Source organism: Bos grunniens, chromosome 13 (assembly GCF_055505025.1).
Source record: "Bos grunniens cultivar Pamir isolate PY7600 chromosome 13, Bosgru_T2T1.0, whole genome shotgun sequence".
NCBI lineage: Eukaryota > Metazoa > Chordata > Mammalia > Artiodactyla > Bovidae > Bos > Bos grunniens.
The window spans coordinates 11,371,195-11,512,638 of NC_141177.1; the positions used below are offsets into that span (position 1 = coordinate 11,371,195).

Below are 141,444 nucleotides of genomic sequence, written 5' to 3' on the forward strand. Positions count from 1 at the left end.
TGGCTGAGTAATACTCCATTGTGTATATGTACCACAGCTTTCTTATCCATTCATCTGCTGATGGACATCTAGGTTGCTTCCATGTCCTGGCTATTATAAACAGTGTTGCAATGAACATTGGGGTACATGTGTCTCTTTCCCTTCTGGTTTCCTCAGTGTGTATGCCCAGCAGTGGGATTGCTGGATCATAAGGCAGTTCTATTTCCAGTTTTTTAAGGTTTTTTTACTTTAAAAAAAAAAAACAAAAACTTTAAAGTTTTTTACTGTTCTCCATAGTGGCTGTACTAGTTTGCATTCCCACCAACAGTGTAAGAGGGTTCCCTTTTCTCCATACCCTCTCCAGCATTTATTGCTTGTAGACTTTTGGATCACAGCCATTCTGACTGGCATGAAATGGTACCTCATAGTGGTTTTGATTTGCATTTCTCTGATAATGAGTGATGTTGAGCATCTTTTCATGTGTTTGTTAGCCATCTGTATGTCTTCTTTGGAGAAATGTCTATTTAGTTCTTTGGCCCATTTTTTGATTGGGTCATTTATTTTTCTGGAGTTGAGCTGTAGGAGTTGCTTGTATATTTTTGAGATTAGTTGTTTGTCCGTTGCTTCATTTGCTATTATTTTCTCCCATTCTGAAGGCTGCCTTTTCACCTTGCTAATAGTTTCCTTTGTTGTGCAGAAGCTTTTAAGTTTAATTAGGTCCCATTTGTTTATTTTTGCTTTTACTTCCAATATTCTGGGAGGTGGGTCATAGAGGATCCTGCTGTGATGTATGTCGGAGAGTGTTTTGCCTATGTTCTCTAGGAGTTTTATAGTTTCTGGTCTTACATTTAGATCTTTAATCCATTTTGAGTTTATTTTTGTGTATGGTGTTAGAAAGTGTTCTAGTTTCATTCTTTTACAAGTGGTTGACCAGTTTTCCCAGCACCACTTGTTAAAGAGATTGTCTTTAATCCATTGTATATTCTTGCCTCCTTTGTCAAAGTTAAGGTGTCCATATGTGCGTGGATTTATCTCTGGGCTTTCTATTTTGTTCCATTGATCCATATTTCTGTCTTTGTGCCAGTACCATACTGTCTTGATAACTGTGGCTTTGTAATAGAGTCTGAAGTCAGGTAGGTTGATTCCTCCAGTTCCATTCTTCTTTCTCAAGATAGCTTTGGCTATTCGAGGTTTTTTGTATTTCCATACAAATTGTGAAATTATTTGTTCTAGCTCTGTGAAGAATACCGTTGGTAGCTTGATAGGGATTGCATTGAATCTATAAATTGCTTTGGGTAGTATACTCATTTTCACTATATTGATTCTTCCAATCCATGAACGTGGTATATTTCTCCATCTATTAGTGTCCTCTTTGATTTCTTTCACCAGTGTTTTATAGTTTTCTATATATAGGTCTTTAGTTTCTTTAGGTAGATATATTCCTAAGTATTTTATTCTTTCCATTGCAATGGTGAATGGAATTGTTTCCTTAATTTCTCTTTCAGTTTTCTCATTATTAGTGTATAGGAATGCAAGGGATTTCTGTGTGTTGATTTTATATCCTGCAACTTTACTATAATCATTGATTAGTTCTAGTAATTTTCTGGTGGAGTCTTTAGGGTTTTCTATGTAAAGGATCATGTCATCTGCAAACAGTGAGAGTTTTACTTCTTCTTTTCCAATTTGGATTCCTTTTACTTCTTTTTCTGCTCTGAGTGCTGTGGCCAAAACTTCCAAAACTATGTTGAATAGTAATGGTGAAAGTGGGCACCCTTGTCTTGTTCCTGACTTTAGAGGAAATGCTTTCAATTTTTCACCATTGAGGATAATGTTTGTTGTGGGTTTGTCATATATAGCTTTTATTATGTTGAGGTATGTTCCTTCTATTCCTGCTTTCTGGAGAGTTCTTATCATAAATGGATGTTGAATTTTGTCAAAGGCTTTCTCTGCATCTATTGAGATAATCATATGGTTTTTGTTTTTCAATTTGTTAATGTGGTGTATAACATTGATTGATTTGCGGATATTGAAGAATCCTTGCATCCCTGGGATAAAGCCCACTTGGTCATGGTGTATGATCTTTTTAATGTATTGTTGGATTCTGATTGCTAGAATTTTGTTAAGAATTTTTGCATCTATGTTCATCAGTGATATTGGCCTGTAGTTTTCTTTTTTTGTGGGATCTTTGTCAGGTTTTGGTATTAGGGTGATGGTGGCCTCATAGAGTGAGTTTGGAAGTTTACCTTCCTCTGCAATTTTCTGGAAGAGTTTGAGCAGGATAGGTGTTAGCTCTTCTCTAAATTTTTGGTAGAATTCAGCTGTGAAGCCGTCTGGACCTGGGCTTTCGTTTGCTGGAAGATTTTTGATTACAGTTTCAATTTCTGTGCTTGTGATGGGTCTGTTAAGATTTTCTATTTCTTCCTGGTCCAGTTTTGGAAAGTTGTACTTTTCTAAGAATTTGTCCATTTCTTCCACGTTGTCCATTTTATTGGCATATAATTGTTGATAGTAGTCTCTTATGATCCTTTGTATTTCTGTGTTGTCTGTTGTGATCTCTCCATTTTCATTTCTAATTTTATTGATTTGATTTTTCTCCCTTTGTTTCTTGATGAGTCTGGCTAATGGTTTGTCAATTTTATTTATCCTTTCAAAGAACCAGCTTTTGGCTTTGTTGATTTTTGCTATGGTCTCTTTTGTTTCTTTTGCATTTATTTCTGCCCTAATTTTTAAGATTTCTTTCCTTCTACTAACCCTGGGGTTCTTCATTTCTTCCTTTTCTAGTTGCTTTAGGTGTAGGGTTAGGTTATTGATTTGACTTTTTTCTTGTTTCTTGAGGTATGCCTGTATTGCTATGAACTTTCCCCTTAGGACTGCTTTTACAGTGTCCCACAGGTTTTGAGTTGTTGTGTTTTCATTTTCATTCGTTTCTATGCAAATTTTGATTTCTTTTTTGATATCTTCTGTGATTTGTTGGTTATTCAGCAGGGTGTTGTTCAGCCTCCATATGTTGGAATTTTTAATAGTTTGTCTCCTGTAATTGAGATCTAATCTTACTGCATTGTGGTCAGAAAAGATGCTTGGAATGATTTCTATTTTTTTGAATTTACCAAGGCTAGATTTATGGCCCAGGATGTGATCTATCCTGGAGAAGGTTCCATGTGCGCTTGAGAAAAAGGTGAAATTCATTGTTTTGGGATGAAATGTCCTATAGATATCAATTAGGTCTAACTGGTCTATTGTATCATTTAACATTTGTGTTTCCTTGTTAATTTTCTGTTTAGGTGATCTATCCATAGGTGTGAGTGGGGTATTAAAGTCTCCCACTATTATTGTGTTATTGTTAATTTCTCCTTTCATACTTGTTAGCATTTGTCTTACATATTGCGGCGCTCCCATGTTGGGTGCATATATAATTGTTATATCTTCTTCTTGGATTGATCCTTTGATCATTATGTAGTGACCATCTTTGTCTCTTTTCACAGCCTTTGTTTTAAAGTCTATTTTATCTGATATAAGTATTGCTACTCCTGCTTTCTTTTGATCCCTATTTGCATGGAAAATCTTTTTCCAGCCCTTCACTTTCAGTCTGTATGTGTCCCCTGTTTTGAGGTGGGTCTCTTGTAGACAACATATGTAGGGGTCTTGTTTTTGTATCCATTCAGCCAGTCTTTTGGTTGGGGCATTCAACCCATTTACATTTAAGGTAATTACTGATAAGTATGGTCCCGTTGCCACTTACTTTATTGTTTTGGGTTCGAGTTTATACACTGTTTTTGTGTTTCCTGTCTAGAGAATATCCTTTAGTATTTGTTGGAGAGCTGGTTTGGTGGTGCTGAATTCTCTCAGCTTTTGCTTGTCTGAGAAGCTTTTGGTTTCTCCTTCATATTTGAATGAGATCCTTGCTGGGTACAATAATCTGGGCTGTAGGTTATTTTCTTTCATCACTTTAAGTATGTCTTGCCATTCCCTCCTGGCTTGAAGAGTTTCTATTGAAAGATCAGCTGTTATCCTAATGGGAATTCCCTTGTGTGTTATTTGTTGTTTTTCCCTTGCTGCTTTTAATATTTGTTCTTTGTGTTTGATCTTTGTTAATTTGATTAATATGTGTCTTGGGGTGTTTCGCCTTGGGTTTATCCTGTTTGGGACTCTCTGGGTTTCTTGGACTTGGGTGATTATTTCCTTCCCCATTTTAGGGAAGTTTTCAACTATTATCTCCTCAAGTATTTTCTCATGGTCTTTCTTTTTGTCTTCTGCTTCTGGGACCCCTATGATTTGAATGTTGTAGAGTTTAATATTGTCCTGGAGGTCTCTGAGATTGTCCTCATTTCTTTTAATTCATTTTTCTTTTATCCTCTCTGATTCATTTATTTCTACCATTCTATCTTCTAATTCACTAATCCTATCTTCTGCCTCTGTTATTCTACTATTTGTTGCCTCCAGAGTGTTTTTAATTTCATTTATTGCATTATTCATTTTATATTGACTCTCTAGGTCCTTGTTAAACCTTTCTTCCATCTTCTCAATCTTTGTCTCCAAGCTATTTATCAGTGATTCCATTTTGATTTCAAGATTTTGGATCAATGTCACTATCATTATTCGGAATTCTTTATCAGGTAGATTCCCTATCTCTTCCTCTTTGGTTTGGTTTGGTGGGCTTTTATCCTGTTCCTTTGTCTGCTGGGTATTCCTCTGTCTCTTCATCTTGTTTAAATTGCTGAGCTTGGGGTGTCCTTTCTGTATTCTGGCAGTTTGTGGAGTTCTCTTTATTGTGTCGTTTCCTCGCTCTGTGTGGGTTTGTACAGGTGGCTTGTCAAGGTTTCTTGGTTAGGGAAGCTTGTGTCGGTGTTCTGGTTAGTGGAGCTGTATTTCTTCTCTCTCCTTCGAAGACTTGGGTTGCTTTTCTGGGTGCCTGATGTCCTCTGCCGGCTTTCAGAAGTTGTTTTGTGGAATTTACTCGGCGTTTAAATGTTCTTTTGATGAATTTGTGGGGGAGAAAGTGTTCTCCCCGTCCTACTCCTCCGCCATCTTAGCTCCTCCCTGGAGAAGACTCTTGAGAGTCCCTTGGACTGCAAGGAGATCCAACCAGTCCATCCTAAAGGAGATCAGTCCTGGGTGTTCATTGGAAGGACTGATGTTGAAGCCGAAACTCCAATACTTTGGCCACCTCATGCTAAGAGCTGACTCATTGAAAAAGACCCTGATGCTGGGAGGGATTGGGGGCAGGAGGAGAAGGGGACGATAGAAGATGAGATGGCTGGATGGCATCACCGACTCGATGGACATCAGTTTGGGTAAACTCCGGGAGTTGGTGATGGACAAGGAGGCTTGGCGTGCTGTGATGCATGGGGTCGCAAAGAGTCGGACTGAACTGAACTGCACTGATGGTAGTTTTATTCCTAGTTTTTAAATATATCTCCATACTGTTTTCCACAGTGGCTGTAACAGTTTGCATTCACACCAACAGTGCAAGGGCGTTCCCTTTTCTCCACATCCTTTCCAGCATTTGTAGATTTTTTTGATGGTGGCCTTTCTAACTGCTGTGAAGATGATACCTCATTATAGCTTTGATTTGCATTTTCTCTAATGATGAGCATGTTGAGCCTCTTTTCATGTGTTTAAGAGCTCATGTTTCAGTTTAAAAACACCCCTACTCATACTCATTCTCTTAACGAGTTGATTAAATTTAATTTCATTAATAGGGGACCTGACATCATACATAGCATCACCTGTGAAACAGTCTCACCAAAAAAGTTTCGTTCAAAGCTAGCCTCTGTGCCTAACTTTCAGCTTGCAGGAAATAAAGGAGATAAAGGGACAATAGACACCATGGTGAAACCATCAGATTTCTAGGATGTATGATACCTAGTTTAGTCTTTTCAAAAATCCAATGTGGGGGCAACCCTGGTGGTCCAGTGCTTAAGACTCTGCACTTACTGGTTGGGGCAGTTCCGTATGCTGAGAGGTGTGACAAAAAAAAAAAGAAAAAAACAATGTCACTTAAAAAAGGGAAAGAGGAACACGAAGCGGTAAGGAAAGATTCTAAGAGACTAGAGACAATGAAATCCAATATGTGCAATTTGACTGGATCCTAGCTTGAAAAGATATAAAACACATTTGAATAAGTATTAAATACTCAGTTCAGTCAGTTCAGTTCAGTCACTCAGTTGTGTCTGAATCCTTGTGACCCCATGGACTGCAGCATGCCAGGCCTTCCTGTCCATCACCAACTCCTGGAGTTTACTCAAACTCATGTCCATTGTGTCAGTGATGCCATCCAGCCATCTTATCCTCTGTCATCCCTTTTTCTCCTGCCTTCAATCTTTCCCAGCATCAGGGTCTTTCCAAATGAGTCAGTTGTTCATTTCAGGTGGCCAAAGTATTGGTTTCAGCTTCAGCATCAGTTCTTCCAATGAATATTCAGGACTGATTTCCTTTAGATGGACTGGTTGTATCTTCATCTGAATAAGTATTACATACTAGATATGATAATGGTATACTGTAGTTACACAGTGATGTATATTAAGGAGTAAAGTGTTAGAAAGACTGAAACTTAATTTCAGATGTTCAGTAAGAAAAATTATACACATACATTTAGTATATATGGCAATATGTTCACTTTAGAAAAGTAGGTTCATTGTACTTCTCTTTGCACTTTTCTGTTCCAAATTTTTCGTAAGAAGTTGGGGGAAAGCATACATTATTGCCATAAGTCATCCATAGATTAAGGGGAAAAGCCAGCTCATGGCAAGACAGGCCGTGCCCCGTCCAAGGAAACTTCTTGAGTCAGGAGTGTGATGGGAGAAGCTCCAGGTTAGCAGGCAGGCAGGTAGTCACTGCTCCTCTGCTCCTTGGTCTACAAGGCCCCCGTGTCTCTGCTGGAAAGTGAACTTGGATATGATCCAAAAAGTTCCTTCTAAAACTGTAGATATGAGCATATAGGTACAAAGCAGTGGTTACCAGAGAGAAAGGGCCTGGGGGCAGCGGGGGAAACCCTGTAGGAAATACAGAAGAAGAAATGTACACACGAAACTTACAAACCAAGGTTACCTCAAAAATAAAATTGTCATTATCTATTGCTGCATAATAAACCACTCCAAGTCAGTGGCTTAAGCTGCTCTTTTATAACGTTTATACATTGTGTGGGTCAGGAATTCAGAAAGGTCAGAGCAGGGACAGTTTGCTGCACAGCATCTGGGACTTCAGCAAGGACAACTAGAAGGCTCGGGTGACTTGAGGTCAAGGGCAGGAAGCATTTGGAGGCCTCTTCACTCACGAGTTTAGCAGGCGATGCTCATACGGGCTGGCTGTTGGCCAGAACATCTATTCGAGGCCTATCCACATAGCCATCCAGGTAACCGCATGCTTCTTGCATGGAGGCTTGTGGCTCTAAAGATGAGTGTCCCAAGAGAACCAGGCAGAAGCTGCATAGCCTTTTATGACCTAGCCTCAGAAGTCACAGTGTCACTTCCATAGTGCCAGATTCAGAGGCATGGATCACAGACCTCACCTCTCAGTGGCAGGAGCACCAGACCCAGAGTGTAAGAGCACATGGGTTGGGAGGTAATTTTTGAGCACATTTTTGGAATTCCAAATATATTTCCACAACACTCTATGCTGTTCCCTAGCTGCTTGTCCCCAGCAGGCTCCCAGATTCTGCCCTTTCATCAAAGTGGTCTCCCCCGTCCCCAACACAGTGCTCTGGCTGGGTCACTCGAGGAGGCCCTGCACAAGGGCTTGAGTGTGTGAGAGAATGGAAGCCTACAAACACAGCTTTAACATGAATAAATAAGTCTTGAAATTCAGGATGTGACTTGAGTCTCATCCCAAGGTTTTAAATTAAAAATAAAGTTCATTCCTTGACAGTGTATTCTGGCTTCAATGATCAACTCCATGTGAAAAACTAAGGTACTGGACATCTTTTCTAAGCCTCATTTAGGGACTTCTAGCTATTGACTCGGAGAAGGGAATGGCACCCCACTCCAGTACTCTTGCCTGGAAAATCCCATGGACGGAGGAGCCTGGTAGGCTGCAGTCCATGGGGTCACTAAGAGTCAGACATGACTGAGTGACTTCACTTTCACTTTTCACTTTGATGCATTGGAGAAGGAAATGGCAACCTACTCCAGTGTTCTTGCCTGGAGAATCCCAGGGACGGGGGAGCCTGGTAGGCTGCCGTCTATGGGGTCGCACAGAGTCGGACATGACTGAAGTGACAGCAGCAGCAGCAGCTATTGACTGGTTATTTATCACTTCCATGAATTACCATTGTCTCAGCCGGTTCTTACACTCCAAACAAGCTCACCCTTTAGAATCCCCATCTTCCATTAGCTTCACCACTGTTCCAGGCAGTGACGCTCAAAATGTTGCCAACCTGACCTTCAACACCCAGACCAAATCTATTTCAGAATGCCAGTTTTCTTACAACAGCATCTTAGGAATCTTTTTTTTTTTTTTAATTTTTTTGGTTGTACCACAAAGGCCTGTGATCTTAGCTTACTGGATTAGGCCTAGGGATCTTAGCTTACTGACCAGGGATCAAAGCTGTGCCTCCTGCATTGGAAGTGCTGAGTCGTCTTAATCACTGGTCAGCCAGGGAAGTCCCTACAACAGCATCTTAAATCCCTGCCCTTGTTATTTCCTCTTGGAGTTATATGACGCCCCCTAAGGGGCTTCCCTGCACGCTTCCTACCTTTACAGAACCCACCAGCTAAGCTACTCCCACTGAACCACATCCCTTACATACATGGTGGTGGATCTGCAATCTTTGTCTTTCAGGCTTTCCCTAAAGCTGGTTCCTAGTGTACCCAGCACATTGTGCATTTCTGTATTGACTGTCATGCTCAAGCAAGTACAATCTCTCCCATTGTCCGTGGGACAGATGATCACCTTTTGTCCTACATTCTAACCTAAAATGATAAAACTGAGTGGTTCAGGAGCTCAAAGGAGGGGGACAAACTGTGGGCTAAGACAACAGCCTCCAAATGGTTGAGCCTGTGGGCAGCTGGGAGGTGAAGGAGTGAGTGATCCATGTAAGGAAGATACCTACCAACTCTTTTACCTTCCACTAGTGCCCCCTGGGAGGCCTATTCATAGGTATAGTGGGGCACACAGACTGTGGGTTAAGTTTATTTTCTATCCTTTTGAACTAGAAAAGCTGTACAGTACTCATAGGTTTGAGAATTATTTATGCTTTTGATAAAATCACATCTAGAACTGGAAAGGAAAGATTTCAATGAAAGACTGATGCATCAATTATCAAAGTACAGATTCAAACATTTAATTTAAAAAATGGAACATATCTTACATAAGAAATGTTGTCCCTTTCTGGGAACTACAGAAGATGCACAGATCTTCCCACAGGTCAGAGAGGAAGGACTGTATAGACAGTTTTCATAAAAAACAGGGATAATTCAAAAAGTTTACAAAGAATCGGGAGGCAGAAAATGCTTCAAGAGGCTTGGTCCTCAGAAGCTGTTCTGGAATGCCGTGTGTCAATGTCATGTTCCTGGAGGAGGGAATAAGACAGAATGTTAGTATTTCAGTTCAAAACCTAAAATGTGAACTCTTTGATGAGCGGTTCTGATTGGGACATGGGTAATCTCTGGCTTTAAGGCTACATCCAGGCCAAGGATCAAGCTTTCATGACCAGATAGGGCTCTGACCACAACCCACTACCCACCATGAATGGGGAGCAAATACAGTTGAAGGTACTGATGGAAACACCACACCAGACTTCTTACCTTGGCCCTGGGGGCCTGACCCTGCCTTGCCACCAGCGTAAGTACTGCTGGGAATTTACTTGCCTCTCCCCTGCCCCACATGTCAGTGCTGAGCAGGTTTTCAACACCTTGCCTCTGAGGTGCCTTCCTGGCACTTATCTGAAGAGCACTGTAAATGCCCATATATTCCTGCCTTGCCCACTGCATGGAGCTCAGACAGCAAGGACTGCATTCACTGCCATAACCCTGACATCTAGCACCATGCTAGCACACCTGAGGCCTGCAGTATGAATACCCAGCAGTGCCAGTGCCCACCAGCAATGGCTCAGATCCTAATCAGTCTTTCTATTCAGCATCTAGAATCTGCGTGTGTGTGAAAAACAGACTCTCTTCTACTGTTTTATAGCCCTCTCCCCCCATCCCACTGCTGTATCATGAATGTCTTCCCAAGTGCTTGAACATCCTTCTAAACATTCTTAATCTTATGCATGCACCCTAGGTACTTAACTAGTTCCCTACTGATGGTTTTCTTCTATGAAAACAATGCTTCGCTGAGCGTTCTGACTGGTAAATCTACATATATTCAGAATTGTATTATTTTTTATTTTTTGGCTGTGTGGTGTGGTACTTGGGATGTTAGTTCCCCGACCAGGGATTGAACCTGTGCCCCCTGCAGTGGAAGTGTGGAGTCTTAACCACTGAACTGCCAGCGAAGTCCCAGGATTGTATTATTAAGACAAATTCTGAGGATTAAAATTGCTGGGTCAGAGGTATCCATGTATTTCAAGGCTTCTGAATATCCTAAAAAATATGTCCATAAAAATGGAACCAGCTTATTCTCCAATCAGTAGTATATAAATGAATATCCATTTACCAGCAGTGGTTGGGCATTTAATTTTAGAAATCCTGTCCAGGGACAGATAAGATGAAGGCCTGGCATAATAAATGTTAAGTCCTTAGTCCAGGGCAAGATGGTTTCTGTCCTCACATCCTGCTGCTCTGTCCTTGGCTAAGTTCTCGTCTGCCACATAGGCATCACTGCTGTTCCTCAAACGAGCCAAGCAGAGTCCCGCCTTAGGGACTCTGCACAGGTCTTCTCTCTGCCCGGGACACTCATCTCCCAGCTATCTCCATGGCCAGCCCCTGGACACCTTCAAGTCCTGGCTCCCATGCCAGCTCTGCAGTGTGTGTGGCCCACCCTGACCACCCCTGAATCTTGCCACGTTCAGTACACTGACCCCTCTGAGCCTGCTCTGGTTTATACCACGTTTCATCTCCTGGCATCCCGTGTGGTTTAATACTTAAGATACTGTGTTGTCTGTCTACTGTCAGTCTCCTCCAGCTAGAATACACATCCCATAAGCGCAGGGACCGTCACCTGTGTGTCCACCTAGTAGACAGTGAAATACCGACAGAATGAATGAATGGTACAGACCATGGGAAGTCTAGTTTGTGGATGATATCCCCACTTGACCACTTGAGTGGGCCTTCTGGGCTCTGTACCTGGTTCAACTTCTTGAACTCCACCACTTGGAAGAAGATGTGCTCAAGGATATGTTTAGCATCTTGCCGGTCCTTTGGGAGTTTATTGGTGACTCCAAGGATGTCACCACACTTCCTGACATAGAATTCCAGGTCTTCTTCAGTACCTGAGCACAGTTGCAGTGGTTAGATTCATCCTTGATTCTGCCCTGCCCCAAGTACAGACTTATTGTGGTCTGGGTATCCCTGTAGGGTTCCTACATCTCTCAAGATCACTCACCTCTCCCTTGGGTAATGTGACCAAAGGACTCAAACAGTGATAGACTGTAGAGATCTCTGATGTGCTGTTTTTGTAAATTAGTAGGCCAGAAGTGTGACACTCCTAGACAGAATAAAGCTGCACTGGTTCTGGCTCACTATTCCCAGATCTGGCATTCCTACATTACAAAGAGGAGGAGCAGCCAGCAGGAAATGAAATTACCATCCTCTGAATGCCGCAGGGACCATTATGAGAAGGACATATGGGTATTTTAAAGAGCATTTATTATAGCAATGTTATAGAAAAGGAATGAAAGAAAAAATCACCCATAATTCTCTGAAACGATTTCTGGCTGTATATCAAGAATGGACAGTCATTACTGCCCTTGTTATACTAGACTGTAACTTCTTTTCTTTTTCCCCTCTGACTTGCATTTTTAAAGCTATGGTATAAATGATATCTCACTCTAACCCTCACCAATATTATCTAGGATAAATAATGCTATGTATGCCTGCATATCTACATGTGTAAAAAAAATCCCTCCATGTGTAAGGATCAGACTACAATAGTTCTGTAAGTTGTCTTTATCATTTAATGGTGTAACATGGATATTCCATGTCAAAGCCTATGCTCATCTTTCAACAGTTTGTTTCATATTTTTTTAACCAGTCTTCCTCCTGATAGGCTGTTAGACTGTTGTCAATTTTCTGAATGATACAGTTAATAGCTCTATAGCTGTACCTTTTTTTTTTTTTTTTTTGCATTTCTACAAGAAATTCTGGAAGATAGACTGCTAGAATCAGAAATGCTGGGTCAAAGCATCTAATCCTTCACAGGACTGTTATTCCTACAGGGTACTTACTGGGTCTTACTAATATCTGATTGCCCAGCACCTGCCACAATATCTGGAATGGAACAGAAATGCAATGTCTGACATTTAACTATGTTCATTTTTGCATACTCCTTTCTGGTCTCTGAGCATATATAGATGTTTGCATAGTTGAGATCCTACCACAAGTACAGTTTTATATTTTGCTTTCTTCATTTAGGAATCTCCAATTCACTCAGTGTCACCCCCCGGGCTTTGTAAAGCTCTTTTATAATGAGTATGTTTTATCCCACTGACTGAATATGGCACAGTTTACTACCATTCCCCTATGACTGAACACTAAGGCTATTCCCAACTGTATTTTATTTATTAAATAAATAATGTAGTAGTCTCATCTGTATACCTTCATTTGTCTCCCTAGGTTAGATTCCCAGGAGTGGGGTCACTGCCTCAAAATGGACGGTTACTTTTATGTCTCTGAGCACACGTGTGCAGGCCCACGTGCTGTGCTGGAGGCAGGGCACGTCAGGAGGAGCCCAGGGCTGAGAGTCGGGAGCACCACTCACCGAGCAGCTGTGTAGCCCGGGGCCTTTCCTCACGCATGGGTCAGGGTGGGCGCACTGGACTCTCCAGGACCCCTTCCAATCTGAAGCCTCTGTAATTGGCCCTAACCGAATCTTCTTATTCAAGTGCTCCTATGACCACTGGCTTAGATTTGCTATGTGGTAGCCAAGGTCAGGATTCATCCTGGGGTCACTCAACAGGTCAGAGATAAAGATGCGCAGGAATTAAAGCTGAGCTCTTACAGTCAACAACATTTACATGAAATAAACAAAACTGTCATTTTAAATACTCCCATTCCTATTTTCTTCTCCCTAAACAAACTGTAAACTTTCTCTCATGGCAAATCTCAGAAATTCACAATTTAGTAAAACTCAGAAAAGAAAAAAAAATTTTGACCAAACTCACACTTATTGGTAATCTGAGCAAGCCGGGCCTTCTCAGAGGAGAACGTCTCATCTAAGTCAAATAGCTCCAGCGGAGGAGGTGGTAATTCCCTGAAACTAGGAGGGAAAACCTAAAAGGCAATGAGGTCTTTTATGAAAGAGCGTATCCAGAGCCATAACTGACCGGAAGGAGACAGGAGGAAAACAAGAGGATGAGACGCCCAGCGCCTGTCGCCCCTCCGCCCGTGAGGCCATAGGAAGCACGATGGCGGCCCAGTGGAAGCAACCCAGCAGAGCCAGCTCCAACCGCACCACCGAACTGACCAAGCTGGGGTCCCAGGGCCCATTAACTTGTTCAAAGACACAAAGCTTGGCGCTTCTCAGGCTTTTATTTGTGTTGACCTTTTGACTTTCTCATCTAACCGTGACAGAAATTGGGGGAACGGATGTAGATTAATATAGAAAGTGCTGAACTTAGAGCCAGAAATCACAGGTGTGAACCAGTAGTGTGCTGCTAAATGCTGAGCTATCATTTAAAACAAGAGGCCTGATCTGTAGCATTTGTCATTTTCTGTTCTATAATATACACCTCCACCATGGCCGATTTTCAAGCTACCAAGCTGTAGCCAGTTAACTGCCTTGTAACATTCCAGAAGGTAGGAGGATAAGACAAATTTTTAAAATATTCATTTGTTTATTTATTTAGCTGCACTGGGTGTTAGTTGTGGGATTTTATTTGCAGCCTGTGAGATCTAGTTCCCTGACCAGGGATCAAACCTGGGCCCCCTGCCTTGGGAGCGTGGCGTCTTAGCCACTAAACCACCAGGGAAAAGTCCAGCATAAGACAGTTCCAAAGGCAAGTGGAGCTCATGTTGAACTGGAATGTTTATAACCTATAGACACATGGTTGGCCCCTGGGCTATGAGAACTGTGCTGTGAATCTCAGTGCCTGCTGCCTGGAAAGCTCAAAGCTTTCTAGCACAAAGCTCTTCCTCCTCTTCACCCAGGAATTTTCACATATGCCCTCTAACCCAACAGGATGGGAAATGTTTAATAGCCAGAGAGGCTATTAAACAGAATCAGGCCCTTGATTCCTCAGTTGAGGACCACATCAAATGGAAGTCCCTGCAGAATACTAACAGGCTTGGTCTCTGTGCATATTTAGAGCCAGAGACACGTGACCCCACGAGGAGGCCTGTTCCACATGAGGCCAGCTAGCAAGGGAAGGGCAGACGTCGAGGCTCTGCAGCCAGATGCTCCACCCACACCAACTCACTGCTGGCTGAAGGGCTGGCAGCGGCGTCTCAAACTGAGGCTGGATGAGCTGGAGAGGTTCATGTTTCACGTTGAGCTGTTCATAAGCCCTGTGTAGAGAAGAAGATAAAAACGTGGGAATCAGGATGAGACACCAAGGCAAAGCACGTCTAATTGATCACACGATGCTCTTCTCCACAGAATCAGGCAGCGTAGCATCTTGGCAAAAAAAATTAAAATCACACAAAATGTGCTGTTACATGCAATGGAATGAGCCTTTCAGACATCTCTATTGTAGTAGACAGTGCAACTTTATTGAGCATTGAGAGGGAAAGTTCTGTCAACTTTCCTATCTGTCAACTTTCCTATCTGTCAACTTTCCTATCAGGCTTCTCCTGAACAGGCTTCTAATTTTTACCCATTGGACACTGTGAATTCTACAACTCATTGTGTTTCCTTATTTGTTTTCATCATTAAGAGACAGGAATCAAACGGGAAGTCTCAACAGAGCCGCAGGATATGCACTTCTGCGCGTTCGTTCACTCCATTTACTGAACACCTACTGTGTGCCAGACAGTTTTATCCGCCAGGAGTCCAGCAGCAGGGGAAAAAAAAGAGACCAAGGCACACCCTCATGGGACTGACACTGTAGCAGAAGAGAGACACCCAATAAACAAAAGCCATGATGCTGGGGATTAATAAGCATTAGGAAGAAAAGCAGATCAGGAGAGAGACAGGGCAGGGGTGGGAGTGCCGCTGGTCCCAGCCGCCCCGAGTGAAGGCAGGGCCAGGGCGTGCGGCCACCCTCAGCGCCGTCCCGGGCAGAGGTCAGTAAGGAGAACGGGGAAGGGGGCGACACATTTTCAGAGAACGGCAGGGCAGCCAGCGAGGCTGCAGTGCAAGGAGAGCAGTAGGAAGGGGTTTATGGAGTCGCATGCTGACCTTTCCCCAGAGATCATTTTTTTTACTGCACTTCCCCTTTCCCTCCCTTCTCTCGAACATTCAGTTGACCTTTTGCATCATGTACAGGCTGCCAACTGGCTGACCTCCTCTGGAAACGAGGCAAATTAAAATAAACCAACTGAAACTGTATGCTTGTGTGTAGCCTTTCAAAATTCATCTAAACAAGCAAACACCAACAAGTGTGGACGAAGGTCATGCTTGTTTCTCCGCACGGGTGCTTGCAGAAAGCACACCGATCTGTGACTGCAGAAAGGAGCGTGGCTGAGCTTACTGCTGTCACCTCCTCTACTAGTCCCAGGTGTTCGGGGAGCCTCTTTCCTAGCAGTGAGCAGAAGACCCCATGGAGAGAAGAGAAATAAGGATTCTCGAGCAGGCACTGATTTCACTGAATCCTCAAAACAATCCTGGGCAGTGGGTATAATCTCATAGGAAGAGGAAACAGGTACAGAGAAGAAGTAGCTTCCCAAGGTAACAAGATTAAAAAGCCTCGGAGGCAAGATTAGAACTCAGATCCCTGCTAATCAGAAGCCCCATGACTCAGTCTACCCAGAAGGCAAAATGAAAGGCAGTTCTAAGATAAAAGTCCTACTATCCACACACAAAGAACCCTGCTACCAGTCCTCACTTTGGTCATCCTAGCCATGATATTCTGTTTTCTGTCCCCAGACAGAGCTGACGACTGAAGCCCCGTATTACTAATAAAACAAGTTCCACTAAGTCTTCCCTTTCACCACCTGCCCCAATCTTCCTCCTACAATGAGCCAACATGTACCGGTCGGAGGGCAGGGGCGGGGGGCGGCGTGTGGCGGGTGTGATTAGTGGAGAAGCTCATCTTAAAACCAAGCAAAACCTAATTCAGAAAAATGATCAGGACTTCCCTGGTGGTCCAGTGTCTGAGACTCCAAGCTCCTCATGCAGAGGGCCCATGTTGCATCCTGGTGACTGAACTAGATCCCACAGGCCTGCAACTAAAGATCTTGTGTGCCACAACTAAGACCAAAGGAATCCATTTGTATCCATTCTAATGAGGTGGGTGAAACTAGAGCCTATTATATAGAGTGAAGTAAGTCAGAAAGAGAAATATAAATACCCATATACTGACGCACATATAAATATCCATATACTGACGCATATATATGGAATCTAAAGAGATAGCTGATGAATTTATTTTCAGGGAAGCAATGGAGAAACAGACAAGAGAACAGACCTATGGACGTGGTACGAGAGGAGGGAGAAGGGGAAATGTATGGACAGAGTAACACAGACATTTATATTACCATATGTAAAATAGATAGCCAATGGGAGTTTGCTGTATGACTCAGGGAACTCAAACAGGGGCTCTGTGACAGGCTGAAGGCTGGGATGGGGAGGGAGGTAGGAGGGAGGGGACATGGGTGTGCCTACAGCTGATTCTTGTTGATGTATGACAGAAAACCACAAAATTCTGTAAGGCAATCATCCTTCAATTAAAATTTTTTTTTTAAAGGAATAATCTTAAAAAAACAAAGACCAGAAGGACAAATGAAGTCACCTCAGAGCAATACCTACAGTTGACATAAATATTTAACAACTAATAGAACTGTTACTCAAAAAGAGTAAAAAACTGTTCTTTTTGAATAATGCAACTTTTGAGCTGCATTCAAAAGTTGTTACGTGCAAATGAAAATACGTATGTGCTCCACAGAGAAACCATAAACCAGGAACGCCTGCCCTCTGCTGTGGTGGGAAGACAAACAATGAAAAGAGCCGTCCAGGCCTCTGAAACATCCACCGCCGGGCCCTGCAGACACTAAATGCGCAGACGGTTCCAGTGAACCCCTCACTCAACACTCAAGAGTGGCTATGACGGCCCAGTCCTCCCCGATGAGGAGAAAAGCAGGTCAAAACTGCAGAGGCCGCTTGGACTGGAAGCAGCTAGTGAAGCAGGGTGACAAACTTTTCTTCAAAGAGAAGCCCTGAGTGAGAGAGCAAACACTGGAGCTCAAAACCAAGCAAGTAAAGAGCCAGATGTGCAGCCAGAATGTCTGACTGGCTGTCAGCTGCAGGTGGCGAGGGATGCCAGAGAGGCCTGGGCAGCTCTGGGAACGTTGCTGCTGGGTTTTGTTGTTGCTCTTTGTTTTAGTTTTGGTCACACCGCATGGCATGTGAGATCTTAGTTCCCTGACCAGGGACTGAACCCGTGCCTTCTGCAGTCGAAGAGCAGTCTTAACCACTGGATGACTATTTTGCTTTTTGAGAAACAATCTAATCTATGCTAACAAATCCCCAGATAATTTCTTCCTGGGTTCAGCGTTAAGATTGGCTGGATTCAATTTCAGGCCCCACTGAAAACTAGCTGTGTGACCTTAGGCAAACCTCTTAACTTCTCTGTGCCTCAGTGTCCTCACAGTGTACAACAAGGAGAATGAACTACATTCTGATTTTACGTGATAAAGCAACGTACATAGAAAACTTAACATGATACTTGTTAGAAGTCAAGGCTAAACGCAGTTCAAACGGCAACTAAGGATAAGCTTCCTTGCCTGGGCACACCCTGCCTTTCCTCATAGTGACCTCCCTGCAGAAGGCTCTCTTCCAGCACCCCCAACCCTCTCCTGAAGTCCTCTCACCCCGTAAAATGCAGCATCCAGAAGACGGCCAAGCAGACTCAGGTCACCAAGAAATGTTTTTGGAAATCATCAACAGCTGGCTCAAAGGGCCCCTCTTTCTTAAAGCCTTCCTGGCGACCCCAGTCAGAATGGAATTCTCTTCCTCATTATGCCACGGCCTCTAGTTTTACGTTTCACACTTTGATAACCTTGTGGGAGAAGGCAATGGCAACTGTTAGGTAGGTAGACTAGGGAAAAGGAGTCCAAAATGGCAGTGGCTAAAAGACAAGGAAGGTCAAAGAAAGGTCCTAGGACCAGAGTGAAAACTTCAGGCAGAACAAACAGCACTCCTGGCTAAGCCCAATTTGCATAGGGCAAGCCCAGGTGGAGGAAAAAATATATAAAAGGAGGAGCCAAAGCGCTTTCTCTCGGACTCTCTCTCCCGTGTGCATGTGCGAGCTCTTTCTCTTTCCCTCTCTCTCTTTCTCCCTCCCCACGCACTCCTCCACTCTCTTCAAGTCTTGGATTCTCCTGCTATATTATAAATAAAAATGGAGCTGTAACACTGATTTGCCTAAGAGCTGTAGCACGGTTTGTCCAAGACCCAAGAGCTGTGACGCGCCGAGGGCTTTAATGTCCGTAGCTCCAAATCTTTGTTGTGAGGAGACAAAGAACCGAGGAACATACGCTCGCGTGACATCTATGGGGCCATGACTCGGATATAACCTGGCTGAAACAACCTCTGCACAGAAGAGGCCAAGCACAGCAGGAGCCCAACTCAGGGAAGCTCCCGCGCTAGAAGCGGAAGGCAAGGAAACCCAGTGCAGGGGAAGGCCCATCGTGCTGGAAACCGGGACAGCGAAAAATGAACTCAGCAGAAAGCTCACGCGGCCCAGTCTCAGATTCCAGAAGACCTCCGGTTAAGGAAAGAGGTCCTTGCTCCTATGGCTGGAGGGACCTTTACAATCTCTCGTTTCTTGTTTCCTCAAACCTCCCACAAACAGGCAGGCGGCAGGGGCACAACTGAGGGACTCTGGAGAGGCTGCTCCTCAGCATGTCCCAAGGGCACTATCTGCTGAGCCCCAGTAGCTGTTACACAAGCCGGTGGGGGTTCTGTCCTTTCTCTTCTCTGTGCCAAAGATCAGACCAATGAAACTGAGCACCAGTCAGATATTTAGCAAATCTTCCAGTGGGCTATGAAGGGGATTCCTTGGCATGTTTTTCCCACTGCTTTTTCCTCCTGTCCTTCAGCTCTCTCCCGGGACTCAAGCTTGGCCAAAACTATCAAAACTCAGGCTCTTGATGTCTCATTGCAAAAATCCATTGTAGATTTGTTAGGATCCAGAGAGAAGCCACCCTTCAGGGTGTGAACCATTGCCGAGGGCCATATTAGGCCTGGCTAGGTTTTGTGAGGGGATGGAATTCATATGCTAATGAGTGAGAGGATCATCCCAGCCATTGGGGAACCACCCACTCCTCCCTCTTCTGATCTTGTGCCTTGGAGCTGTCCTGCCACCTCTGGGTGTGTCTGTTGGCTTATAGATTGGGGATTAAGGTTTACTTGAATTTGACTTGTCATCTTGGACCCAATTGATTTTAATTGGTTTACATTATACCCTTGTGCTATGTCATTCTTTCAAAGTTTGTGCTCTGCCCCTTCCCTCCTGTTTCATGCTCTTTTCCTGAGCCCCATCCAGACCCACAAGGTTGCCTCTACAATCTTCTGGAGAGACAACCAGAAAATAGATGGCCTTGGGAAGGAAATACTCTATAATATCCAACCCCTAATCCTACCCAATACTGGTCACACTGGAGATCTTGGGGACGCCCAAACTCCAGTCCAGGGGGTCCCAGGAGGTCATCACACCTTGACCTGCCTAGGGATCGGTCTTCGAAAGGTTGTCACGCCTCAACCTGTTCGGGGATCCTTTAGTCCCAGGGGTCCCAGGAGGTCGTCACGCCTTGACCTGCCCAGGGATTCGATCTCTAGGAGGCTGTCACACCTCAGTCTGCCTGGGGATCTGCACCCTGACCCGGGGACGCCTGGCTCTCAGGTTGTAACAGTTCTGGGTAGGATAAGCTTTAGAAAGACTTCACCCCTAAGGAAGTCCACCCATGGAAACATAAAGAAGCCTATTACTTGTCGGACTTTGCCCAGTCTCAGCAATAACTCAGGAGCCCAGTGAGAACCCCACTGCCTTTCTGGAGAGGCTAAAAGAGGCACTCCAAAAGTTTACCAACCTGGACTTAGACTCTTATGAGGGACGGGTGATTTTAAAGGACAAATTCCTGTCCCAATGTGCATTAGATATCAGAATTAAGTTACAGCAGCTACAACAGCAGGACCCTGCTGCCTCTTTAGATGAGATGGTCCAGACAGCCACCAATACCTTTTATAAGAGAGAACAGGAGGAGGAGGCCAAGGCCCAGGAGAAGGAGAGAAACAAACAGACAAGGCATGCCTAGATGCTGGCCGCCCTCCAGAGAAGCCCTATGGCAAACCCCGAGTCCTTGAAGGACAAGGCACAAGACAGATGCCTGATCTGTAGACAGGCGGGGCATTAGGCCAAAGAGTGTCCAAACCATGACAAGTCTCGTAGAAACTGGGACATTGGGCAGCACTCTGCCCTCGGGACCCAAGAGCCTCAAGGTCAAGTGCCAAGCCTACCCTCATGATGGTTCAAGAGGACTGATGCGGCCCGCTCCAGCCAGCCCACCTGTCACAGATAACCATCACGGGTGCAACTGGATGTGGCAGGTAGGTCCGAGAATTTCTTGGTTGACACAGGGGCTACCTACTCTGTCTTGATCTCCTACTCCGGAGTCTTCTCCTCCCAAACCTGTACCATTTTGGGTGCTACAGGAAAAGCAACTACTAAAAGATTCACCCGAGCACTTCTTTGTTGCTGGGATGGACAAATATTTTCCCACCAGTTTTTGGTGGTCCCTGAGTGTCCTACCCCCTTACTGGGAAGAGATATACTCACTAAACTGGGGACCAGCCTTGTGATGGGAAGTTTTTCAGCCCCTAGAGCTTTACAGCTCCTGGCTACTACTGAAGAACCCATTACACCTTCAACAGAGAGGGACCAAAAACTATGGGAAGACAAAATTAACCCCCAGGTGTGGGACCAGGGGATTCCTGGACGAGCCCACCAAGCTGAACCGGTCATCATTGTCCTCCGAGATCCCACTCGGTTTCCTAACCGGAAACAATATCCTCTCAAAAGAGAGGCTCGGGAGGGACTACAGCCTTTAATAAATAAATTCCTTGCTTGTAGGCTATTGGTCCCTACCAGTTCACCATGTAACAGCCCAATCCTCTCAGTAAAGAAAAAAGACGGGACCTGGTGAATGGTTCAAGATCTCCAGATTATAAATGAAGCTGTAGTCCCCCTCCATCCCACAGTACCCAATCCCTATGTAATCTTGGGAGAAATCCCACCCAGTGCCAAGTGGTTTACTGTCTTGGGTCTCAAAGATGCATTTTTTTGCATACCACTGGCTAAAGAATCCCAATACCTTTTTGCTTTTGAGTGGGAGGCCCCAGGAGAAAAACACCAACAGATGACTTGGACAGTATTACCTCAGGGGTTCGGAGATAGCCCCCACCTGTTTGGACAGGCCCTTAGCCGGGATCTCCTAGATCTGGACCTGGGACCTAATGGGAAAATATTACAATATGTAGATGACCTACTAATCTGCTCACAAGATGAGAAAAGCGCCCAACAACATGCAATTCAGGTTCTAAACTTCTTGGCAAAAAGGGGATATAAAGTCTCCTGTGCTAAGGCACAGATGGTCGAGACAAAGGTCACTTACCTGGGAATTCAGATTACACACGGGTCCAGGAGGCTGTCCTCTGATCGGGTACAAGGAATCCTCCAGTTGCCCTCCCCCACGACTCGAAAACAATTGCGAGCTTTCCTGGGGCTAACTGGTTATTGTGGAATCTGGATACCCAACTATGGTCTAATTGAAAGCTTATATGAAAGTTTATATGAAAGCTTAAAGGGACGAGATGATTCAATCCCACTGATGTGGGGAACTCCTCAAAAGGAGGCAGAAACTACACTAAAACAGGCCTTAACTCAGGCACCTGCCTTGAGGTTGCCAGACCCAGAAAAAGCATTCCAACTTTATGTCCATGAAAGAGAGGGAATAGCCTTGGGAGTGTTAACTCAAAGGTTGGGATCTGAGCCCCAGCCTGTAGCTTACTTATCCAAGAGGCTCGATCCAACTTCCCAAGGTTGGCCCCCCTGCCTTCGAAATCTTGCAGCTATTGCAATCATGATAGAAGATGCTTTAAAACTCTCCTTTGGGGCAAACTATTTTTACCAGCCACCAAGTAAAACAACTCCTAAATGGGAGAGGCCATTTATGGATGTCTGATCAAAGAATCCTCAGACATCAAGTAATGCTGATGGAAAATCCAGGCCTCACTATATCCCCTTGTGAGGTTGTTAACCAGGCCACCCTCCTCCCTACCCCCGAGGGCTCTCTCCTCTTTCACTCTTGTCTAGAAACCTTGGACCACTAGACAAAACCCTCAGAAGATCCTCTGACCAATCCTGAGGAAATCTGGTACACTGATGGGAGCAGCTTTGTCTTGAATGGAAAAAGAAGAGCCAGGTATGCAGTAATCTCCAATTTTGAGTCCATAGAGGCTAAGCCTCTGCCACCAGGTACTTCAGCCCAATTAGCTGAGCTCATAGCCCTGACTCGAGCTTTAGAGCTGGGAAAAGGAAAAAGAATAGCCATTTACACTGACTCCAAGTATGCCTTTCTGGTGCTACATGCACATGCGGCTGTTTGGAAAGAAAGGGGCCACTTGATCACCCGAGGGTCCCCAATCAAATACAGTGATCAGATTCTTCGACTCTTGGAGGCAGTCCACCTGCCCACTGAGGTTTCAGTCTCCCACTGTAAAGGACACCAGAAAGGGAACATGGAAGTGGCACGAGGGAACCAAGCAGCTGATCAGGCAGCTAGGAGAGCAGCATTAGAGAACCATAACCTAATAGGGATTTCCACCTTAGTTCCACAGACTAATTTGCCAGAAACTCCTTCATATACTGAAGGTAAGACTCTTAAAGCTAACAGCGAGGGCTTTCAAGAAGATCATATGGGGTGGTTCCAAAAGGAAGGACTCCTTTTTCTGCCTGGGAACCTCCAATGGAAGTTGGTGAACTCCTTACATGCCACGACTCATTTAGGAGAAAAGGCCCTCCAAAGATTACCAGAAAGGTCCTTCAGAGGAACAGGCCTCCAAACAACTATAATAAGACAGGTGGTCTCCTCTTGTCCCACTTGCCAATTAAACAACCCCCAAGGAGCTCGAAGACCCCAGCTGGCCCAGCCTGCCCAACGACGTGGGGCCTACCCAGGAGAGGACTTGCAGATGAACTTCACCCAGATGCCAGTTTCTCAAGGGTATAAATACCTATTAGTTATGATAGATACATTCACAGGATGGATTGAAGGCTTTCCCACACGGACCGAGAAGGCTGAGGCTGCCCAGGTCATTACAAAGTGACAATGGGACATCATTTACTTCTAAGGTCACCCGAGGAGTCTCGAAAGCATTGGGCATTACTTATTATCTCCATTGTGCCTGGAGGCCTCAATCTTCAGGAAAAGTATAAAGCCAATCAATTCTTAAAATCAGCAGTAAAAAAGATAACCTAGGGGACCTCCCTGGGATGGAAGGAGGCTTTACCAATAGCTCTCCTCTGCACCTGCATTGCCCCTAAGGAACAGGTTGGTCTTAGTCCTTATGAGATGCTATATGGGAGACCTTTTGTTTATGTCAATGACCTCTTCCTAGATCCAGAGGTTTAGACCCTCCAGTCTTATACCATGGCCATTGGGCAATTCCAACAGGATATACGCTTGTGGGGTATGAACCAGGACCCAAAAGATTCTAAAGAGTCACCACTATATGCTCCAGGAACTCAAATCCTAATTAAAGTCTGGAAAGATGGGTCCCCAAAGGCTCAACTCCAGCCCACATGGAAGGGCCCCTACCCTGTAATACTTTCTACCCCCACAGCAGTCAAGGTACCAGGACATAACTCCTGGATTCACTACTCACGAGTCAAGCTGTAGAAGAAAACAGAAGAGGACACTCGATACACCTGTGAGCCCCTGGGAGGTCTCAAATACCTATTCAGAACTACCAATGAGTGCCATTCTAATGAAGACCCTCAAAATCTGGTTTCTGGGGATAAGATTTCTCAGGATAACTCTAAGGAGCCAACACAGCTTGACAGAGAATGTACTCCAAGACAGGAGATAGATCTTCTGATCTCTGAACAAGGAGGGACTTGAGCTATCCTGGCGATGTGAGTTTAAAATTGACCAATGTCCCTACTAGTCCTTGTTGTGCTATATTGATGATGCCTATGATTATTCCATGTACTGTCCATTGTCTAACCTGTTTTATCTCTGCCCAGGTCAACCAGCTACAACATGCAGTGCCAGTTCAACAAAGATATAAAACTACAGCTGACCACGGAAAATATCACACACCCTTGGACATCGCTATAAGGACTCTGAGGATTGAGACTATAGCAAGAGGGGGAGGCCCAATACCCCTCGCCGCCCCAGTTCAGCAGGAAGTAGCCAGAAAGACCTTGACGCCCCTATTCCCAAAGAATTGGGCCTCCCATCTCTTGAGGGGGGAATGTTAGGTAGGTAGAATAGGGAAAAGGAGTCCAAAATGGCGGTGGCTAAAAGACAAGGAAGGTCAAAGGAAGGTCCGAGGACCAGAGTGAAAACTTCAGGCAGAACAAACAGCACTCCTGGCTAAGCCCAATTTGCATAGGGCAGGCCCAGGTGGAGGAAAAAACATATAAAAGGAGGAGCCAAAGCACTTTCTCTCGGACTCTCTCTCCCGTGTGCATGCGTGAGCTCTCTCTCTCTCTCTTTCTCCCTCCCCACGCACTCCTCCACTCTCTTCTCTTCGAGTCTTGGATTCTCCTGCTATCTTATAAATAAAAATGGAGCTGTAACACTGATTTGCCTAAGAACTGTAGCACGGTTTGTCCAAGACCCAAGAGCTGTGACGCGCCGAGGGCTTTAATGTCCGTCGCTCCAAATCTTTGTTGTGACGAGACAAAGAACCGAGGAACATACACTTGCGTGACAGCAACCCACTCCAGTACTCTTGCCTGGAAAATCCCATGGGCAGAGGAGCCTGGTAGGCTGCCGTCTATGGGGTTGCTAAGAGTCCGACATGACTGAGCGACTTCACTTTCACTTTTCACTTTCATGGATTGGAGAAGGAAATGGTAACCCACTCCAGTGTTCTTGCCTGGAGAATCCCAGGGACGGGGGAGCCTGGTAGGCTGCCGTCTATGGGGTTGCACAGAGTCGGACATGACTGAAGCGACTTAGCAGATAACCCTGCATCACAGCTTCTGTCCGTCTTCTCCATAAAACCCTACACTTGAGGTACAATGCTCAGCACAGTCGGAGCTCTAGGAGTACTTGGTGACCTTGTACATAAGTACAGGGGACAGGACATTAGACAGGCATCTGTAGCTGTGCCTTCAGCCTTTGGTTTATTATTAGAGATGTATTGATAGATCCCGTGCCAGGCCAAGATGCTCAAAAACGTTAGTCTCTGCCTCTGTCCTTAGGGATCCAACAGAGAAGGCAAAAAACAACAACAGCACAGGCAATGATATGGGGTCCAGCACTGGCCTGAAGGTCACTCGGGCCTGGCTTGAAATCCCTGCTCCCAACGTGGGAGAATCCTTCCCCAAGAAACCTCAGACTCCTCGACCAAAAATGAGGCAGGTAACTCAGAGGACCACCGAAAGCATTAAAAGAAGGCACAACGCGGCGTGCTTACAGGATGACTAACCATCTTGATTCACTGAGTGGGTCCCTGGGACGTGGGGCTCTCTGTCCTAAGACCAGGAAAGTCTCGGGCAAAGCAGGCCAAGCTGGTTCCTCTAAATGCCTGATACAGAGCCTGGAACACAGCAGAGGCTGATAACTGCAGGCAGTTTCCTCTGCATCAAGTCCCGCCCCAATCCCCCGGCTGTCCCGGCTGACCTCATCACAGGTCTGAGAACACGTTTTGTACACCACACTTATTGTGACCCTATCTCCTGGCCCCAGGCTCATGTTTGCAGACCGAACACTCAGAATGGAGTGCAGAGCAGCGGAGAGCCACAGTACTGACTTGATGACCTTCGGGAGGGAGGTCGTATCCAGCTGGTAAAGGGACAGGTCGAAGAGGCTGGTGAAGTCCCGTGGGTTCTCATCGCCCTCCTGGAGACACACTCGCAGCCGCTCGGACAAGGCGGCTGTGTCGGGTAGCATCATGTAGTCGGAAATCTGAAAGTGATAAGACGGTTCCTTTCAGCAGAGCAGGGGCTAGGATTTACTGTCTGGTCTCCAACGCCTCAGGTCTGAATCTGCAATATTTCTCTTCTCTTGCTAAAACATCTTGCTGATTACACTTACTGACAGCCAAACCTTAAATATGCCCATTTCTGTGGAAAGAAGGACCAAGGTCACCTGGGTAAACGCCAGCGCTGGAGAAATCCACGATGCAGGCTGGCACGCACACAGCTGGACACGGCTGGAGAAATGCGTGGCCCTGCTGGATGGCTCTCCTCCATTTTGTGATCTTGAGGGCTCAGTCATCAACCCAATTCTCAAGTTCATCCCCTGTTCCCATTCTCCTAGGCAGTTCTGTCTGCTACTTCAACCAACTAAAATGATTTTCCCTTTCTTAATTTTGGTGACCTTATTTTCTAGTTCAGTGAGAAATCAGAAGCAACCATAAAAGAAAATCCACAAGCTCCCATTTCAAAGTCTATCTTCTCTCCAGCCACCAGCATATGTGCTGTATACTCTGCTTTCTCCCCTGTCCTATATATGAACCACGTGTGACCCCGGCACAGACTACCCCTCCCTGGACACTAGGCCCTAATTCTTTCGCCTAGCTGCGGACATGCCTGCAGCCCTGCTGAGAACCTTCAGTGATGACACCTTGGTTACAGCAGAAGACCAGGAAAACCTATGTCCCTCAATAGGTATACCACAGTCAGTACACCGCAGTACAAACAATGGACAGTACAGCTTCCAAAACACAATCAAAAGAAAGCTTTTTATGAACAATATGGAAAAATCTCCCAGACATAATATTTAAAAAGCGAGGTGCTAGGCAGTGTATATACATGCCATACATATAGGACCGTCTGGGTAAAACAAGGGGGAAGGAGAGCATACACACACACGTTTGCTTATCTCTGTATAAACTATCTCTGGAATAACATATGAGTAACTGCTAAGATTGTTGTCACTGGGGAGGAGAACCAGGTGGCTGGGCAAAGGCAGAAGGGAGAGCCTTCAGTGTGCCTGCTCTTGAATTTCAAATGATGGGAAGACATTACCTAGCCAGGCAATAAATTTAAGTTTAAATGAATGCATGCTGGCAACTGGAAGTTTGTGTGTTCCTAATTTCCCTTTGAACTGCGTTTAACCTGGACTTCTAACAAGGCTAACTTGGTAACAGTTTGAAAAACTGCTCTCTGAACTCACAACAAACGGCTACACATTCTCCACTGCCAGCGCTTGGGGAGAGGTGTCTGAGCTTGATGTCAGTGAGACTCTGAGTCAAACAGGAGCACTTTTTTCTATATCCCAAGCATCATAAACTTCCCCAATCCTTAAACAACTTTTTAGACCAGAAACAAGGGGAAGCATCAACAAATAAATGTGCTTCCTGGCCTGATCTGGCCGATGCAGAGTCTTCAACCCTCTACCAGGGAAGAGATGAAGGCAAGAGCAGGACACAGACGCGTGCCCAGCACAGGGAGGAATGCGGGCCATGCCGCCCCAGAGGGTGCTCAGTGGCGCCCCACTCTGCAGCCCCACGGACCGCAGCCCGCCAGGCTCCTCTGGCCATGGGATTCTCCAGGCAAGAATACTGGAGTGGGGTGCTGTGCCCTCTTCCAGGGATCTTCCCAGGGATTGAACCCATGTTTCCTATGGCCCTCGAGTTCTTTACCACTAGCGCCACCTGGAAGATTTTCAGTATTTCTCACTGTGTCATGTTACTGGATTCAGTGTCTTACTTTTCAAAGCCTTACAAGACAAAGGACATTTTCCACCAGGTCTCCCACCTGGAAGGTATGTGAAACTGCACCGTTTTAGAGCTAAGAAGGCCTTAACAACACTCCCCTCCTCTGGCTTTGTACTGAGGCTTTGCTTTGGAACCAGCCCAGTGTCTCACACGGTAGAGAGAGAAGAACAGAATAGCAGAAAGGCACAGGCTCTGAAATCAGACTGAAGCGGGTACTAACAATGGCTTAAGTACGTGTTAGTCACTCGGTCGTGTCTGACTCTGTGACTCCATGGACTGTAGCCCACCAGGCTCCTCTGTCCATGGGATTCTCTAGGCAAGAATACTGGAGTGGGTAGCCATTCCCTTCTCCAGGGGATCTCCCAACCCAGGAACAATGGCTCGGCCAGGGATTAATCTAAGTGGGAACCTTGAAGACTTTACTCACTTCTGTTTCCTAGGTTAGAAAACAGGACTGACAGAAACTGAGCAAGAGCAAGGCGGCCACACGGAACTGGAGCAGACACAACACCTCTTAGCACTGCTTCCCTCGGCACACAACACTCTAACTAGGGCTGGCGGCTGCCAAACACATCATCCACTCAGAGCTGGGTCCTCTGAAACCTGAAAAGCCAATTCCTGATTGGCTTTACCCCAATTCTTTGGTTTTGGGGCTTACATTACTTTTAAGGAGAAATTTAAGCACAACAGCCCCATACTTCATGTTTCCATCTGAAGCGATATTTTAGATGTGAGGCTCTCATGTTTCCGAACCTGAGTCAGCCCGAGGTTTCCCAGCCAAATCAGTCCTCAGCCAAGGGCACAGGCCATCGGTGATGGTCTCTGGCTACCTTGTGCTGCCTGCCAAGTCGCTTCAGTCGTGTCCGACCCTGTGCGACCCCATAGACGGCAGCCCACCAGGCTCCCCGGTCACCACTTCCTTCTCTGATGCACGAAAGAGAAAAGTGAAAGTGAAGTCGCTCAGTCGTGTCCGACTCCCAGCGACCCCATGGACTGCAGCCCACCAGGCTCCCCATCCATGGGATTTTCCAGGCAAGAGTACTGGAGTGGGGTGCCATTGCCTTCTCCAGTTACCTTGTGCTACCCATAGCCAAAAAATCATTTTCCTGACAGGTCAGCAGTTAGGAAACACAGAGGTAAATGAAGAAGGAGTAGACTTTTGAGTCAGCAGCCCTGGGTTTGGTTCCTGGCTCTGTAACTGTTGGCTGGCTCTTTGGGCATATTACAGTCTTGCAGAATTTCAGTTTCATTGATAAAAAGAGAATAAGACCATCTACTTGCCAGGGCTGTAGTGCGGTTTAAACAATGATTTATGTGGACGTATATGATATATAGGGCCTGGTATTAATATATAACCAATACAAGAGGTTTTTAAAAAAGTCTTGATAGATGTATAGCCCTTTTATACACTTCAGTTTAACAAGTAAATCTATGTTGATTCACTTATTATTATGATTCTCATAATTACCCTGTGAGAAAGGTACTGGTAGCCCCAAAACTAATGAGAAAATGAAGATGAAAAAAGGTCAGAAATAACCCACTTAAGGTTTCAAGGCTCATGGTGGAGTGGGACCGAGAATGCAGTTACTGGTTCCCAATCCAGAGCTGGCCTTTTATTTTTTTTTTTAATATTTATTTGGCTCCACTGGGTCTTAGTTCCACACGAGGAAACTTCATTTGCGGCATGTGGGATCTAGTTCCCTGACCGTGGACTGAACCCAGGCCCCCTGCGATAGGAGCACAGAGTCTTAGCCACCAGACTACTAGGGAAGTGGTCTTTCCACTCTCCCATGTCTGATGAAGTATTATCATAATGCCTTTAGGATTGTTCTTCCTAAAGGCAACCAAATTGGAGCTTAAAACTTAAATTCTGATGATCTTTGTTTCTTTATGAAAAAGTACTTTTATATCCTTCATAGTTTTGAAGACGTGTTTCTCTACAGATACTGATTCTGAAAGTTTCAGCCAGAGAGCATATATTAAGTTCCAGTTACTACATATACAGACAGAGGCTCCCACCCCACTGAATTCTATGACTAATAATTTACTGATTTTTTTTTTAACAGCATAGGCTTCGTCTTGCCAAAAAGCATCATTTCTTGCTATCTGTCTTACAGATAAGGTAAGAGATAGATAGGTTTTTGGAACTCTTAGAAGTGGTGCTGAGAAGCTGGACCCATTTTTCATTTCAAAGTTGTTAAGTAATTTACCGCCTCCTACCTCTGGGTCCTCGGCGTCAATCTGGTTTAGGTGGATGTCTTCTGTTGTGAGCCACCGGAAAACAACATCCTAAATTAAAAAAAAAAACACACAGACTTACACACTGTGTATTTGAGAAAGCTGTAGGCAGGACTAGAGAATTTAATCAATCAAGAAAAATGATGGCAAGAAAGAGACTATACAGCAGTGATTTGAAAAAGGGCAGTCGCCCCTGTCTTGGTGAAATCATATAAAAACTTGTAAGTCTTTCTCACTCTAGTGCCATTTTTATTGTTAGAAATTTACCATTTATCTTTGGGCACTCAAGCCTTTAACCATAAGCCCAAATCTATTAAAATGTGTTCACAATTCTGAAACAATCCCTGTATAATGTGCTGATGACAGTCTGGACTTAAAAAGTAGAATACAGCAAGATGCCCCAGAATGTGACTAAAGACAATGGAACTTCATGTGGATTCTATAAAAACAAGATCTTCAATCAGTCTCTCAACACAACAACAATCCTTAAGGCTGAAGGAACATCTTTTCCCTCTGGTCAGAGAGCCAGCAGCATCACGCCAAAGTCCAGCTCTGGCCAGCACCCCGCCATCCTTCCCAGGGCACGTTCCCCTCGCACTTGCCATGCCTTCCTTCACTTCCCACCTCAGCCAGCAGCCAGTCCCATCACAGTCTCCTCGTGCTGGCCAGTGCCTCCCCGACTCACCCCTTCCCTGCCTTCATTCACGTCCTTGCCCCTCCTTGCCCATATGTTTCCCTCTCCCTTCCCTCTTCCACACCCAAAGACCTGACTATGCCCAAAGCTGCTGGACTCTCTACAAGGGCTCGCCGTGGCTTTTCAAAGAGAGTTTGAGTTCCAAGGCTCCACGCACGAGGCCCTGGCTGGGCCTGCTCCTCCCTGCTTCCCCAGGGAGGCTCCCAGCCCGGGCGGCAAGTTTAGAGACACGCGCCGCATCCCTCTGCACTGACCTCCCTCATCTCTCAGTCTCCCTCAATGTCCTGTGCACTTGTGCAGAGCAGAGACTGTGCCTGACTCACCTTTGTGTCCTTAGTGCCTGGAACAGAATAGGCTCTGAAGAGCTGGTTTTAAATGAATAGATGAACTCAGCAGTACATTTTTTAAATGACATGAAAATCGTGTACAATATTCATTAATATGACAAAAGAAAAGAGCTTACCATGATTTTGCTGTTCTCTTCTTTATCCAAATATTGGTCACTGAACATGTGACATGAGCCAAGCACTGCCAGCTTCCCACCTTGGTTCTGCTGATGACAAAGCAGGGTCAGTGATTCAGATCCCAAATGGACTACGTGCGTCCTAGTCACCAAACACTTATCCTCACAATCACATGAGCAAATGTCTTCTACACCAACATGTGTCAGTTTACATGGGTATTTTAATGGTCTAGAAATGTCAATTATGACAACAACTAAATTCCAACCTGACTCTCAATTTAGACGCTTCTGTACCCTTCTATCTGACTTAAACAGAAAGTAATGTAAATTTGTTCGACAGTATTTTCCCAGTTAGTGAAATTATAAATGAAAATCATAATCTTAAAGGGAAATAAAAAAAAACAAATTGAAAAACAATCTGTAAAGATTTAGACATTTTAGGAGTACCATAAAAAGTGTTTAAGAGACAGAAAACTAACCCACAAGCATGAAAAATTCACAAAAGAAATGACTAGCTAATAAAAAAAAACTTTAAGATTAGTAATTTAAACAAAAAACAAAGTACTTTTCCTTATAAGATTAATAAGTAAGAAAAAGTGACTGTAAACTATTGGTCAGGTTTCAGTGACAGTCTCTGACACAGTGCTAAAACTGCCAACAAAAGCAGCAAAGCAGTATAAAATACAGCAGACACTCTGCACACCTCTACAGTAATAGTTACAGAAGATCAGAAATAAATCCAAACGTTCACCCAGAAATACGGTTAAGAACAATGGAACCTCCCAGTTGTTAAGTTATATATTAGAAAGCATTTTCACTAACTTGGAAAAATGCATCTGCCACAACATTAGGTTAAAAAAAAAAAGTATACCATCAATTGTAGAGAGTTTAAAGCCTGTGAGGCAAACAAAAATGCAGCACCAGCAGAAGCAGGAGAAAATGACCACGATGTCCACCTGGCCCGCCTCAGAACAGTGCGAGAGCAGCATGTTTTCCCTCCATCTCTGTGTGTATTTTGTGGCTGCGCTCAGTCTTCCGTGTGGTGCATGAGCTCTGGATCAGGCGGGCTTCATTGCCCACAGCATGTGGGATCTTAGTTCCCTCACCAGGGATCACACCCACATCCCTTGCACTGGAAGGCAGATTCTTAACCACTGAACCACCAGGGAAATCCTTCCATAGCTGTATTTTAAATTACCGAGTACATATTATTTTGTCATAAGAAAAAAAGAGTACAGAATTAAAAATACAAAATGAAATCAGACTTTCTAGCAAAGTCACATACAAGGAAGACACAGTTGTAATGGTACTGAAAAAGAATGACACCTAAGCCACAGATGTTGGGAGACAAATATACAAATTCTGCAAATAAAACAAAATTTGCAAAACAAACTCTGAAAGGTCCCACATGAAAAGCAAATGCTTCATAGGAAAAATAAAATGATTTCTACACCATAACCACTGCAAACAGATCGGTTACTGAGAATAGGAAATTAACTGGGTGGAATTCTAGAGAAAGAATGGGGAAATGACTGGATGAACTGGGTTGTGATTTGAATCCCCACAGGCTAAGTCAATACATAAACCTCTATTCACAGATTTATCTTTTCCTTAATATACAGTTGACCTTTGAATGAACATGGGTTTCAACTGCATGGTTTCACTTACAAGTGAACTTTTTCAACAGTGAATACTATTGTACAACACAGTCCACGGTCGATTGAATTCACAGAAGCAGACTGCACAGATGGAGGCCTGGCTCTATTACACACGATTTTCCACCATGCAGACGACCGGCACCTCTAACCCCCACACTGTTCATGGGTCGACTGTATTTTCTTTTCCCTACTTCATTTATTTCAAATAGACTGTAGATTGTTCTTTAATCCTTTTATTCTGTCCTGACAGATTATACCATTGTCTTCAGTGGCCTTTTCCAGCATCTGTCTATAACTTGTTCCAATTAAATAGGCATATGTTTACTCAAGGACCATTTGCTCCCTCAGTGCTAATGAGTCTGTCCCAGTAAACTGAAGACCTAGAAAGTCTTGTAATGAGCCCAGAGAAGGCAACGGCCCTGGCAAGCAGGCAGAACCCTCCAGTGCTGGCCTGACCTTGCTCATGGGTCCAGGTGGAGCTCCTCCCTGAGATCACTGCCTCATCTCACCAACAAGAGTGACAGGCAGCAACCTCTCTGAAAGACTATTTACAAGGCAGGACTGAAAGCCTATTAGGAGGAGAAAATGGGCTTTAAATAGCTAGGCAATGAACAGATGATAATCTCATGAGTTCCAGAGGAAACGCCACACTTAGCACAGAATGGTATACCCACCAGATACTCCATAAAGTCCACTGATTAAGCCAGGTAACATCTCTGTGCCTGGTTAAAAACAATCAAAGCTCTGGTATTACATACAATACCAGGGGCCCCTTAAGATGGTGTCTCATGACTTTTGTGTCTCTGAATAGACATTTCATGTAAACTAGTCATTTCCGCATCTTGAATCATTTAATAACACTTTAATTCTAAAACAATATTTCTCTCTGCTTAGGAGAGATTAAACTGCCATAATAGCTATACCAATTTTGTCTAAACATCATCTTTCAAGCACAGCATAGACATTTATTTACTTCCTAATAAAATGATGTCAGAAATTTTAAATATGAGAAGGAAAAGTAATACCTAGGTCCCATAAAGAAAAATAGGATCCTGCTAAACTACAGACATGTGGGTCTCTGGACAAAAACTGGGAGGTCACTGGTGAATTCCACGTCTTGGTAGACAGATGAAGGTGGGTTCAACAGACATGAATTAAAAGGCAGTGGATACATGGGGTGATGAGGACGATGACGATGCCCTCTCGAGCCACCTGAACCTGTATCTTGCATGTACTCCAGGATGATAACATTCCAGGATGAATCTCCTGGAATGTTTTCCTGGGATGCACTAAAATACAAGCAGCACAATTCTGTGGTGCAGTTTGCTTAATCAACCTTCCTCTAAATGGATTCTCTTACAGTGAGGGTGAGAGCTGGTCAGAGGCAGCTGTACTACACGCAGCCTCATGCTGCACTGGAAAAGCTTTGGATTTATAATAAGAGCTACGTTTAGGTCTTGACTCCAAAAATGACCACTGTTTCCCCATAAGTAAAATGTAATTCAGTGCAATTCTACTTCACAGGACTATTGTGAAGACCAATGAGAAAATATAGGCATTTCCCGGTGGACCAGAGTTAGGACTCTACTGCAAGGGACCCGGGTTCAATCTCTGGTTGGGGAACTCAGATCCTGCATAGTGGTGCAGCGCTCCCCCGACCCACCCCCCCAAAAAAGAGACAGACAGTATATGAAACCCCTATAGAAACAGTAGTGTTCACAATTTCAGTAATAAAAATTACATACCCACCCATATCTAAGAAAGGCTGTACCTTCGAGTGATAGAAAGCCAGGATGGGCCTGTTAAGCGGGAAACAGACAGAGCCTGTGGACAGGACAGCCACTGCGGGCTTCGTGACACTCAACGTGGCACCAAAAGGATAGACAAAGGTGAGAGCCCTGAAAGAAAGAAACGTTCAAGGTGTTCAATAGCAAAGTTTTTGAAGATAATCTCAGTGTTTCTTGAGAAAGTTATGATCAAAATCTTCTATAAGCTTTGGTTTATTACCTCAAAATCAGTATAGCTCTAAGTTTAATGAAGCATTTTAGGAAATGTGAATATAAATGAAAAATGTACAGTCGTATGCGTAAATGATTATAACAGAAAGAAATAAAGTAGTCCCTATGGAAGAAGTGGAAGAAGATGAGGCTTCATCTAAGAACTGAACCAGAACTACACATGAGCCTGCTCTGGGGAACCACGTTGCAGACATAGTTTTCTCCCCCTCATAAACCTGACTGGTGTTATCGCCAGGTACGAATGTCTGCCACTGGAGGGGTGTGGAGCGGCTGAGGGCTTATACGAATACAGGCGTATATTTATCCCACGTTGGACACTTCTACACAGACCAGTCTTGGAGTACCCCCTCTACTCTACACTGTTCTAGCAAAGACTGTGAGTACCCAGAGTGAATCAGTAGTTGGGCAATGTACTCCTGAAAAAGGTGTGGGACTGAGGGGCTAAGGGTGGCGTGCACACCTGGGTGAGGCCAGGCCCTGCAGGAGGAGCTAGGGTTTCAGTGAAAGAAAAATGGAGCGAGTTCCCTGGTGATCCAGTGGTAAAAATTCTGCGTTTCCAATTCAGGGGGTGAGGGTTCCACCCCTGGTCGGGGAACTAGGATCTTGCATGCTATGTGGCCAAAAAGAAAAACGAGCTCTCCAAAGTATTTGTTTGAAAGAAGTGTTCTCAGAATGGAGAGAAACAGGAATCTTAAAAGCAAAGCATATAATTAGAAACTGGGGCAGGAGGTGGGAGGAACGGGCAGAGGGAATACCCAGGAAGAGCTGCCTATGAAGATTTTAATTTTTCTTTCTTTTAGACCATTCTTTTTAGCTTAAGTTTTCAATTATTTCCTTCCTGTGTCAGTTCTCCCTGTCCCTTCAGTAAAGTCTCACCTACAGCTATGACTTCTATGTCTCATCGTGGTTGAGAAGAGGTACCTGCCCCACATTACCCATTCTCTTCCTTCTACCCCGAACCTAACAGTATCCCAGTAAGGGGGGCTACAGCCCAGGATTTCCAGAGCAGGAGCAGAAGGAAGTGAACAGTTGCCAAGGAGGAAGAAAAGGGAGAAACAGTTGTGTGTATGTCAGGGCCCACCCTTTCCCACACTTTCCCAAGTGCACTCAAGGGAGATAATTCTTAAGAAAGCAAAGAGAATGGTCGCTTATAAGATGAAAACTGTCAAGCTATTTATATGCCTCTATTTCTTTTATTATTACTAAGAAATCAATCAGACTGACATTTTGATGAGACTTTAAGTGTTAGGTCCATGAATCAAGGCAAATTGGAAGTGGTCAAACAAGAGATGGCAAGAGTGAATGTCGACATTCTAGGAATTAGCAAATTGAAATGGACTGGAATGTGTGAATTTAACTCTGATGACCATTATATCTACTACTGTGGGCAGGAATTCCTCAGAAGAAATGGAGTGGCCATCATGGTCAACAAAAGAGTCCGAAATGCAGTACTTGGATGCAATCTCAAAAATGACAGAATGATCTCTGTTCATTTCCAAGGCAAACCATTCAATATCACAGTAATCCAAGTCTATGCCCCAACCAGTAACGCTGAAGAAGCTGAAGTTGAACGGTTCTATGAAGACCTACAAGACCTTTTAGAACACTCAAAAAAGATGTCCTTTTCATTATAGGGGACTGGAATGCAAAAGTAGGAAGTCAAGAAACACCTGGAGTAACAGGCAAATTTGGCCTTGGAATACGGAATGAAGCAGGGCAAAGACTAATAGAGTTTTGCCAAGAAAATGCACTGGTCATAAAAAACACCCTCTTCCAACAACACAAGAGAAGACTCTATACACGGACATCACCAGATGGTCAACACCAAAATCAGATTGATTATATTCTTTGCAGCCAAAGATGGAGAAGCTCTATACACTCAGCAAAAACAAGACCAGGAGCTGACTGTGGCTCAGATCATGAACTCCTTATTGCCAAATTCAGACTTAAACTGAAGAAAGTAGGGAAAACCACTAGACCATTCAGGTATGACTTAAGTCAAATCCCTTATGACTACACAGTGGAAGTGAGAAATAGATTTAAGGGCCTAGATCTGATAGATAGAGTGCCTGATGAACTATGGAATGAGGTTCGTGACATTGTACAGAAGACAGGGATCAAGACCATTCCCATGGAAAAGAAATGCAAAAAAGAAAAATGGCTGTCTGGGGAAGCCTTACAAATAGCTGTGAAAAGAAGAGAAGTGAAAAGCAAAGGAGAAAAGGAAAGATATAAACATCTGAATGCAGAGTTCCAAAGAATAGCAAAAAGAGATAAGAAAGCCTTCTTCAGCGATTAATGCAAAGAAATAGAGGAAAACAACAGAATGGGAAAGACTAGGGATCTCTTCAAGAAAATCAGAGATACCAAAGGAACATTTCATGCAAAGATGGGCTCGATAAAGGACAGAAATGGTATGGACCTAACAGAAGAAGAAGATATTAAGAAGAGATGGCAAGAATACACAGAAGACCTGTACAAAAAAGACCTTCACGACCCAGATAATCACGATGGTGTGATCACTCACTTAGAGCCAGACATCCTGGAATGTGAAGTCAAGTGGGCCTTAGAAAGCATCACTACGAACAAAGCTAGTGGAGGTGATGGAATTCCAGTCGAGCTATTCCAAATCCTGAAAGATGATGCTGTGAAAGTGCTGCACTCAATATGCCAGCAAATTTGGAAAACTCAGCAGTGGCCACAGGACTGGAAAAGATCAGTTTTCATTCCAATCCCAAAGGCAATGCCAAAGAATGCTCAAACTACCACACAATTGCACTCATCTCACACGCTAGTAAAGTAATGCTCAAAATTCTCCAAGCCAGGCTTCAGCAATACGTGAACCGTGAACTTCCAGATGTTCAAGCTGGTTTTAGGAAAGGCAGAGGAACCAGAGATCAAATTGCCAACATCCACTGGATCATGGAAAAAGCAAGAGAGTTCCAGAAAAACATCTATTTCTGCTTTACTGACTATGCCAAAGCCTTTGACTGCGTGGAGCACAATAAACTGTGGAAAATTCTACAAGAGATGGGAATACCAGATCACCTGATCTGCCTCTTGAGAAATCTGTATGCAGGTCAGGAAGCAACAGTTAGAACTGGACATGGAACAACAGACTGGTTCCAAATAGGAAAAGGAGTTCGTCAAGGCTGTATATTGTCACCCTGTTTATTTAACTTATATGCAGAGTACATCATGAGAAACGCTGGACTGGAAGAAGCACAAGCTGGAATCAAGATTGCCGGGAGAAATATCAATAACCTCAGATATGCAGATGACACCACCCTTATGGCAGAAAGTGAAGAGGAACTAAAAAGCCTCTTGATGAAAGTGAAAAAGCTGGCTTAAAGCTCAACATTCAGAAAACAAAGATCATGGCATCCGGTCCCATCACTTCATGGGAAATAGATGGGGAAACAGTGGAAACAGTGTCAGACTTTATTTTTCTGGGCTCCAAAATCACTACAGATGGTGACTGCAGCCATGAAATTAAAAGACACTTACTCCTTGGAAGAAAGTTATGACCAACCTAGATAGCATATTCAAAAGCAGAGACATGACTTTGCCAACAAAGGTTCATCTAGTCAAGGCTATGGTTTTTCCAGTGGTCATGTATGGATGTGAGAGTTGGACTGTGAAGAAGGCTGAGCGCCGAAGAATTGATGCTTTTGAACTGTGGTGTTGGAGAAGACTCTTGAGAGTCCCTTGGACTGCAAGGAGATCCAACCAGTCCATTCTGAAGGAGATCAGCCCTGGGATTTCTTTGGAAAGAATGATGCTAAAGCTGAAACTCCAGTACTTTGGCCACCTCATGCGAAGAGTTGACTCATTGGAAAAGACTCTGATGCTGGGAGGGATTGGGGGCAAGAGGAGAAGATGAGATGGCTGGATGGCATCACTGACTCGATGGACGTGAGTCTCAGTGAACTCCAGGAGTTGGTGATGGACAGGGAGGCCTGGCGTGCTGGGATTCATGGGGTCGCAAAGAGTCAGACACGACTGAGTGACTGAGCTGATCTGATCTCATCTAAGTGTTAAAGCTAAACACCCACCCCCAAAACTAATACAGGACTTCTCCTAAGATGTGTGAATGAGTAAGATTAGCTGGGAAAGTGTATTCCTGGAAGAGGAAGCAGATATGTAAAGGTCCTAAGGTGAGAGAGAGCTTAGCATACTTAAGGAATTCAAACAAAGTCAGGGTGGCTACAGCAGAGTAAGAGAAGGAAAAAGACAAGTGATAAAATACACGGGGCTAAAGGACAGCCTGAGACTCCAACAGCTAAGAGATTTCAAAGCACGAAGCAGGGCTGCTTATCCACACCTCAGAGCCTCTCAAGACACGGTTCTGCTTCCGAGATAACCCAGGAAAGGAACAATCTGCCATCTGCCCTTCACGAGACTGAGGAAGTGAGACTCTGACAGCAGGTAAGTTACACGCCTCATACCTTACAAGCACTCCTGCAAGTATGCCTCGCTGGAGTTTCCCAACAGCTAAGATTCATATCGTCCCCAGTACACAGATATAGCAACTACAGCTAAGAGTCACTCTGTGCTGGGCCACCCTGCAAGGAAGGCATGAAATTGGAAACTTCTAAATCCTTCTAAATCCAAGTCCACAGTTCTTTTACTTCTTTACCAAGAATCAGATTGTGATTCTTAAATGTCCAAAAATGTTAACTTATATGTTGCTACTTATTTTTACCCTTTATGACTTTACTGTGGTTTCATACTAAGAAAGATTTTTTTTTACTCTAAGATTATAAAACATTCACTTATCGTTTCTTTCAGTACTGTTGTGGTCTGATTTTTAATATTTATAAATTTAACCCATCTGAAATACATTTTGAGATGTGGCATGAAAATAGAAATGTTTTCCAAGTGAAAAACATTTTAGCCAAAATTATACCATTCATTCCCCAATAATCTGAAATGTCACTTTTACTATAAAATAACCCTTATCTTCCATATATTTTGGGTCTAATTTTTTGTTTTTCACTAGTTTGGAATTAGTATCACAGTATTTTAACTACTAGAGGTTTGTAATATGCATTAATGATATAAAAACATTCAACTTTTATGGGGCAGAATATCCCAAAGTAAAATGATAAACTGGGAAAAATACTTGCAACCAATGGAGGTCTTGTAAATGGATAAGATATACCATCAACAGGAAAACAGATCAAATGCGTGAATAGGAAATTCACAGGATAAACACAATCAGTCAATAAACTTTGAAGGCCATCCTATTCATAATCCAAGAACTACACCTGAAAATAAAGTGGTATCATTTCTCAGTAGAATATTCTATGCTGGCAAGAGAGGAAAGGGATGTTCGTAGGGACCGTAAACGCTACACGTGCCTGGAGGGTGATTTGGCAATGCACCACATTTGGCAATGCATCAACTGGAACATCTGTGACCCCGAAATTTAAACACCAAGAATCTGGCCTACTAAGATACTAGCATAAGTGCTCAAAAACTGTGCCTACAAAGATGTTCACTTTGTGCTTTGTTATTTATGACAATTAATATAAAATGGTGGAGGACAGGGAAGCCTGGCATGCTGCAGTCCCTGGGGTTGCAAAGAGTTGGACACGACTTGGGGGCTGAACAACAACAATATCAAACTGTGTATAATAAAAATAAGGAAAAGAAGTTAAGAGTCTGCCTTGGAGCAGACTGCCTAGCACCGAAACTCAGTTCCGACACTAGTCAAGTGAGCCTGGGCAACTACACTCTCTGTTAACTCGTCAATAACCTTAGAGGCTGCTGTGAAGATTAACTGAAGTAATAATACATGCCATGCCTACGACACAGTAAGTGCTCATTAAATGTTAGGTGGTATTATTAATGCAAAATGTTATAAAATTACCTAAATGTCCAGTAAGAGGAGACTGGCTAGATTAGGGTACATCCAACTGAATCCAGTCATTATTAAAAGGATAAAGTACCTATCCCTATTTTTATATATGAAAAAAAAGATTTTTAAATCTAAATGTTGTTTAGAAGGATTATCTTTGGGGAGAAGGGCATGGATTTAGTTAGAGTGGAGGGTTCTATTTTCTTCCTTTTGAACTGATCAAACTGGTTTTTTGATGAGAACTACTTTTGTAATCAAGAACGAAAATGGTTTCATTTTGAAAAAGGAAACTCTTCAAATGACAATTCTGCCCTCTTCAGGTGGCCTCGGAGAACACACTCACTGCGCGTTGTTTCCACTGCTCTCCTCATCAAGGATTCCAGGCACCGCCTTCCCTGCAGCCCGGCTAATCTCCCTTGAAGAAAAACGAATTAAAATCTAGTAAACAACAACAACAAAATGTAGGGATTTCACACTCCATTCATTAATATAACTTTCAATCAGATACGAGGACTGTGCAGTCAAAATACAATTCTTAAAAAAATTAAAAGTACTCCTACACACTTCTATCTCTTCTGGAAGTTTGCAAAAGTTAATATGAAAATGTAAGAGTTAGTTGCTCTTTCTTGAGTCCTGAGGAAAGGGCTCAAATACGTGTTAGACCCACATTCTTGCCTTGTATTCTAGACTCTGGATCTTCAGACCCTACGTACCTGGCAAGTTGAAGTGTGGAATGAATTGTTCTGGACACGGGGACCAGAGGGTCCTTGATGTTGCCCCTCACGCACTCAGTTCCTGTTTTTTCAAAGCTCTTACGGTTTAGGATTCAATGGATAAGAAAAAAACGAGTTTCATCTTTGGTTCCAGGGGTGAATATGACCCCGGGCCTTCGATGCCCTCTGCCACAGCGACCAGTTCACGATGAGCCCGTGGCCTAGGTCAGCTCAAAGAGACCACACCTCAGGTCTACTTTTGTTAAGCAGGTTGGAACCAAGGCCTGCACTCTTGCCCTAACTCACGTAGCATGAAGATACCAATTTGGGAACCGTTAGAAGGATTCAGTCCACACACACCGGAGAGCAGAGCCAAGAGAGCTGCAGAGAAATGGGACTGGAGTCCTGATGACATTGTGATCTGTCGGTCCGTATCCAAAGCACACCCAACTTCTCAGCTTTTCAATTACATGAATCAATACAATCTCCCCATTGCTTAATCCCATTTGAACAGGGTTTTCTGTTACTTGAAATTGAATATATTCTGTCAAAAGGTGATGTGGAGTCGGGTTTCAAAAGATGGGAGTAATATTATTTGATGGATGAGAAGTGATATAATACAATAAACTATCATTTAATAAAATAAAACAAAAAGGCAAGAAAGGAAAACGGCTGGAGAAAACAATGTGTGAGAAGATAGAAGGGAAGAGTCACGGAGGAAAGAGGAGAGTCATCGGCAAAGTCATTTCCACTTTTGATATGCTTACCTATTCAAGACTCCATTGGAAACTAGAGCTTCTTTAGGATGGAAATACTTGTAATACACATTTCTAACCACAGCATCTTTAGGGAGAAAAGAGAAGGTGGTGCATCTTAGATTAGAAGTAAGTTTGATATTATAGACATGTACAAATTTTGACCTGAAGGGAATCCTGGAACTGTATTCCAATCACTCTCATTTCATACATGGAAGAAGCTAAGCACCAAAAAAGTGAGACTGCTGGGGAGGTCAGAATGCAGGACCGTGCACCCTCACAGCCCAGGGCTTTCTCCATTGTACCATCAGGCCCAGAGGACTATGATATAAATAATAAATAGGAAGTTACTGCCTCTAATAAAATAGTAATAATAATTACCATTATTAACCATGATTCCATATTCTTCTAGGAGAAAGTTAATGTTGGTATCAAATCTGGATTCCCCACCCTCTCCTAGCATCACAAGGATGTCTCCACCACCATCAAGGTATTTCTTTAGGATTTCAAACTACACAAAGAAAAAAAAAAAACAATCTATAAATTTATGCCAAAGACCTTTGTCAAAAACACTGTGAATAAGATCTTAACTAGCTGAAAAAGAAACACTTCCAATCTGTAAAGGCACTTAAATATAAGTTTATATTAAGAAAACATAAAACTTACTATGTTTCAATAGGATTTCCATATTTGTCATTAGCATAAAGCTCCAAAATACTCAAACTGAAACCACATTTTCCCAGTTGACTATCTGGACAGCACAAGTGGAAAACTACTAGCTAAAGGAAGATTACAAGTCACAGTTGTGTAGATCCCATACTGTTTATCCATTCAGCTGTTGGTGGACACCTGGGTTGCTTCTGTCTTTTGGCTGCTGGGAATGGTGCTCTCGATGAACATGAGTGTACAAACACCTCTTTGAGATCCTGCTTTCAATTCTCTGCATATATCCCAGAAGTGGGATTGCGGAATCACAGAATTCTGTTTGTCATTTTTTAGGAACCACCATCCTGTTTTCCACAGTGGCTGCACCACTTCACCTCTCCACCAATGGTACACAAGGGGTCCAATTTCTTTACATCTTCACTCATTTATGTTTGGGTTTCACATTTCTCATTCTTTGTCTAGCCATGAAACAGAGTTTAAAAATAGCTAAGAAATAGTTTAATTTTAAATGGAATTTCCTATTTTTAAAGCAAAAATATGGCAAAGAGGTATGGCTGATACTGAACTCGCCTGCACTGTCTGTCTGGCACTTTTCATGCAAAAACTCAGCCACACCACACCATAGCTGTTGTGCTGCATGAATCATTACAACTCCACGATGAAGAGAGAGATGAAGTGACCACCTTGAGGCCTCATAGGTAAGTGGCGAAGAGGAATTTACGTTCAAGATTTCAGAGCCCATTCTCCTAGCTATCTCACTACCAGTCTTCTTTACGAATATTTCTTACCTCAGCTGCGGTAAATTTTTCCCTCGGCCCAGCTGTAATCCATAGTTTCACCCCAATGAGCTTCTCAGGTGTGATTTCATCTTTTAAGCTAGAAATATGATTTTAAAAGCAAGTGTCAGATCCATGATTTAAACCAATTTATGAGCTATTTTAGCATCTAAACTGTATGGAATCAGAGGCTACAGAGGCCCAGAGATGAAGGATTTAGAGGTACCTAGTCTAGCTTCTCTCTCAAAAGTGAGACTCCTCTCTAATAGGCCTGCCCCAGAGTCATCAGCCTCTGTTCAAATATACCTATAAGCCAAAATTCTAGGTATCTTAGATTAGACTAGACCACACTAGAGCATAAAGAAGTCCCCCAACTACTAATTCAATCAGCTCTACCATTAGCTCACATGACTACATATCCTTACCCATTAAGAAAAACCATGCATACACACTCAGAGATATTTTTGGTTTTTCCTTTCCCTAAACTGAAGTACTGACCTGAGTTAAAATATGGAGAAAGCCTTTAACCTCTGAAAAACGCATATATGTATAATTAGAATAATTTTTGACTTGTAATTTGGGGGGACAACTTAATAAATATGCTAATTGCCAATTTTCAAGAGAGATGGTTTAATAATTTACTTCTGAACAATGTTTAGTGGAACCCCTCCCACCGCAAATGCCATTCTTATATAAGATGGATACTTCCCAGTATTACCAGCAAGCTGTTTTTACCGCTCAGAAGGGAAAACAATATACTCGGTCACCTCTGAATTTTCCAATGACTCCGAAGTCTTTTCTGCATGGATTTATAGCCATTGCTCGTGGTGAAGACTTCCTTTTTGTATGCATTGAAAAGAATGGTGCTCCGAAGCTCTTTTTCCATGGTCACCTCCTTATGGGAAAAAGAAGGGACAGAAAAGGGAAACAATAAACAATATTTCAAAAGAAAGATCCTAAAAGGAATAAATGTCTATTTCCTATAATTCATTAAGAAAAGGAGTACAGCTGCAACTTACCTACAATTCCCAAAGGCTGAAAGTGAAATAAATAATCATGGCGGCAGAAACCCAAGGCAAACCCTGGGTTTCCTATCAGCCCACTCTCATGGGCCTGCCCTGCCATCACCCTGCCACATGGGGAACCATGTTTCCAACCTGATTCCTCACCCTTAACTACTGTGAAATGTGGAGTATAGTTTTCTAAATTCTTTTTACACACACACAGTTACAGTTTTATTCACAAAATAGAACCATATGCACTATTCTGCAACACACTTTTTTCATCTAACCTTTATCTTTCACATCTTTCCATGTCACTATATACCACTTTTTTTTTAAGTGCTGCACAGTATTCCATTTTATGGATGTACCAAGATGTATGGCATCAGTCATATACCAATGGACATCTATTTTTCTCCCCAATTTTTTGCTAGTAAAACAGTACTAAGAACATCATTGAACATGACATTTTGGTGCACTTTGCATATCTTCAGAATAAATTCCTATTGAATGGCTAAGTAAATTATTTCTAAATTGCCCTACAAAAAACTAATTTTTACTTTTTTTTTTTCTAATTTTATTTTATTTTTAAACTTTACATAATTGTATTAGTTTTGCCAAATATCAAAATGAATCCGCCACAGTAATTTTTACTTTCACTAACACTAATACATTTCTGTTTCCACACTACTCTTTTTAACTTTTTCATCTTTGCAAATAAGATAGGCAAAAAAAACCTTATTGTTTTAATCTGCACTCTGAAATTAGTAAGAAGACCATCCTTCACTGTGTATATTAGCCACTTGTATTTCTTCTGATTTTTGTGTTCACATATGTGGATCATTTTTCTATTAGGTTTAATACTTTTTAGTTGATCATGAAACAAATATTTTCAGAAGTTTGTTTTTAGACTTAGTTACTGGTAGTTTTTTTGGTTTAGCTTGGATGAATTTTGCAGGCTCTACGGATAGTTTTAAATTTAATAGAATCAAAAGTATTAACATTTTCCTTTTTGGCTTCTGAATTGCACCGTGTATTTAGAAGAGTTTTTGCCATGCTAAGGTTATAAATACATTTCACAATGCTTTCTTCTAGTACTTTTATGATGTTATAATTTTTAAGATTTAAACTTTAGTCCATTTGGAATTTATTTTGGTGTTTAAAATTACTTTTGTTATTGTTTTAATTACTAAAAAGCTGCCTGACACTAATCTATCTTTTCAATGCTGATTTAAAATACACCTTGCCTATATAATAAATCCCTAAAAATTGAATTTTATTATATATTCTATATAATCTATCTGCCTGTAAGTTCCTGCTCAGTCTCAATTATTTTAATTACTATAGTTTTATAATAGGTATGTTGGTGTTGCTGATAAAAGCTAGTCCCTCTATTACTAAGAATTTTTAGAATTTTCTTGGCTAGTCCCACATCTTCCTTCTTCAAACTTAACTTTAAAATGATTTTGACGGGTTAAAAAAAAAAATCCCCCCATGATCTTTTCATGTTCTATTTATCCACGCCCATGCTTATTTTCAGTGTGTACAAACAACATTATATCCTGCCTTCTGATTACCTTAGTGGTTGCATGGCTGCCATAATAAACTCAATATTCATAAGCATCTTTTCTATTTCTGGCCTACTGCAATTTACATATTTCTGCTTCTGTCACAATTTTTGTCCCAGAACAAATTCCTAAGAGCAGGATTCCTGGGAAAAGGGGATGGGACTAGGATGTTACGGCACGGTTTCATGTCAGTGTTCCTTCCCACTTGGTAGGATGACCAAAAACCTTCCAGCAGGAGGCGAATCAGATTCGAGCCCCGTCTGAGGTCTGGGATCCGGGCCTCTATCTGCGCTCCTTTTTTACTTTACCCTGCTGCTGCTGCTGCTGCTAAGTCGATTCAGTCGTATCCGACTCTGTGCCATTTTCTTCTCCAAAGCATGAAAATGAAAAGTGAAAGTGAAGTCGCTCAGTCGTGTCCGACTCTTCGCGACCCCATGGACTGCAGCCTGCCAGGCTCCTCCGCCCATGGGATTTTCCAGGCAAGAGGACTGGACCCTAGTGGACCTCAGTTTTCCCTAGGATATGCCCAGCATCCTCGAGGACACCTGGCCGAGGCCCTCTCCAACTCCCAGGCCTCAGCGCCCTGGCCGGCCCACCGCAGCAGGAATCCGCCCTACCTGAGGCCCGGTGACCACCGTCTGCAACCGCCGCCGCCCAGCACCGCGCGGCCAGGTAACCGCCGCTTAGCAACGGCGGTTGGGAACTGCCCGCTGGGAAGGCGTGGACCGGGGCGTAGCCCCACCTCGGGAGCGACGTGCCAACGACCTGGCGGAAGACGCCGCTACGACTAACTCTTCCAGGAGGCAGAGCCCGGGGTGGGCAGGGGCGGGGCTTATGCGGGACTGTACCATTATTTTGGATAGAGGGGAAATCCAGACAGAACGTGGATTAACTTTAGGCCAAAGACAAACTCACTGGATTTTCTCCTTTAATATCTAGTTTCAGTAAGGGCTTATAAAAACGACTAAGATCATGGCATCTAGTTCCAACACTTCATGGCAAATAGATGGGAAAACAGTAGAAACAGTGACAGACTTTATTTTGGGGGGGCTCCAAAATCACTGCAGGTGGTGACTGTAGCCATGAAATTAAAAAGATGCTTGCTCCTTGGAAGAAAAATTATGACCAACCTAGACAGCATATTATAAAGCAGAGACATCACTTTGCCAACAAAGGTCCGTCTAGTCAAAGCTATGGTTTTTCCAGTAGTCACGTATGGATGTGAGAGTTAGACCATAAAGGAAGCTGAGCGCCGAAGAATTGATGCTTTTTAACTGTAGTGCTGAAGAAGACTCTTTGAGAGTCCCTTGGGACTGCAAGGCAAGTCAAGTGGTTTGGTATTCCCATCTCTTGAAGAATTTTCCACAGTTTATTGTGATCCACACAGTCAAAGGCTTTGGCATAGTCAATAAAGCAGAAATAGATGTTTTTCTGGAACTCTCTTGCTTTTTCCATGATCCAGCGGATGTTGGCAATTTGATCTCTGGTTCCTCTGCCTTTTCGAAAACCAGCTTGAATATCTGGAAGTTCATTTATGTATTGCTGAAGCCTGGCTTGGAGAATTTGAGCATTACTTTACTAGCGTGTGAGATGAATGCAATTGTGTGGTAGTTTGAGCATTCTTTGGCATTGCCTTTCTTTGGGATTGGAATGAAAACTGACTTTTTCCAGTCCTGTGGCCACTGCTGAGTTTTCCAAATTTGCTGGCATATTGAGTGCAGCACTTCCACAGCATCATCTTTCAGAATTTGAAAGAGCTCAACTGGAATTCCATCACCTCCACTAGCTTTGTTCGTAGTGATGCTTTCTAAGGCCCACTTGACTTTACATTCCAGGATGTCTGGCTCTAGGTCAGTGATCACACCATCGTGATTATCTGGGTCGTGAAGATCTTTTTTGTATAGTTCTTCTGTGTATTCTTACCACCTCTTCTTAATATCTTCTTCTTCTGTTAGGTCCATACCATTTCTGTCCTTTATCGAGCCCATCTTTGCATGAAATGTTCCCTTGGTATCTCTAATTTTGTTGACAAGATCTCTAGTCTTTCCCATTCTGTTGTTTTCCTCTATTTCTTTGCATTGATCGCTGAGGAAGGCTGAGAGTTGGACTGTAAAGAAAGCTGAGCGCCAAAGAATTGATACTTTTGAACTGTGGTGTTGGAGAAGACTCTTGAGAGTCCCTTGGACTGCAAGGAGATCCAACCAGTCCATTCTAAAGGAGATCAGTCCTGGGTGTTCTTTGGAAGGAATGATGCTAAAGCTGAAACTCCAGTACTTTGGCCAGCTCATGTGAAGAGTTGACTCATTGGAAAAGACTCTGATGCTGGGAGGGATTGGGGGCAGGAGGAGAAGGGGACGACAGAGGATGAGATGGTTGGATGGCATCACCGACTCAATGGACACGAGTTTGAGTAAACTTCAGGAGTTGGTGATGGACAGGGAGGCCTGGTGTGCTGCAGTCCATGGGGTTGCAAAGAGTCGGACACGACTGAGCGACTGAACTTAACTGAAAAATGAGAGACTCCCCCCGCCCCGCCCCTCCCACCAAGGGCCGAAACTTCGCTCCACCTGGACTGACGAGGCTAGTGGAGTCTTCCGGCGGGGAGTGCGGAAAGCCTAGCCTACATCCCAAGGGCGCAGGCGCAGAGCGGCGGCCCGCCAGAGGGCGGAGGTTTGCTCCAGCGAGCTTCAGTAAGGGTCGCGGTACTGGGAACGCGGGACTGGCGGGTCGGCGCTGTTTTATATGAGAGTTTCTGTCTCCTGGGAGACCGGAGGGGACATCCAGCTGCAGGGCGGGCAGGTTTAATGATGAGAACGGGAATACGACTTAGTTCTTTCTGTTTGATAAGCCCCGCATCTATGAGCGCCACAGTGCCAGACTCAGGATGGGGAGGTGATCCTTTAGGGATGTTGGACCTTGTCAATCCAACCAAAAAATAAAAAATATAGGACTTCTCTAGTGATCCATTGGTTAAGAATCCTCCTTGCAAGGGAGGGGAGGCAGGTTTGATCCCTGGTAGGGGAGCTAAGTTCGCACTTACCAGGCAGCAACTGAGCCTGCAAGCCGCAATGAAAGATCCCCATTGGCGGAAACTAAGATCCTCTGCAGCCAAAACAAATTTAAAAATAAAAAATATAGACCGTTTTGAGGGAGCTCTGAGGGGCTGGAGCTGGGTAGACAGGCATCCTCGTTGAGCAGAGAAGAGAAAAAAGAATAGATCATTAAGGCCATGGCTGGAGAAGGGCTTTTGAGCCGAAGGAATTGCGTTTGGAAAGAGCCGTCGCGAAAATGAGAAACTAGAGGGCGGTGACCACAAACGGGCCAGGCTTCTCCCCAGGGGAGCACTTGGTGGCTGCCTGAGGGAGCATGGATGTGTGTGCAATGCACCTGTCTCGCTGGCTCAAACTGATGAATGCAGAGACTTAAAGATTTTTGTTACAGTCTTCAGCAGGTGCAGAGTTTTAGGGTCTTAAAACACACACACACTCTTTCTTGTTGCCTTTTCTCAGCTACTGTCCCTACAAAGTTAAAGAGTAGAGAAGAGGGTGCTTGTGATTTCTCTTCCTGAGGATGCTGTCTTTCGGTACAAAATTGCGTAAATCCTGTTTGCAGTCAGTGTTCGCTAGAAAACAAAAAAAGTACGTGCCCGAAGAACTGCGCGCTCTACTGGAGACTGTAGAGAGAGCAAGGGCACGAGAATCAGCGGCTTCCAAGTTCAATTCCTGGCTGTGCCTCGTACAGCTAGGTGACCTTGGGCAAGTCGCTTACTATCTCTGAGTGAGTGTTTATCTGTAAAATGAGATTAATAATTTCTAAATACTGGCGTAATGCATATGGTAGATAATGCATATGAAGCTCTGTGCTCAATAAACAGGTGTGAACAAATCTGATATTAAACAGATATTCATTTTTAATGAATATTCATAATTTTTTCATTTTTATTTTCTCTCCTGGTGAACATTTTGTGATTTTGCAGTCTTAGAACAGATAGAACCTTTGGGTGTTTCACAACTCATAGCAAGTTGTGTACTTTGACAATACTATTTCCATTTCTGATGATTAGCGCTCTTGCTTTTGGCTCTGGGAAGTTGGGGGAATTTGGGCCTCTCTCTCATCACGTTCGACACTTGTCTCTTAGCAGACACTCTTAAGATGTAAATCAAATCAGAATGTTTCTTTCAGAATTCTCAGCACATGTCAAAGGGTAACTAGCTCTCCTTGACCCAGATTTGATTCCCAGTAGGTCATTGTGGTGTCATCGATGTGTTTTCCATGGTCTTCCAGCTTCATCCTCCATAATTCCTGGGGCAGGGCGCTGGGCAAACAAAAATGTAAGGCAAAGAGTGGGACTGAGTTAAAAGGAAAAGCCAATAAAATCACTAGCACACACTGATGTTGAAAAGAATGAAAGTTCTCCTCTTGTCCCCAGCTAATAGGACCACCCTGAAGCAGGTGATGAACTACAGTGAAAAGATTTCTTCACCGAAATAAGGCAGTATAAAATCCATCAAACAAGTGCGGAGTGTCCTGGACTCGTGTGTGTTATATGCTCACATTCTGTCCGGTCAGAATTGCTTTTAGAAATGGCTAATCACTAGGCCTGTACAGACCCTGCCTGGGCTCCCTATGGCCCTAGACTTGACAAGCATACAGAGGTATATGAGGTAGAGGTGTGTAAAAAGTGTTAGGTGCTCCATGCTACCTGACTCTGCAACTGCATGGACTGTACCCGCTAGGCTCCTCTGTCCATGGAATTCTCCAGGCAAGAATACTGGAGTGGGTAGCCATTCCCTTCTCCAGGGGATCTTCCCAACCCAGGGATCAAACCCAGATCTGCATTGCAGGCAGATTCTTCTCCATCTGAGACAGAAAAGGGAACAGAGAATTAACTTGGCAGCCAGGCTCAGACCGTGAGCATCCAATTGAATGCCTCCTCTTGGAAGACCCCGTTTCCCATTACCTGGCTTCTTCCAGCCAGTTCCTGGCTTGGCTCTGCTTAGAGATTTTGACAGCTACTCTGCTTGGACCTAACAGCCAGAGTGAGAGGCAGACCAGCACAAAGGTTACATGTGAGAGCCCCAGAGTAAGTTTATAGGGCTCCAAGTCCCAACTCTGGCCCTTATTAGCTCTGTGACCTGGCCCTTATTAGCTCTGTGACCTCTAGGAAAGGTACAGCTTCTCTGTGTTTCTTCATGGGTAAAAAGGAGATTCCTACCTTAGGGTCATTTGGATGAAAGCTGGTAACAGACATGAAGAAGTCTAGCACAGAAACTGCATCAGTGTAGGCAGGTGTTCTGAAGCTGAGTTTGAGCAGTTAACTCTATTGACCACAGGATTTTTGCAGAAACTAACACCTGTGGCTGGCGATTTGTTTTGTAACTGATACTGATACATCTCCTATTAATAACACGCAGGTGACAAAAGATATACTAACACGTCTCTGGTCAAAAATGGGTTAAGCAAAAGAAGGAGTGATTAACAGTATCAGAAGCTCTCAAAATCATTGGGAAAACTAGAGAGGGAGAACCCAGGATTCCCAGGGATGACACTGCAGCACGGATGTGATAAGGGAACTGGTGCTGCCAATAAGAGCATCGCTGCCACTTCTACACCAGGAACTCAGTCTTGTGGGCTTTGTTATCACAGCAGCCACATGAAAGAGAGCTCCCAGTTCCTTCCTTGAGCCAAAAATCTGATAACAGGTGCATCCTGAGGCCACATGCCTGGCCCGAGCTCCAGGGGAGGCTGGGAAAGTTAGTGTCTAGCATTTTCAGCTACGGTTAACTGGAGGAAGTGAATTGCCTCCCATCATGGCTCATAAAATAGGAGATTCCCTGACCAGGGAATAGATGCCAGGGGAATAGGCCGGGGTTCAGATGCCAGGCAGACAAACCTAATAAATGTGCAATACCACCCACCCAAAGAAAGACATTATTGACATAGGAAAAAAAGTGGATGTTGGGTGATACCTTATAGGCTTGTTGCACCTTGGTCATTTTACACATTGAGATCAAAATCCAAACACCAAGAGATCCTCTGGTTAAGAGGTGCTGGTTGCCTACCCAACATTTTCCCTTCTCCCTTAGTGTCAGAACCCCTGCGTTATTGTGGGGAGTCATGTGCCCAGTTAATTGGACATATATCCCATCCTCCAGTGCAGGTAAGGTGGCTGGCTAGTGAGATGCAAGCAGAAGTCATTGGGTGGGGCTTCTCAGGAAGCTCTGTAAAGGTGCCCTTTTGCTCTTTCCTCCTTTTTTTTCCTGCCCAGGACCCAGAAACAGTAGCTAGAGCTCCAGTACCATCTTAGGATAATATAATAATCCTAATAGTAGAAGCCACTTTCCAAGAATGACAGAGTGGAAATACAGAAAGCCTCTGATGACCTGTCGTACCAGCTCTGGATCACCTAACACCATCCTTCTTTTATGTGCTGGCGGGCGGGTGGGGGGTGGGGGGAGGTGGGCGGAAATCTTATTTAAGCCATTGTTAGTTTGGGCTTCTGTGACCAACAGCTGAAGGTAATTCCTTACAGATTTCAGGCTGGCTTTGGTGGTTTCACGGGAGCTTCTCTTCTAGCAATCCAAGATGGCATCATCATCCGGCGCATAGGAGAATCCTAGGAAGGCACTTGAGGCCCCAGAGCTGCTCGCCATGGTGTCAGGAGTGCAGCCAATGGACTTTGACACAGCTTCTTGCGTGAACTCTGGGTCAAAGTGTTTCAAGTCAGCAGGTCCTGCCTGTGAATATAAGCCAACGATGAGAAGGGAACACTGGGTCAGAGCTGCCAAAGGAGCCCAGAGCCCTGAGAGAGCTGTTAGATCTCCCCTCTGAGTGCTCCAGGGGCATCCTTCTTTAAGTGTCATTTTTTCATGCATTTACACTAGTCATCATGTTCCACAAGGTCCAGTAACCATTTACCAATTCCTCTACCTGCCTGGCCCCCTGCCTGCTCTACATCAACCCTCAATATGCTGCCGGTAGATTGTGACATGATGAAAGTATGAATCAAGAACCTAAAAATGTGCACAACAGATTCAGAGAACAAATGAGTGGTTACCAGAGAGGAGAGGGGCGGGAGGAAGGGCAAAACAGGTGAAGGGGATTAAGACGTACAAACCACTAGGTATAAAATAAGTTACAAGGATGTAATGGACAGCACAGGGAACATAGTGAATAGTTTATAGTAACTCTGTATGGAGTATAATATGTACAAATATCGAATTACTATGCTGTACACCTGAAACTAAAATAATACTGCAAGTCAACTAACTGTGGTGGTGGAGGTGGTTTAGTCACTAAGTCGTGTCCAACTCTTGTGACTCCGCCAGGCTCCTCTGTCCATGGGATTCTCCAGACAAGAATACTGGAGTGGGTTGCCATTTCCTTCTCCAGAGGATCTTCCCAACCCAGGAATCGAACCTGGGATTCCTGCATTTCAGGCAGATTCTTTACCAACCAAGCAATGAGGGAAGCCCCAACTAACTATACCTCAACAATAAAAAATAAAATATATTCACATTCTTTGACTTGGTAATTCCCCATCTGGAATCCATCCTGAAATAATCGGAACTCTGGACAATTTGCAGCAACATGATGGACCTCGAGATTGTCATACTGAGTGAAGTCAGAAAGACAAATATATGGTATCACTTATATGTGCAATCTAAAAAAATGATAGAAATGAACTTATTTACAAAACAGAAAAGACTCACAGACATAGAAAACAAACTTTTGGTTACCAAGGGGAACAGGGGAGGGATAAATTAGGAGACTGGGATTGACATAGACACACTATTATATGAAAGGTAACTAATAAGAACCTACTGTACAGCCCAGGGAACTTTATTCGGTGCTCTGTAATGACCTATATGGGAATGGAGTCTAGAAGAGAGTGGATCTATGTATGACTGTTTCACTTTACAGCAGAAACTAGCCTAACATTATAAATCAACTATACTCCAATTAAAAATTTAATTAAAAAATAACTGGACAAAGACATGAACTTAAAGTTATTAATCCATTATGATAAAGAAAAAATGGTAATAACCTAAAGTTCACCATTAGGAACATGGTGGAATAAATTATGTTACCGACATAGGGTTGAAATATTATACAGCCACTTAAAATCATAGTCTTCTGTGACTTAGGAAAATGATGACATAGTTTTAGCAAAAAGAGGGAGGAGATGAGATCTATCTATGTACATGAATTATGATCTCTGTTGGGGGAGATGATATCTGTATCTGTGTATGAACTATGACCTACATAAAAAACAGAAAAAAATATCTGAAACATGCCAGTGGTGCGTGCTTTCTCTTGGGTGGTGAGATAATACGCTCTTTCTTCTTAATGCTTTAAATTTATTTTATTTCTTGGTCGTGCTGTGCAGCACACAGGATCTTAAGTTCCCTGACCAGGGATCAGACCTGTGCCTGCTGCAGCGGAAGCTTAAAGTCTTAACCAGTGGACTGCCAAGGAAGTCCCTCTCCGTGATGATTTAAATGTCTCTGTTTTACACACTTTCTACAATAAATACATGTCATTTATTACCAGGAGGAAAGCTAAACATAGGAAAAAAAATCGTCACAGGACTCGGCTCTGTCTGGGTGTGTTCCATGACACAGAACACTTTAAAAGCTGTAAAGCGCTTTGCCATGAGGGTTATTGGTATTGAAAGTAAAGGGAGGCAACCTGGCTCCTCATAAAGAGCTGAACTGGCAGTCAGGACTTCCGGGTTCCGGACCCAATTCTGCCTCTGGCTTACAGGGTAGCCTTGAACAAATCACTGAGCTTCTTGGACCCTCGGTTCTCCCATCTGTAGGAAGAGGCCAGGCCAGGATACCCTCCCCAGGTACCCTCCAAGCTTCCACCAGTCCTGGGAACCCAGAAGCCAGAACGTGATGGCCTCTTACCACATTTGGGTTGAAGGGTGGAGTCAGCCTCTTGTGGTACAAGTCATCCCAGTTTATGGGGCTGAAGAACACATGGCTCTTTATCTCAAGCTGTGGGAAGAAGGTGATCAGTAGCAGTCCTCTCCACTGGCGCTCCCACCCCACCCCACATGCCTCGGAGCTCCAACTGTATTGGCAACCGGTTGTCTAGCCCCAAAATCTTTACTAGGAAGGTAACTTGCTGGCTGGTTTCCTGGAACAAAGGAGTGTCTGCAATAAGACCTCTCCCCTTGGCCATTATCTCAAGCCCAGACCTTTTCCCTGTAGCATCTGTTTATTCCACAGCTATTTATAGAGCACCTACCCTGTGCCGTACTAGGCTGTAGAGGTATGTCAGTGAGAAAGAGAGCAGACCCTGCTCTTGGAGGGTCCTGGGGAATCTTACTCCACTCTCTCAGTGCATCCGGACTCTTCCAGAATTCTTTTTTTTTAAATACACTCTTTTTTTTAAAGTCTTTATTGAATTTATTACAATATTACTTCTGTTTTATGTTTTGGTTTTTTTGGCTGCAGGGAATGTGGGATGTCAGCTCCCCAACCAGAGACTGAGCCCACATTCCCTGCATTGGAAGAGGAAGTCCCAACCATTGGGCCACCAGGGAGATCCCTCTTCCAGAATTCTAGACAGAGAAATAGACGAAATCAACTCACTAAGGAAGATTTGAGAAATAAAGCCCCAAGAAAAGCTGCAGTTTCGCAAAGATCCAGAATTAAGGATTCAGCCTTGGGCGTGATTCATCTCTTCTTTCCTAATCCAAACTAATGTTGACAAAAACTTCCGCCTTTTCCAGCAGAGCCCTCCCTCTCTCTATGTCTCTCAAAGAATGATTCTCTAACTCTGTGTATCTGAACTCCCTGGGGAATTGTTAACAAGCCAGATCCAAACTATTTCTAGAATACCCACAAAACTGGTAACGCTTGTTACCTCAAAATTTTAAAAACTAGGTAGCTGAAGGGACTTTTTCTGAATATCCTTTGAATCTTGATCTATGGGAAAGTACACCTTATTTTAAAAATCACATTTTTTTAGGATGCAAATTTCCTCTGGGAAGGAGGGACCTGTCTTCATGAAAGCCTTTTCTTTAAACTGTCCAGGGATGGGTAGGCAAAAGCCTTAAATGTTGTTAAACTTCACGGTATCTGGCATATAGGATAGTTTGTACACTTAAAAAGCACTTTCTACATGGCAGGCACTAGCCTAAGTGTTTGCTTATGTTATTTGACCTTCATAAGAGCTACGAACTGGGTGCTGTTACTATACATGGGAAGAAACGTGAAAGCAGGGGCTTCCCGGGAGGCTCAAACAGTAAAGAATCTGCCTGCCAAGAAGGAGACATGAGAGATCCCCTGGAGAAGGGAATGGCAATCCACTCCAGCATTCTTGCTTGGGAAATTCCACGGGCAGAGGAGCCTGGCAGGCTACATTCTCTGGGGTTGCAAAAGACTTGAAGGTGACTTACCAACTAAACAACAACAAAGAGAGCTTAAGCCATTTATCCTGCCTCTAGTGCTTGGTGGAGAAAGGATCTGAATCCAGGCAGTCTGTCTCACAGTTCATGCAATCCCAACTACTTCGCTAGAACAAACTTCTATGGAGAAAAGTACTGTGATCTTCTTATAAATCCAAATGATCTTTTGTTGAGTAGAGAATGTATGATTATTTTTTAAATTTTGCTCTATTTTTTTTTTAAGCCATGAACTTATTTGGAGAACAGACTGTGAATTCTTCATCTCTCTATTCAGATGTCCAGCCTGGGTCCTGGCAAGGGGGAAGTGCTCAGATATTTGTGAAAAGCAGTTTAGTTTGCTCTCTGTACAGAAGCCAGAGGAATTTGTCAAAACTTAACGGGGAGCCTCCACTCTCCTGCTCAGCATATACTGATTAATCAGTCATCTAATTATCTCTCTCTGCCTTGCTCCTCCTGCAGGACTTTTGCACACGCTGTGCCCTGTGTCTGGGATGCCTCCTCCCAGTTCTTTCCCATCCTTCAAATCTCAGCTCACTTGTCACCTCCTCATAGAGGACCTCCCTGACCGCGCCAGTGTGAATTTCCCCCATTATTGTCTATCTCTGCTCATAGTTCATGTCTTTCTGAAACAGGCCGGAACCTGGGACCCTTTACCGGAGTGTCTCCACTTGAACTTAGACAGACACCCAGAGAACTGTCTCATCCAGCAACAGAATACAAAGAAACGATAAGGGATGAAAAAGAACTGCACGCATGCGCAGTTGGGACAAATTAAGAGCTGTAAGATACAAAAAAGCCAAAAACCAACTGCCCCTTCTGGGGTGCTGGGAGAAAAAGCAGGGTACTGTGCGTGAACCCTGCACACAACACCACCAAGGGGGTGGGCAGACCACCTAAGCCACTTCTGCCTGACCCCTAGATCTGCCCTTACCCTCACCCCATATAATGAATCAGTCCGCCCTCCTTGGAGAGCCAACAAGGGCATGTGTTACTTATTTCTGCTCCCTCATCCTACCGCACAAGTCCCAGTAAAGACTTGCCTGCATTCCTGTCTGGCCTCTTAGCATAGTCACACTCTATAATAATTTATGTTTGTTCGTCTACCTTTCCCTCATAAACTTAAGGGCAGAGACCCAGTCTAACAAATCCTAGCATTTAGCTCAAAGCCCAGCACATAGTAGGTGCTCCATAAATATTGGTTGACTAGAAGCGTTAGATTGAAGGAAATAAACAGCAGCAGCTGTGAATCTCTGAACGGGTGAACTAGCAGTGCCTGGCTTTAGGGAACTGCTAGATGTGTGACACTGCTTCTGGGCTGCCTCAGCAGGAGGCTGAGAGCCCAGCACTCCGCTGGCAGGTCACCTACAAAATCTGTTTTGGAGCCCAGCCGCTGCCTCTGGTCTTTGTGGAGCAGGGCTTGCAGGAGGTCGCAGGCAGCCACCGTCCGGCCCCCGGGAATCCGTAGAGGCTGATGCAGAATATTCTCATACATCTGGGATACGTCTTGGCTGTAAAAGGGCGGCTGGTGAGAGAGAGGCAGAGAGATGGGAGGATCATCCATGCTAAAGTGGGCACAGTTCTCAGAGACACTTGGAGCAAAGCGGGGGTGCAGCTGGAAGGATTCAGCCAGACTTGTGTCTTGTGCCATGGCTCACATGGCAGAGTGGAGAGAGACAGAGACCTCTGGGCGTCCAGCACAGTGGAGAGGCTCCAGGGAAGGCTGAGAAGTCTCTCTCCTCCAGCGTGAGGCTTGTGGACCTCTCCAGGTGCCCCCTCTATCCCACGTCTCTTAATCAAGTTTGTGCACCAACTTCGCATTTTGCAAAGTTAACAGTTTCTCATCATCATTTTATTCCAGCCTTATGATGGTTATGAGACATATTGTCATTTTTCAGATGAGAAGCACAGGCAGTCTAGGATTGGATCCAGGGGCTAGTTCTACCACCTCCCAGGACTGTGACCTCTTTGAGCCTAAGTTTCCCTCTTAGTAAAATAAGAACAACCTCATTTCCTGCAGTGCCCGCATCCAAAGGCTGTTTTGAGGCACCAAAGGAGTAACAGATGAGATAGTATATTATAAAGTGTGGAACTGACTTTATTGGAAAAAAATATACTTTATCCTCGTATTCATGTTTGCATCACCCTTTTTGAGCTTGTAGAGAAGAGGTGGCTCATTCAACAACTTGAGGAGCCTGAGGAGGCCACACAAGGGAGAGATCCACCCCCCATCTCTTCCAGAATCAGCCCTACCCCACTCACCAGGCCATGTAGCATCTCGTAGAGCACCGCTCCCAAGCACCACCAATCCACTGCCCGATCGTAAGGCTCCTTACGGAGCACTTCTGGAGCCAAGTACTGTTGAGAGAAAACACACTTATTTGAAAGACACTCAGCTTCCATCTCCCCGTTTGTAAACAAGGTACTTGGAGGAAAAGATCACCAGCAGCTGATTCTGCTGTGATATTTACTTAACTGTGCATGTGTTCATTCAGCATCAGTTCATCAAAGACCTGCTTTGTGCAGGACCCTTTGCCAGTGTGCTGAGGACGTAGAGGAAATCTGGCTGGACTGCCCTGTACAGATGTATATGTTGTGTACCACACAAGAGCACCAGCCAAAGGGGTAAAGAGGGTTGCAAGCCTGGCTGTGATCAACTCACCAAACCATAACCCTAGTACAAGACTGTATCTGGCAACTTGTGTGCACGTGTGCTAAGTTGCTTCAGTCATGTCTGACTCTTTGCGACCCTATGGACTGTAGCCCACCAGGCTCCTCTGTTCATGGGATTCTCCAGGCAAGAATACTGGAGTGGGTTGCCATTTCCTTCTCCAGGAGATCTTCCTGACCGAGGGATCAAACCACATCTCTTATGTCTCCTGCATTGGCAGGCAGGTTCTTTACCACTAGCTGCACTTAGGAATCCCCATCCAGCGACTCACATATGTTTAAAGGGAAAACTTGGGGCTTCCCTGGTGATCCAGTGATTAAGAATTCACCTGCCAGTGCAGAAGACACAGGTTCAATCCCTGGTCCAGGAACTAAGATCCTACATGCCACAGGGCAACTAAAACTGTATGCCACAACTCCTGAGCCCATGTGCCCTAGGGCCAGGGCTCTGCAACAAGAGAAATCACCCCAATGAGAAGCCCAAGCACCACAACAAAGAGTAGCCCCTGCTTGCTGCAACTAGAGAAAGCCCATGCGCAGTAATGAGCAGCAGCCAAAAGTAAAATAAAATACAAAATAAATAAACAGGAAACATTTTATAATTAGTCTGCCCAAAGGGAGTGCCTTTAATATGCTCAAAAGCATCCAAGTGATGTCTTGGAATTAGGAAAGCCCTGGGGATACTCACAGGGCAGTTGGAAGACTCACAGATGAAGTATAAGTCAGTGTGGCCCATATTTGCACAGGTGACCTTAGTAACGGAGGGATGGAAAGGAGTCAGGAAAGAGGAGGTGGCATTTGAGTTCCTACTGACAGCTGAATGCATGCTATATATCTGCACCTCGCACAAGTAGAGAACCTTAGGCAGAATTGTGCTTCCTGCAGACCCAAGGGCTTGGGAACCTCTTAGGCTGGGGTCTCTACCACCAAGGAAAGAGGCCTCATTAACAGACCAAGCCACGCTGAGACTGCATGGGTGTGGAGAGGGGCAGGGAGTTACCCAGACCTAGTCCCATGAAATTAAAAGACGCTTACCCCTTGGAAGGAAAGTCATGACCAACCTAGACACCATATTAAAAAGCAGAGACATCACTTTGCCAACAAAGGTCCGTCAAGTCAAGGCTATGGTTTTTCCAGTGGTCATGTATGGATGTGAGAGTTGGACTGTAAAGAAAGCTGAGCGCCGAAGAATTGATGGTTTTGAACTGTGATGTTGGGAGTCCTCTTGAGAGTCCCTTGGACTGCAAGGAGAACCAACCAGTCCATCCTAAAGGAGACCAGTCTTGGGTGTTAATTGGAAGGACTGATGTTGAAGCTGAAACTCCAGTACTTTGGCCATCTGATGCGAAGAGCTGACTCATTTGAAAAGACCCTTATGTTGGGAAAGATTGAGGGCCGGAGGAGAAGGGGACGACAGAGGATGAGATGGTTGGATGGCATCACTGACTCAATGGACACGAGTTTGGCTGGACTCTGGGAGTTGGTGATGAACAGGGAGGCCTGGCGTGCTGCACCTCATGGGGTTGCAAAGAGTCGGACACAACTGAGTGACTGAACTGAACTGAACTGAACTGAGTCCCACTGAATGTGTGTCCCCAAGCAGGTCGCTGAACCTCCAAGAATGCTGGTGTGCTTATCCCACATAATGGAACTGCAGAATCTCTCCCTAGGGGCTGTGTTAAGGACATAGGCGAGGAACTTTCTTGATGGTCCAGTGGCTAAGAGTTCTCCTTCCAATGCAGAGGACGTGGGTTTGATCCCTGGTGGGGGAACTAAGATCCTACATGCTGCAGGGCAACTGAGCCTGTGTGCTGCAGCAAGAGAAGCCCCCTCACTGCAACTAGACAAAGCCCGTATGCTGCAACAAAGAACCAGCGCAGCCACACACACATAAAAAAGACACCTGCTAATATACGTGCTGGCCCTTAAACAACTGTGAACAACTGAGCAACTGTGGCGTCTCTTGTCTGTGCTCCCCGGCACCACGGCAGTGCCTGAGTCATGGAAGAGATGACCTGTTAGAGCCACATGTCTCCTACATGATCCATCTGCTCCTGGCAGTAGCCAAGGAAGGGATGGTTGGGCTGGCAGGGCTTTGGGAGGCCAGTTCTGTCCAGCGAACACCCTCCCAGACCCAAACACAGACAACTACTCCTGGTTAGAGAGGTTATCTCCTAAACCCAAACAGAGAAGGCTCAGCTGAAATCTGAGACACAGATTCTTAAGCTTATGGGAAAAAAACAAAAGCTGAAGTCTTGGGCCATGCCAGCTCGAGTGGGCTCGCCAGCCCTGCAGCCTCAGACCCCCACCCCCGACCCAGACATCCATCCAAGCAGCTGGAAACCCCTTTGGGTTCAAGGTCCAAGGTTCAACGCTGGTAGAAGTTTAAGGAACGGCTTTTACCCCAAAGTTGCAGGGAGGCCTTGGCAGGACAAAGAGACATGTATGAATGATTGCTGAGATTCACAAATTTTAACCCTCCAGGCTCTTAGTGGCTGGAAGAAAGAGGGAGATCGGTATCTTTACACTTGATCTTAACTGTCAGGTCAGGCCAGGGCCTCCTATGCACATAGACTTCACGCTGCAGGGCAGTGCTATCTAACACAGTAACCACTAGCCACGTGTGACTACCAAACATTTGAAATGTGGCCGAGCTAAGCTGAGAGGGACAGTAAGTGTAAAACGCATACCGGATCAAAGGCTAAGTTAGAAAAAATAAAACAAAGTATTTCAACAATTTTATGTTGACTGTATATTGGCATGATACTATTTTGTATTGCTGTTGTTTAGTCACCAAGTCATGTCTGACTTTTTTTTTTACATGTTGGTTTTTTTTTTTTTTTTTTTGGCTGCATTGGGTGCATTTGGCTGCACTAGGTCCCTAAGGGATCTAGTTCCCTAACCAGGGATCGAACCCATGCCCACTGTTTTGGGAGCCCACAGTCTTAGCCACTGGACCACTGGGGAAGTCCCACATGCTGGTTTTTTTGTTTGTTTTGTTTTAAATTATCAAAGATTACAATTGTACAATATGGAGAAGTATAGAATAAAATACAATTATTGGAGGACAATTGCTCTACAATATCGTGTCCGACTCTTGCTATCCCATGCACTGTAGCCCACCAGGCTCCTCTATCCATGGGATTTTCCAGGCAAGAATACTGGAGTGGGTTTCCATTTCCTCCTCCAGGGGATCTTCCCGACCCAGGGTTCGAACCCGTGTTTCCTGCACTGGCAGGTGGATTCTTGACCACTAAGCCCCCTGGGAAACTCACTATTTTGTATGTGTTGGGTTAAATAAAATTCATTATTAAAATTGATTTCATCTTTTTCTTTGTGAGTGTGGATTGCTGGAAAGTTTAAAACTGCATATATGATTTGCATTTCTGTTTCTATTTCTGTTAGACAGCCCTGTTGCAGAGGTTCACAAGCCAGGTCCCAGAAGCCCCCAGAGCTGGTCCGCCCATGACACAGATGAGGAAACCAAGGCTCTGTGTGCAGTCAGCTCAGGGGAAGTGCTTGGGGGAAGGAGTGAGCCCCTCTGCTGTAACCTGGTGGCTCCAGTCAGGAGCCATGGTCTCACCCATTTCCTGCCTCACCCCTCCCAGGAGGTTTAGCTTACCTCGGGGGTACCACAAAACGTGGATGTGGTCTCCTCGGGTTCTACACCCTCCTTGCAGAGGCCAAAGTCTGTCAGCACCACGTGTCCCTGTAGAGGAGGGAGGACAGGCATGGGAGGGTGATCTGAGCCAAAAGGATGACCAGGTCTAACCCTAAAGCCCAGATGCCACATCCGGGGCATGGCTGTGGGGTCTGTGTCCCTGGCACAAGCCCGAGATGGAGGCTTCACTCACTCCATGCTTCTAACTTGGATGCCAAGAACAGCACAGGGATGGGGAGACGGCATCGTACTGTCTGCCCTCAGCTCATCACCAACTCACGTCCACACCCAGCAGTTCCAGAATGTCCCTGCTGGAGGGGCCTGGTGGCAGCAGCCCCCTTAATGGAGTAGGGGGTACCCAGAGAACAGAGAGTGAACACACTTTGTGGCTGAGCAAGAGGGTAGCTGGTGGAGGTCATGATGTGAGTGGATACTGCCAGGCTCTGCCCAGATCCCCTCTTTAGGATGTCCTGCCCATCCCCAATGCTGGACCAGTGCCCTCATCCAAAGTCATGCCCCTCTCAAGGGGCAATCCCAATCAGATGACTGGCCAGTACAGTGGCGCAGACGCCCGCATCCTTGCCTCAGTTTGGAACAGTTCTAGAGAGCCATCCCAGCTGGGGTGCACCCTACCCTTGGAAGACCAGCTGAGGTCTCACTTGCAACTGCAGAGCAAGTGTGTGCAGTGCGGATGTGCTGCTTCCTCTGCCCAAACCTGCCCGTCACCCCTTAAATATGTTCCCCAATAACCTTTGGCATCCTACACTCCATTCCAGAGTCTATTTCCAGGGAACTCAGTCTAAGACATGGAAGCACTACAAAATCCTCGAGCCTCTGTGTAACACTACCCCTGCCCCACCACAGGCCTCGTATACACACTCATGAACACAAGTACATGCACATCCATGTACACACAACAAACATTTACATGCATGTACACAGTCATAGGCACACATGCACACATACACCTGAATGCGTCCCTAGCCATATGCACACATGCACAATGCATGCACATGCACATATATTCATGGGCACACAGCACACACGTGCAACTATGTGCATGCACACACACACACACACACACACACACACACACACACACTAACCTGGCAGTCCAAGAGAATGTTTTCTGGTTTCAGGTCCCTGCAGACATTGAAAGAAAAGGGCACTATGATGTTGAAGCCACGCCAGCCCTCCTCCTCAGGCAGAGGACCAAGTTCACTGGGATTTCATCAGATCTAGGGATCCACACACCCCCTGGCTGTTGGGGCAGAAGGGCCAGGCCTGGCTCTGTGCCACAGGCAGGCCTCACCTGTAAATGATGTTGAGGGAGTGCAGGTAGCCAATGGCGCTGGCCACCTCGGCGGCGTAGAACCGGGCCCGGGGCTCCAGGAACCGGCGCTCCCGCTGCAGGTGGAAGAAGAGCTGGAGGGGGAGGAGGTGTGTGAGAGGGTTCCTGGGGGGCTCCAGCTCCACAGATGCAGGGTTGGAGGCAGCTGGGCAAGTCACCCCCTCTTAAAGCTACAACACCATCATACAAGGAAGGGCATGCCAGCCATCCTACAGAGCTGGCAAAGCGTCAGCAGGAAAGGTGAATTAACAAAAATGGAGCCCCTACTGTGTGCCAGGCTCCAGCCGCACCCTAATACACCTCTACTTTTCTTTTATTTTCCTGACTACCTTCCAGGTTTCAAGTAGGAGGCCAGTTTCACGGAAAAGGAAACTGGAAGTATCAGAGCAGCCAGGTGACTTGCCCAAGGTCACGGACTATAATTGGCAGAGCCATGATTTGAACCTGAGTGGGTCAGACATGTGCTTTTCCTCTATCCCATGTGATAAAATGATTATGATGGTCAAACTGAGCCCAGGTTAGACCTGCCCTTGGGCCAGTTGCTTCTGTCTAATTTACTGGCAAAGAAAAGTCCTTCACACCTCCACCAGGGAATTTAGGGATGGAGGACACAAAACTTCCCTCTTGGCATCAGGCTAAAGAGCATGAGGTCACACAGGTTAAATCTGGGGTCACTGAGAAGGGCCATCTTGCTCAGAGAGACAGAGGAGGGAGCCCAGCTTTTCCCAGCTGTGCTTCTGGGTCACCAGGTGGCCCCAGATCACAACCACAAAGACTGCTCATTCCCATGCAGTGGTCTATGGTGTAAAATGGGTAAAATTAGAACCACTGACCACAGAGCTCCTCCAACGTTGACCTTTCCCAGGTCCACTGAAGGGATTCTGGGCAGCTTTGCGTGGGAGTCAAGAAATGAAAATGGCTGGGAGTCAGACAGACCTGCCTTCAAATCCTGGCTCTGCCAAGTGCATGCAGGGTAGCCTTGAGCCAGTGAGTTACCTCCCCGAGCCTTGGTCTTTTCAGCTGCAAAACGGGTCTGTGGTAAGGATGAGGGGAGATCATTCCAGAACCTGGTGCACCATGGGTACATGGGATGCGCTCGGGTCACCCACCTCTCCCCCGTTGACATAGTCCAGCACGAAGTAGAGCTTCTCGGGTGTCTGGAAGGAGTAGCGCAGGCCCACGAGGAAGGGGTGGCGCACATTCTTCAGGAGCACGCTGCGCTCTGCCATGATGTGGCTCTGCTGCAGAGTTACGAACACACACACACGCATGCGCACGCGCACACACACACACACACACACACACACACACACACGGGTCGCGTTACCACCCACGCGCCCACCCTGCTCAAATCCCCACCATGGCTCCTCACTGCCCTCAGGCCCAAGCCCGGGGGGCCTTGCCCAGCATTCAGGGCTCGAGTGGTCCACCTCATCCCCCGCCAGCGCAGCTGGGTGCAGCTCCAGCCCTGGGTCCAAATTCCCTGCCCCCTCACCCCAGTGCAAGTGTTAGTTGCTCAGTCTTTTCTGATTCTTTCACCAAACCCCACGGACTATAGCCCTCTCGGGTGCCTCTGTCCATGGAATTCTCCACTCAAGAATACTGGAGTGGCTTGCCATTCCCTTCTCCAGGGGATCTTCCTGACCCAGGGATTGAACCCAGTCTCCTGGCATTGCAGGCAGATTCTTTACCATCTGAGCCACCAGGGAAGCCTCAACAAAGCTGCAAGATGACTGAATAGATGAGTTCCAAGGACAAGCTCTCAGAGAAAAGAAGGCAGGCACTATGCACATCCAGGCCTCTGTTCCTGTTCCCCTGCCTGGACGCCTCTTTTCAGATCATCAAAAGCCTATCTTCGAGGCTGCCTCCTTCACCAAGACCTGCCCCGTGAGCTCCTTTTTAACCTTAGTTCCCTCTCCTGAGTCCTCTGACTTAACATTCCATCCTTCCTTGGGGCCTGTTCTGTCCTTCTCATGGAGTTGGCATTAGAGAGACTCAAATCAGTGGAAGCATCTAGAACTCCTGGAAGGCTGTGGCCTGAAGGGCCTTTGGCGAGCCTGAAGTGCGACCCCCACATTGCACAGGTGGGGAGGCTGGCACTAACAGGGCTGAAGACTGGTTCGCCATGGAGCCCTGGATCTTCAGGGGAAGGCAGAGGGCCGGGCCGGGGCCACCTGCAGGCCCACCAGGCGAGGCGGTTAGCCTGCCTTCCTGGAGAGGGGCCAGCATCCCACCCAGCCCCCCTGACCTGGACCACCTCTATGCTCAGAGTTGGACCCATCATTGGAAGCCACCTGAGGCTGGGGGTCAAGAGGCAGAAGAGGAGATGCCTGGGCCCAAGCCCTGGTACCTCTTTCTTCTTTAAGATGGACTTTTTCTGCAGCACCTTCACTGCGTAGAACATCCCGTCGGACTTGTGCTTGGCCAGGAGGACCTGAGCAGGAGGACAAATGCAGAACCCGCAGGTGACTACTCCTCTGGGCTTTGGGTTTCTTGATGGTGGTGCAGACCTCCAGTTCCAGCCGTGTGCCCATGATTCTGCAGGTTGTAAGCTCCCACTTTGCACACGCGAGTGACAGCAGGGGGTGGAAGGGGCCGGAAAGGGGGGAAACCCAGGCTTCCCGTGCTCGCAGGTCACTCACCTTCCCATAGTTTCCTTTGCCAATGACTTTGAGGAAGTCAAAGTCCGTGGGCCGGGCACTGGGGCAAGAGGAAGGGACACGGGTCAGCATTTGCCAGCTCGGGAAACCGGGTACATTAGTTCAAATCAGGGCTTCTCTTTAACTTTGAAGCTGGAGAAGGCCATGTTTTTCCAGCCAAGAGGGTCTTCTCAGACTGGCCCCTGCCTCTGAGGATCTCACAATGGAGTAAAAAACGGGCAAGAAATGGAAAAAAACAAACACAACCACATAGAAGGCAAGGACTCTGGCCTCCAAAGACAGAGAAGCGCCTGGAGTGTGGGGGGCTGCTAATAATTCAGGCTTCAGGGGGATATTCCAGCCACAGGGCTCAGCATGAGAAGAGGCTGGGGAATCAGTGGGAAATAAAGCTGGGGGCTGGTCCTGGGCTCAGATGGCAGAGGGTCTTGATGCTGAATCAGAGAACTTGGGTTGTATTCCCAAGGCAAGGGGAGCCAGGCAAGAAAGGGATTGAGAGACTGGAACTCACTTTGGGTTGGCAGAAGGCCCCAGGTTGATATTCCCGTTGGCCCTCGGGGGCTAAAGACATTTAAAAAAAGAGGTGATTAAGATCAGAGGGTCCCGACTCCTTGGCCTCCTCCCTTCCCCCTGGCCCAAGCCCTGCTCCCTTTTCCAACATCTCTGCTAGTGTGCCTGCCTTCTTTCCTGCGTCCCTTTCTCCTTTCCTTCTTTCCATCCATCTACCAACCCACCCAACCATCCACATCTCACCTGCTTCTCATGATAGCCTTGGGAGGCCGCTGGCTGTTGTACCAAATGTGAAGGTAAGAAAACTGAGACCCAGCAGAGAGCCGTCGGAGGACTTACAGGCAGCCCCGCTGGCACAAGAATATAGGTGGCCTTGGGGCCAATCCCATAATTTTTCCACCTCACTTACTTTTTGAAGCTCTTGACCAAGTGTCTTTTCTCTTTACCCTGCAAATGGCCTGATTCCATGGGCTCACAGTGATATCGGTGGGCATCCCAGTACTGGGACCATTCACCTGGCTGACGAGGATCTCCCTGGGTTTCCTCGGCCTTGGGAGGAAGGAAGCCCCATGGTGGTGGCTGGGGGAACCAAGACCCACCTACCTGCGGACTGGGGGTCCCAGCTGGGCTTGAGTCCATGCTATAGCAATGATCAGGCACGCTCTGGGGACGCAAGGAGGAGCAGGATAAGGGAGGTGCTGCTGGGGAATTAGTGTCGCCTGTATAGGGTGTTAGGCATTGCTGCTCTGTCCTCCCCTGCCTGACTCCCTGCACCTGCCCTAGGCCAGCAATCCCTGTCTGGGACAAGAAATGATGTCCTCTGGGCCCAGCCTCTCTAGTCAGACATCTCAGGAGGGAAGGAGGGAGAATGGTCAGGGGTGGCCCTTCCCAGGCTGAGTCTTTTCAAGCACTGGGGATGGCCAAGGCAGCTCTGATGTCTGGGAAGGCCAAGGCTGGAAGGACTCTTGCAGGGCATAAAGTCTGGACTCTTCCTCCCATTTCAGAGGCGGGGAGCCTGAGGCCTTGAAAGGGACTTGCCTAGGGTCCCACAGCTTGCGAGGGGCAGGCTGGGCTCCCCTGGACCCTATACAGGCATGTTGCCACCCTGGATCCCTAGAGAGAGCCCTGGGTTGGGTGCTGTGTTGACTATCATGTCTCAGCCACAAGGACTTCTGCCTAATGTCCCTGGAGGGGCAGCTGCCTTGGGGACCTTGGGCCAGAATCATGAACAGACCCATGAGCAAGGAGCTAAGACACTTCAGTCGTGTCTGGTTCTTTGCGACCCTATGGACTGTAGCCCTCCAGGCTCCTCTGTCCATGGAACTGTCTAGGCAAGAATACTGGAGTGGGTTGCCATGCCCTCCTCCAGGGGATCTTCCTGACCTGGGGATAGAACTCACATCTCTCACATCTCCTGCATTGGCAGACGTGTTCTTTACCACTAATGCCAGCTGGGAAGCCCCTGGCTGTGTCTGTTTGAGATAAAACAGTGGAGAGTGTGAACAACAGTCTGTGTTACCAGGAGCAGGGGGAGGACGCTTACATGTCCAGGCCCTGGCTTGGCAGGCCCAGGACCCCACAGCCCCACCCTAGACTGGAAAGTCAAGAGCAGAAACTGAGATTGCTCTTGGGGATTGCTGGCTACTGCGCCTCCTGAGATCACAGCTTTGGCCTGCAGTGGGGCCCGGGCTGCTGTAGAGACCACTCATCTTTACAAGGGGGCCCTGGAGCAACCACCCCCTGGTCTTCTCGGGAGCTGAGAAAGTGACCACAGGGGAAGCGAGGGAATTTTACCTGTCCAGGCTGCTCTGGGAGGCCCAGCCCCATGGAGCTCTGAGAAGGCGAGCTGCAGAGCTGCCCAAATACGGAGCATAGCCTGGCTTCAGCCAGTGCCCCGAGTCCGTGCTCCTGCAGCCCACACCCCTCCTGGCCGGGCCCTGACAGCCGCTCTGCCAGGCCCTTGCCTCCCCGGCCCCACGTACCTGCACAGCCTGCGGAGAGGCCGCTGGGAGAAGCCGTGGTGGGAGCCGGAGGGTGGACAGTGGACAAGAAGCCCTCTCTGTTCTCCCAACAAGGGCCGAAGTGTCTGTGCCTGGCGCTGGCCCGGCCCCGGCACTCAGCTTGGAACTCCCGGCCGCGGCAAGGGAGCTGTTGATGTCACGCGGGAGCCAGCAGGGCTTAAGAAGGGACCGAAGTCCTCTGTTCCCTCGGGGACATCGCCTCCCCCTGGGGGGTGTGGGTAGAAGGGCGTGAGCAACAGCTGCAGGAAAGCTGGGGTGATGCTGGGGCTTGTTGGAATGCACATGAGCATGTGGGGTGCGGGTGTGTGTGCAGGTGTTCCATGCAGAGATGTGTGTCTGTCTGTCTATCTGGTGTATCAGTGTGTCCCTGCGTGTCAAGGTGTTTGTGCAGCAGTGTGACCACGTTTGTGTGATTTTGTCGGTGCGTCTGTACATTGGTGACTGGTCTGTGTGTCTATGTGCTTCAATGAGTCTCTGTGTAGTGTAGTGTGTGGACACGGCAGTGTGTACCTCTATACATGTTAACATGTTGTGTCCATGTGTGTGTGTCTATGAATACATATGTGTGACAGTGGTCTTTGTGGATTGTGTTCGTATTGGTGTTTATCAGTAAATCTGTGTGTGTGTGTGTAGGGGGCCTGTCTGGGAGGAGATATGTTCCCTGGGGCCTACCCTGGCCCACTACAGACCATCTGGGGCTGAAGATGAAGTTCAGAGACCTGGGAGCACTTTGGCTCCCAAGAACCTGCAGGTGCTTCAGGTCTGGGTGTCTGGTTCGATCAGCCTGGCCTGGTCTTTGCTGAACACTTGGACTTTGGGGTCCTTCCCGATGGCCCTCCAGGTTCTGACTGCTGTCTCCAGAGCAGGACTGGGAGCTGGCACTCTTTGCTGCAGTGCTGCAATGCTTGCACCTGGACACACCTCTCCTCTAGCAGCAAAATACAAAGAAACTGTATGGGGCTAAAAATAACTGTGTGCATGGGCAGATGGGGCAAATATCTGAACCCAAAGGATACAAAGAAACCAAAAAATCCAACTGCCACTGTTGAGGAGCAGGGTGCTGTGCATGCCTCCTTCACTCAATACCACTTAAGGGTGGGGGCAAGATACCTAAAGCTACTCTTTTGGCCTGACCCTTGGACACACCCCTGTGCTGTGCTTAGTCGCCCCCTTACATCCGATTCTTTGCGATTCCATGGACTGTAGCCCACCAGACTCCTCTGTTCATGGGGATTCTCCAGGCAAGAATACTGGAGTGGGTTGCCGTGCCCTCCTCCAGGGGATCTTCCCAACCCAGGGATCAAATCCAGGTTTCCCGCATTTCAGGTGGATTCTTTACTGTCTGAGCCACCAGGGAAGCCCAAGGATACTACAGTGAGTAGCCTATCTCTTCTTCAGAGGATCTGGCCAACCCAGGAATCGAATTGGGGTCTCCTGCATTGCAGGCATATTCTTTACCAACTGAGCTACCACGAAAGCCCCAGACACACCCCTACTCTCACCCATACAAGGAACAAGCTTGTCCCCCACTCAGGGAGTGAGCAAGCAAGAGGATCTATTGTTTGTTCTTGCTCCCCCTGCTGCAACAGGGGCCCCTGTCTGAATTTCTTGCCTGGTCTCTGGTCAATTTCTATCATTGTGAAGATCAAGAACCTGGTCGGTATCACCAGGAAGCAGGGTCCCAGCGGCACCCTGGTGCATGATGGCCTGGTGCAATAATCAGGTACTCACAGGGTATCTCTCAAGGAGGTTATACAGGGTGTTCTGGGGAATGAAGGAGTTGACAGGGCCTGACACGGCCCCTGTTCTTCTGGAACTTTCTGTGTGGCTACCACATGCCACACTCAGACCTCTGTAATTCACCACAGTGTGGGGATCTATGGAGCTGGGGCCAAGGGGGCTCATCAGAAAGGGACCTGAGCCCATTGGCCTTGGTGGGGGGTGGTTCTCTGTAGGATTTGATGTAGGTGGGGGCAGTTATCCAAGAAAAGCCCAAGTGAACAGTATCAGAGCCTTTCATTTTTAAAGAAAATGGAAATGTTGAACCAACACACAGATGGGCAGGATATTGTGTTGACAAAACATAACGCCCAGAACAAGGTCATTTCTTTTCAATGACAAGACCCTGATGCAGCCTTCATTTAGGAGCACTGCTTAGAACAGGAAAACAATAATGAAAATAATAGTAACCTCAAGGGCCAAGCGTAGGGTACATCAGAATACTCGCTGACCGTAATAGTTCCCTCTCTGGGACTTACATCCTGAGAGACTGTCCCATTGATAAGTTCCCTTTTCAGCTAAACTCCTTGGAATAGTTGTCTGGACTCAGTTCATATTCCCTCTTCCTTTCCTCTCTTGGAGCCGTTCCAAAGAGGCTGTTATCCCAACATGCCCCCAAAAGAATAGACCAGTAACCTCCACGTGCCAGAGCCAGCGATGAACTCTTTGTTCTCATGTCATTCAGTGTCCTGAGGATATGACCCCCTCTTCCCACTTGGCATTAGAATCTGCTGGTTTTCCTCCTACTTCACCAACTGCTTTTTCTCCATCTTTTCCACTGCATTCCCTCTTTTTTTACCCTGAAACACTGGCCTGGCCTTTCTCTATACTTGTTCCCCAGTTGACAGCAACCAGTTTAACAGATTTAAGTGTCGACTAAACTCCACAATTCCCAAACTCATCTCTCTAGTTCTGATACACTCCTGACTCTGGATTCTCTGACACTTCACCAGTTAGAGGTCTAGAGGCACCTAACTCTTAACGTGTCCAAAATGAAAGTCCTGACTTGCATTCTTTCCACTCTCCCCAGCCTGCTCCTCCATTGGCATCTATCCCCGAAACGGTACTTCCTCCTACTCAAAGGTTCGAACCAGCAACTAAAATTCATCCTAGAAACTTTGCTCCTTCACCCTGCATCCACCACTACACCATAAAATCACCTTAGACTTTACCTTCAAAATCCCACATATATGTGGGATCTAGAAAAATGGTACAGATGAGCCTATTCGCAGGGCAGGAATAGAGACACAGATGTAGAAAATGGACATGTGGACACAGTAGGGGAAGGGGAAGCTGAGATGAATTGGAAGATTGGGATTGACATATATACACTGCCATGTGTAAAACAGAAAACCAGTGGGAACGGGCTATAAAAAAGCATAGGAAGCCCAGCTTGCTGCTCTGTGATGACTCAGATGGGTGGGATGGGGGTAGGTAGGAGGGAGGTCCAACAGGGAGGGGATGTATGTACGCATATGGCTGATTCACTTCATCATACAGCAGAAACTAACATGACACTGCAAAGCAATTGTATGCTAAATAAGTAAATAAATGAAACTAAATATATCCAGACACCACTGCTGCAACCAGCTGGCCCTGAGCCACCATCATCACTTGCATGGATTATCCCACTCACTTTCCCACTGTGTTCCTATTTCTTACTTGACCCTCTACAATCTTTCTTCACCAAAAACCAGAGTGACCCTTTAAAACTGGAAGTCAGATCATGTGACTTTGTTGCTCAAAAACTCCAGTGTACTTGCCACCAAATTTAGGATTAAAATCCAGTCTTTACCACAGTCTAGGAGATTCCACGTGACATGGCTCCCACTCCCTCTCCTCCTTGGTCTCCAGGCGCTTCCTTTCTCTATGCTCCAGCTCCTTCTTTGCTGTCCCTCAGAAACACGGAGCACCCTCTGACCTCCTGCCCCTTGCCCTTACATTTCCCTGGGCTTAGAATACCCTTCCTCCAGACATCTGCATGATCGCCTTCCACTCATATCACAGAGCTCTCTGCTCAAACATCACCTCCCAGAGAGGCCCTTTCCATGACCGATTGTCCTGGTTAGGGGTTTCCCGGGATGTGAGACTTTCCGTGTTTCAACCCGTACAATCCTGGGCAAACCAGGATGGTTGAACACTCTGCAATACCAGTCCCACCCGTTCCTCATCCACATTTTTTTGCTTTATATTTTACTGTATAACACATCACTCTCTGACACCTTATCTTACAACGCTTTGTTTATTTTTTGTCTTGAACTTGAACATTGGCTCTGCAAGGGCAAAGACTACTCTCATTCACTCTGAATCTCTATCATCCAGATCGGAGCCTGGGATAGGGCTGGAGCTCAGTACATATGTGACTAATGAATCAAGGGATGAATTGATAAGATAAACTAGAGTACATCTATAATTTGGAAAATCACTCACTTAAAAAATGACATATTGGCCTATGTAAACAGAAATGGGAACATATACGCGAAACAATGTCAAGGCAAAAAAGCAGGTTTCCAAATGGTAGGTGACCAATGGTAGGTGACTTTGTTAAGAAAATAAAGACATAATGCACATAACCACCAAAGAAAGGCTGGAGAGACATGACCCAAGGTGACAGTGGGGGTAGGTTATCTTAGTTATCTTTTTGTCTCTGTACCATTATGTAAAAATTCTCAAGGTGTTGCTGTTCATTTACTACTTGGGTACTAAGTCCTGGTGGGAACTTTGGCTCATTGCCCACCACTACACTGTCCCATGACCTTGACTGTGGTGCCCACACCTGAGCAGTTCTCAGCCTCTTTCTCTCCCGCACCACTGCCTTCTGATTTTCCGACCAGAGGTTGAATGAGCATCAGCATTTTCTCCCAGCTCTTTAGACCTACAGAGACCCCTGCAAACTCTCAGGAGGTGGTCCAAGTTCCTCTGAGAGCCCTCAAGCCTGTTTCTTCCTCTACCTTGCCCCAGCCTAGATGTGCACCCTTCTGCCCCATCACTCCATGTTCCTGCCCTCATCTTCCTGGACATGTTGGATGCAGTGGGAATGGGGTGGTGGTGGTCACACAGTTCCCTCTTTTTGGAACACTCTCTCAACCAACCGATCAGGTCTGCTCCGCTAACCCCTTGCATCTGTCCTCACCAGCCTTTCCCATAAGCTTCACCGGACCACCCCCAACCCCATGAACCCTACTCCCTTCCTTGTGCCCACTTCTGTTACTACACTGTCTTCACTTTACTGTCGTTTATTCATTTGTAAGCCTGCTTGCCCAGTGCCTTGCAATGACATACCAGTGACATTACATACCACTTTGGCCTTATTTTGTTTCTGCAGTGCCATGGGTTAAGAACTATCATCATTCTCGTTTTGAAAAGGAGGAAACAGGCACAGAGAGGTGAAGTGATGTGACTCAGACATCTAGGCAGCAAATGATATAACTGGGATTTGAACCCAGCCAGTCTGACGCCAAAGCCCATGGCCTGGAATTTCAGGGAGAAGTTAGGAATTTAGAAAAGGAAGGAAGGGGGACTTCCCTGGTGGTCCAGTGGTTAAGACTCTGCACTTCCAATGCAGGGGGTGCAGGTTCAAGCTCTGGTTGGGGAACCAAGTTCCCACATACTGCGTGGCACCTGTGCTGCCTAACTTTCTTCCTTCCTAACCAATCCATTTCATCCTTGCTTCCTTCCAAATAACTTCATTCCTTCCTTATTTTAATTAAAAAAAAAATTAAACAAACATTAGTTGAGAGGGAAGGAAGGAAAGAAGGGAAGAAGGAAGGGAGGGAAGTGATAGGAAGAAGAAATGAAGGAAAGGAGTTAGGGAGGAGGGTGTCGGAAAGGAAAGGAAGTCAATACGGTAGTTAGGAAGGAAATTAGCTAGGTAGCTAGTTTCCCGTTTTGGCAGACGAACACGTTGGCAGGCAGGTGTCCTGCTCACGGTGGAGTCACTCACCTGAAAAAAACTAGGTCCCAGCTCAGGTCCTGGGCTGCAGCCCCATACCCAGCTCTGCCTTCCAGTCTCTCTGCATGGTCCCTCTGACCCACAACCCAATCCTGACTGCCCGAACAACCTTCCCAGGCAGTAGCGACCTGTCACCCACTCTCTCAGGCTCCCAAACCAGCTGAAGTTCAACCTTCAGCTGTGCTGGCTGGGCACTGGCTACCGGGCTTTCCGGTTACTAATTAACCGCTGGACCTGAATCACAATGCTGGCGGTGCTCACTGGCTCCTCCACTGGGCCCTGCCCTGGGGACCGTCTTTTAAAAGGTACAGCACAACTTACGTTATGTGACCTTGGGCAAGTGACTCCAGCTCCCGGAACGTCGTGTGAATCTGTGATGATGCCCAACAGGGAGGGGCTCTGAAGTCCCTTTAATGCTGTCACATTTCACTCTCTGAAATCTTGCCCCCACCAACCCCACCTCCAAGCCCTGCTGAAATGTGGACTCTTTCTACGCAGGCTTCCCTGATTCCATTAGCAGAGTCACTATCCCTTTTGCTTAGAGTCTGAGAAATTGACCAAGGAAGGCGCTTGTTCTGCACAGTTCTCACTAATGGGGACCACCAGCCTCTTTGATTAGCCCAATCGTGGATCCGTCTGGGGAGGAGCAGCTCATTTGCCCACCGTGCCAGCCTGACCACCTGATACTCCTGGCACTCTCTTGTGTTGAGCCAAATCCTGGTTCCAGAGCTCACTTGCCCCGGCACTGCCTGGGCACCCATGTGGGAGGAGCACCCTGTCTGAGTGGAGACCCGTGCCCCACTTTTCCCTTTGGAGAACTGAGATTCAGGAACCAGGGCTCAGCTCACCCCAGGCTTTGTCCTGTTTGATCTGTAGCTGCCCAGACCGAGTGTTCTAACTCAGGGCAGGGGTGGAGCTTGGATTGCTGGACAGGTGAACAAAGCTTTGCCCTGTGTCCGTCTTCATAGCAGGGAACTCAGAGTCTGACTGCCATGCTGCCTCCTTTGCTGCCTTTTTTTTTTTTTAAATTAAAATGTCAACAGGCCTTCCCTGGTGGCGCAGTGGTTAAGAATCCGCCTGCCAATGCAGGGGACATTGGTTCGATTCCTGGTCTGAGAAGATCCCATATGCTTTGGGGCAACTAAGTCCTTTGCCACAACTACTGAGCCCAAATGCCTAGAGCCTGTGCTCCACAATAAGAGAAACCCGCGCACAGCAACAAAGACCCAGTGCAGCCAAAAATAAATTTTTAAAAATGTCAACAACTTCCCAGTCATTCCAGTGCCTTAGAAACTGGTGAATGTGCTCTCGACAGCTCTGCATGCCTCGCTCTTCCACCAGCACACACGGCAGCAGTTGCCTGGCTTTGGCCCAGAGAGGGGCAGCGGCCGGCTCTAGGGCACTGAGCAAATCAGGGCAGAGCCCAGGGTCCTGCCCCTTTCCTGGGCTGAGCTGCTCCTCCTCTGCCAACCTCCTCCTCTCTTCCAGCCAGTTTGAAAAAATCCCACAAGACGGTATTGCATAATCAGTATGGAAGCATTCCAACACACTGAAGACCTTGAAATAAAAAGTGAAAACTTCTCCTCCAGCCTATCTTCAATCTCATTTCCAGGGATAACTGCTATTAACTCAAAGGTGACTTTTCTTCCAGACTTTTGCCTACACCTTCATTTGCATATCTCATCCATCCCACCCCCAAAAATGGACTATACTGTACATATTGTTCAGCAACTCGCTTTTTCCCCTCACACACAGCTCTCTGTGTCAACACATGTGTGCGTGCTGCATGCTAAGTCACTTCAGTCATGTCCAATTCTGTGTGATCCCATGGACTGCAGCCTGCCAGGCTTCTCTGTCCATGGGATTCCCCAGGAAGGAATACTGGAGTGGGTTGCCATGCCCTCCTCCAGGGGATCTTCACCCACCCAGGGATGGAACTCTCCTGTCTACCTGCATTGGCAGGTGGGTTCTTTACCACTAGCACCATCTGGGAAGCCCGTGTCAACACATACAACATTTTAAAAATATCTGTATCAGGGACTCCACACTCCTCCTGCAGGGAGCACGGGCTTGTCGGGGAACTAAAGATCCCGCATGCCTCGCTGTGTCACACTCCTAAAGGTGGGATTAATTTCCCCACTACTATTTTCCGTCCTCTGTTCCTTTGCTGATGGACACTCAGACTGTTAACCAAAATCACAGTAATTTTAAGGAGGCTGCAGAGAATATCTCTGTTAATATCATGTGACCTTGGCAAGTGTTTCTCCCTGGTAACTCCTGCAAGTGGGAGTTCTGGGTTCATTTTGACCTACCTACCAAGTTACTCTAAAAAGTTGTACCAACTGACACGCTATCAGCGGTGGTGCTTAAACTTGCCCTTTCCTCTCAAAGATGCTGCAGAAAATGGCCAAGGACACTCCTGCCCTGAGGCCATGGCAGGAAGGCATCTCCCGTCCCCCCTTCATTTTCCTTTTTCTTTCCCCTCCCAACCTTCCTGTATCCTCTCTTTCAGCTGGCTGGCTTCTGTAGCTTGGATGTGATGGTCAAAGATTTGTTCTCAGGGATGAGAAGGGGAAACAGTCTGAACCAATGGGAATCCACCTCTGTGAACACTCCCTCCACCTTGGAATCCCTCGGCCCACTTTTCCCTGCTTTATCTGTCCCGCCCCATCCCTACTCCCGCCAATACCCCCACCTACACATACCCTCTCACACCTGCAGATTCATCCATAGGCAGAGGGAACTCAGGGATCAGAACTGAGAAGCCTGTTACCCATGTGGATTGAGTGCAAGACCCTTGGGTCAACAGAATTCACACACAGGCTAGAGATGAGGCCCCCCAGCTCCCGCCCCACTTACTTTTCTTTTAGAAGAAAAAGATTTTCAGAAAGTGATAAATGTACAGAATTTTAAAAGTGGAGCTGGACTATGAGGCAGATAATGAGAAAGGTCTGTTCCCCATCTCCTTCCTCATGGACAAGGAATGCACTTTAACTGCTTCCTTTGGTATTTTTTAAAATGTATTTATTTTTAATTGAAGGATAATTGCTTTACAATATTGTGTTGGTTTCTGCCACACATCAACATGAATCAGCCATAGGTATACATACATCCCCTCCCTCTTGAACCTCCCTCCCACCTCCCACCCGATCCCACCCCTCTAGGTTGTCACAGAGCTTCCTTTGGTGTTTGCTAATACTTCCATGTATCTAAATAGCATGATTATACTGAGATTCCCTCCATCTGTCATTTTTTAGAAGTTCTCAAGTGGTTTCCTTACAATATTTCCATCTCGCCCCTTCAAACATTCACCTCTGCTTTTTCTAAAATTAATTGGTCATTGTCTCATTTGATTGTTTGAAATATTCAATGAATATGTCTGCATATATTGTACACCTGTACAAACACACATGCAAATAATTCTCAAACTCTTTGATAAAGCTGAAAATAGCCTCCTAATGCAATAATATTGGGTTAGCCTAAAAAATTCAATTGAGTTTTTCTGTAATATCTTAGGGAAAAACCTGAATGAACTTTTTGGCCAATTTCATTGGGTTTGTTTGTTTTTTTTTCTCATCCTTCCTGGAGATTTTCATCCTTCTCTTTTCATCTGGACAACTGCTCAGTTGTCAGCCTGGCCCTTCTTTTTCCATCACTCTGGAAATCCCCTTTGTCTTTCTCCTTTTAAAAAATTAAAAAAAATTTTTTTTGAGTGTGCCATGTGGCATGCAGAATTTTATTAATACTTCCACGTGCCTAAATAGCATGAATTAGATGAACCCATGCCCCCTGCAGGGGACATGTGGAATCTTAACCACTGAACCATCGGAGAAGCCCTTTCTTTGTCCCTCTTCTTGTTGGATGTCCTATTTCCTGGATCCTATGGGAGTCCTCTTTTTTATTCTTAACTTTTAAAACTGTGGTTAAATCTATGTTTCCATTTTAATCATTAAGAAGTGGACAATTCAGTGTCATTAAGTACGTTCAGTGTTGTGCAATCATCATCAGTATCTCTTTCCAAAACTTTTTCATCACCCCTAAGCACAGCTCTGTGGCCATTAAGCAATAACTCCCAATTCCCCCTTCACCCAGCCCCTGGTAACCTCCAGTCTACTTTCTGTCTCTATAAATTTGCCTATTCTAGATATTTCATGTAAGTGGAATCATACAATATTTGTCTTTTTGTGCCTGGCTTATTTCACTTAGTGTAATATTTTCAAGATTCATCCATGTTGCTTAGTCCATTTAATGGTTGAATAATATTCCACTGTATGGATAGATTTACCACATTTTGTCTATCTATTCAAGGATTCCCAGATGGCGCCAGTCAATGCAGGAGACATAAGAGATGTGGGTTCAATCCCTGGGCAGGGAAGATCCCCTGGAAGAGGGCATGGCAACCCATTCCAGTATTCTTGCCTGGAGAATCCCCATGGACAGAAGAGCCTGGCGAGCTAGAGTCCACAGGGTCGAAAAGAGTCAGACACGAATAAAGGGACTTAGCACACACGTCTATCTATTCATCTATATTTTGTCTACCTATTCATCTATTAATGGACTTTTGGGTTGCTTCCACCTTTTGAACACGGTGAATAATGCTTAAATGAACACTGGCATAAAAATAATCTGTTTTCAAATCTTTTAGATGTATGAAAAATGAAAGTGAAGTGTCCGACTCTTTGTGACCCCATGAACTGTAGCCTACGAGGCTCCTCCACCCATGGAATTTTCCAGGCAAGAGTACTGGAGTGGGTTGCCATTTCCTTCTCCATTTTATATACACACTTAGGAGTAAAATTGCTGGGTAATATGTGCTGTGTGTGTATTAAGTCGTTTCAGTCATGTCCAGCTCTTTGCGACCCCATGAACTATAGCTGGCCAGAGAACATGTAGCTGTCCATGGGATTCTCCAGGCAAGAATCCTGGAGTGGGTTGCCATGCCCTCCTCCAGGGGATCTTCCTGACCCATGGATCAAACCCCCTGTCTCTCTTATGTCTCATGCATTGGCAGGCGGGTTCTTTATCACTAGGGCCACCTGGAAAGCCCACTGGGTAGAATGGTAATTCTATATTTAGCTTTTTGAGGAGCCAAACTGTGCCAAACTTTTCACAGTGGCTGCACCCAACCAGCAGATTCTTCACATCCTTTCCAACAATTATTATTTTCCTTTATTTTATTATAGTGGTCCTGGTAGGTGTGACATGGTAGTTCATTGTGGTTTTGATTTGCGTTTTTCTAATGCTAATGCTGTTGAACATCTCTGTGTGTATTAGCTATTTGTGTATCTTTGGAGAAATGTTCAGTCAAGTGCTCTGCGATTTTTTTATTTGGATGGTCTTTTTGTTGTTTAGTTTTTAGGAATTATTTATATATTTAGATATTAAACTCTCATCAGATATGTAATTTGCACATATTCTTTCCCATTCTGTAGACTGTTGTTTCACCTTTTTCATTCAATGTACAAAAGGTTTTAATTTCGATGAAGTACAACTTGTCTGATTTTTCCTTTGTTGCTTGCACTTTTGGTGTCATATCTAGAATCCACTGTCAATTCCAAGGTCATAAAAATTTACCTCTACGTTTTCTTATAAGGGTTTTATGGCTTTAGCTCTGCTCTTTGGGTCATCGATCCATTTGGAGTTTTCTATAGAGTGTAAGATAGGCATCCAACCTCACTTTTTCACAAGTGGAAATCTCAGTGTCCTGTTCCTTCCCCATTGAATGGACTTGACACTCATCAAAAATCAATTGGCTTTAAACAAAAATTTAAGAAAATCATTTGGTTGCTGGGATGTCCCTGGAGGTTCAGTGGTTAAGATACCATACTTCCAATACAGCAGACACCAGTTCCACCAATTGCTGGTATAGAGGAAACAGGATCCCAAATGCCGAGCAGTACTGCTAAAGATTAAAAACAAGTCAATTGGCCATGAACGTATGGATTTATTTCTGGACTCTCAGTTCTATTCAGTTGTTCTTTATGCCTGCACTTATGCCAGTATCATCCATTTTGATTACATTACCTTTGTAGTAAGTTTTGAAACCAGAAAGTCTGAGTCCTCCAACTTTGTTCTTTTTCAAGATTTTGCCACTTGCAATTTCATACAAATATGAGAATCAGCTTATATATTCCTGCAAAAACATACACTGGAATATTGACAGAGTTTACACTGACTCTATAGATCACTGCAGGCAAGTATTGATGTTTTAACAATGTTAAGTCTTCCTACCCATGAATATTGTCTTGCCATTTGTCATGTTGAGGAAGTTTCCTTCTATTCTAGTTTTCTGGCAGTTTTTATTGTGAAACGGTGTTGGATTTTTGTCAAATGGCTTTTCTGTTAATATATCAATCGAGATGATCATATACTTTCCCATTCATTCCAGTAATGTGGAATATTATATAGATTGATTTTCTTATGTTGAAAAGACATATCTTCGAATTCCTGGGATTTTTCTCTTTTTTGGTTTACTCTTTTCATTTTGATGGAACACATTGTCCAGTGGCTTTCTGAGGAAAGGTGCATGGGAGGTAAAAGTTTGAAACCTTGAATGTTTGAAAATGTTCTGCTTTCATATTTGATTGACAGCTTGACTGGGCACAGAATTTTTTTTTGAAGTTGTGAAGACATTGCTCTCTTTTCTCTTGCTTCCAGCATAGCTATTGAGAAGGTCAATGCTACTGTACTTAATGTTCCTTTGGATATGACCTGTTTTATTCCTCTGGGAGCTTTTAGCTCCCCTTTGTTCTCATTATTCTGACATCTCACAATAATATAGCTTGGTGTCATTCCTTTTACATCCACTGGCCTGGGCATGTAGTGGGATCTTTCCATTTCTGTGAAATTTCCTTTTTTATTTTAAGTTCCTTTTTATTATAATAATTTATCTGTTCTCTATTAATGGCATTTCAATTAGTCGTATATTGGATTTCTAGTTAGTCCTCTAATTTTCTTCAGTTCAGTTCAGTTCAGTTCAGTCTCTCAGTTGTGTCCAACTCTTTGCGACCCCATGGACTGCAGCACGCCAGGCTTCCCTGTCTATCAGCAACCCCCAGAGCTTGCTCAAACTCATGTCCATCGAGTTGGTAATGCCATTCAACCATCTCATCCTCTGTCATCCCCTTCTCCTCCTAATTTTCTTACTCTTCCCCGTTTTCACCTCTTTTTCTATTCTACTTTTGGGACAATATCAACTTAATCTTTCAACCCTTGTGCTGAATTATCTCTGCAATCACATTTGAAATTTCCAAAAGTCCTTATTTGTCTCTCAATACCGTTTCTTTTCCTTTTATAGCAGCCATGGCTGGTAGATGGTTAACTTCAGACAAAGGGAAGGGCCAGTTCTTCCACTGAGATAGGCAGGAAAGGATGGATGCAGGTAGGAGGGGACTGGCATATACGGCGGCAGGAAGGTGGGGTATTCCTTCTGATGACCTCCGTTTTCTCTGTGACATAGATGGTGAAGACATTTACTGAGACAAAGTGAAAGGTAATGGGGTAGGAGGTTTGAGGAGCAAGGTAAAGGGAAGTCAAAGTTAATTCACCCCCGCCCCAAATTCCAGTTGCTTCCTGGGCAGCCCTAAGTGTTGAAGCCAAAGAACATCAGTCCACCATGGCTCCAACTTGCTCAATAAGATAAATTCCTGGTTAAAGTGTGGGAAAGATGGGCTCTTAGGCAGCTCCATGGTTGGTATTCTTCTAGCCAAGCAGTCTGAAAGAGTAGCAGAGCCAAGGAATTAAGGGTGTTGCTGACGTGATGTGATGGACTACTGCTGCCACTTCCGCATCTGCTCACACCATCTCTGGGAACTTTAACAAATTCTAACTGCTCACCTTGACATTTCCCCATCCCTCAATTAGAGGTCATTTAAAAAAACTGGAGGCACTTCCCTGGTGTACACTGGATGAGAATCTGGCTGTCAGTGCAGGGTACACACACCAATCACTCGTCTGGGAGGATTCCACAAGCCGCAGAGCGACTAAATCCGCGAGCCACAACTACAGGAGCCCGTGCGCTCCAGGGCCCGTGGTCTGCAACAGGGCGAGCCACTGCAACGAGAGCCCCACGCACCACAACTAGGGGTAGCCCCTGCTCGCTGCAGCTAGAGAAAACCACGCACAGCAACGAAGACCCAGCACAGCAAAACAGAACAGAAAGCAAATAACAAAAAAAAACCCAGAACACCTGGAGGCTTGATTGAATTTTCCACTCTTGACCGTTTATAAACTATCAAGGATCAGGTCATTTTCACACTATGCTCAGGGGTTCCCATTGTTTACATTATGTTGACTAATACAGCCATCTATCTTTATCCTGTTTCTTATCTTTTAAAATAGAATAAAAATCAGATGCTTTAGGATCTCTAACAGCTTATTATGTTACAATAAAGAATGCTTTATTCTCTCCATTGATGGAACGGTAATTCATTTTGTGCTTTCTGGATCTCTGACCATGAAAATAGAAAGACTCTGACAGCAAACCATCCTGGTCTTCAAGTTTATTTATGTTGTTTCAACACACTGACAAAATACACCACATTTTATTTGTAAATTTTTCTCTCTCAAGAGTGACTTTATCTTTAACCAGAAGATTCTCTTAAAGAACACGCACGCTTGCGTGCATGCATGAACACACACACACACACACAGGCACACTCTCACAAGGCAAGTACAAAAAAACATAACTCCACCAAAGTGCGTGTGAATGAAAGTGCAAACAGGCTTCATTTTCCAACTCTAGGATCATTCTCTCTGCTTCAGAAATTAAACAGAAAGCGTCTGGCTGTCCTAAGCCAGGGCAAGGGCTGGGAGAGGCTGCCAGGGCCAAAGTATGGTGGTTTTTTCTGCTGGAGAGCAGGTTGGAGGGCACAGGACAGGGGTGCCAACTCCCTCCCTTCACCCCTCACTGTGTGCCCAGGTCATGGTGTAATGATTTCATTTGGGGAAGGGAGGGGGTGAAGAACCAGTGGGGTGGACAGAAGGCAGATTTCTTATCCCCTCCACCCCCCCTTTTTTTTATGATTTGGTTTCTTTCCCGGTAAGACAGTGCTGAGGCTCAAAGTTCGGGGGCCTGGGGGCCCCCGTCTCCAAGGCCCCTGGTCCATCTTGTGTTTCCCGTAGACAAGGGTTAGGACAGCGGAGGGCAGACCCACGTGGCTCAGCCGTCCCAGCTGTGCTCCTTAGAAGTGGAGAGGCCCCACAGCACGGCTGTGTGTGCTTGCTGTCTTCTTATGCCAGAGTCAGCGAGCTCTCTCTGCAGTCTCATGGGGGAGCAGACGAGGCGATGGAGCTGGTGGGCTTCAGTGACACCCGAGCAACCAGGACAGAGAGGCTCAGACGGGGTCCTCCTTACTCCTGAGCAAGGAGACTGTGCAACCTCGGTAAACCCAGCCCCCTGCCCAGGGCAGGGCCGGGCCAAGCCTTCCCAGGAAGGTGGTGTCTCTGAGGTCCGTCCACAGCCCTGTGGCAGTGCAGCAGGGGGCTGAACGGCTGCTCTGGTCCAGCTACCCGGGCCTCCGTGAGAAAGGGTCCTCTCTTGGGCCGAGGCAAGTAATCAATAGAGCTTTGGGTTTCCCAAAGATAAAGCTTCATATTTTCACAATAATAGCCCTTGACACTTTCCCACAACGAGCTTCATGTCTGCACCCTGACAAGCACATCTGAGAGTGTCCAACGCACATCTGCACGTATGCATCATGTGGCGGAGATGAGGGGTCCAGGGGAGGCCCCGGGCTCCACAAGAGCCTGGCGGTGGCACCTCACCTCCATGTGTGCGGCCTCTGCCCCCTGCCCCTGTAGGCTGGGAGGCAGGTTTGGCAGGGCTCAGTGGAGCCACACTTCGACAGAAAGGTCAAAATCCCAGAGCCGTGGCAGGTATCCGGCTGGCAATGCAAGACAGGTGGAGGGTGGTAAGAGAAGCTTAAGGGACATGGAGAATTCAAAGCTAGAGGAATTCATCTTCTTCCCAAATCCCACTTTTTAAGAGTCTTTGTAAGACTTCCCAAAACCAAGACATCTAAGAGACAGGTTGAATGTGACGCCATGGGGGGGAGGTGCATGCCAGGCAGAGTGCATGCCAGGCAGACATTCCCATGGCAAAAGGCCTGGCAGGCATGGGGCCCTTACCTCCTGGGCAATACACTGGCTGAGACCCACGGCGGCAGGGAAGGATGCTCTGCTCTGCTTTGAGAGCCTCCATGTCTGCCGACCACCCTGCAGGCCCATGGCCCGGGATTATCTGATGTACCCGGGGGCTGGCCTCAGCTACCTAGCTGGCCAGCCTGCCTCCTCGTCACAGTTGACGCAGGGGGTGTGTGGGAACATCTGGGGAACCTTAGCCTCTGCTGCAGAAGCCAAACAGGTTCTAACCACCCTCTGCTGGAAACAAGACAGGGCATGGGGGACACTCAAATACCGAGTGGTCCAGAACTGGGACCTGAAGAAGGTCCCAGAACTGGATGCTGAAGGCATCCTGGCTCAGAATCCCCACTTCTGGGCAAGAGACAGAAAGGCACCCACAGCCCTCAGTGGATGCTGTGAAGACATACCTCTGGGAATGTCTGGGAAAACCAGACAGCAGAATGAGGGCAACAAAACCAGCAGACAGAAACAGGCGAGGTGCTGTTTTGAATAAATGTGTTTGTGGCAGGGTGGCTTCCTGGAAGGAGGAAAGGAGACGGCGGGGTCGGGGCAGGGGTGGTGGGGGGAAGCACAGAGAGATGCCGAAGAGAGAAGGGCCTCAGGCTGAAGGACTCCTGTTCTACCAGACTCTTTTTTAACTGCTGAAAGACCCTTCGGTGATGAAACAGGTCACTGGAGAGGTGGGGCCGTCATGGGTGGGGCACCTTCAACCTTCGCCATCAGTAACGCTCCAGTGGCCCGCTCACACCCTCACTGGTGTGCCTGGTAGTAGATGAGCTCCAGGACTCGGGGGGCTAGGACTCCATCCTCCCCAGGGCTCCTCTGCTCCCCTGTACCTTGCAGGAAGTGGCCCTGGAGAGAAGGACCACCCCAGTTAAGGGCCAGAGGGTGGGTGGGGGGGGTCCACAGGTGGGATGGTAGGAACTCAAGTTGGGAAGGAAGCATCAGCTGCAGAGGGAGGGCCCAGCCCTGAGGCAGTCACTTTAAGGTGTCGTCGGCGTTTTTGAACATGAGAATGGCGTTATAGATCTTCAAGGCTGGGCCCAGCTTGACGCTCATGATCTTCACAATGTCCGCCTGTGTCAGCAAAAGGAAGGCCTCGCCATCAATCATCTGAGGGGTCGCGGGAGGGAGGTGGAAAGCAGAGAGGGGAAGGAGGAGGGTTGGGGTGATGCGTGGGGGGTGGGAGGGAGAAAGAAGGTGGGCGTGAAGGACAGGTGTGGGGAGGGGCGGCGGAAGGCGGGGAGAGGAAGGAAAAAGGAGAAAGGACAAGGAAGGGAGGGAGGAAAAAAGGAAGACAGCGATGGGGACAGAGAAGGAAAGAAAGACATCCACTGGCCTCCCCGTGTCCACACACACACAGTCTCTCTCTCTCTCTTCTGGTTGGCTGGTCTGGATTTCAGAGTGTATTTGCAAACCACTCTGCGTCCTCACTGACAGGGGCTTCTAAGAACCCATTGTTACTGTCCTCATATAAACCCACGAGTCTATGAGAGTGCTGTGAATAGTAAACCAGCAGACACAGCGGGCAATCCCATGTGATGTAGGCTAAGCTCTACCTTGTTACCTGTGAGCTCTTTTTGAGAAGGAAGGGCAGGGTGGGGAAGGAAGAGAGGAAAAGAGAGAGAGATCTAACTTGAATCTAACCAAGCCTCTGCACCCGATGTCCAGTTTATAAGAAACACAGGGGAGAGTGGAATTAGTTAAATGACACCTCGAGGAAGCAATGAGACAAGTCTAGAAGTTCACATTCACCAAGACTGTTGTCAGTGTTGTGAAAAAAGAAACAAACAGAGGGCAACTATTCTAGAACAGAAGATATTTAAGAGACGTGATGATCTAGATCAACTGTGTGAACCTTGCTTGGGTCCTGGCTCAAAAGTACCAACTGCAAAAGATATTCCAGGCACGAGCAGGGAAATCTGAATACAGCAGAATACAAGTGATATAAAGCAGCTATTGCCCATTTGTTCAGTGGGATGACAAGGTGGTGGTTATGCAGACAAAGACTTTAGTCTTTAAGAGATGCGTGCTGAAGGGCTCAGGGCTGAAAGGTCATGATGTCCACTCTTTACTTAAAGCTACTTCACCTAAAAATAGGTGAAGCAAATATGAAAGCGGTTGATAATTGTTAATTCTCTGGGACGAGGTTATAAGTAGAGACAGGGAAGGGGAAAATCTGTTAAGGAGGAGGGTAGGATTTGAAGAGAGTCAGAGAGGGAGGAAGGTGGGGCAAGGAGGGGGGATGGTGAGTACAAGGGCTTTGTCTCTTTGCAGGTGGGCTGGGCTGGGCTAGGGAGCCTCTGGGCAGGAGGGCCACAGGGCTCCTGGTCCCACCACTGGCTTGAAGAACTCCCTCTTCTGAGGCTCGGACCCCTTTATCAAAGAGGCACCATCCCTCCTATGGTTCACGGCAAACACAACACGACTATGGTGTTCCTTATGAGCCCAGCACTCTTCTTAAACACTTGTGGTGCATTAACTGATTCAATAATCCTCACCACACTTCTCGGAAGCAGTACCAGTATTACCCCCATATTACAGATGAGGAAACTAAGGCAGAAAGACTAAGGAATCGGCCCTCAGTCACATTATGCTGGGCCAGGCACATACAGATATCAATAATTATTTGGTGAACAAATACCCAACAGCTACCATAAAGGGGACAAAGAGAGGACTGCGCAGACTTTCCCTAGGACCACCGGTGCTGATCACCAGACTGGATAGGCTACCCATCAGACCACTGATCTGAAATTGGAGCAGATCCAATTTCTCACTCATGAAGCATTCCTCTAATGACTGGTCTGTCCCGACTAGAACGAATCCTGACTTATGTCCCACAAAGCATCAGTTCAGCCAGAGAAAGCCCATTCCTTGGAGCAGCATCCTCCTTGGGGATGACAGATGATGTAGACCAGACCCCGGAGAAGGCAACCCTCAGACCTTGCAGAGGTCCCCGTCTACCCTGGGTAGACTCTACTGGATGCCGGTGGGCTACCAGCACACTGTCCCCCCTTTGGCATTGCTTTTTTGCATCACAGATCATGCTGAACCGAAATACACAGCAGATGCTCAAGGGAGAGACAACTCCTCCTAAAAAGCAGAGAAAGCCCGAGGACCAAACTCCGGAGTGATTCTGTGGCTGGCTAAGCCTCTTAACTCAAAGAGCATTGATTTACAACCTGTCATCACCCAAAGGAAGATCTCTAGTGGGTGATACATCTTCTGCTCTGTCTCACTAAACACGTGCAGAGAAGACTTGGTGGAAGATAGAAGGCTTAGTACAAGTTGTCTAAGGATGGGAAGCCTTATTAATATTAGACATGACAAAATTCAAGCTTTAAAACAATGAGACTATGAAACCAGCAAGAGATCATGTAATAGGGATACATAAAGTTTTACATTAAGGCTAATACAAAAAAGAAAACCCTCCAGCAGTACAAGTAACACACTGGAAGATTTGGTTAGACTATAGTCGACAATTGACAGAAGGGGCAACCTGGGGGCTTTCATGAATTCCAAGCTGGTATGACGTGGCTATAATAAAGCTCGTGTGAACTATTGCCAACAAAAATATAGGGTTCAAATCTGGACAAGAAGAAAACTACCCAAATGTTCATTAACAGGAGAACTGTGGGATATTCATAAAACAGAGCACTGCTCAGGATAAAAAGGAGCTGACTACTAGCTACACATAATGTGGATGAACCTCCAAAACATTACACTGAAAAGAGACAAATGCAAAAGAGTATATGTTGTATGATTCCATTAACATGAAGTTCAAGAACAGGTAAAACTAATCTATGGAGCTAGAAATCAGAACAGCGGTTGTCTATGAGAGCTGACAACAGGGGTCAAGAAAGAACTTTCTGGTATGATGGATGTTTCATATCTTGATTGACATATTGGGTTCAGGGTGTATACACTTCACAAAACCTGTAGAATCATACCTTTGAGAAGTATAATTATATATGTGTGTGTACATTTCACTCCACGCATATTTCACCTCCATTAAAAAAACCTAGGTGTCGGCTCATCAGGTGTAACCACTCTCTTGGGGACCACTCTCATGGGGGATGCTGATAATGGGGCGGGGGTACACGGGAACTCTGCACCTTCCTCTCAGTTTTGCTGTGAACCTAAAACTGCTCTGAAAACATATAAAGTCTTTTTAAAAACAAAAGGAAAGACCACCCAGAGGATCAGCAGCCCAGTGCGTTCTGTGTTGATCAGAGGGCATCTGAAACACAGGGCACAGCTCTGAACACACACAGTCCAAGAAGAAAATCACGAACCAAGAAGGCAAGCACTCAGATGGAGAGGAGTTCGGGAGGGCCACCGCCCAAGGGTCGATGAAGAAACTGGCCGTGCTGGGCCTGGATAAAGAGATGCTTCCTGGGAAAGAGGAGACTTCTTTCTCTCCGGCACCTCACCTGGAAGCGCCATCTTTGGGGAGCTGAGACTATACTCTCTTAGGTGGAGGAGGTACGTGTAGTCTTTGGAAGGAATTCCTAAATAAACTCAAAAGGTCTCTTCCGATTTCAAACTACAAATTAGGAGAGTCATGATAAAGCTCTTTGTTGAAGGACAACTACACAGTGAAAGCCAGAACCATCACTGACCGAGCCCTCCCTATCTCGGGCCTGTGGCTGTATACAGACACTAGTGACGTAGTCACACTTGCCGTTCTGGTACCAGGACCCACTCACCAATTCCAGTGCTCGCGTGGCCCTGCAAGGTAGTCATCATTATACCCATCTTCTCTCTATTTTACAGATGAGGAGACGCAGACTCAAAAGACCTCTAACCGGCAGAACCAGGATTCACACCCACCTGCCCACGAAGCTAGTGGTCTTTCACCTACAACTCACTGCTTCTCATCTTTGGTAAGCTTTTGGGTCTTAATTTTAAGTGTGTGTTAGCATCCTTGCAGTAAATAGCGATAGTCGTGTCAGTCAAAATACATTTTAATTGGCTGCCATTAGGGAAGCTAAGTTTGCACAGAGAGCAAAGGAGTGAATGGAATCGTGTTTCTGGGACAGTTTCTCTTCCCGCTGACAGTCTGAACACAGAGGGTTGGGTTCCCAAGCTAGGCCGTGGTCATCTGTACCAGATTTTCCCCAAAGATGTGGGTCACTGTGACTGGTACCCCCTGACCTCAGGTGGGACAACAGAGGCCCTCCCCAGCTGGAGGCAGTGCTCATGCCCTGCCATCTCAAGGACCGTGACGCTGCTCGGTCCCCACCCTGCATCGAGCACCCACCTCATCCTTGAAGAGCCGCGCTTGGTCCTCACAACCTGTCAGGGTCTGAACGAAGCCGAAGACCTTGGAAACCAAAGGAGACGTGTTGCCAAGGGCATGGGGCTCTGGAGAGGAGGGAGGAGGTGGCCCTGCCTGGCGTTGGTGCCTCCTGGGCTCTGACAATGTAATTTTTCTTAGCAGCCCCAGAGGATCCTGACTCTCTGTGCCACTGGGGGCCCAAGGTGAGGCCCCTTGCTCCCAAGGCCTTGGGTTGAGCCGGTCTCTCCTGCCGGATTAGAGGCACGCCCCCCTCCCCACCCCCAGGACGGGCCTATCAAAGGGTGCTCAGGCAGCCCCACTGGGCAGCTGGGAGAGGCTGTGGAGGGATGATGAGTCAGGAGTGGTATGGGGCTCCACCTGATGGGGCCCTTTCCTGAGCCCTCCTGCCAGGGTGCAGTGAGGGCAAAGGAGGGGCAGAGGAAGAGGGACGGGTCCCTGCCCCTCACCTCATCGATGGTCCACTTGGCGACTGTTGAGGCTGAGATGCCCGCCACACCGGGAAGGAGCTTGCAGTGCTGCTCCCAGCACACGGACAGCGACCGGTCAGGGTGGGCCGACAGGGCCGACATGAAGAGGGACTGGTGTGTGACATCAGCGGTCAGCGCTGCAAGGCAGAGGCAGAGGCTGGTGGCCAGGGCCAAGGACCAACCTGCCTCCCTCCAAAGCCCGCTCGTCCCCAGGCCACCTGGGAGACTGGCTGGCAGAGGACGCCGGACCGTGGCCCCTTTCAGACAGCCCTGCAGAGCCAAGGGGGTGAGGCAGATCCCCCAACTCCTCACCGAGCACTTGGCCCTGATGTTACAGACCGTGCAGGAAGACCCCACCCTCCCCCGAGGCTGTGGCAGCTGGGCCCCGCAAGGATGCTCTTTTCTCCTGGAGCTGCAGCAGCATCCTGGAAACAGCACTCTCTGGAGACCCTGCCTCCACATGGCCCCTGATATCCAGGCCACCTCAGTGTGCTGTGTGCTCAGTCGCTTCAGTTGTGTCCGACTCTGTGATCCTACGGCCTGGAACCCGCCAGGCTCCTCTGTCCATGGGATTCTCCAGGGAAGTATACTGGAGTGGGTTGCCGTACCCTCAGCCTGGACATCAAATGCCCATCCTGTTTGCCCTTCGTTTGCTAAGTCCTTTTGGGCCCTGACTGTTGCAGCCTCAGGGGGATTCTGTTTGAGGTGCAGTCAGACTTCCCAGGGGACTTCCCTGGCTGTCCAGTGGCTAAGACGCCACATTTCCATGAGAGGAGGCATAGGTTTGATCCCTGGTCAGGGCACTAAGATCCCCGCATGCCGTGGCGGGGTGGTGGCGGTGGTGGGGAGAACCAGCCTGCCCCGTCTGAAGTGAACCCCCCAGCCGATGCCACTGCTTTAAGTTTCTCTCCTCCTCCTACGTCCCCAGCCGAGTCTGGTTCATTCCCTGCATGCCTGCCCCCCACCTACTCTGGCACCTCCAGGATGATCCCTGATCCACTCGCCCACTCACACTGCCTGCCCCTCTGCTTCATCTGCTCCTGGAACCCCTGGCTCCCAACCTCCAGCCTCCAAGCGGCCCGACCTTTTGGTGAGCAACCTACTCTACCCGGCTTCCCCTCGGCCGGGCTTGGCAGCTGTGTACTTGGACTTCGTCTACTTCTGGGGACTCTGGCAAACCTGGCTTCTGCCTACCTAACCTGCCTTGGCTGGCCTTTGGCCACGTGGCCACTGTCCCAGGGGGCTTGCCTGCTTCTGCCCAGAGTCCAAGAGAGCCGGCTCTATCCTATTCACTTGGTGCTAATTCCAGACTCTTGAGCACGCGGCCCCCAGCTGCCCTCTTCTCCAAGGCCCACCCTGCTCATCACCGTGTCCTTCCGTCCCTCCCCTTCACTTCAGTCTTTTGCCCTGACTCCTTGGACCTCACAGTCATCCTCAGAGCCTCTGGGATCCTGGTTCCAGCCTCACTGATGGTTCTTCTCTAACTGCCCGCCTGCTGTCTGTCTGCTCATTGGCCCGAACCCAGGCTCCCACCCACACCCTGAAGAGCCCCAGCCTTCAGGACAACCCCAGAGCTTGCAACCGCTGCACAGCCCAGTCAGCCCTTGCAGAGGACCCGTTTAGGGTACAGCCTGGATCTCCCGTGACAGCTGCTGCTGCCGGCACTTGGCCTCCTGTCCCCGCAGTGTCCCTCTTCAAGGTCCACTATCTGGTGCTCCACGTATCCTGGCGAGGAGTCTGGGGGCTGAGCTCCTTATCTTTCTTCCCCAGAGCACAGGACAGAAGCATTTGTAGGCAGCCCGCAGTATCTTATCTAACTGAAAAATATCTAGTGTGTGTGTGTGTGTGTGTGTTAGTTGCTCAGTCTTATCTGACTTTCTGAGACCTTATGGACTATAGCCCGCCAGACCTCTAGTCCATGGGATTTTCCAGGCAAGAATACTGGAGTGGGTTGCCGTTCCTTTTTCCAGGGATTGAACTTGAGTCTCCTGCATTGCAGGCATATTCTTTACCATTTGAGCCACCAGGGTGGTATCTTATCTAACTGCTAAACATCTATTATAGCTCCTCTTTTTTTTTTTTCTTTTGCTTAACAACAGAAATGTGTTTCTCATAGTACTAGAAACTGAAAGTCATCAAGGCACCAGCATACTGGGTATGTAGTGAAGGCCTACTTCCTGACCCCCAGGCTGCCATCTCCTCAATGTGTCCTCACATGGCAGAAGGGGCAAGGGGTCTCTTAGGAGGGCACTAATCCCATTCATGAGGAGTCCATCCTCATGACCTAATCACCTCCCAAAGGCCCCCCTCCAAATATCCTGACATTGAGGATGAAGTTTCAACATATGCGTTTGGGGGGTTACAAACATTTAGTTGAGAGCATTATTATTAGAAGTTAGCAACTCTGTGCTGAATAGGCACTGTGGAAACGTGAGGGCAGGGAAGAGGGGGAACGCAGTATAATAGAAACCACAAATTGGACTTGGAATCAGTTCCTTACTAACTTGTTTTTTTAATGCTGGGCACCTCACTTAACATGGGCCTCAGTTTCCCAACTTGAAAACGAACTGATTGAGGGGACTTCTCTGGTGGTCCAGTGGTTAAGACTCTGAGCTCTCAATGCAGGAGGCCCGAGTTCGATTCCTGGTCAGGGAACTAGATCCCACATGCCACAACTAAGAGTTCACATGCTGCCACTAAGACCCGGTGCAGCCAAATAAATTTTAAAAAGAAATAAAAAGAAGATGAAGCGGTGTGTAAGGAAATCACAGTGGTTCCTCGTTCTTTCCAAGAACTGACACTCACAGGTCCTGGAGGGCCCCATGAGCACCATGAGCACAGCCAAGTCCTGAGCTCTCCAGGCAGGCAGCTTTCCCCAGGGAGCTGTTTTCCAGCAGATCCACACTGAGGAGGCCTACCCTCGGATGCGTGAGAAGGAACAAAATCCAGAGGGACCAGTGTCCCCTCTGCGAGAGCCAGCCAGCTGATGGAACAGGGAAGCCCTGCCCAGAGGTCAAAGGCCTGGGCGCTGTCCCTTGCCCTGTCCCTGAAGTGTCTCAGGACTCGGGTGAGTCCTTCCCAGTCTAATCCGGAACACAGCCTTGTCCATGGAAAGACTTCCCAAGTTCTCAGGATAATTCTGGAATGAACACAGCAGGCAAGCGCCCTCTGGCAGTCAGAACACGGCCTTACAATGGAAGCTGACCAGGTGTACAACATCTATGTTGCAGACCGCTTGTGAGCGTCAGCGAGACGGTAAAGATAAAGCAGCTGAAGTGGTGCTTGGCCTACAGCAGGTGCTTGGCAGTGCAGTAGCCACTATTTTTTCAGGTAACTGACACCTGAAAGGCAGGTACTATTCATGTTTTCAAGTGAGAAAACTGAAGCTCAGAGCTGTGACTTGCTCAAGGTCACTCAGCTAGAAAGTAATGGCCATGACTTCCCTCCCGGGAAGCCAAGACTGAGAAAAGCAGAGCTGGGGCATCATCCCGCCTCACAGAGGGTGACCAGGAGCCCAGAGAGGCTCTGCATCTTGCCAGCAGACTCACAGCAAGGCCTGAGGTAGAAAGGGGCTAGCATCTGAGGCCGTTCAAGGCCCCATGCTGTGTCTCGGCACTGCTCTCTATCTCCAAGTATTGCGACACCTGCCCCCCAGCCTCTCCCACTCTGTGTCCCCCTGGTGACTCCTCCCACCAATAGCTAAGCTGTCACAGTGAACACGGTGGAGGACACAGGGAACAAATAACCCAGGACTCACTCGGAAAACCTTCCTGTGGGATCTTCCGGTACTTTGGAGGGCGCCCGATCCTGGAGAGAGAGGAGCCGGGCCCATGGCAGGGACTCAGCGCCTGCTCTGGCCTCGGAGGACTTGAGGCTCCGCACTCTTGCCCTCCGCACCGGCCGTGATGGCGAGGCTTCTTCCTTAGGGAGAAGCCCGAGAGGTTCCTCTTACGGGCTGAGGCCTCCGTGTCCGACAGCTCTGCCTTCAGCCGGCTCTGGTTCCTCTCGGCCAGGGGGCAACCCGAGAGGCAGTGGTGAGCTGTGAACTTGCCGGTGACGTGGCCAGAGCCATCACAACCAGGAGTGGGGCACTTCCTGGAGAAGAAGAAGGTTTGAGATGAAGCTGCTTGGTCCCACTTGGCTCTTCCCAAGCCTGGCTCCACTGGGAGAGCAGACGGGTGGGCTCTGGTTGGCCACCCATGGTGGGTACAAGACAGACCCCCTCTGAGCAGTGCCTGAGGGTCCCTGAGCGGGAGCCCTTCACTCACCGGTGGTGAAAGCTGTACTTGGAGGTCCTGGTGTGTGGCAGACTCCGATAGCTGAGAGGGGGACAGCCTGTGGGGGAGGCAGCACTGGGCTCTCTGGGTTCTGGAGGAGCAGGCAGAAAAGGGTCAGCATGGGGTCTGGGGGGTGGAGGTGGGCCTGGGGGAAGGGACATGGAAGGTAGGGAAGGTCAGCACTAGGAACCAGTTCCCAGGTACAGGGGCCATGAGCCAGGCTGGGACGCCACTTCCTGCGAATGGACATCAGTCCCTCACGGGGGAATGGGGGCTTGCCTCTCATATACACTGTGGAAACCTGTAGGCCATACCCTCTGTTTCTGGAAAGAAGAGCACCCTCGATCACCTTGGGGCTGGTGTGGACACAGCTGCACCCAGAATCTACATCAGCCAGATTCATGTTATTCTCGTTTCTCAGTTTCAACCCCAAGACTTTGGGGACTATTTTTTTAGTCTCTGTCTATGCTTGGAGAACAGTTGAGAAGGATCCATGCCCCGTATGAAACAGATGCGGGTGACCTCCTAGCCCTGCCGGCAGCGGGGAGCAGGATCTGATGCAGGGAGCCACGATGCCTTAGCAAGCACTGCGCATGCTCTGCGTGGCTCTGCTGGACGCTGAGAAGACTCCTCAGGGCACAACTACCTCCGAAGCATCTGCTCCCAAGTGAGCTTGGCCCTTCACACCTCCAGGTCCCCCACCCAGCAACTGAGGAGGCCAGAAGCACTGCTCAGTGTGACAGAGACCCTCCCCAGGGTGGGGAGGATGAGGGATCCCAGAGTTTACTGTGGGCATACTATAGAAGGGAGGTGGTGCCAGAGCTCGGGGGCAGGGTCAGACATCAGAAGGAAAGGGTCAGAGTGCCCCAGGGGTACACACGGAGAGGAGGTTGCAGGGGATGTCCCGTCTTGGAGCACCAGCCTGCCGGGTGGATGTCAGGGTGGTCAGCATCAATCCAGAAGTCATAGGTGTGACTCCAGCCATCAAAGTGGAGCTGGGGAGGAAAGAAAGACCCGGGAGGTCAGGTGTTCCTCATGGAGCCCAGCTCGGCCGGGAGGTCCTCCAGGCTCCAGGAGGCTCTCCCCATCCCTGGGGCCTGTCAGAAGCAAGATCCTGAATTGGAAGAACAAAGGAGCCAACCTCACAATAATCCATCTCGACCACCACACTTCCCAAGGGTTCCACCTATGAAGTTACTGGCATGCATGCATGCCAAGTTGCTTCAGTCATGTCCAACTCTTTGGGACCCCATGAACTGCAGCCTACCAACCGGGCTTCTCTGTCTATGGGGATTCTTCAGGCAAGAATACTGGAGTGGGTTGCCATGCCCTCCTCCAGGGGATCTTCCCGATCCAGGGATAGAACCCGTGTCTCCTGTGGCTCCTGCACTGCAAGTGAATTCTTTACTGCTGAGCTACCAGGGAAGCCCTGAAGTTACTGGCATCTCCCATCAGTCCTTGGGTAGGACAAGGATTCATGGGCCCATCTGATAGGCTCAGAGAAGGGATGGGATCTGTCCCGACTCACAAAGGTTAAGTCGCAGATGAGACCTGACTGAGACCCAAGATCTTCCGCCTCAAGTTTAGAGCTCCCTTCCCTGCAACATGCAGCTTCCCTGCAGTCTGGCTCATGCCATGCCCTTGACCTCAGCCCCGTCTACGGAAGTCCTGCCCCATCGGCCTGTCCACTCCCCCAGCCCGAGGGGCCCAGAGCCACCTTTATCCGATGATCCTCCACATCCTCCACGCTGGCCACACGAATTAGGGCTGGGTTCCTGCGGTCCACGGCTTCCAGCTTCATGTTGACCAGGAAGCTGTGTGGGGGTCGCTACAGGGGGAGAGTGGTCTTCAGGCTAAGGCCCTGCTCAGCAGAGCTGAGGCCCCAAGAGGGATGCCCAGGTGTTGTGCTTGGGGAAACCGTGGCCAAAGTGGGAGGCCGGGGCCCTGTCCTGCCTGACTGAGGGCTCCGCACTTCCCTGAACTCAGCTCTGAGGGCAGAGAAAGCCAACTCACCACCTTGAAGGCCCAGGCAGGTACAGCAGAGGCACCAGTTTCTTCCAGATATTTCTCCCAACAGAAGCTGTCAGGGTCTGGGTAGTCTGGAGGAGAGGATGAGGGCAATGTCTAGGCCGGGTGTAGTGGGGAGCTCCTCCCCTCCAAGCAGGGCCAGGGGTGTGGAAAGGACAGAAGCCCGTGGACAGAAATCCCCGTGTCACAGCCTGCTCCTTGCAGGGGGCTCCTGAAGGGGAGGGGTGCCGGGCAGAAGCAAGCAATTTAGTTGGTTATCTGGGAACCCCGGTTCCCAGTCCTCTCCTTGGCTCTGTTGCCTCGCTCCAGCCCCAGTCCCATCTGAACCCCTAATGTATGTTCTGAGTGCTAAGTCGCTTCAGTCATGTCCAGCTCTTTGCGATCCTATGGACTGAAGCCCATCAGGCTTCTCTGCCCATGGAATTCTCCAGGCAAGAATACTGGAGTGGGTTGCTATGCCTTCCTCCAGGTGATCTTCCTGACCCAGGAAGCAAACTTGCATCTCTGATGTCTCCTGTACTGGCAGGCGGGTTCTTTATCACTAGTGCCAGTGTAACACCACTGACAGGGAAGGATACGCTTTCTTCACTCTGGATTCCTGTTCCCTTACTGACAGGGCTCAGCTAACTTTCATTTTGTTTTTTTTTTGGCTGTGAGATCTTAGTTCCCTGACCAGGGATCGAACCCATGTCCTCGGCAGTGAAAGGGCAGAGTCCTAACCCCTGGACCAGGAATTTCCTTTCAGCCTCAACAGAGTCAGGGTTTAACAGTACTCTCCTAAGATCAAAGGGTTCTCAGCTCTCAGGCAAAGAAGCTAAGGCTCCAGGCTACACGTGTGCCCTTGGCCTGCCCTTAGAGACCCAGCTAATGAGGTACTGGTAAGGACCGGGGAGAGAGGGGTGGCTCAGGCTGCAGGGTCACCTTGTGGAGGGGTGAGGGGCTTTCCTTGCTTCTGGCACCAGCCCACCGGGTGGATGTAGGGGCTGCTGGAATCACACCTGAAACCCAAGAATTCTTCACTGTCTCAGGTGAGACTTCGAGGCCTGGAGCCCGCTGTCCTGTGACATCACGGCGACAGGGCCCACCCTCATGTTACTTCTGAGGGAGAGTCAGACTGGTGACTGGTGAGGGAGTCAGAAAATTCCAACAGTAACTAAAAACTCTAATACCGCCTTAATATCTCAGAGAAAGTCATGGGTCACGGAGTCTGCTTGTTTTAACCTCGGTATTTTTAGATGAAACATTTAATTGTCATAATTACTAAATGATGCAGATCCGGGTCCCCAACCTCCGGGATCTAATGCCTGGTGATCCGAGGTGGGGCTGATGTAATAAGAACAGAAATAAACCGCACAATAAATGGACTGTGCTCAAATCATCCCCGAACCACGCCCTCACCCCCGGTCCTTGAAAACACTGTTTTCCACGAAACTGGTCCCTGGTGCCCAAGAGGCTGGGCCCCTGTAGATGAGATCCACAGGGCAGTCGATTGTCCCCTGAGCAATACGAATGTCAGGGCTGAGCCGGGCTGCCTGGCGCACCCCATGCCCACCGTCCCTCCCCTGCCCCGTCCCCGCCCCGGGGCCAAGTCTGGGCCCTCCCACTACCAGTAGTCGTAAGTGTCATCCCAGTTGTCAAAGTGCACCAGGAAGCGGCTGTCCACCACGTCGGTCACGCTGGCCACGCAGACAAGCGACGGGTTCATGCGGTCCACAGCTTCCAGCTTCATGCCCACCTGGAAGCCCAGGGGTGGGGGACTCTGGGGGCAAGAAGAGGGGCTGCCACGGCCAGGCCCAGGCTGGCTTGTGCTGGCCCAGGACCCACTGGCAAAGGAAGAGGAATAGGTTCCCTGGGGGTTGTGTTTCTGCTGGGTGGGCATGGGCAGGGAGGGTGGGAGAAAGAGGCTGAGGAAGAGGGTCTCTCCAGGGAAGAATCATACCCGCCAGCCCTGAGCCCGCAGGCACTTCTGGCCTCCGAGGGATGCTCAGAGGAAGCCTCACTGTGGAAGTGTCACTGACAGGAGGCCACTCACTCACCCAAAGAGCCTGCCAGGCTGAGCACAAGCCTCCCCTCCCCAGACAAGCCCGGCCCAGCTTGAGCTGAGGGAGCTGGGTCCACCACGGGGTGGCGTGGAAAGACGAGCTGACATGTGAGGCAGGCGGTGGGGAGAGGGGGCAGGGAGGCACCTGCCATGTGTCGGACATAAGCTCCAAAAGCCATCACCTCCCTCAGTCTTTACAACAACCCTAGGAAGATGGGTATCATCGTCTCCATTTTTGTAAGTTAAGTGACTTGCCCAGGACCACAAAGCTGGTCAATGGTGGGGCCGGGACTTGAACAGTTTGACTTAAAATCTGCATCCCTTGTCACAAGAGCTGGTAGAAGCCCACCAGTCACCTGTAAGTATGCTCTCTGGGGCAGGAGCAGGGTAGGTGGTACCTGTCCATGCCCGAACAATATGGGGCAGTCCCTGGCCCACGGGGACCCGGGACTTTCCAGATGGTAACATGTTTACCGGGCTTCCCTGGTGGCTCAGTGGTAAAAGAATCCACCTGCCAATGCAGGAGACACAGAAGACTCAGGTTCTATTCCTGGGTCAGGACGGTCCTCTGGAGAAAGAAATGGCAACCCACCCCAGTATTCTTGCCTGGGAAATCCCACAGACATAGGAACCTGGTGGGCTACAGTCTATGCAGTTGCAAAGAGTCAGACATGACTTAGCGACAACAATAACTTGTTTACTGGGAGTTCCCTAGATCTCTCAGGCCTCTGGTTTGGGATTAGGAGATGCTTTAATTGTGGGATAAAGTTGCCAGTGGCCTCAAACAGAAAGAAGGACAAGAGGTGAAAGTTGGGACCACATGGGAGAGCTTCAATGTTGGTCAAAAGGATGGAAAAAGCTGCTCCCAGAATAAAGGTTTGGACCTGATGACAAGAATTGCAGGGAAACCCAAGCAAGAAAGAAGGACACCTCAGTGCCCAGGCTCAGAGGTGATGTGTGGAGGAGAGGATTTCAGCAGTAGGGAAGAGGGGGGAAACTGGAGGAAACCCAAAACTTCTTTCCTCTCTGGCCCTGGAATTGCTCAGGGAGCCCCTCCCGTTCAATGAGGACCAGAACCAAGCTGAGAGCACCCGTAGGTAAGCGCTCGTCTGTTGACTCAGATACCCTGGCCGGCTGCAGTGACTGTCCTGGGGGCACTCACGTGGCTCTGGCTCACAAACAGGTGCTTGGGGGCAGCCTGGGCTCTTGTGCTGCGCAGGTACTGGCTCCAGCTGAACTCCTCCTCCTTGTAACCTAGGCCCCTCGGGGGGGACGAACAGAGCGCCGTGCAGACAGAGGCTGGGCTGTGGCGAGGGCACCCCACACGGAAGCAGCAGAATCAGGCAGGCCTGAGGACCCCACAACCCTCAGGAACCTGCCCAGGGACCCCCCTGCCAAAGCAGGACGCAGCCTGGGTGGACTTCTCTCAAAGGGCAAGGGCAGAGCAGAAGCTCTAAGGCCGAGTCATAGCAGGATGGGACGCAGAAAGGCTGGTTGTACAACGGGAACAGGGAAGGGGGGAACCACAGGGAAGGAGTCAGGGAGGGTCTGGGGGCTCACTGCCTCACTGGGACCAACCCAGCCAGGCCTTACCTTTGGGGGGCTGCAGCTTGTGCCCCGTCTTCTCGAACCAGCCAGCCGGATGAATGTCAGGGGAATTGGCATTGATCCAGAAGTCATGGCACTCGGAATACCCATCAAAGTGCAGACGTAGGCGGTAGCCACACACCTGACCCCATAAGGGGGAAGCACAGGGACTCCGATGCCAGCAGACACCCTGTTTCCCTTCCCTCACCACTCCTCATCCAGCCTGGTAGTCTCAGGGGTCTGCTACTAGAAGGTTACCCCCTTCACCCCTCCTGACTCCTAGGTTTCCCTGCATCCTGAACTTTGCCATACACCCTCCCATCCTACAAGGAGCACAGCTCATGTGCTAATGAGCCCTGAGCTCTGGGCGCAAGACAGGAGATTCTAAGACAACCTCTGGCCGCTTTGAGCCCTGGACAGATCCCAAAGGCACTGACCAAAGCTCAAGGCCCCCAAGGACCCTTCCTTCTGCTACCTTCTCTCGCTGCTCAGACCTCAGCCTGCTAATGGCAGTTCCACGAACACAGTGCCCTTGAACGTGCTGTTCCACGGCCCAGTGCCTTTTTCTCACTTTGCTTCTTGTGCCTGGGACATCCTACTCACCTCTCGAGACTCAGCAATGGAGGCTCTTCCCCTCTGAAGCCGTTCCTGCCCCTTCAGTGCCCCCCTGCATACAACTGTCATCACCCCGAGGGGTATCACTGTTTATCTGGCTGATGCCCACACAACTGTGAGCTCCTAAGAGGATAAGGACCTTGTTGGACTCATGCCACCATCCCTGCCCTTGGGAGTGCTGCTCCTCAGTAAACTCACCATCTCAACCCTTCTCCTGCTTTTTGTTTGTATTTTAGTTTTCCTCATATTCTGCCTCAACCCCCTATTAGGTTGGGGGCTGTCTGAATCCAGGCCCTCCGTGCCGTTGGCTGACTCCTTCAGTCCATCCTGAGGCGAGTCACCAGGATGGGGGTGCCAGCCTCAGCTCACCTCGGCCACAGTGAGGATGAAGTACATGCTCGGGTGCTGAGGGTCGATGCCTTCCAACTTCATGCCCAGTCTGAAGCCATTCTTGTTATGAGTGACTGTCTGGTACTGTTAATGCACAGATGGGAGAGGATCCAGCTCCCCTCTGGCCATTATCCTAGCCTAGTGGGCTGGGGGCGAAGAAACTACCATAGGGGCCCACCTGCTTAGCACTACCAAAGAGGTAACTTATTTGGGGAACTTTAGTGCAGGGATCCAAAGCAGGATAGACTAGCCTCCAGCTCCCTTGAAAAGTGGACTTCAGGGCTCCATCTTACCCAAGTCAGTGTGTAGAATTAAGTAAAAGGCAACAGAATTCAAAAGTCTGCAGGCCCAGTGATGGGTAAGCCTGGGTCTCACCTCCTATTTCTTCCCACCCAGGAAGTCCCTTATAGTGAGCCCAGGAAGTGCCTTATAGTGACCCTTATAGTAGAAAAGGTCTCTAATCAGTCTGTCCCCCTTCCACCCTGCCAGTCCTCTGAGGGATGTCAGACACAGAAAGCAGCAGAAGGCCTGAGTTTGGAGGTGAGTCCCTGGACTGGGAGACAAGCTCTTCATAACACAGAAGTATCCAACTCACATCCTGGAAGAGGCTGATGGGGGCAGCGATGGCCTTCTGCTCCTCAAGGTAGGATTCCCACGACCAGCCTGGTTTCTTCTCCTCTGAGGCTGTGGGGAGGAGACAGACAGGCTGACCCTTCAGGTAGTGGTTGGTGGTTTACTCGCTAAGTCCTATCCTGACTCTTGCAACCTCATGGACTGCAGCCCACCAGGCTCCTTTGTCCCTGGAATTCTCCAGGCAAGAATACTGGAGTGGGTTTCCATTTCCTCCTCCAGGGGATCTTCCTGACCCAGGGATCAAACCCACGTCTCCTGCATTGCAGGCAGATTCTTTACCAATAGAGCCACCAGGAAAGTCCTAGGCTACTTCTTAAATACGACCTTCCTCAGTTCCCCCAACCCAACTCTACCTTAACCTCCAAAACAAACCTCTGCCTATGATCACATGCTGCCCTCTGATTCCACTCAGCCATGAGGGTGCCAGACACACAGGGCCCAGGCGAGACTCAGTCTCAGGTGAGGCTGCACCAAATTCTTCCTGCCCTGCCTGGCCCTCACCCCTAGGCCATTGTCAGCAAAGGCACTCTGGATTATAGGCCCACTAACAGAGGTTACAAAGTCTCAGCCATAGAGGGCCAGAGCTGTGTGACAAGTCCTGAACCAGAGGACTGAATCACAGCACCACCTAAGCTCACTGGGAAAGAAGAGGAAAAACAGAAACAAAGAGAGGAAAACATGCAAGGAGGAAGAACAGAAGAGACCACACAGAGGGTTTCCCTGGTGGCGGAGCGGTTAAGAATCCACCTGCCAATGCAGGGGACACAGGTTAGATTCCTGATCTGGGGAGATTCCACACATCCCAGAGCAACTGAGCCTGTGGGCCACAACTACTGAAGCCTATACTCTCTAGAGCCAGAAAGCTGCAATTACTGAAGTCTTAGTGCCCAGAGCCTGTGCTCTGAAACAAGAAACCACCGCAGTGAGAAGCCCAGGCACTGCAAAGAAGGGTAGCCCCTGCTCTCAGCAACCAAAGAAAGCCAACAGACCCAGCACAGCCAAAAAACCACCTCAATGAGCTATAACTTCATACCCACTAGGATGGTTATAATAAAAAAGACAGAGGGACTTCTCTGGTGGTCCAGTGGCTAAGACTCCGTGGTCCCAATGCAGGGCACCTGGGTTCGATCCCTGGACAGGGAATTAGATCCCATATGCTGCAATTAAAAGTCAGGACAACTAAATAAATCCTTTTTAAAAATAAAAAAGACAAATTTTATTTATAACAAGCCTTGGTGAGAATGTGGATAAACTGGAACTTTCATGCGCTACTGGTGGGAATATACGGTGGTTTGGCCACTTTGGAAAACATTCTAGCAGTTCCTTAAGAGGCTAAACATACGGTTACCATAGCACCCAGCAATTCCACTCCTATGTACATACCCAAGAGAAATGAACACTTATGGCCAGACAAAATTTGTGCACAGATGCTCATATCAGCATTATTCATAACAGTCCCAAAGTGGAAAAGAACACACATACCCATCAGTTGATAAAGTGTGATATTTCCTACAATGGAATATTACTCAGCAATAAAAATGGACGACATACTGATACATGGTACAACACGGATAAACTATGAAAACACTGTGCTAACTGCAAGAAGCCAGCCACCAAGGACCACATGCTATATGATCTCATTTATATGAAATGTCTAAAACAGGCGGATCCATGTATACAGAAAGTAGATTGGTGGTTGACTAAGGCTGGAGGGGAATTCGCACTTTGGGCAGAATGTCAGTTAATAGATACAGGGTTTCTTTTTGGAGTGATGAAAATGTTCTAAAATTGATTGTGGTTATGTTTATACATTTCAATGAATAGACCACAAACCACTGAATTGTATACCTCAAATGAGTAGATTGCATGTTTTGTGAATTATAACTCAATAAAGCCATTAGAAAGCTATTTCTTACAAAAATACGTATAAAGCATTAACTGTAGAAAAAAATGGATACGTTAGACACAGATTCTCTGCACACGTAGCACACATGAGCAGCCCTGACATGCCCACTCCTACTCCCAGATTCTTCTGCTAAAAGGTCCCCAAAATGAGTGGAGAAAGATTTTAGCCATAAAAGCAAACTTCTGTCTACTGACAAGGTTTCTTCCCTTGAAAAAAGGCAGAAAGGAGAAAATGTCCAGGAACTAATGCCACACAGTAATGTTCACAGTTGAGATGGTGAAACGTACAAATCAAAAGATAACTTCAACCTGGTCAACAGGACCCAGCAGAAAAAAATGCTAGTTTAAGAAAGTACATTCTTAAGAAAGACAGAGCAGTGGAGCCAATATATCTATATATCTATAGTTGCTGCTGCTGCTGCTAAGTCACTTCAGTCGTGTCCGACTCTGTGCGACCCCATAGACGGCAGCCCATCAGGCTCCCCTGTCCCTGGGGTTCTCTAGGCAAGAACACTGGAGTGGGTTGCCCTTTCCTTCTCCAATGCATGAAAGTGAAAAGTGAAAGTGAAGTCACTCAGTTGTGTCCGACCCTCAGCGACCCCATGGACTGCAGCCTACCAGGCTCCTCCGTCCATGGGATTTTCCAGGCAAGAGTACTGGAGTGGGGTGCCATTGCCTTCTCTGATATCTATAGTTAGATATATATAATATAGTTAGATATATTAACTCCTGCCTCTATTTAAGACTTAAGAGGACATAAACCAGAATTTTCCTGGTGGTCCAGTGGCTAAGACTCCATGCTCCCAAAGCAGGGGGCCCAGGTTTGATCCCTGAGGAGGGAACTAGATGCCACATGCCTTAACTAAGAATTCGCATGCCTCGACTAAAGAGCCCACATGCCACAATGAATATCAAAGATCCTTCGTGCCACAGCGAAGACCTGGTACAGCCAAATAATTAATTAATTAATTAAAAGAGGACAAAAACTAATGAGAGCTAAGACTTTGGCTTCTGATGTGACAGCCTTGGGTGAGAAAGAGAGCCATGAGAATATGGTTTGGCTAAGATAGGCAGAATATAGACTACTATAGTGTTTGATGCCCTGGACACAGATCAGGTTCCTCTGACTGGCAATGGGTTCATCAAGGGAGAAAGATGTCCTAAAACTGACCTCACTCTCTGGCTCTCTAAGAAACAGGAAAGACAGTGACTCATGCAACAAACCATAGTCCAAGAGGAAACACCAGTTCAGTTCAGTTCAGGAAACATCAGTTCAGTTCAGTTCAGTCGCTCAGTCATGTCCGACTCTTTGCAACCCCATAAATCACAGCACGCCAGGCCTCCCTGTCCATTACCATCTCCCGGAGTTCACTCAACATACAACTCATTTATTCATCCACTGAACAAACATTTATTGAGAGTGTACTCCACACTAGCCTCTGGGCTAAGGACCAGGGATATAATGACTAGTAGAAGAGATTCAGTTTTGAGGAAGGCAGAGAGACATTGCTACACAGTCTCTGGGTGATTGTGTGATAACTCTACTTGGCTCCAATTGGCTGCTGTCATGGAAAGTGGAGATGGTAATGCAAAAGGTCTGAGGGCCACAGCTCGCTAATAATGATCTTTGTTCCATTTTTCTTAAAACCAAAGGATTAGAATGGAGGCCCAAATAGCAAGGTCAGACCAGTGACCAGTACGGACTTGCCCACACCACCACAGGGAAGCAATACCATGTGGTGCCATTAAAGTCTGCTCAAGTCTTTGGATATTATGAGGCCTACTCACAACTGGCTGCTGCTGCTGCTGCTAAGTCGCTGGATAGTAGAGGATAAACAAACACATGATATTAGCCTCAAGAAGATACATATACCATGGCACAAACCAAAAACACACTCTGTCACACACGCACACATACATGCTAACTTAGGGTCATCTATTTACGTACAATACACCATCACAATGGTAACCTGCACTCCCAGCTTCACACCTCCAAAGGCATATACACATGGTTCATGAATATATATACACAGGCCATCATACCAGGCTGGCTGCTGTTCCATTCGTCACTTTCTAGGGTGTTAGTGGTAGGTTGTCCCTCTGGATCCTTTCCTTCTTCTTGCTTCTCCTGTAGAGGACAACAGATCCCAGCTTCCTGTCTTTATGAGTTGGCGTGAAGCCCCTATCTCTATTCCTGACCCAGGCCTAGCTCTCTGGCCACACGGTGTTCTGCTCCCAGTGGGTGGATATTCTTCTAGGCTACCAGCAGGAACACAGCTCTGGCAGACAACCCTTTACCACATGGGCACAGTCTCATACCCCCTAGTTTACACAGCCTGATTACAGTTCTCACTCCCAGGTGGGGAAACTGAGGACACGAATACCTGCCCTGTGCTCCATGGCCTCCAGCCCAGAGATGGGGCCCCAGTGAGGAATCTTTCCATCTGCCTGCAGACCTACTTGGGTGCTGGTTCATGTCAAAGTGACAGCCCTGCTATTAGACTGAGGTGGGGGCTCTAGAAAAACAGGAAAGTTGTTTATTTATTTCCCTGAAACCAAGTACAGGATCTGACTCCAGACAGGACCCAAAAATACAATGAGTGAGTTATTATGTGTCTTCTGTGGCCCAGCCCCACCACCTGGATTAATGGAGGGAGTGGTGAGAACTGAGGTACAACCTCCCCCTGCCCTCCCAGTTGTCCGCTTCCTACCATGGCCTCTGGCTCAGATTCGTCCTCGGATGGGCTCTGATATTCCCTGTGCTTCCTCTTCTTCACGGGTTTGAGGAGCTCAGAAGCGCTGGTGCAGTTGTTCTGGCCTGAGTTGTTCTCCACTATGACTGACCTGAGGGACAGACAGCCTGAGGGAAGGAACCACCCACCCTGCACCATCCACCTCCCCTCAAAGATCGGAACAGGAGCGGGGCCTTGGGGCCGGAGAAGCCCCAAAGGGGCTTCAGGGCCGGAAAGGCAAAGAAGTGGGGCTTAATTCCCTCCGGCTTACCGCTCCTGGAAGCGCTGAGGGCAGCCATCATTGGAGGAACTAGGATCTGGACCAGCGCCTTGCTGAGGCCCACAAGCCTGGCACGGGCAGGTGCCATCATCCTCTGGTGGGTCTTGAGGCGGACCTTCCGGAGGGTCCTGGGGGAGGTCCGCTGGGGGAGACCAAGGCACCTCAGGCCGCCCACCCAACACGTCCACACTCAGGCTCCGCCCACCTCGGAGCCCACACTGGGCCTCCACCTCGGTCCCATTCCCCACTTCCCCCACTGGACAGCCCTGTCTCCCTCGCCAGAGCCTTCTCCGCCCCCAGACCAACCCGCCGGTGGGGGCACACCCGCCGGGGCCCGGGCCACGCCCCCTAGGGCCACGCCTCTGGCCTCGGCTGCCCTGCGAGTTCGGGGCTCTCCCAGCCTCCGCAGGGGCCCAGCTCCGGGCCTGGGGCTCCTACCCGGCTGTTGGGGGTCCGCGCCGCCACCCCCCGCCGGGGCCTCGCCATCTTCGTACTCGGCCACGCCTTCCCGCCGTAGCTCTGGGCTTGGGAGTTGCTCTGCTCCCACCATGTTCGGCGGCGCGTACTCGCTTATCCGGAACTGTACCGTGGAAGGGTCAGAGGGGCACGACTCCTGGCCCTTGACCCACCCCGAGTCAGCATGGTCCCCCCTCCCGCCGCCTCACTGCAAGCCACGCCTCCAAGGCTCATTCACCGTAAGACAGGCCCTAGAACCCCCCCGCAACTGTCTCGTCTTGGGAGCCCAGCACTTCAAGCCCCGCCCCCAGAGTCCCTCACCTCAAGCCCCGCCCCCAGAACCCTCCCCCTCGGCCAGCTTCCCCACCTTCCGCCTCTGGCCCCGCCTCCGGGCCCTCAGGCCCCGCCCCACAGCGGCGGCTCGCTGGATCCCGCCAATCCCCACAGTTACTGACCCGCAGGCCACTCCCCGAAGGCGGGGCTGCGGCCTCGGTCCACTCCAAGAGCCGCACCGTGCTGGCGCTGGGGCTGGCCGCCGGCCCGGTGCTCAACTGCGGCAGAACTGTGGCTGTGACAGGTACGCTGCCGGCCGCTCGCTCCGGGGTGCCCACGTGGATCGGCTCCCGCGGAAAGCAGGACACATCCAGGGCACTGCTGGGCAGACCCAGGGCGGCCGAGCTGGCTGCGAACAGATACATGGACAGATACGACACAGGTGAGCCTGACGACTCTGCTCCAACCCTGCCATGCAAGTGCGGAAGCAGGTGAAAAATATCGTCTCCTCCCCAGGACCCACATCTGCTTGGGCATGGATGTGGATTCTCCTGTTCCCCTAGACCCCTGGCTTGGCCCACCTGGAATGATAAAGGCAGCAGTGGGCAGGTGAGAACCGGAGCCTGGACTATCTCTGGCCACCAGGTGCACGCTGACCTCCCCTGTGGAGGGTCCCTTCAGTGTCCTCAGCATCTCCATTTCAGCATGCCCCTCCATCCTGGTAGGCCTACAAATGGAACACAGCCCCCAAGGGGATCAGGCGGGTAGGGGGCCTCCATGAGGAGGAGTTGTCCACCCTCAGAGAAAAGCCTCAGCCATGAGGGGAGTAAGGTATTTTAGGAGCCCAGCATAAAGTTTGGCTCCTGGCTCTATCCAGGTCACCCAGGTGAGAGCTCTGGCCAGACCTTGCACCTCCCCCCGTCCCTGTAAGATGGGCATGTGTGAAGATGCTTTGTAAACTGCTGTGCAAACTCTAGGGAGTCTCAGAGAGTGTGTCTCGGGCCAAGGTTCTGTCTGGTCAGCTATCTCATGGCACAGCCCAGGCCAAGTCCAAATTCCCCTCTTTTTCAACCTCCACCTCCACCCCCAGTAGAATCACTCCCTTCTCCCTCTGGGGATTCAGAACCCTCAAGTACCAGATTCTCCTTCACTCATAAGGTCATTTTCCTGGGAGATGATCTTTCCTGATGGTGTTCTTTTATGCCTCCTGCCCACTACTTCCTCCAATCCCAAGCAAAGAGTGGGCACTCAAACATCTGTTGAGGGGACTTCTCTGGTGGCCCAGTGGTTAGGATTCCAAGTTTCCACTGCAGGGGGCACAGGTTTGATCCTTGGTTGGGGGAACTAAGATCCCACATGCAAAAAAAAAAAAAAAAAAGACAAGCAAAGAAACATACACATACAAAAACAAAATAAAAAACATAAACACCCTATAATCTGAAGAGCAAAGAAGTAATGTATGAAAATGCAGGCAGTGCAAGATTTTGCTTTAATAAAGCAAAGGGAGTAGAGACATTTAATAAAGGGTCAAACATGTAAATATATGGGAAAAAGACCTAGTGACATAACAAATATGCTTAATACCTATCATTTACTTAACTCCTTAAATGTGCCGGCACGCAGCAGGTGCTGTGTTGGATTTCACTAATTTGAACTTGTTAATAAAAAGCAGTATAGGGAATTCCCTGTGCTTCCACTGCTGGTGACTCGTATTCGATCCCTGGTTGGGGAACTAAGATTCTACAAGCCGTGAGGCATAGCCAGAAAAAAAAAGCAGTGTATGAGTAAGTGATATTTGGTTGCTTTAAGGTGTCAGCAGGGCTTGACAATGGCTTCTGGCATAAAGGAAAGAACAGAGATGTAGGCTTAAATTAGACTTAAGTCAGTTTGAATTTCAGATCCCACCCCCCGCCTTAAATGTCTGTGATTCTAAGTAGCTTTCTTTCCTTGAGCCTCAGTCTCCTCATGTGTAAAATGAAGGGGATAATGGTATTTATCTCAGAGCGCTCTGATGAAGATTAAATGGAAAAAATATGTAAAGTCTTGATACTAGCAGGCCTTCAACAAAAAACAACTCACTCCCTCTGAACAGAGATTTTGAGGAGCTTGGCAGCTCCACTAAAAATGGGAAAATCAGCTTGTAGTGGTTGCTGTCTTTCCCAAGCTCCACTCCTCTCTCCTCCTGTTCTTGTGCACTGATATATCTTCCAGCTTTTCCTCCCTAAAATACACAGGACACCCCATATAGTATATCAGATCAGATCAGTTGCTCAGTCGTGTCCGACTCTTTGAGACCCCATGAATCGCAGCATGCCAGGCCTCCCTGGCCATCACCAACTCCCAGAGTTCACTCAAACTCACGTCCATTGAGTCAGTGATGCCATCCAGCCATCTCATCCTCTGTTGTCCCCTTCTCCTCTTGCCCCCAATCCCTCCCAGCATCAGAGTCTTTTCCAGTGAGTCAACCCTTCACATGAGGTGGCTAAAGTACTGGAGTTTCAACTTTAGCATCATTCCTTCCAAAGAAATCCCAGGGCTGATCTCCTTTAGAATGGACTGGTTGGATCTCCTTGCAGTCCAAGGGACTCTCAAGAGTCTTCTCCAACACCACAGTTCAAAAGCATCAATTCTTCAGCACTCAGCCTTCTTCACAGTCCAACTCTCACATCTATACATGACCACTGGAAAAACCATAGTCTTGACTAGATGAACCTTTGTTGGCAAAGTAATGTCTCTGCTTTTCAATATGCTATCTAGGTTGCTCATAACTTTCCTTCCAAGGAGTAAGCGTCTTTTAATTTCATGGCTGCAGTCACCATCTGCAGTGATTTTGGAGCCCCCAAAAATAAAGTCTGACACTGTTTCCACTGTTTCCCCATCTATTTCCCATGAAGTGATGGGACCAGATGCCATGATCCTCGTTTTCTGAATGTTGAGCTTTAAGCCAACTTTTTCACTCTCCACTTTCACTTTCATCAAGAGGCTTTTGAGTTCCTCTTCACTTTCTGCCATAAGGGTGGTATCATCTGCATATCTGAGGTTATTGATATTTATCCTGGCAATCTTGATTCCAGCTTGTGTTTCTTCCAGTCCAGCGTTTCTCATGACGTACTCTGCATATAAGTTAAATAAACAGGGTGACAATATACAGCCTTGACATACTCGTTTTCCTATTTGGAACCAGTCTGTTGTTCCATGTCCAGTTCTAACTGTTGCTTCCTGACTTGCATACAGATTTCTCAAGAGGCAGATCAGGTGGTCTGGTATGCCCATCTCTTTCAGAATTTTCCACAGGTTTATTGTGCTCCACACAGTCAAAGGCTTTGGCATAGTCAATAAAGCAGAAATAGATGTTTTTCTGGAACTCTCTTGCTTTTTCCATGATCCAGTGGATGTTGTATAGAGAGTGAATATTCAAGTAGGCAAAGGCTTAGAGATATAACCTGATTAATTAAGGCAACATTCAGACCAAAGTTCGGGGACTTCCCTGGCGGTCCAGCGGTTAGAACTCGGTGCTTTCACTGCCATGGGCCCAGGTTCAATCTCTGGTCGGGGAACTAAGATCCACTAGCTGCTCAGCGTGGCAAAAACAAAAACCCAAGGTTTGTTCCCCCTTCTCAAGTGGCTCAAGTGGTAAAGTATCTGCTTGCCAATGGAGGAGAAACAGGCAGAAGATGTGGGTTCAATTCCTGGGTCAGGAAGATCCCCTGGAGGAGGAAATGGCAACCCACTCCAGTATTTTTGCCTGGGAAATCCCATGGACAGAGGAGCCTGGTGGGCTGCAGTCTGTGGGGTCCTAAAGAGTTGGACACCATTGAGTGCGTCACACACACGCACACACACACACATGGTTTGTTCTCCCTAGTACTTCCCCTTTAAAAAAATTATAAAATAGCATTCTCTAAATTCAAATTATTTTGCTTTGCACAGCTGATATAGTTGTACCATTTTAATTCCTTTTAACTAATCTTTTTATTCAAAACATTGGCAGTCATTAGGAATGAATATGGTTACTCGTGAAAGAATTCCATTCTGTCTCAAGATCTACTAAGGGAGGGTGGTTGAGAGAACTTCCCTTCTGTTCAAGTTTCTGTCCTTTTCCCAGCAGACACTGGTGGATCAACTGGGAGTCAGCATCATCATTTTGTGCCTTGGGAATAGTCTCAAACAAGAGAAAGTGCTCTTATGAAGCCTACATTCTAGAAGTAAGGGATACAGTGGAGGCTGGAGATGTAAATTTAAAAACCATCCTGTACAGATGGCAGGGAAAAATCATAGAACCGAGTATAAAGAAAAAAGTGGGAGCCTTGGAGCTCATCAAAATAGGTTGGGAAGAGGAAGAAGATCTAGCCAGAGACTGAGAAAGAGCCTGCAATGAGATGAAAGAATATCCAGAAGCATCTGAGCTTCTGGAGGAAAGTTTCTAGAAAGTGGGACTGCTCAATGGTGTTAATACCACTAGCAGATCAAGTCAGATGAGGGCTGAGAGCTGACCATTTTAGCAATAAGGAGATTATGAGAAATCTCGACAAGCATCATTTCAGAGGAGCTGTGGACATAAAAACTTGATCAGAGTGGGTTCCAGAGAGAAATCATCAATTAGTTCAGTATTTATTGAGCATCTAGTACGTATCAGGCACTTTTCTTTGCAATTTGTAGTGAACAGAAGACACAGAGGCCTCTGTTATAGAGTCTGCATGCTAGTGGGGAAACTGACAGTAAGAACTGGTCCTTGTCAGGGGATGGGAGAAAAGGAAGTGGAGACTAACAGTTTTTTCAAGGAGTTGTGATACAAAGAACACTGATGTGGGGGATAGTATTTGGAGAGTGATGAGTTCTCAAGGAAAGGATGTTGGTTTTGTTTTTTATTTATTTATTTTAAAATTTTATGTACTTATTTATTCCTGGGCTTTGTATTTGTTGCTGCAGACTCTTCTCTAGTTATGCTGAGTGGGAGTTGCTCTAGGTGCGGAGTCTGGGCTTCTCACTGCCGTGTTGGGGGTCTGTACTGCCACTCCCCTTCTCTTCCTGCAGAGCACAGACTCTAGTTCTGGGAGCCTCAGTAGTTGTGGCACTGGGGCTCCAGGGCACTGGCTCAGACTCTAGTTCTGGGAGCCTCAGTAGTTGTGGCACTGGGGCTCCAGGGCACTGGCACAGACTCTAGTTCTGGGAGCCTCAGTAGTTGTGGCACTGGGGCTCCAGGGCACTGGCTCAGACTCTAGTTCTGGGAGCCTCAGTAGTTGTGGCACTGGGGCTCCAGAGCACTGGCACAGACTCTAGTTCTGGGAGCCTCAGTAGTTGTGGCACTGGGGCTCCAGAGCACTGGCACAGACTCTAGTTCTGGGAGCCTCAGTAGTTGTGGCACTGGGGCTCCAGGGCACTGGCTCAGACTCTAGTTCTGGGAGCCTCAGCAGTTGTGGCACTGGGGCTCCAGGGCACTGGCTCAGACTCTAGTTCTGGGAGCCTCAGCAGTTGTGGCACTGGGGCTCCAGGGCACTGGCACAGACTCTAGTTCTGGGAGCCTCAGCAGTTGTGGCACTGGGGCTCCAGGGCACTGGCTCAGACTCTAGTTCTGGGAGCCTCAGCAGTTTTGGCACTGGGGCTCCAGGGCACTGGCTCAGACTCTAGTTCTGGGAGCCTCAGCAGTTGTGGCACTGGGGCTCCAGGGCACTGGCACAGACTCTAGTTCTGGGAGCCTCAGCAGTTGTGGCACTGGGGCTCCAGAGCACTGGCTCAGACTCTAGTTCTGGGAGCCTCAGCAGTTGTGGCACTGGGGCTCCAGGGCACTGGCTCAGACTCTAGTTCTGGGAGCCTCAGCAGTTGTGGCACTGGGGCTCCAGGGCACTGGCTCAGACTCTAGTTCTGGGAGCCTCAGCAGTTGTGGCACTGGGGCTCCAGGGCACTGGCTCAGACTCTAGTTCTGGGAGCCTCAGCAGTTGTGGCACTGGGGCTCCAGGGCACTGGCTCAGACTCTAGTTCTGGGAGCCTCAGCAGTTGTGGCACTGGGGCTCCAGGGCACTGGCTCAGACTCTAGTTCTGGGAGCCTCAGCAGTTGTGGCACTGGGGCTCCAGGGCACTGGCTCCGTAGTTGCGGTGCACAGGTTTAGTTGCCCTGCAGCATGTGGGATCTTTCCAGACCGGGGATCAAACCTTTGTCTTCTGCATTGGCAGGCAGATTCTTTACCACTGAGCCACCAGGGAAGCCCTGGTTTGCTTTTTAATATTTATTTATTTAGTTGCAGCATGTGGGATCTAGTTCCCTGACCAGAGATGGAACCCAGGTCCCCTGCATTGGGACCACCAGGGAAGTCTCCATTTTGCTTTTTTAAAACTATTTTTAAAAAATTTTAATTAATTAATTAATTTGACTGTGCCAGGTCTAAGTTGTGGCATGCGGGCTCTTCAGTCTTAGTTGCAGCATGTGGGATCTAGTTCCCTGACGAGGAATCGAACCCAGGTCCCCTGCATTGGGAGCTACCCACTGGACTACCAGGGAAGTCCCCCATTTTGCTTTTTTAAATAGAAGATGCTATACAGCTTGTTTGTAACTGATGGAAATAAGCCTATAGAGGGAGAAACTGACAGAGCAGGGGAAAGAGAATAATTCTGGAAGACAAGTCCTTGCCAGCACAGGAGGGGAGAGGCTCCAGGGCACCTGTGATGTTTGAGACCCACTGCATGTGGCTGTGGGTTCCTAGCTAGCAATACCAACTGTGTTTTTCCCCAGCTAGATGGTTGTTTTTTCTGAGACCTGGGAACTACTTTCTCTGTGATTTGAATGCACTTCTCTTCTACCACTGCTGCTGCTGCTGCTGCTAAGTTGCTTCAGTTGTGTCCGACTCTGCGACCCCATAGACGGCAGCCCATCAGGCTCCCCCGTCCCTGGGACTCTCCAGGCAAGAACACCAGAGTGGGTTGCCCTTTCCTTCTCCAATGCATGAAAGTGAAAAGGGAAAGTGAAGTCGCTCAGTCGTGTCCTACTCTTAGTGACTCCATGGACTGCAGCCCACCAGGCTCCTCCGTCCATGGGATTTTCCAGGCAAGAGTACTGGAGTGGGGTGCCATTGCCTTCTCCGCTCCTCTACCACTACCAACCCCCAAATCTGCAGCTCACACAGCATTTTCATAAGCTTTGTCCCACTAGGTCCACAAAGCAGCACCACCAATCTGACATGGCTCCCAGGCCTGAGCCAGATACCAGGAATCCATCCACTCCCCCGCTGCAGTCTGGTCACACCTTCAGAGCACCACTTTTGTGGCCTCTGCAGGTGCTGATTCTTCTGCTTGGTCCATTTCTACATCCCTTATGTCTGGAAAATTATTGATCATCCTTCAAGACTCAGCTTGAGTGATACCTTTTTTCTGAAAGGCCCAGAATCCACATCCTCCCCGCACCCCAAACAAAGTTAACACACAGCTCTCTCTGCTGTGCTCTGCTGCTGCTAAGTCGATTCAGTTGTGTCCGACTCTGTGCGACCCCACAGACGGCAGCCCACCAGGCTCCCCCGTCCCTGGGACTCTCCAGGCAAGAACACCAGAGTGGGTTGCCATTTCCTTCTCCAATGCATGAAAGTGAAAAGGGAAAGTGAAGTCGCTCAGTCGTGTCCGACTCTTAGTGACCCCATGGACTGCAGCCCACCAGGCTCCTCCATCCATGGGATTCTCCAGGCAAGAGGACTGGAGTGGGTGCCATCGCCTACCCACCACAGTCTATCTATGCATTAACTTGTCTCTCTTCCACGAGACAGAACAAAGCATTCAAGAGCCTGATCCAGAGACTGCACTCAAAACTAGTCAGTGAATGAATGAATGAGAGATGTGGGGACTTCCCTGGTGGCCCAGTGGCTAAGACTCCGTGCTCCCAATGCAGGAGGCCCAGGTTCAAGCCCTGGTCAGGGAACTAGATCCCACACAGCTGCAACTAAAGATTTCACATGCCCCAGCTAAAGACCCGGCATACCATAACTAAAATCTCGTGCAACCGAAAAAATAAATATTTCTAAAAAGAAAGAAAAAGAGGTGGGAGTAAAGAGTGATCAATAACATAAGAAACACAGGTTTCTGAAACCCATAAATGGCTTAGACATTCTTGCCCTAGGGGCTAGAGTACTGTTTCCTCCTTCTGTGTCTCTCAGAGGCTGGAAGAGGAGGGGATACAGTGAAGGTTGTCACTGGCAGCCCTCAGCTGTCATCTCCTCTCTGAATTGCCCTCAACCAGGGGAGCTGCCTCGCCCAAGTGCCCTCTCCTGGACCCGAGGTATAAAGGCCTTGCCCCCTTGCCTCCGTCTAGGGCATCTCAGCAGAGCCATCTGCCCTCCAGAACTTCTTTTGGGACAGGTGGAGGCCTCTGTTAAGACTGCATCAGCAGTTCAACGTTCTCCGCCCAACCGCCCTGCTATCTTTCCTCTCCTACAGGTGACAACACCAAGGGCACCCTAATACATCTCCACTCAAAGCTTCTCAGAGTCTTGTTTCCAGGGAACCCAGCCTAAAACAACTGTTGGATCCCCAACCCAAATTGGTGTCTGGCATATAGCAGATGCTTAATAAATATTTACTGAGTGAATGTTTATTGTCTCTTGGTCTGTCTGCCAAGACTTCCCGTATCCCTTGCCCATCAAGGTCTCGTATACAACAGACGCTCAATAAATGCTCTCACTCTAGGTGTGGAAGGTGGGGCGCTATCGCCCCAGACAGATAATCCCCGACACACACTCAGAACCCCAGCAAAACTGAGCGCCTCAAACTTGGGGCCTCGGCCCCGCCCCCCCGCTGCAGCTGCGGCTGGAACGCGGGAGGGATGGATTCGGTCTCCAGGGTTGGGACCGCCGCCCGCCTTCCGAGTCCTCCCGGGACTGGTGTAGACGGCGGCGGGCGGGGCGGTCACCGATCCGCCAGCCCCGCAGAACGGTTACTTTTTAAAACGCCAAAATGGCGGAATTCTTTTTTATTTTTTCCCTTTATGGCAAAATAATAATAATTCAATTTTCCGTTATAAAAATTGGAAATCAACGGTGGGAAAGAGAAAGTTTGCCAAATTACCCATTTCCTAAGAAAACCAAACCCTCGCCCTCCACGCCCTCTCTTTTATTAATGAACAACTCTTAATTGATTGCATTTCTCTAAAAACCAAGCCGCCTTCCTCCCTACCCTCTGGATTGCCTCCAACAGCAGCACGGCGGACGCGCTCGCCTCGCCTTCGAGCCCCGCAACCGCCCAGATCCCCTTGCACGCCGGCTCCCCGAGCTTCCTCCCGGGCTTGTGCACCCCGCCTCGCGCTCGGGAGGAGCAACGCCCGGGGGTCCCAGGCCCCAGCACTGCCTTGCGGGGCGGGGCCGGGCGCCGCGGAGCCTCGTACCCCGGGGTCCCTACCTGCAAGGCCCGCGTGCGGCCGCCCAGCGCCGAGCTGCGGTCCGAGCCCCGCGCGGCGCGCGCCTGCGCGCACAGGGGGGCGGGCCCGCCTTCCCGCAGGACGCGGGGCGCAAAACGCGCACAGAGCAGGTTTGGGGAGCGCAGGCCGGGGGCCTTCCTGCCAGGCCACGGCTGCGTGGGCCTAGTGTCCTTTAGCCCCGGGGCTAGACTGCTGCGCGGGCGAGGCGGGTCGAGATTCTCCCGGTCCCCAACTCCTTACCTCACAGCTAGCAGCACGCAATGGGGACAACGGAGCCGGCAGAGGCTGGTGGGTTCCTGAACTGAGTGGTCAGTGACAAAAAGCGAGGTTGCACTCCCCGCGCGCACCCCGGCTGGGTCGCTTCGTTGTCCAACGCCTTCCCTCGGCGCCTGCTCCTCACCTGAAATAGGCGAGCCAGAGAACATCGGAAAACCATCTCAGGGAGGGTGAAGGGAGGGCCGTGCCACCAGAAGAACGGAGCCCCCTGCGAGGTGCGGTTCCGTTCCTGGCTCTCATAGCCTAAAGGAAAGCATCAGCGGCGCCAGAGTTTGGATGACCTGACCCCATTGCTATTGGCTTGTGGTGTGACCTGGGGCGCGTCACTTAATCCTCCTGGTCCTCCATTTTTCTATTTGTAAAGACTGTCACCTACTTCACCGCAAAGGGTTTTTGTTTGTTGTTTTTTGAATGGGTTACTGTTATGGTGTTGTCTTGCGCAAATCGTTGCTTCTCTGTGCTTCAGTTTCCTTAGCTCATCGAACTAATCAAATCTCCGTTATTGGTTTTTGCCTGGAAAGTCCCATGGATGGGTGAGCCTGGTGGGCTGCAGTACATGGGGTCACTAAGAGTCAGACACAACTGAGCGACTTCACTTTCACTTTTCATTTTCATGCACTGGAGAAGGAAATGGCAACCCACTCCAGTGTTCTTGCCTGGAGAATCCCAGGGACTGGGGAGCCTGGTGGGCTGGCGTCTATGGGGTCGCAGAGTCGGACACGACTGAAGCGACTTAGCAGCAGCAGCAGCATAAAACACCTTTTAAACATATGGCAGCTATGACTTCATGAACATTTGTGTAATTGAGAAGTTAAGAGACTGCAAGCTCTAAAATGGAAGGAAACACGATAACCTAGGTGTATCCCTAACACCTGGTACAGAGCTGGACACTCAGTGAGTGCTCAGTAAATGTCTGTTGACTGATGGACTGCATGCAGAGAAAAACAAGGATCCTGGTACAGTCTGGAGTTGTGTCCACTCCCTCATTAATCTCTTACTTTACAGAACAGGATATTGAGGTCCATCTGGCCTAAGGTCACAGTTAAAGGTCAGGCCACCAGGTTCAACCTCCAGTGCAGAGGAGAAAAGGGTTCCTAATTAATTGTAGGCAAATTCCACAAATTGTTGTGATCCTCAGGTTTAAATTTATGCAGACTTTATTCCGGTTGCTACACCAACGCATTACATGTGTTCTTCCTCACTGCAGTGTCAAATTTTAATTAAAACTCGTATTATTGGGAACAGAATTGCATCAGTTGAGGATGCTGGTTGCCATAACAATGGAAGTCTCTTTATACACACCAACACCACCCCCATCCACTCATTTTTTTTCTTTCATCTTTACCCATACTGCTTGTTCTAGATTCCAAAAGGTTTATTTTAGGTATTCAGAAGTCTAAAAGAAAGTGATGGGACCACACAAACACATAGCTTCTCAATCAGGAATGTATCTTTTAGACTAATGGAATCTGAGCCAGTGGGATGTAGGAATAAACAAAGAATGCAGGTCTGAGTTGACAATATATTTTCTGCTCAACAGTATTTTGGTGGTCTTGATACTTTTGGTGGGCTTGCTTCCTTGAACACATTCAGGGATGGAGAGTTCTTCCAAGTAGATGTGTTTGGGGAAGGTTCTACTTCTAATGTAACCATAGCTTGCTCTGCTGGTCCAGTCTGCCCTCAAGAGAAAGTGATGAAGTCCTATTCTTCCCTCAAGTGACAACCCCATATTCTACAAGTTTTAATAGCCTTCACTATTTTCAAGTTAACTCACTACTCAAGAGTGGACTGTTGTTCAGTTGCTAAGTCATCTATGACTCTTTCTGACACCATGGACTGCAGCACGCCAGGTTTCCCTGTCCTTAACTATCTTCTGGAGTTTGCTCACACTCATGTCTGTTGAGTTGGTGATGCCATCCATCTCATCCTCCGTCACCCTCTTCTCCCTCTTGCCCTAAATCTTTCCCAGCATTAGTGTCCTTTTCAATGTTGGCTCTTCTCATCAGATGGCCAAAGTATTGGAGCTTCAGCATCAGTCCTTCCAGTGAATATTTAGGGTTGAAAGTCTGTAGTCAAGACTGGATGGACCTCGAATTTTTTGAAATATTGGTGAACAGAAGCAGAGAGAAAACTATTGCTAGTGAGCAGCCCACACCTTTCTGTCCCTACAGATTTTAATTCACCATTGGGACAGTGCACTTATTTTAGGAAAATGCACCCTTTTTATAAATAGGAAAACACTTCTGGTTCCAACGGTATGGCACATTTTGCTAATAGGGAGCACTTTCTAGCATAAACAAACCCAAATCCTGGATAAAATATTACAAGCAGAAGGACCAAGCAAGCCAAGAAGGAAAAAGAGTACATTTATGGCTGAATTTGCAAGAGCAATCAGGAGCCAGAAACAAAGATGGAAACAGAGGAACCAGGGGATGGCCTGACGTCTCTTGTCCTGGAGGTGGTTACTGGACAGGGATTTGGGTTTCATCACACACACATTGCGAGAGATGGGATCTTGGGTCCATGCAGTACTGGGAGTTTAAACTGAATCCCTTGTATAAAGACTGGACACCCCTGACCGCCTGACTATATAGTTGGGGGTCCCATTGTGGAAAAGGCAGGGGAGGTCCAAGTTTCCAAATATAATTCCTTCAGGTCCTACTTTTCCCCCTGGACATATCGTGTGGTGTATGCTTTCCAAAGAATCGAGACTCACAAAATTTACATTTTAGCTTTGTAACTGAAGCCTGTATTTGCAAGCATTAGGAAAATTTGTCTCTGTGTGGGCCAGAGCCTCAGCTATTTCTGTTACTCCAACCCTGCTAAATATCTTTTGTTCTCAACACATTTGGTACAATTCATGTCTCATGCTGCTGCTGAAAACCCAATGGGGGAAAAGAACCTCTGAATTAAGCTTATTAGTTTTTAACTGCTGCAGAACCACCACCACAAAGTGGCTTAAAATGCAAATTTATTATCCTTTAGTTCTGGAAGTCAGAAAATCCAAAATGGTGATGCTGAACTTTTATCTTTTGCTTATCCCTTAAACTTTTATCTTTCCTTCAAATTTCCTTCTTAGTTGTAATTTTTGGTTGTGCTAGGTCGTCACTGCTGCCTGTGGGACTTCTCTGGTTGTACTGAGTGGGGGCTACTCTTCATTGTGGGGCGCAGGTTTCTTACTGCAGTGGCTCCTCTTGCTGCAGTGTGCTGACTTAGCTGCTTACAGCACGTGGAACCTTCCTGGACCAGAGACTGAACCTGTGTCCCTTGCGTTGGCAGGCGGGTTCTTACCACTGGACAACCAGAAGTCCCTCTCCTTCAAATTTAAATGATCCCTCGCCGGGTATTCCTGATTGTAGGATTTTTTATCAGCCAGCAGTGAAAGGACGGAATCCTAACCACTGTTGACTTGTGGGTCCCACGGCCTGTGGGATCCTAGTTCCCTGACCAAGGATAAAACCCACGTCCCCTGCATTCGAAGATGGATTTTCAATTACTGGACCCCCAGGAAAGTCCCTGTACTGTTTTACAATAAAAGCAGCTACTATTTCACAAGTGATTGTGCCAAACGCTCTGAAAACAGCATTTACTACCTACAGTATTAGAAGACACTTTTATAGCTGAGGACACAGCTTGCTTTCTATTGCATATTCCTCTCATGTATGTAAAAGTTACCTCCAGCTCCTTTTGGCCCTTGGCCAGAACCACCCTGTCCTACTTTCACAGCTATTAAGTACAAACTGATGTAGTTCAAGCTCTCTTCAGCAACGTTCTCAGACTCCAAAATGATTCAACTTCCTCTTAAAAACCAAACACCCCTTCTTTTCTCCTGACCTTTAAGGCTACCCCCCACACAAAGCACCACCTTAGTGAAATGCCAATGAACAGAACTTAGAAAATCAACAAATGTTAACAGTGGGTGACAGTTTGAAAGGAACTGGATATTTAATAGGCTCTAGTTACCTCCCACAAATTACTGATCATAAAGGGAAAAAGTGACTTTATATAAGTGACTCGGGTTATTATTACAAGGTACCACTAGATATGCCGAAGACAATCTCATTCTTGTGATACTTCTGCCAAAAATGCAATCATGAGGAGACATCAGACAAACCCAAATTGAGAACTTCTACGAAATAATCATCCCTTACTCTTCAAAAATGACAAGGTCAAGAAAGGTTGAGGACCTGTTCCAGTTTAAAGTCATGACAACAAAAAGGAGCAAATGATCCTAGGCCAGTGGAAATACATATAAAGGACGTTATTGGACAACTGACAAAACATAGTGGAAAAGACAAGATCATATCGAAGCTAATTTCCTGGTTTTGATAAGTAGACACTATAGTTAATATGAGAACATCCCTGGAAATACACAAAGTCTTAAGAATAAAACACGTCTCTAACTTACCTTTCAGATGGCTCAGGAACAGTGTAAGTAAAATGAAGTATTATTGGTAAATGGCACAGGGAATATCATTTTTTTGTACTATAGTACAAATTTTCCTTAAGTTTGAAACTTTGTCAAAACAACTGTAAAAGCAGCCTGCTCATTCAGGCTTCTTCTGTGCTTTTTCACTAAGAGGAACTGAATATCTGAAATAGGCTTAAAAAAAAACCCAACACTTAAGGGCTGTTAGGAACTGAAGCAGGATTTAAATCCTGCCTGTTAACAAATTCCCTTACAAATACAATAATTTCCACAGTAATGATCTCAAAATAGTAATCCTGACTTCCTTCAAGGGGTCAAGGATGGAATTTACTGTTTATTACCTGTTTGTATTCACCTTCTGATTTCTGAACCCTTTCTTTCTATTCACTTTAAGTTAATCACTCTACTAATTACTACACTGGGGCCCATGTGTGAAGTTGTTTTAAAACAGGCAAATCTAAGCAAGCTACTTAGGATCTAGAAGACTAACTACAAAACACAACTGCACCTACTCACCCTTTCAATTAATGGAAGCGTACATGGCTTTAGGGACACAAAGTTCAAGATGTGGTTGCTGCTTCAAAAAGCTCAAAATTTAGAGAATCCCCAGGCAGTTCAGTGGTTAGGACTCCATACTTTTAGTGCCAAGGGTTTGGGTTTTATCCCTGGCTGGGGAACTGAGATCCTCAAGCTGTACAGCTTTACCAAAAAAGAAAAACTGTAGTGTAAACTGGTAATTACTAAGTGCTAAAATGTTTTTTAAGAGCTCTAAAATACATATTTTATGGACTGTTGGTTATATAAACCAAAAAATTACTTCCTTAAAAAAGTTGGTATTGAAAAAAATCCATTCCATGGTAGTGCACCATTTAGAGTGGCAGATCTCTGTACTACTCTTCAGTGAGCTGCAGAACACACTCATGGTATGAATTGCTTATTGATGCACATAGGCATTACCAATGGATTAGCCTGGGTAAATACAGTGTGTTAGAAGCAGATACCTTAGTGCATGCATGCTAAGTGGCTTCTGTTGTGTCTGACTTTGTGATCCTACAGTCTGTAGCCCGCCAGGCTCCTCTGTTCAAGGGATTCTCCGGGCAAAAATACTGGAGTGGATAGCCATGCCCTACTCCAGGGGATCTTCCTGACCCAGGGATCAAACCCTTGTCTCTCATGTCTCCTGCATTGACAGGCAGGCTCTTTATCACTTGCGCCACTTGGAAGGCTACCTTAGAAGTGGACGCTGAGAGAGAGATACTTTACGGAACATTCCATTTTCGCAAGACTAAAATTGCATATAACCACAAAAACTGAACTGAGAAAACATTTTCTGAAAGCAAGATAAATAAAAGTGAAATTAGGTTGAGGATTTGGGAAAAGATGATCGAGTTTCCTAGTTTATCTGGGTAATGATCACAGAAAATGTTCAAACTGCTACAAGATAAATGGAGTTAAATTTTGTGTGAAATCTAAAGACTTAGTTGAATACAAAAGACTTTATTGTATAACAGCAATCATTATGGTGCTAATCAAAGTATTTTTCATGTATTAAACTTTCATCTTCACAACCCACGAGGGGTTATCCCTACCACCGTGGATGACACCGAAGCATGAAGGTTAACAGCTTGCCCCAGATATGATGATGATGATCAAAGTCGCTCAGTCGTGTCCAACTCTTTGTGACCTCATGGACTATGCAATCCATGGACTTCTCCAGGCCTGAATACTGGAGTGGGTAGCCCTTCCCTTCTCCAGGGGATCTTCCCAACCCAGGGATCGAACCCAGGTCTCCTGCATTGCAGGCGGATTCTCTTTACCAGCTGAACCGTAAGGGAAGCCCATGATAAACCATCTATTAATATTATGTTGGTCCTAACCTCTTGTTTCTGAGAAGCGGAGAAGTCCTTTTCTCATATTCAAGTGAGGAAATAAACAAACCTGATAATGGCAACTCCGATTCAAAAAAACCAAATATCAGATACTTGCCAAATATTTGATACTAAGTGGGAATACACAATAAACTCAAATCAAACCTTTCCCTCAGTGAACATTTTATTGAGGCAATAAAGCACAAAATAGGTTAACAAAGTGGGAGAAAGAAGATACCGAGAGAAAAGATGGTAACAACACAGGATGGAACGTCAAGTCACAGGGCAGGAAAGACTCGAGCTGGCCGTAAAGGCACTAAGGCATGTTAACACACTATCAGGTAAAAGAAAGGGGGATCCAGATTATCACACTTCTATTCTGCTCTCTACCAGTTTAACACTCCCATCTAGCCACAGATAAAGATGTGGCAAGTTGCAGACTCAGATTCTACTTAAGTTAGCAAGGAACTAAACATTTTATTGGTCAACTCTAAGTGGGCCAGTGTTTATATATAAACAGTGGTCTGGCATGTCCAATGATGGGGGTCCCCAGGAATAGGAACTAGAGTTTTAATAAACTGGTCTTTGCTATTAAATTCTTATGGGTGTAGGCATTTACCTATACAATTACCCACCTGCGGGGGTGGCAGCTAACAAGGGTAGACAAACCTGCCTATTACCATGTGATGTCATAACGTAAGAAAGCCCAGTTGAAGGATGCTGCATACTTTTAGAAAGTCAAATTGTATATTGTAGTCTTCCCCCTCCTTTACTTTAAAAGGCTGTGGTTTTAAAAGCTTTTGTTCTTTCCCTGAAAACAAGAGAACTTTGGTCAAAGCCAATTGTTAAAAGTAACTTGTCTTTAAATAGATTTTGAAAGGCAGTGCAGACTTGCCTCTTTATGCAACAGTCACAACTTTTGTTTTTTCAAACAGGCAAAACAATGAACTATAATTACAGATACCAGTTTTTTCTCTCAAAATCCAAGGTCTATATGGGAAAACAAAAACAAACCGTATTTCTTATGAATATCTTAAAAAACCTCAAAAGCATTGAAGAAAATAAGGTCGTCAAAGAAGCATCAACCTTTTGGGGCACTATGTTCCTAAGATTAGACTCTTTAAGATTTCGTAACAGGAAGCCCAGAAATTTCTCAAAATGGCGGTATCCATCACACCCTACCCTAACACTACCCAGCCCTTGACATCTTATACACTGACAGCTCCCAAAAAGATATTAAAGCTGAGCCAAACAACCTACAGCCTGTTTTCAGACTAAGACTAATGAATGGTTTTTAAAATGAAATTACCTTAACGAACCTAACAGAGAGATATAAGGTAATTCATTTCTCAAACTGCAATTTCAACTAACTAGGCTTACAGACGTAAGGACTAATTGTAACCCAGGAACTCCTACAAATTTGCTGATTATAATTTGGTTTCCACAGAATTTATTACACTTTATGATGAAGTACTATGGTTTAACCCATTTAAGTTTTTTCCAAGCCAACCACATGAAGTTCATAAGGATGATCTAACCAATTATCACAGAACCCCGCTAACTACAAAAGGATGACTGTTAGGTAGAATTTTGCTTTAAATGGTAACTGATTTACCAAATGATCTGTTAAGTGCCTGTTAATATTAAGGATTTTCCAGTAGAAAACACAGTTATTTGCTTTTCCATTTTGAATAACATACTAAATTTCTGATCAAAGAAAGGTTACTTCTATTTTTACATAACAGTAAAGATCAAGGAACCTTACTCTTACAAAACACTAATTACAACTATCACTTTCAGAAAGTGGGATTACCAGGCTAGATGAGATCCCAAGTATTAGAACAACTTTTTTGAGTTCAACCAATTTAAGTTTAAAAAACATTTTAAAAAGCTATTAACTTAGGCAAAACTGTTTAACAGGTCCACTACAAAATCTTTTATTTTTAACTTAAACCTGTTTAAGGGGCCAAAATGACTTTGGCAAATTTGATTAACAGCACAAATTAACGTATCCAAACTTATTGCATCTGAGACTTGCCTTGTTTTACACTTAAGTAGAATTTACACTGTTTCCACAGATAGATTATCAGTATCTCAAGGAATTTAAGAGTGACCTATTCAAGTAAGGCAATCATCTTGGTAGCAAACTTTTATTGAAATCTTACATAACTCAAGCTTTATAAAAAGCCAACATAATTGAAAATTGGGTTCTCCCTCTAAAGCCTTAAGTATTCAAAGCCTGAAAAGGTTAATTTAAAATTAAGCAAACAAATATAACAATAACAAAACCCCTCCAGCAGATCCTGCTGAAATACTTAAAAAAAAAAAAAAAAATCTAAATGAGCTTAATCTTTACAAAAGTTATTTTAGCTCAAAAGCTATAAAATCAAAGTTATCTTAATTCTACAAACAAGGGAGAGGATCTTTGACTTCATGCCATTTCTTTAGAACCTCATCTTTTTCACCAAATTTGGCTACAAATCCAATTTCTGTGTGCCCATTTTGGGAGGTTTCTTCTTGCAGAAGAGGTCAAGTAGAAACATGAAAGAGTAACTGACTAAGCAAGTAGGAAAGTGTTCCGTAATAGTGTGCAAAGAGTGGAGAGTTCTGGGTTAATCTCTGGAACTCGATCTGGATCGTGACCTTGACTTTGAACGAGATCTAGAATGGGATCTTGAAGCTCTTTTTGGTGGAGGGGACACGGAACGGGCCTTTGAGGGTGGAGCAGGTAGGGGCGAATCGGAACGGGACTGGCTCCTCGATCTAGATTTGGACTTTATATCACCTTTTCCATTTTCTTTGGGGGAACGAGATCGAGAACGAGACCTGCTTCGAGATTTCTCATACTCATCCTTCGATCTGCTCCGAGAGCGCGAACGGGAGCCCCGATCAGACTTGGGTTTAGATTTGCTTTTTGATCTAGATTTCCTGCCTTTGGAACGAGACCGTGATCGACCTTTGCTCCGAGACCTGGATCTAGACAAGAAAAGCCAGATTTTTTTTCAGTACCTTGGCAGAACACACAAGCACTCTATAGACAAAGTAAGTTATTCAGAAAAACACTCAAGAACCCACTTACCGGGAGCGACTTTTTGAGATACTTCGAGATCTACTGCGGCTGCTCCTACGACTTCTACTTCGTGACCTTCTTCTAGATCGTGACCTATAATAAGAAATGTGGTAATGAATTTTCATCTCAAGACACCTCAACACAAATGAACAATTTATACAGACAAGCCAACAGTAAAACTCCTTAATTGCTCACTACAAATTAAATCTAGTATCAAAATATTTTAAAAAGAACCCAACAATGCCAATAACAAAAGAAACTAAAAATTGACCTAATTTCAATTCAGCAGTAATTGAAATACTGCTGCTTGAATTTTCTTTTGTTTGTGGCAAATACTGTCTCCCCCTATACCCTTCAATACATTACCTAGATCTGCTTCCAGAATAAGACCGCCTATGGCTTGTTCGTGGCTTATCTTCAATGAGTCTAATATTTCTCCCATTGATTTCTGTACCATCCAGTTTATCCAAAGCACGCTTCATGTCAGAGTAGGAGCGAAACTCAATGACACCTTCATTTGTGCGTTCTTTGTGAGCATCTGCATAGGTTACTTCACCTGCTTGTCTCATGAAATCCTAGAAGAGCAATATGACTGGTCATTCCCAGAAATCTAAACAAAAAAGATTTGCTGTATTTGATTCTCAGATATAAAAGAATACAAAAACTTACCTTTTAAACGTTAAGTCAAATCTTTTTTATCCCAAATTATATAGCACTTACCTTTAAATCCTGCCAACTGCAACGACTAGAAAGATTTTCTACAATAAGTCTGAATTCTGTGCGTACAGGTGGTCCATATTTGTCTCTGCCAGAGGTTCTCCGACTGCTGTATCCACCTCCACCACCTTTATCATGTGAAGAGAACAATTAGATGCTTTGCAATGATAGGCATGCATAATGTTTTTGAAAGTTAGTACAAACATAACAACTTTTATTTACTGGAGTAGGACTTTGCTATTATACTGCTAAACCTTCGATACAGTTATGATTTGCCATAAATTAAATTAAGGGCAAGTCAAAACAGACTAAAACCAACTAAACTTCTCCTACATTCTGTTAGAGAGTGACTGCTCCTTTATTCAATTTACCTCGCTAAGTTTTATTTTACAGAACATTGTAAAATATAAAACTTAACTGATTACATGCATTTCTACATTTTACAAAAATGTTTACTAGTTACACTAAGTACTTACATCACAGTGTGAGGTTTTTGGTGGTGGTTTGGCCACAAAACACGCAAGGTAACAGTCACCTAGTTCAGATTAACCAGTTTTGTCTAACCCTTGGAATCCTCACCATCACCCTGCGTCTAATGGCAAAAGGCTGCTGTCGTCATGGCTTCCGGTAAGGTCAGCCAAAGGGTCATAGGGCAAGGGTCACACAATGTATGGAAAAGCCAAGGCCAATCAGGAAAGGCAGTCATCTTAGCCTCAGTGGACACAGCCTCAGCCCCATTGGTCACTTTCAAATTGAAACATCAAGGACTTGTTAAAAAGTTTGAATTCAACATGCAACAATTTCAACATCAAACATTTAACATAACCAACCCCCTCCCACCTCCTCCCAATAACATGCCCCAACTAGTGCATATACAGCATAAAGCTCATTTAGATCTCCTTTGTGGTGTAAAACCACATTTATAAATATATTTTCTTTGGCCCCCGTCAACTTTCGTAAAGCTAAAACCTACGCTTAAAACCCCACCTCATTCCCCGCCCCGCCCCCACCTCCACCCCAACCAGTCCCAAACTTCTACGCTAAGTCATTCACATTTCTAGCTAATGCACTGACAGGCAAGTTGAGGGGATACAACAAATACAGCCACCCCTCACTTCCTCCGTAGTTAGAGCCCACGACAGTGCTGACAGGGGCCCAACAAGTCACTCCCTCCCGACTTGGCAATCCCCGCCCCCAAACACCCAAACCCTGCCTAGGCAAAACCCACCACCCAGTCCCCGCGCTCCGGCGTCCCGTGTCTTCCCCGGGCAGGTGTGAAGGCAGCGAGCCCCGGGAGCACCCGAGTCAAACGGCCGCGGCCACCTCGCCTGCCCGGCTGGGAGGCTCCACCCCGCCCCGCCTAAGCCTGCGCCCACCCCCCGGGGTCCCAAGGACGCGGAGCGCGCGGGGGTGGAACTCACTGCGGCTTCCGTAGCTGTAGCCGTCGCGATCCCGGCGCGGGCCGCGGGCGTGCTCCACGATCACGCGCTCGCCACACAGCTCCTTGCCGTTCAGCTCGTAAACGGCGTCGTCGGCGTCGCGGGAGTCCTCGAACTCCACGAAGCCGTACCTGGGGGGCGGTGCGAGGGCCGGAGGCCGGCGGGCGTCGTTAGGCCGAGAGCGCGCACGCGCGCGCGACCCCCCGTCCCCGCGCGCTCCCGCGGCTCCGCGCCGCCGCCATCTTGGCGGCCCTGCCACGCGGCGCCGCGGCCTTGACCATCTTCTCCCTCAGACGGGCCCTGCCGCCGCAGGCCCGGGGCGCTGCGAGCGGACGCGGGCTCCCGGGGTCCGACTCACCCATTTTTAAGATCTATTTCGAGAAGGCGGCCATAGCCACTGAAAAAGCGCTGGATGTCCTTCTCCCGGACGTTGTAGCTCAAGCGTCCTATGTAGACGCGCGGCATGTCCGCAGCGGGCAAGGGGCCCGAGGGCTGGCGGTCGAACGGCGGACCGCACGGCAGTAGCCGCGGTGCGGGTGCGGTGACGGCGAGAGCCCGGACACGCACCTCACACCACAGCGGCGGCCGAGTCCAGCCACACAATGGTGCGCGCGCGCCTGTGCTACGCTATAAGGGCGGGCGGTAGGGGGGCGGTGCCCTGCGTGTGACGTCAGCGCGCTGCACGTACTCTCCCGCTCTGGATCGCGGAGCGCGGCGCTCGAGGGTGACTTGCTGTTCCTCAGCCCGCCAAGTTTCGGGGAAGTGAGGCTTTACCCGCTCACCGAATTTTTTCCCACACATCTTTGTCAACGTCATATTCTGTCTCCAGCCAAGGACTTGTTTTCTAATTTGTGCTTTTAAACAAAAAACAAAAAACTTTCTCCAGGCTAGCTCTTCAGGACGGGCGCTCGGGAGGCCGTCCCGGAGAATCCCCTGTTCTCATTGGTTCTGGAGGTTGTCATATTAGGCCTCCGCGATCTCTGATTGGCCCGTCAAAACGAGGCTCGAATTTTCTTCGCGGATCGTTGGGCTCACGCTCAGCTGGTGTGGAAGGCGCCTAGTCAGTGGGTTAAGTGCCCTTTCCACAGTATCCGAAGTTTCTGCTCCGAGGTCGTGTGGACCCGGACCGGGGTTCACAGCCCTGCTGGCTTCTGTCCTTCGTGGCCCCACAGCGGCCATTGTGGTCTCACTTCACTGCCTCCCAGTATGTCCAACTGTCCTTCCAGGAGTCTTGGAGCACTGACTCCTGGAGTCACCTGTAGATTGAAGTATACATGACAATCCCACGATCGCTGTGCGTCCTAAGTTGCTTCAGTCGTGTCAGACTCTCTGCAACCCTATGGACTGTATGTAGCCTGCCAGGCTCCTCGGTCCATGGGATTCTCCAGGCAGGAATACTGGAGTGGTTTGCCATCCCCTCTTCCAGGGGATCTTCCCCACCCAGGGGTGCGTTGGCAGGCGGGTTCTCTACCACTAGCACCACCTGGGAAGCCCACTTGCTGTAGTACTGACAAAGGGAGCAGGGCCAAGACCTCTGGCCCAACAAAGTTGAGCAAGACCTGACAGCCCTCCCACAGAGGTACGCTCGTTTCCTTCCCTCAGTGGAGCGTCCGTTGTCCCAACGTGATCCCTCCCCGCCCCCACCCGTTGGTTTGAAGGGTATCTTATCTATGTGGCAGAAACGCTTATTTTGGAGTTTACCACTAGAAATACTATTTAAATCCCAGAGGAGTAAGTTTAAGTGGAAGATCAGAAGACCCTGGAGTTCTCTGAAACAAGTGCAGGAAAAGATGCTGGTAAGAAGTGACTAGAAAATTGGGAAGAAGGGTCGGAGGGCAAGGTGTAACACAAGCTGAGGGAAAAGGGCATCATGGGGTTAATACTGGCTGTTAAGGTATTTCCCTGTATTCCACCTGGGCAGCCTTGATCTTCTACTGCTGCTAAGTCACTTCAGTCGTGTCCGACTCTGTGTGACCCCATAGACTGCAGCCCACCAGGCTCCCCCGTCCCTGGGGTTCTCCAGACAAGAACACTGGAGTGGGTTGCCATTTCCTTCTCCAATGCATGAAAGTGAAAAGTGAAAGTAAAGTTGCTCAGTCATAGCGACCCCATGGACTGCAGCCTACCAGGCTCTCCCATCCATGGGATTTTCCAGGCAAGAGTGCTGGAGTGGGGTGCCATTGCCTTCTCCGTGATCTTCTACAGTTTCTGGTTTAAAGGCAATGATTTTTCCCTCCCCCTCCTCCCACGGGGGCATTTGGCAAAGTCTGAGAGTCTGTCGGTTGTCACGACTGGGGGAGGGGGAGTGTTAAGAACTGGCATCTGGTGGTAGAGGCTACACTGTGCTTAAAGTTCGATAAATAAAATATATAGGTGGATGGTAAAAATTTTGTGTGTTTGTGGAATATAGTAATTGGGGAAAGGAGAATTAATGGGATAACTTTTTTCACTGATTGAATTGTCAGTATTTTGAAGTTTGTTGAAATTCACTGTTGGCTGGGAATCCCCTGGAGGTCGAGTGGTTAGGACTCCACACTTTCACTGCCTTAGGGGCCAGGTTCAATCCCTGGTCCGGAAACTAATGTCCCGTAAGCCGTCCAAAAGTTCATTTTTGGCAAGAGGTGACACCCCACTATGAACTAAGATGCATATGGGAAGTTGGGTGTCACCTCCTGTCTCCTTGCTGTTCATTTGTGCAGAGAAAGATGCAGCTGACATGTCCTCCTCTCCCTCACCTCTTTTTCTTGAGAGCCCAGGGGCTACTCTTTTTTTTTTTTTTGACCACTCCGGGACCTGCAGGATCTTAGTTCCCTAACCAGGTGATGATCTTGGTGAGGCAGCAGTGAGTGATGGCATGAAATGAGATCTTAATTCCCTGCCCAGGAATTGAACCTGGGTAGCTGCGACTTCATTTCACTTGTCGCTTTTCTGCATTGGACAAGGAAATGGCAACCCACTCCAGTGTTCTTGCCTGGAGAATCCCAGGGATGGGGGAACCTGGGGGGCTGCTGTCTATGGGGTTGCACAGAGTCGGACACAACTGAAGCGATTTAGCAGCAGCTGCAGCTGGGATGAAAACCAGAAATCCTAGCCACCAGACCAGTGAGGGCTAGGGGCTAGAAGCTATTTCCCCCCTGGATCTTTGCCGCGGTGAAAAATGCATTTATAAATGCAACTTTGTACCCGCAACTTTGTAAATGCGGGTACAAAGTTTATTATTAGAGACATAGCACAATGAGTGGGAGAGGACCTAGAAAAATGGTTTGTTTACTTTAGACAGAAGCAAGGCAGAGATGCACACCTGGAGAGAAAGGGTGTGGGTGTCCTCCCTAGTGAGGAGGAGTGCAGTAAAGAGGCAGTTAAGACATTTATATAGGGTAGTTCTTCCGGGCCTTTGTCTTCCTTCAGGCCAATTACCTGTTTCTTTTTCCACACCTGACCTACCCTGGGACCCTCATCAATCTCGGAAGTAAAGGCTTCTGGGAGGTTGGTCTGACATTATCTCCTGACTTTTGACCCACAAGGAGCCTTTCTGTGCTGTGTAGTGTCTCCCTTGTCCCCAAAGAAGGGGAGATGGGAGACCAGTTAATCCTTTTTTTAAAAAATTTATTTATTTTTCCATTTTTGGCTGTGCTGTGGATCTTTGTTGCTGAGCAGGCTTTTCTATAGCTGTGGTGAACGGAGGCTACTCTATTTTCAGTACACAGGCTTCTCATTGCAGTGGCTTCTCTGGACACATGGGCTCAGTTGCTCCCCAGCATGTGGGCTCTTCCGAGATCAGGGATCAAACCCCTGTCTCCCGCAATGACAGGTGGATTCTTGACCACCAGCCACCAGGGAAGCCTGATCGTCAGTTCTTTACTCAAACAGGGTTTGGCCACTCTTTGTCCTTGCCGTGACCGTTACTGTAAGGTGCTGGCAAGAGGCAGACACGGGCTATTTACCCTGTTTCTGTTGTTACTTCCATTTTGGAGGGCAAACAGGAGGCTGATTGTAAATGCCTTAACTGCAGCCCACCTAGCTCTTGTCTGATGGTTTTTTCACTGACTCAGTGAGATGGGATGTGGGGGACGGTGACCCCAAAGGGGTTCTCACTTCTGGCGTTAAGGTACAGTGCCAGGTGGGGAGTTTGACTGGGGCGGTACACCTGTCAAACAGTAACACAGGTGTCCTGAGGCGAGCTTAGGGAGGACAGAAACCTCCTGTGGGGCAGAAGGGCTAAAGCTCGCTTGATCTTGATTTTCAGTATGAACACAGACTGTAAAAGGGGGGCCTCACAATCCTTCTAATCTTTGGGGTTTTAAGCAGGAAGTGTCAGAAAAGTTACCACAGGGATAACTGGCTTGTGGCAGCCAAGTGTTCACAGCAATGTTGTGTTTGATCCTTCAATGTCAGCTCTTCCTATCATTGTGAAGCCGAATTCACCAAGCGTTGAATTGTTCATCCACTAATAGGGAAAGTGAGCTCTTGCCTCAGGAAAGGCTGTTGTAGTATCCTGCCTGAAGCCCATGTCTTCCTGCCCTATGAAATGTAAATAGGAGGCCAGCTGTAAAGGTCTATAATATGGAGCCCATCTATCTCCTACATGCTGCTAAGTCACTTCAGTCGTGTCCGACTCTGTGCGACCCCATAGACAGCAGCCCACCAGGCTCCTCTGTCCCTGGGATTCTCCAGGCAAGAACGCTGGAGTGGGTTGCCATTTCCTTCTCCAATGCATGAAAGTGAAAAGTGAAAGTGAAGTCACTCAGTCATGTCCGACTCTTTGCAACCCCACGGATTGCAGCCCACCAGGGTCCTCCGCCCATGGGATTTTCCAGGCAAGAGTATTGGAATGGGGTGCCATTGCCTTCTCCATCTCCTACATAACAGGGATCAATTGCCTCTTGCAGTGGAAGCACAGAGTCTGAAACACTGAACCACCAGGGAATTCCTCCCCAGTGGTTACTCTTAACGAAAAACTTAAATTGCCTAAGAGGAAATGGTCTCAAATATTATTGAAGGGAGTGTTGGGCCAGCAGCATTCTGTGGAGTCTTGCTGATAATCTGACTTCTGTTGATGTTTTGAAAGAACAACTCAAAGGAGAAATGACGGATGTACAGCATTTGGCAGTGTCTGAAGTGTCTATAATCATGGTGGCAGATAAAGATCACTGTTCATTTAAAAGTTGTGGAGTGCCTGTCAGCAAGAGAGGCAATCTGTCAGCAAGAGAGGGAGGGAGGAGCCGCAATCTGATCCAGAAGAGAGTTAATAACTTCAAATCCATGATTGTTGCTGTTCAGTCATCAAGTCGTATCCCACTCTTCGCGACCCCATGGACTGCAGCACACCAGGCTTCCCTGTCCATTAGCAGCTCCAGGAATTTGCCCAAGTTCATGTCCATTGAATTGGTAATGCCATCCAATCATCTCATCCTGTGTCACCCTCTTCTTCTGCCTTCAGTCTTTCCTAGGATCAGGGTCTTTCCAATGAGTCAGCTGTTCACATCAGGTTGCCAAAGTATTAGAGCTTCAACTTCAGCATCAGTCCTTCCAAAGTATATTCAGGGTTGATTTCCTTTAGGATTGACTGCTTTGGTCTCCTTGCTGTCCAAGGGACTCTCAAGAGTCTTCTCCAGCACCACAGTTTGAAAGCATCAATTCTTTGGTGCTCTGCCTTCTTTACGGTCCAACTCTCTCATCTGTACATGACTACTGGAAAGACTATGGTGCTTTAGTCGCTAAGTTGTGTCTGACTCTTGCCACCCCATGGACTGTAGGCTGCCAGGCTCCTCTGTCCATTGAATTCTTCTAACAAGCATACTGGAGTGGGTTGCCATTGCCTTCTCCTGACCCAGGGATTGAACCCAGATCTCCTGCATTGCAGGCAGACTCTTTACCGACTGAGTTACAAGGGAAGTTGGATGGAAAGACCATAGAATTGACCATATGGACCTTTGTTGGCAAAGTGATATCTTTGCTTTCTAACACACTGTCTAGGTTTGTCATAGCTTTCCTGCCAACAACCAGTGGTCTTCTAATTTCATGGCTGTGGTCACCATCCACAGTGATAACAGAAATTGTAAAGTACAATCTGGAGTAGGGCATAGTTGTCGTGGTTTTAAATCCAATGGGAATTCTTAATATACTTAGCTGGAAACCAAAAGTATTTCCCAAGCATCCATGTGATTAAAAGTGATATAAGCTAGTTTCTGACAGGTTTTGCTGTCTTTGTTTGAAAATTTTATATACCAGACGCTGTACTTTTGAATGGATTTTGACGACTCAAGAAGGTGAAGTGGAGTGAGTGTCTGAGGCAAACTGTGGCCCCAGGCCCAAGCAGGCCTGCCTTTCAGATCAGTTCAGTTCAGTCGCTCAGTCGTGTCTGACTCTTTGCAACCCCACGAATCGCAGCACACCAGGCCTCCCTGTCCATCACCAACTCCCAGAGTTCACTCAGACTCACGTCCATCGAGTCAGTGATGCCATCCAGCCATCTCATCCTCTGTCGTCCTCTTCTCCTTCTGCCCCCAATCCCTCCCAGTATCAGAGTCTTTTCCAATGAGTCAACTCTTCACATGAGGTGGCCAAAGTACTGGAGTTTCAGCTTTAGCATCATTCCTTCCAAAGAAATCCCAGGGTTGATCTCCTTCAGAATGGACTGGTTGGATCTCTTTGCAGTCCAAGGGACTCTCAAGAGTCTTCTCCAACACCACAGTTCAAAACCATCAATTCTTCGGCACTCAGCTTTCTTCACAGTCCAACTCTCACATCCATACATGACCACTGGAAAAACCATAGCCTTGACTAGATGAACCTTTGTTGGCAAAGTAATGTCTCTGCTTTTGAATATGCTATCTAGGTTGCTCATAACTTTCCTTCCAAGGAGTAAGCGTCTTTTAATTTCATGGCTGCAGTCACCATCTGCAGTGATTTTGGAGCCCCCAAAAATAAAGTCTGACACTGTTTCCACTGTTTCCCCATCTGTTTCCCATGAAGTGATGGGACCAGATGCCATGATCTTCGTTTTCTGAATGTTGAGCTTTAAGCCAACCTTTTCACTCTCCTCTTTCACTTTCATCAAGAGGCTTTTTAGTTCCTCTTCACTTTCTGCCATAAGGGTGGTGTCATCTGCATATCTGAGGTTAGTTATTGATATTTTTCCCGGCAGTCTTGATTCCAGCTTGTGCTTCTTCCAGCCCAGCGTTTCTCATCATGTACTCTGCATATAAGTTAAATAAGCAGGGTGACAGTATACAGCCTTGACGTACTCCTTTTCCTATTTGGAACCAGTCTGTTGTTCCGTATCCAGTTCTAACTATTGCTTCCTGACCTGCATATAGGTTTCTCAAGCGGCAGGTCAGGTGGTCTGGTATTCCCATCTCTTTCAGAATTTTCCACAGTTTATTGTGCTCCACACAGTCAAAGGCTTTGGCATAGTCAATAAAGAAGAAATAGATGTTTTTCTGGAACTCTCTTGCTTCCGTCTAGTCAAGGCTATGGTTTTTCCAGTTCTGTGGCCACTGCTGAGTTTTCCAAATTTGCTGGCATATTGAGTGCAGCACTTTCACAGCACCATCTTTCAGGATTTGAAATAGCTCAACTGGAATTCCATCACCTCCACTAGCTTTGTTCGTAGTGATGCTTTCAAAGGCTCACTTGACTTCACATTCCAGGATGTCTGGCTCTAGGTGAGTGATCACACCATCATGATTATCTTGATTGTGAAGATCTTTTTTGTACAGTTCTTCTGTGTATTCTTGCCACCTCTTCTTAATATCTTCTGCTTCTGTTAGGTCCATACCAGTTCTGTCCTTTATTGAGCCCATCTTTGCATGAAATGTTCCCTTGGTATCTCTAATTTTCTTGAAGAGATCTCTAGTCTTTCCCATTCTGTTGTTTTCCTCTATATCTTTGCATTGATCACTGAGGAAAACTTTCTTATCTCTTCTTGCTAGTCTTTGGAACTCCGCATTCAGATGTTTATATCTTTCCTTTTCTCCTTTGCTTTTCACTTCTCTTCTTTTCACAGCTATTTGAAGGCCTTCCCAGACAGCCATTTTTCTTTTTTGCATTTCTTTTCCATGGGGATGGTCTTGATCCCTGTCTCCTGTACAATGTCACGAACCTCCATCCATAGTTCATCAAGCACTCTATATATCAGATCTAGTCCCTTAAATCTGTTTCTCACTTCCACTGTATAATCATAAAGGATTTGATTTAGGTCATACCTGGATGGTCTAGTGGTTTTTCCTACTTTCTTCAATTTAAGTCTGAATTTGGCAATAAGAAGCTCATGATCTGAGCCACAGTCAGCTCCCAGTCTTGTTTTTGTTGACTGTATAGAGCTTCTCCATCTTTGGCTGCAAAGAATATAATCAGTCTGATTTCAGTATTGACCATCTGGTGATGTCCATGTGTAGAGTCTTCTCTTGTGTTGTTGGAAGAGGGTGTTTGCTATGACCAGTGCGTTCTCTTGGCAAAACTCTATTAGTCTTTGCCCTGCTTCATTCCGTATTCCAAGGCCAAATTTGCCTGTTACTCCAGGTGTTTCTTGACTTCCTACTTTTGCATTCCAGTCCCCTATAGTGAAAAGGACATCTTTAGGGGATGTTAGTTCTAAAAGGTCTTGTAGGTCTTCATAGAACCGTTCAGCTTCTTCAGCGTTACTGGTTGGGGCATAGACTTGGATTACTGTGATATTGAATGGTTTGCCTTGGAAACGAACAGAGATCATTCTGTCGTTTTTGAGGCCTGCCTTTGAGTTTTGTAAATAAAGTTCTTTTGAAACACCTCAACACCCATTTACCTGTTGTCTGCTCTTAAGTCACAACAGCAGTATTGAATAGCAGAGCCTGCCCAGAAAGCCTACTTGCTGGTTCTTCACGGAAAGTCTGCCTATCTCTGACCCAAATTAGGTGTTTGTAAAGATGCCTCAATCCTATATATGAACATACATGTCTATAAGGGTTGGGTTTGTAGTTGTCTTTGATCATTCTCGGAGGTGGGTCCTACCCAATCATTTCCCTCCTAATGCTTTCCTGCTGTTCCTTACTCTTCCTCCCACTTGCTTCTTCCTGTGCCTTGAGTGTGCCAAGTACCCACCCACCACATGGGCCTTTGCATTGACCATCTCCCAATTTTTGGAGCTCTCTTTTCTGATAGTTCCCTCACTTTCTGCGTCTGCTCAAAATCACTGTGTCACTTCTCTAACCACTCATTTTATTTTCTTTTTTTCCAGTTTTATTGAGACAGTATTGACATATAACATGTAAGTTTAAAATGTACAGTGTGATGGTTTGATACATGTATATATTGCAAAATAATTACCGCAATAAGGTTAGTTAACACCCCTCACCTCCATTCCCCTCACATAATAACCATTTTTGGAAGGTGTGTGTGGTGATGATTTTTAAGATCTACTCTCTTGACAACTTTCAAGTTGTTAATACGGTATTATTAATATAGTCACCATGTTGTATATGAGATTCCCCAGAGCTTATTCATCTTATAGCTGGGAGTTTGTACCTTTTGACCTACATCTTCCAATTTCTCCCACTCTCTAGCCCCAGGCAACCACTCTTCTGTTCTGTTTTTATGAGTTCAACTTTTTTGGATTCTGTATGTAAGTAAGAACATTTGTCTTTGTCTATCTCACATTTCACTTAGTATAGTGCCCGCAAGGTCCCCTGGTGTTGTAGCAAAGCCAGGGTTTTCTTTTTTATGGCCAAATAACATTTCATTGTGTGTGTATATATATCATATCCCCCACATGTTTTTTATCCATTCCTTTGTTGACATACATTTAAGCTGTTTCCATGTGTTAGCTACTGTGAATAATGCTGCAGTGAACACGTGAGTACAGATATCCTTTGAGATAGCTTTCTCTTTTCTTTTGGGTACACTGTGTACCTTGAAGTGGAATTGCTGGATTATACAATAGCAATATTTTTAATATTTTGAAGAACCTCTACATTGTTTTCCATAGTGGCTGCACCAATTTACACTCCCGCCAACAGTGGGAGGGGCTCCCTTTTCCCCTCATCTTCACTTTTTTATCATAGCCGTTTTAACAGGTGTGGTGTGCTGCAGTCCATGGGGTTGCAAAGTGAGACACAACTTAGTGACTGAACAAGTTTTAACAGATGTGAGGTGATGCTGTGATCACCCACTTTAAAACAGGATCCTGGGACTTCCCTGCTTGTCCAGTGGTTAAGAATCACCCCCGCAATGCAGGGGACATGGATTGGAGCCCTGATAAGGGGAATTGATATCCCCTTTGCTGGGAAGCAACTGATTCCACATGCCACCAAGCAACTAAGCCTGGGGGCCACAACTAGAGAGTTCATGAAAGAAAAAGAAAGTGAAGTCTCTCAGTCATGTCTGACTCTTTGCGACCCCATGGACTATAGCCTACCAGGTTCCTCCGTCCATGGGATTTTCCAGACAAGAACACTGGAGTGGGTTGCCATTTCCTTCTCCAGGAGATCTTCCCAACCCAGGGATTGAACCCTGGTCTCCCGGATTGTAGGCAGATGCTTTACCGTCTGAGGCACCAGGGAAGTCCAGAGAGTCCATGAACTGATAAACAAAAGATCCTGCATGACACAATGAAGATCCCGGTGCCACAGCTAAGATCCAACATAGCCAAATAGATGGATAAATAAGTATATATATATAAAAAACAGCATCCCTTCCTGCACACTATGTTTTCTTACCTTCTTTTATTTTTCTTTATTAAACTCAGTGGTAAAGAATCCACCTGCAATGAAGGAGACTTGAGTTCGATCCCTGGTTTGGGAAGATCCCCTGGAGAAGGAAATTGGCAACCCCCTCTAGTATTCTTGCCTGGGAAATCCCATGGACAGAGGAGCCTGGTGGGCTGCAGTCTGTGGAGTCGAAAAGAACTGGACATGACTTAGCGACTCAACAACAATATTAAACTTTCACCATGTGACATGTGTTTATTTACTCTCTCCCACCCCCACTACAGTATATGTGTCATTAGAGTGGGGATGTTGTCTGTCTCTTCACTGCTGTATCCCCAGCATAAAGGAAGGTGCCAGGCCCACAGTAAGTGCTTAGTCTGGTAATTGTTCAGAGCCTGTGAAGGGAGGCTCTTCATTCAACAGACACCTATGCTCTGGAGGGCTCATCAGGACACCCTGGTGGGACGGAATCTTCCTCCTCCTGGCTCGTGCTCACCCACTCATGCTGCCCAGACACTCACTCTCATCTGAGGGTAAGAGGTGTACTGTTGTCCTTCTTGTTCAGTCACTAAATCATGTCTGAACTCTTTGCAACCCCATGGACTATAGCACACCAGGCTCCTCTGTCCTCAGAGTTTGCTGAAATTCATGCCCATTGAGTCGACGATGCTATCTAACCATCTCACCCTCTGCCACCCACTTCTCCTTTTGCCTTCAATCTTTTCCAGCATCAGGGGCTTTGAGTTGGCAATGAAGGGGCAATAAGTCGGCTCTTTGCCTCAGGTGGCCAAATTATTGGAGCTTCAGCAACAGTCCTTACAGTGATTATTTAGCGTTGATTTCCTTTAAGATTGACTGATTTGATCTCCTTGCTTTCCAAGGGA

At 47.0% G+C, this 141,444-nt stretch overlaps 4 protein-coding genes across 21 annotated transcripts; all 4 read right to left on the reverse strand.

Annotated features, from left to right (window-relative positions):
- Positions 1 to 9,231: 9,231 nt before the first annotated feature.
- IFT52 (intraflagellar transport 52) lies at positions 9,232 to 47,212 on the reverse strand. 5 transcript variants are annotated; one of them, XM_086331733.1, is made up of 14 exons: positions 47,156 to 47,212; positions 44,737 to 44,864; positions 43,982 to 44,069; positions 42,909 to 43,038; positions 42,540 to 42,615; positions 41,403 to 41,474; positions 34,950 to 35,076; positions 31,521 to 31,607; positions 30,346 to 30,414; positions 26,215 to 26,369; positions 14,492 to 14,579; positions 13,238 to 13,346; positions 11,202 to 11,347; positions 9,232 to 9,484 (listed from the first exon to the last, which is right to left on the reverse strand). In XM_086331733.1, the coding sequence occupies exons 2-14, from the start codon at positions 44,853 to 44,855 to the stop codon at positions 9,428 to 9,430; spliced, it is 1,323 nt and encodes a 440-aa protein (XP_086187859.1). In that variant the 5' UTR covers positions 44,856 to 44,864; positions 47,156 to 47,212; the 3' UTR covers positions 9,232 to 9,427. The 5 variants fall into 5 exon arrangements, with proteins under 5 accessions (XP_086187859.1, XP_086187858.1, XP_086187862.1 ...); XM_086331732.1 differs by having other exon boundaries at positions 31,521 to 31,610; XM_086331736.1 differs by lacking the exon at positions 47,156 to 47,212 and adding an exon at positions 46,847 to 47,020 and having other exon boundaries at positions 31,521 to 31,610.
- A 3,213-nt stretch (positions 47,213 to 50,425) lies between these two features.
- SGK2 (serum/glucocorticoid regulated kinase 2) lies at positions 50,426 to 75,701 on the reverse strand. 7 transcript variants are annotated; one of them, XR_015138998.1, is made up of 17 exons: positions 75,548 to 75,701; positions 69,787 to 70,030; positions 68,408 to 68,467; positions 67,806 to 67,855; positions 67,280 to 67,337; positions 66,988 to 67,071; positions 65,747 to 65,878; positions 64,599 to 64,711; positions 64,393 to 64,429; positions 63,248 to 63,334; positions 60,314 to 60,376; positions 59,218 to 59,313; positions 58,325 to 58,480; positions 55,451 to 55,540; positions 54,056 to 54,152; positions 53,069 to 53,275; positions 50,426 to 50,853 (listed from the first exon to the last, which is right to left on the reverse strand). XR_015138998.1 is itself a non-coding variant. In XM_086331731.1 (17 exons), the coding sequence occupies exons 4-16, from the start codon at positions 68,441 to 68,443 to the stop codon at positions 53,111 to 53,113; spliced, it is 1,167 nt and encodes a 388-aa protein (XP_086187857.1). In that variant the 5' UTR covers positions 68,444 to 68,467; positions 69,205 to 69,276; positions 69,787 to 70,030; positions 75,548 to 75,632; the 3' UTR covers positions 50,426 to 50,853; positions 53,069 to 53,110. The 7 variants fall into 7 exon arrangements, 5 of the variants coding, with proteins under 5 accessions (XP_086187857.1, XP_086187853.1, XP_086187856.1 ...); XM_086331731.1 differs by lacking the exon at positions 54,056 to 54,152 and adding an exon at positions 69,205 to 69,276 and having other exon boundaries at positions 75,548 to 75,632; XR_015138999.1 differs by lacking the exon at positions 60,314 to 60,376.
- An 8,341-nt stretch (positions 75,702 to 84,042) lies between these two features.
- L3MBTL1 (L3MBTL histone methyl-lysine binding protein 1) lies at positions 84,043 to 118,595 on the reverse strand. Of its 7 annotated transcripts, XR_015138997.1 has the most exons (22): positions 118,317 to 118,595; positions 109,267 to 109,412; positions 108,868 to 109,094; positions 108,395 to 108,536; positions 107,948 to 108,098; positions 107,656 to 107,788; positions 106,988 to 107,072; positions 103,002 to 103,090; positions 102,386 to 102,490; positions 101,408 to 101,543; positions 100,977 to 101,068; positions 99,381 to 99,532; positions 99,035 to 99,096; positions 98,695 to 98,771; positions 97,759 to 97,844; positions 97,463 to 97,573; positions 96,626 to 96,740; positions 95,737 to 95,836; positions 95,226 to 95,563; positions 91,448 to 91,605; positions 90,963 to 91,025; positions 84,043 to 86,776 (listed from the first exon to the last, which is right to left on the reverse strand). XR_015138997.1 is itself a non-coding variant. In XM_086331720.1 (21 exons), exons 1-21 carry the CDS (start codon positions 118,499 to 118,501, stop codon positions 86,678 to 86,680), a joined length of 2,826 nt encoding a protein of 941 aa, XP_086187846.1. In that variant the 5' UTR covers positions 118,502 to 118,582; the 3' UTR covers positions 84,043 to 86,677. The 7 variants fall into 7 exon arrangements, 6 of the variants coding, with proteins under 6 accessions (XP_086187846.1, XP_086187847.1, XP_086187849.1 ...); XM_086331720.1 differs by lacking the exon at positions 99,035 to 99,096 and having other exon boundaries at positions 84,043 to 86,812; positions 118,317 to 118,582; XM_086331721.1 differs by lacking the exon at positions 99,035 to 99,096 and having other exon boundaries at positions 118,317 to 118,578.
- A 6,220-nt stretch (positions 118,596 to 124,815) lies between these two features.
- On the reverse strand, positions 124,816 to 130,482 carry SRSF6 (serine and arginine rich splicing factor 6). Of its 2 annotated transcripts, XR_015139000.1 has the most exons (7): positions 130,234 to 130,482; positions 129,858 to 130,006; positions 128,913 to 129,180; positions 128,440 to 128,564; positions 128,086 to 128,294; positions 127,729 to 127,812; positions 124,816 to 127,625 (listed from the first exon to the last, which is right to left on the reverse strand). XR_015139000.1 is itself a non-coding variant. In XM_086331737.1 (6 exons), the coding sequence occupies exons 1-6, from the start codon at positions 130,338 to 130,340 to the stop codon at positions 127,262 to 127,264; spliced, it is 1,038 nt and encodes a 345-aa protein (XP_086187863.1). In that variant the 5' UTR covers positions 130,341 to 130,482; the 3' UTR covers positions 124,816 to 127,261. The 2 variants fall into 2 exon arrangements, 1 of the variants encoding a protein (XP_086187863.1); XM_086331737.1 differs by lacking the exon at positions 128,913 to 129,180.
- Positions 130,483 to 141,444: the final 10,962 nt, after the last annotated feature.

What these genes read in the sequence shown, in the direction of transcription:
- SRSF6 (XM_086331737.1), bottom strand. Translation starts at nt 130,340, where the DNA reads ATGCCGCGCGTCTACATAGGACGCTTGAGCTACAACGTCCGGGAGAAG. An exon ending in CTACAGCTACGGAAGCCGCA is followed by an intron (nt 128,565 to 129,857) that starts GTGAGTTCCACC and finishes CACATGATAAAG; the next exon opens with GTGGTGGAGGTGGATACAGC. An exon ending in TATTCTGGAAGCAGATCTAG is followed by an intron (nt 127,813 to 128,085) that starts GTAATGTATTGA and finishes TTCTTATTATAG; the next exon opens with GTCACGATCTAGAAGAAGGT.
- IFT52 (XM_086331736.1), bottom strand. Translation starts at nt 47,005, where the DNA reads ATGGGCGGAGGAGCCTGGCAGGCTGCAGTCCATGGGGTCGCGAAGAGT. An exon ending in TGGCTTTCTATCACTCGAAG is followed by an intron (nt 31,611 to 34,949) that starts GTACAGCCTTTC and finishes CTTTGTCATCAG; the next exon opens with CAGAACCAAGGTGGGAAGCT. An exon ending in TCCCTCCCGAAGGTCATCAA is followed by an intron (nt 14,580 to 26,214) that starts GTCAGTACTGTG and finishes TTCTCTACACAG; the next exon opens with GGCTTATGAACAGCTCAACG.
- SGK2 (XM_086331726.1), bottom strand. Translation starts at nt 70,353, where the DNA reads ATGTTAACATGTATAGAGGTACACACTGCCGTGTCCACACACTACACT. An exon ending in CCTCTCCGCAGGCTGTGCAG is followed by an intron (nt 68,468 to 69,786) that starts GTACGTGGGGCC and finishes TTGCGTCCCCAG; the next exon opens with AGCGTGCCTGATCATTGCTA. An exon ending in ACATTCTCTTGGACTGCCAG is followed by an intron (nt 63,335 to 64,392) that starts GTTAGTGTGTGT and finishes CCTCCTCTACAG; the next exon opens with GGACACGTGGTGCTGACAGA.
- L3MBTL1 (XM_086331720.1), bottom strand. Translation starts at nt 118,501, where the DNA reads ATGTTCTCTGGCTCGCCTATTTCAGGTGAGGAGCAGGCGCCGAGGGAA. An exon ending in CTTCGGGGAGTGGCCTGCGG is followed by an intron (nt 108,537 to 108,867) that starts GTCAGTAACTGT and finishes TCCACGGTACAG; the next exon opens with TTCCGGATAAGCGAGTACGC. An exon ending in CCAAGTGGACCATCGATGAG is followed by an intron (nt 91,026 to 91,447) that starts GTGAGGGGCAGG and finishes TTGGTTTCCAAG; the next exon opens with GTCTTCGGCTTCGTTCAGAC.